The 144,179-nt window shown below is 33.1% G+C and overlaps 4 protein-coding genes across 5 annotated transcripts; 1 reads left to right on the top strand and 3 right to left on the bottom strand.

Moving 5' to 3' along the window:
* Positions 1-70,781: 70,781 nt before the first annotated feature.
* Positions 70,782-77,565, bottom strand: LOC115881201. Its single transcript, XM_030898611.1, has 3 exons — positions 77,518-77,565; positions 73,466-74,402; positions 70,782-73,318 (listed from the first exon to the last, which is right to left on the bottom strand). The coding sequence occupies exons 1-3, from the start codon at positions 77,563-77,565 to the stop codon at positions 70,782-70,784; spliced, it is 3,522 nt and encodes a 1,173-aa protein (XP_030754471.1).
* Positions 77,566-107,403: 29,838 nt separating this feature from the next.
* On the top strand, positions 107,404-108,582 carry LOC115881207 (origin recognition complex subunit 6). Its single transcript, XM_030898618.1, has 4 exons — positions 107,404-107,602; positions 107,669-108,034; positions 108,084-108,247; positions 108,307-108,582. Exons 1-4 carry the CDS (start codon positions 107,538-107,540, stop codon positions 108,435-108,437), a joined length of 726 nt encoding a protein of 241 aa, XP_030754478.1. The 5' UTR covers positions 107,404-107,537; the 3' UTR covers positions 108,438-108,582.
* On the bottom strand, positions 108,579-137,148 carry LOC115881205 (phosphoenolpyruvate carboxykinase [GTP]-like). Of its 2 annotated transcripts, XM_030898616.1 has the most exons (11): positions 136,967-137,148; positions 136,646-136,683; positions 115,937-116,051; positions 112,429-112,574; positions 111,339-111,511; positions 111,143-111,278; positions 110,819-111,083; positions 110,544-110,757; positions 110,270-110,471; positions 108,911-109,109; positions 108,579-108,857 (listed from the first exon to the last, which is right to left on the bottom strand). In XM_030898616.1, exons 2-11 carry the CDS (start codon positions 136,669-136,671, stop codon positions 108,579-108,581), a joined length of 1,755 nt encoding a protein of 584 aa, XP_030754476.1. In that variant the 5' UTR covers positions 136,672-136,683; positions 136,967-137,148. The 2 variants fall into 2 exon arrangements, with proteins under 2 accessions (XP_030754476.1, XP_030754475.1); XM_030898615.1 differs by lacking the exons at positions 136,646-136,683; positions 136,967-137,148 and adding an exon at positions 120,295-120,660.
* Positions 137,149-137,320: 172 nt separating this feature from the next.
* LOC115881208 (NF-kappa-B inhibitor-interacting Ras-like protein) lies at positions 137,321-138,273 on the bottom strand. Its single transcript, XM_030898619.1, has 3 exons — positions 138,093-138,273; positions 137,773-138,039; positions 137,321-137,716 (listed from the first exon to the last, which is right to left on the bottom strand). The coding sequence occupies exons 1-3, from the start codon at positions 138,189-138,191 to the stop codon at positions 137,471-137,473; spliced, it is 612 nt and encodes a 203-aa protein (XP_030754479.1). The 5' UTR covers positions 138,192-138,273; the 3' UTR covers positions 137,321-137,470.
* Between the last annotated feature and the right edge of the window lie 5,906 nt (positions 138,274-144,179).

The raw sequence follows: 144,179 nt of genomic DNA, 5'->3' as shown, positions 1-144,179 counted from the left end.
AAATTCATAAAATGTGTGCAAAAGTGCTAAATGTGTGTAAAAGTGCTAAATGGCCCTTACCGTCTTAAGCTCGGCGTAAAGAAAATATTTTGGTAGGCCGTTTTCCTGCATCTTACATACGTGACCAGCCCACCTTAAGCGGGATCTGGTAATCATGACTTCAACGTTCTCGCAGCTAGCTTTTTCAAGGACCGATACGTTTGATTCATGGTGGACCCATTTGATTCTTAACAGTCGTCTAAGGTGTAAGGTGTCTCTGTTGCAACTTGTTTAATGCGTTCATCTGCAGGCGGTACAGCACCCAGATTTCGCGTCCATATAACATGGTAGGGATTATAATTGCTCGAAATGCTTAGTACACTGCAAGTTTTGTCTTTGTGTTCAAGTCATGATTGTAGAAAACCCTGTCTTTTAATTTTCAGATTATTCTTGAGCCGCAGCTAATTCTGTGCTGAATTTCAGAGTCGATTATTTTTAGTTTAGTATTATTTATTTCTGAAATCAAACTGACAAGGTAATTTAATTCCGCTACATATTTCAACAGTTCTCCGATTTTTAAAGCATTGTGTGTTTTTAAAGCATTGTGTTTTATCACTGTTCAGTTTAATTATCAAAGCCACGTATGCCCAGATGTGTTCAGCATTTCTAGTACCGTATGATCGAAAAAAAATCGGCGTCCAGTTGGCTGGGAAATGACGATCTATGACATTTCCCATATAAATTTACATATAAAATGACAGCGATCCTCATTTCATGGCCATCGCTGAAGCCGTTTATTTTCGATCATACGGTAATTGCTGTAACGTTTTTGCAACTAGAGCGCAGTCAACAGCGTTTTGAAGTTCTGCGATGAATTCTATACGTGCTTTAATACGCACGTTATAATACCATAATAGGAAGAGAAAACGTTTGTATATCAGTTAAAAGGCCATACCATAATGTAGTATACTGATGCTTACAAAACCAAAGCAGGAACAGGGATACGAGTATTTATAGGCCGAAAACTAAATACTCCGAACCAATGGACACCTACACCAGCATCCTTCAGGCAGAAACGAAAAAAGAAGAAAACGTTAAGCCAAAGAAATCAGAAGCCGTCAAGAAGAAAACGAAAAGCCGAACTCAAGAACCTAGAAGAGTCCTGTGGACGTAACCTGGAATGGGAGCCCTCTAAAGGTCTAAGACGCTCGAAGAAATTTACAATCACCAGAACACCTCATCGCTGAGTACAACAAGACGACAACCATTCATACCATAACCTTTGGTACGACTGATATCGAAGATAGGGAACTAACCTGTGTAAAACCGTCTCAGATACTGGCTGTTGTTAAAGCGCTGAGACTATTTGATGAAAACAGTAGTAGCGTACTCTCCTTCCAGCGTTTCAAATAAATTACTTAAAAAACTGACAAATATGTGTTCAAAAAATAACTGGACGTTTTAAAATCCAATGAATACTTGATAGACGAACGTGAGCAGTATGCTAGGTACTTTGTGAAACATTTATTTTTATTTTCAACCATATTGTACTATTATACTTATTATACGAGTACTATGATTTTGGCGTCCCCTGAAACTGCTGCACGGGGCAGGTTTCCGATATCCTCCTAGCCTCCATAGATCCGGAGCTGGTTATGAATCAAGAAAGGCCCCTTTCATACAATCTACAATACCGTAATAACAAGAAAACAAAAAATATTAGGTCGTGGATACATAGATTGAAATATCTTTTTATCTATGAACATGTGAAACAGAGGTGGATGCAATTCAATGTATTTTTTGTGTTATTATCATACCAATTAGAATCATTAAAATTTCACTCAGCAAGCACGCTTGCAAAAAAGAAACAAATTCGTTGCTCTTAGTTGCAGACCGGAAACGGTAGCTTCCGGCAGGTACATAGAAAACATCTTTAAGGCGGCGGTTTATTGTTTTGTGGCCGTGCAAAAATCGAGTATTATCTCTCTCGGCTTCGTGTTTACCTCGCAGATTGTGGCACGATGTTTTAAAATTTGACAAGAGATACCGCAATACAGTGACGTACAATAATTGTCTAAAGACGTAACAAATTTATTTATCTAAAGTATACAAGTGCAATGAAAAAAAGGATCTCTCAGTCGAAATGAATATGACTTTGACCCAAAAGATTGGTGCTTTTCAATAGGGCCAAGAACGACGTTTCTTTGCCCAAAGCATTAACTATCTTTTCATAAGTTTTAAAAAATTACTTTAGAGAATAGAAGAATCTATCAGTCCAAAGTATTTCACTCTTGACCCAAAATGAATATGCACAGAAGTTCTTGCTACAAGAACAATAGTCTCTTTGTTTCATGCAAAAATTATTGATTGAAAAGGGACCATTTCTTGATTAAAAAGACACTTTTCTTAAATCAATAGCGAATACTATTGACTCGACTAACATTTATTTTGATCTAAGAGAAGTCTATACATCATATACAGGCATATTACGAGGTATATTATTTTCTGATAAATTTAGGTTTTCCTGGTCTGTAGTAAGTAAAGTGATATTATTCTCCTCGATAGTAGTTATTTCTGCTTCTTCACTCCTTGGTATTTTTTGGGGTGGTTCATCACTCTACAAATTACAAAGAAATGTTACATCACGATTAATCAAAGTAAAACAAATAAATTATTAAAATTATAAGCTTTGGTCACATTTTGAATTTTTTAATACGACGCCCGACGACTTGAAATTCTAAAATTTTTGTAATTATTTGCCTAAAAAAATCGATACCTATATTCTTATTATATCTATAGTCACACATGCATTATCTAAACAGGTGCATTAGGCAAATGTCTCTTACCTTCAAATATAGCAAATAAATGCTCTAATTTCCATTTTTTCAGAAACTCCTTTAAAGAATCCATATATCCTAAAATTTGTCCATAAAAAATGACAAATGCATGTTAACGATCACTAATTTGTTATACGATATGCGTTTAAAAAGCAAATTATGCAAAATTCCATGTGGAAAATTCCAAGCAACAAAACCCGTGCGTACTATGATGTACGACTGATCGGACTGCCGACTGATTGTATATACCGTCCTTCGTCATCGTCTTTGCGTGTCGTTATTATTTTTCACCAAAAGAGTATTTAGCTATTGGAAAAATGGGCATGTTTCTTGAATGAAGTACTTCCTAGCGCGTATTTTTCTTATTATCTTAAAACAAAGTAACTTGCACTTGGTTGAATGAAAATAGATTCAAGATAAATTTTCGAATTTTTCAAGAGAACCAGTTTTCTTGAGTTAAGAGAGTTTTTCTTCAGGCAAAATATTTTCTTTTACGCTAAAATAAATTCTCTTGTCACTTTTGTCAATTTTTTTTTCAAGAACGATGACTTTAGTTCAAGTCTATCTTTTTTATCAGTGTATGTATACCTATACATACTATATATATTTGATATCAATTAAACTTTTAGTTACGTAATCGAGGGCGCAATTTTTAAATTCATTGTTGCCAACCATGGACATATTCGGCGCCGGGATGACTAAGTGAAATTTAAATTTCGCGCTGGGGATTCAGGATTCAGGTAGCTCTGCTGTAAAAAATGTTAAGTTTCATTTATTTATTTATTTCCTGACATTGACATTCGTTTTGACACTTAGTTTTGTATTTCGAGTTTTTAGTTTAAATAAATAGTGTTGTGATACTTTAAGGTTAAAAATGTTTACTAGCAGACTTTTCAGTCGAAATTAAGTGGTGGAGTGTACCCAAAGTTATTAAAAGATAAGGTTGTCTCGTAACTTTTGAACCAATAGGAGCGAAGCTGTAACTACGTCACAGGGATGCTACAGAACGTATAAAAGCATAGATAAAGGAATAAAAAATAAAATGCAACCGACAAAGAGGAATAAATGGACAATACAATAAAGAAAACACACATCAAACAACTAAAAACTATTGACGCCATACACTTAAACAATAAAGTACACAATGAATATCGATTCGGAAATGCACTGTCGGACTGTGGACAGTTTTTATCCCATTATCTATGAGTGGTATCATTCCTATGACGTAGTAGATGACGTTTTTGATAATGGCGGATCGAGTTAGGAGACAACCTTATCTTTTAATAACCTTGGATTGTACCGACTAACGCTTGCGGGGTATTTGACCTCAAATCCAAGGAGGCAATAAAGAAATAGATATATATTCTCTATTATAAATCCGGGACCACAACGGAATTAGGTCTAAGGAGGCCCAGAGAGCTCAACCCTAACCGTAAAAGGGTGTATAGGAGGTAGATGTACTCGTAGGAGGGAGATGTCCTCGTAGGAGGGAGCTGTTGTCAGAGGAGGTTGGGAAGTACCCTATCCCCCCTACAACAGGAAAATCCAAATGTATGGTGAGTTATGGACTGTATGATGAGTTATTTGGTTATAACACAAGAAAGGGGGACACAATAGATCTTTATGGTCGCGGTGACTAATCCCTCTTTCACTCATTCTACATTCTACATGGGAGGGCTAATGGAGGTAATATTCAATTTCGTTGTATTTAATAAAATAAAAAAATAAGTTAAATGTTGGCTATAAAAATATAGAAATAAAAAAAAAAAAAAAAAAAAAAAAAAAAAAAAAAAAAAAAAAAAAAAAAAAAATTAAAGTATTTTTTTTTTTTTTTTTTTACAATTTTTTTCTTGATTCATAGTCAATCTAATACTTTTTTCATAAAAATACCCTGGCCATGTTGGATCTGCGCGTTTCTAGAGTCGATAGATTGAGCCACTGTTTGGGCGAGTTCACTGCATTTTTTGTTGCTCTTGTGACCCTCGTGCTACGGTAGCCATCACGCTAATGTGACTTTTGATTTCTACATCCTCTCAACGTAATTTGAGTAACCAACCATCTAGATAGTTTAAAAAGCATTTGAAAAGTGATAAAAGTTATATAGCACAGCTTGGATTAGTAAGACAATCAGATAAGGAGTTCTGGAGGTAATATTGTGGCGGCGAGCGGATGCCGCGCGGTATGTTTTGTCTGGAATCATTGAGGCCATCAGTGTATTTTTTGTATAGTAAACGCACACGACGACGCCGTTGTCACACAGAGCTAAGCGAAGAATTAGCACACCGTGAACACACCCATTCTGATATGGGAGATCGGCGCCGAGGTCGCCGCTGGGCAGAAGAACCGATGAGATCCATTGATATCGGTGCTGAAATACCGCCTGGTTTAGATTGGTTTGTTGGCTATGCGGGTTTAAACCGACAGGAATCTGTTATAAAGGTGTTGTTAATACGACTTGACGTCAGTTATCATCAGCGGAATGTAATCAGATGTAATAAAGAAATAATGATCGCACGGAGACACAAAGGTAGCTAGCCCGGGCCATATTTAGTAAGCATGACGAACTGGGAATAATCTTGGTTGTATATTAATACTATGTAATTGATTTATTTTCGTACACTGTCATTCCATGCTAGACGATTAAAATCGACGTGATGGTCGAAATCATTTACTTAACACACACACAACATAACATAAATATTATATTAATATATATTTCTATACAGGGTGCTACAAATTCGGGGTACGAGCAATGGTATCTCGGTAACCGTAATAGATACGAACATAGTTAAATTGGGGCAAAATTGCGCTTTGGGATGTTCACCAAGAAGCCATCAAAAAAGTTTTAAAAATTTCAAGGATTGCTGAGTTTTTCTGGAAAAACAGATTTTTTTATTATTACTTGACGTTATTTGTAAAAGTGAAATCAATACATCTCAGCATTTACAATAAAGAGTACAAAATGCATTCGGAAGTATCAGATCGTAGTTCAAAAGAACTAAAAATAAAATTGGAAAGAAAAAAGATTTGTGCAATAGGGAATTGTTTCGGACATGTAGAGGATTAGAAACTAGTTTGTAGAAGTTGATTTAATTTATATAACCTTACGAGTAATAATTTGTCATATATATTACTAATTATGAAATTATACATCGTAACAACTGATGATTTCAAAATTCAATAAAAAAGTTAAGGAAGTAATCATTTTTAAAAATTGCTGACCTGGATATTATTTATTGTGAATCTTTCAATTGCTCGAATTTTCCTATTCATGTTAATTAGCGCTGATCAATCTTGTTGCGATGAATATAATCAGATCAAATAATTAAAAAAGGGACAAAAAAGTCGATTTGAAATGTTAAATAATAAATTAAAATAGTTTTGTTGTTATTTTTTTTTTTTATTAAGAAAAATTATTAGTGTGGCCATATCATTGTACTCAGGAAAACGAGTTCTTTCAATACTGATATAGAAAAAATGCAGATTCATTATAAAAAAATAAGTGGTTAATAAAGTGGCTATGAGAATGTACAGGGGGCTCGAATTCGACGCTCATAATTGGGATTTCGGAAACCCTAAGAAATACAGGATCGGTTAAACAGAGGCAAAGTTGCCGGGTCCAAATTTAGCTCAATCACCAAATGCCGAGCGAACTATTGTATTTCCGAGAAAGTCTGCCGAATACTTCCGAATATAATTCGAAAAAAAAAAAACGGAATTTTACAATTTTGTTTCCTATTGTTTCCTGGCTTTATTTGTTAAGAATATACTTAAAATGAAAAACACATTTTCCATGCCACTTTTTCTACTCTATAACTCCTGGTGTAAATATTGACTCCTAAGCGTTCCTGGCGAAATCCATACAACTTAATTTTTAAAATACGGACCTGTTTTTTTTTTTTTTTTTTTTTTTTTTTTTTTTTTTTTTCATCACTCTTAAAACAACTAATATTAATTAGGTCACTGTTGGAACGTTATATTGAGCCGGAACGTTTGCTAACAGAATTCCACTTAGCCAGAATAATTATGGCAAAAAAAATTAAATTGCCAATAGCGGGCAATTTATTGAGCATCAAATTACGCAACTTTGAATCCATTTAACCGACCTCGTATCCTTACGGTTGTTTAAGAAATCCAATGATGAGGGACGTCGAAATTCGAGCCTTACAATGTTTAGTGTTTTTTGTTTTTCTAACAAAATACGTAGCTCTGACGGACAAAAATTGATTTCAAAATCACATATTTTTGTTTTTTCCAGAAATACATCCTCAGCATGCCTTGAAATTTTTAAAAACTTTTTTGATGGCAGTCTTGGTGAAAACAGGTATCCCAAAGCGTCAAACAAAAATTTGCCACGGACTGGTGGGTCAATTTAACCATCTTCGTATCTATTACGGCTACCGAGGTACCAATGGTTATACCTCGAATTTAATTTAATGCTAACAAATCTCTTTAATTGTTAGTTGTATATTTAGTTCTCTACTAAAACGAAATATAATTTTTTTAATCTAAGAATTTTCCCTAGTAATATACCACAAGAGATTAAGTTATTTCCGAAAAATTTTTAAGCTTATGAATATTTTGAGTCTGAAACTGATGACTCTGATGATTACTACTTTTGAGCTAATCTTTATATCTTTATATCTCATTAAGTAAAAAATAATATACAATTTATGAAAAATTATTATTTAATTTAGGAACAACTAAAAATAACATTCCAGACACAAGTCAAGTATTTTCAAAAAGTAATTCCACTGGATAAATTTGGGTGTGAATAATTGGTATATACAGTGGCGTAACAACAGACCTCACGGGCCTGTGTGCAAAAATTTTACCAGGCCCATATTACACCTACATATTTCAATACTCATATACTAATCTGAATAATATGCACTCATATTTTAGGTTAGAACTAATATTATCCAATTAATTTTTATATAGTGTTATTTATTACTGCAATACAGAATATGTAACCCAAAACATATAAAATATCAAATAAATAAAAAAATAAATAAAAACAAAATAAAAAACAACAACAAAACTAACTAATTTAAAATAAACTGCAACACAGAATATGTAACCCAAAACATATAAAATATCAAATAAATAAAAAGCAAAACAAAAAACAACAACAAAACTAACTAAATTAAAATAAACAATGTAAATAGGAACATGAACATGTTAAAATTCTTTTTTCGTTGCTTTAGCATGGGCAAAAGTTGACACAATATTACCAATGTCTATTGTCCGGGCAACTTCATTTTCTGTTGAAATAATTGCCAAAGCTGATAACCGTTTTTCGCCCACAGTATTTCTTAAATAATTTTTGACAAGCTTCACAGAAACAGGTATGGTGAGAAAAATATGACACGCTGTTAAAATCTCGCTGAAACTAAAAGACGATGACAGGTTTTTAATTAAAATAAATTCAGCGAGTTCAAAAATGCAATTGATTTCATATAAATTATTTTGGGAAACATTGTCTGAAAGAGAGTAATTGAGAAGAAATCGTATAGGCAATATCATCGGGGTATTTAAGGTTTAGAACCTGACCTATTTCATATATATCCTCATCAGAAACTGAAGGATTCTGCTTGATTTGCGATAGCATGTGATAGATATGGATATGTGGCACGGGCCCCGAGGGCCCGGGCCCGTGTGCTTCGCTTCACACGGCACATCGATAGTTACGCCACTGGGTATATACGTATATCTGGAATCCTGTAATTTACTCTTTTTACTTATTGGCGAAATAAACTTAAAAATAGCAAAAAAACAAGAAATAATAGTGCAAATTAAGATACTAACTTTTAGATAACGCATTTTTATTTAACATTAACAAACATCTATCATAAATTAGCCTTGTCTAGATATTTCCTTATATTAAATCACTGTCATCATGCAGCAAAGCCCCGCCTCATAATAACCGATCTCTAGATACTACGTTTTACTCTACTATTAACAATTTACAAACCGTTTTGTACTCGTTATAACGTACATCCATTTTTTTATATAATACGTTTATAATTTACCTACTTTTTCCTAAATCATAAGGTTTTTATCATGCACCGGTGGTATCGCCGGGTTATGAAACAAATTAGTACTCTGCAGAGGTAATGCTTCGGCAACGTGTACCTACCGAAAACGATTGTATAATAATCTGGCGACAAAAGACGAGCTCAGCGAGTGTGGACATCGTCTTCTTGCGATACAATAAGAGAAAACAGTCGTCGCATTGAGTAATATTTGGTAGAGGAAAAGATAGGCTTGATGGAAGAGTAGCAAAACAATGTGTATGTCGAGTAAATAATCATACTACTTGTAGCTTAGCTGTAGTTTAGCTCATTAGCGCCCATGTTTTTCTATCTTATTAGAACTTAATTATTTTATTAATAATATCTTTGACAATTATTTTTATTTCAAAGAAGTACAATTATCTATTAGCGTCAAATTAAAATTGATGTTTTATTGAAACAGAAACTTAAAAAAAATAAAAATGCTACTAGTTTAGGAATAGGAAACAATAGAATACAAAACACCCAAGACGCTGCATAACCACAAGAACAAGCAGGCTTTTTTTATACATTGAGGAAAAGCATCAGCCGAACAAAAGTATACGAATTTGCACTACACAGAGAGAAAGATTTAATTTATATAAGTGGGAGATATTTCTGATAATTAAATAATTTAATTCGTATCGGGCAATTAAATATGTAATTGAAGGAATTCAATTATTTAATTGGTAAATTTAATTGGATAAAGAAAATCATATTTGCTATAGTAATATTTTACAATACAGAAAAAACATAATTTAATTCTCTTAATAATAGTTTATTTGTTTCAGTATTATATTATGATATCTATAATTAATGATTGTCAACAAGAATATCTTGATATAATAATTGTGATAAGTAAATTATAATTTAGAATAGAAAGGTATATATTATTTCCAATTTTAATAATATTTTTAAAACATATATGTTTTATCCGTAACAGTAAACTTTAATTACGAGAAGCATACCAGTTTTGTAACTAAAATTATTTTTTATTTGCGTAAAAACAATATTTTTTATAATTAAAAAAAATGTTCAATATGCTGTAGGGCACTTGACTTGAAGTATAATCGATTCTCTTGATTGAGCAACACTGGGTTTCCACTTTTTTAACTTCATTGACTTATTACATATGAAAGAACATAATAGATAAGTCTGAATAAGGGTTCGTGAATCTGAAATTTGGAAAAAGATTATGTCCATTTGGGTTAGGCCAATTAGGCCCATATTTATATGCTTTTGAAATTTAACGTACCTTGTGATAACTCGCGTTGTAACAGGTTAACTAAAAACTCATTGCCCGTGTTGACACAAGTCTTTTTCTTCAGCTCCAATGCTGCGTCAAACAGAGCAGAGAATTTCATAAAAAGATTATTTTCTTTTTCTGATGGATATTCTATCTGAAAATCTTTTTCAATCTGAAAATTAAGGCGTTTGGTATTAGAAAGAAAATCACAATGGTAATAAAGTAATAATAATAATTATAATAATAAAAAGGGCTTACTAAGATATATCCACAATGATACTTCAAAATAGGTCATTCGTTTAAAAAAATACTGGACACCGTCTGAAAGGTCGAAGTGGCTAACTGAGTACGTCTGAAACTATTGGTTTCGATCCAATGCTTGGGAACGTCCTCAAACGGTTCGGAATGATGTTCGAGCTAAATTTTGTAATTTAGAGCTATTTCAGATATTTGATCTAAAAAAACATGAATATATAACGTGTGATAGTTTTTACAGAATAGTTCTAACCTTCTCCTGAAGTACTAAATTCGTCATCGCATCGTTTCGGCTCTGGATTCCATTTTTGGAAGTACTCCTGCTTCCCTTAAAATGGCCAATTCGTTCTACAACTCAGGGACTACCAAGAAATAGACGAACGCCAGTAATATTTTAATTCTAGGAGGCATGATTTAATTGCCACAAGTAAACTTTAATTTCTAGAATTATATAATTAATTTTATTCTTCCAATAAAATTATAATTATTAATATTTTTTTTTCATTATTATGAAAAATGTAATTTAATTGGCGGAATAAAATTTTGGTAAAAATGTTTAATTTTTTAGGTTTTTTATAAACTTAGCATAGTTTTAATTGAATAAACAACAATTTTATTGCTGTTACAATACATTTTTCAATTAAATATTTTAGTTGCATTAATTAAGTAGTAAAATTAATTAATTTTACGATGTACTTAAACATCCGTTAAACGGTAACCTACTAAAATGCCGTTAATAGATATTGTGACGTCGTTCATGTCGGCGGAAAGTAATGCCTAGCCTTAAGCATTTTGTAAGAGCACCTGTGGGTCAGTGGCTGAGGCTATCGCTTCGTAAGCCTACTAGCTGCGGTACCGTGCGGACGCAGTGTTCAGGGCCACTTGCGAGTGTTTTTTGCACCGATTTATTTATCTACCTCGCGCGGCGCGAAGATAAAGAAATATTTATTTTATTTTATAACAATTCAAAATAGATTCATCTGAATCTAACTCAAATGTTTCCTGGATCGGGGGGATGACCCTCGACCATAATATTAACACCAAGGGATCTTCGGCACCAACCCAGGACACAACCAGCAAAATAGTGAAAAGGGCAAATAAGCTTGTAAAACTCTTGCAAACCAACATCAAAACCCGCAATTGTCAACATTGCGCTAGAAGTGTACTGACAATCACAAAGAACGCCACGTCAAAAAAGGTTGATACTGAGGCAATTAGTGTAACCCTCAAAGAAATCGAGCAGCACCTAGAAAAATTGCATGGCATCTCCGATACTGAGCCAAAAACATCCACCTCCCAAATAACCAAGGGGAAACACGAAGAGACTACCACGAGAGAAATGGACACTGCTTCAGTAAGCTCTGATCTATTTGTGAGTCCAAAAATCACAGTACCACTGTCTGCATTAATAAATAAAAGAAAACGAACGCCAGAAACAGCCACGGCAAACAAATTTAGTAGACTAAATAATGACGAAAATCTATCTTCGACAGATTCGGAAACAGACACCGAAACCGAAATAAAACGAAAATCAAAAAGTACGTTTAAGAAAAATTTTGAGAACATCAAAACCTCGAAAAAGAGAAAACCTCCCCCAATTGTACTCCAAGGAACAATCAATGATCACAAAACATGTATCCAGAAGTTCAAAGAACACATCAAAGCAGAATTTTCATTGAAGTATAATATAAATACTACAGTCATTCAAACCAACAATATCCAAGACTATGACAATCTGAAGAAATACTTAGAGAATGATAATTCAGGAATAGAATTTCACACATATACACCAAGAGACAACGCCTCACACGCCTTTGTACTACGCGGACTCCACAAAGATACTATCACGGAAAATATCAAAGCAACCTTAAAAGATGAATTAAAAATACCAATCAACGAAGTCTATAAAATGAAAACGAAGAACGAAAACTACCCGCTATTTATGGTTACCACAAATAAAAACGTCTTGCTAAAAGTACTAAACGAAAAAGCAAGCGTTATCGAATACACTAGAGTATACTGGGAACGTCGCAAAAACGATAGAATAATCATACAATGTCGAAGATGTCAAGTTTGGGGACATACAACCAACAACTGTAGAAGAGCCCCAAAATGTGTGAAATGTGCCGAAAACCACTATAGCTACAACTGTACAAAACCCCTAGACCAACCAGCTAAATGTGCAAACTGCAATGGAGATCATACAGCAGCCAACCCGGAATGTCCGGTATATAAGGAAAAACTACAAAGCTTAGAACACAGAAAATCTGCAACATCAGGGCCCCAAAAACAGACATACCGTTCAGCACCACCACCGACAGTCAACGCCTGGGAAGAAAGAAACAGAAGAAAAGAACAAGAGGCAGCAACGGTTACACAACAACGTAGCACCCAACCACCTAGATCAAACTACGCGAAAACAGACCGAGAGGAAGGTATGTTTAACGCCGACAATTTTATGAATTCCTACAGCGATGTCATTCGAGATGCTGAAGAAATAAATCGTATGATTAATTTTACTGAGTTAAGTCGAGCTTTGGCATCGCTGAAGGAACTCCTAAAAAATGCTCACACGGGTATGGAAGTGATTAGGGTTATGCTTGGCTTTGAACAAAACCAAGTCACTAAATACAACATAATACGCCAACAAGACTAAATTTTACACCTGACAAATAATGACTAAACTGAACATTGTACTGTGGAACGCCAATGGACTAAGACATAAAATGTCCGAGCTTATACACTTCTTATCAATATACAAAGTTGATATCATGTGCATAAGTGAGACTAAACTTACTGACATAGACCGTATAAAAATTAGACATTTTAGTGTCCACCGACAGGACAGGACACAAAGACGCGGAGGAGGTGTAGCAATATTAGTAAGAGCACGTATACCACATAAGCTATTAAACATTAACTTACAAAGTTCCGTAGAACACATCATTATCAAATTAAGTGATGATACTCATATTGTTGCATGCTATAACCCTCCATCCAACACACTGACTCACAATGACTTAGACAATCTTATTTCTCCTTTCCCTCGAGTATTATTAATGGGTGATTTAAATGCGCGACACATAGCCTGGAAAAATCACGTAAATAACACTAGTGGACTAAACCTATATACATATACGCTTAACAATAATGTTGCGCTCTTACACACCTCTACTCCCACCCATATACCCCTCAATGGCATGACCCCAACGTATATAGATATAGTATTAAATAAAAATATTACTCAATATATCCAACTATCCACAAAAAATGAACTTAACTCCGATCATCTTCCGGTATTTTTCTCAATATCAAGTAATATTAACACACAAAACTATACCAACCTAGCATGGACATACAATAATGCCAACTGGGATCAATATAAAAATCTTATCAATCAAAATCTTCAAATAAACAATAATATAAGCACAGCACAGGACATCAATAGAGAGGTGGAGCGTTTTACTGACTTAATTCAAAACGCTCGAGCTGTCATTGGTAAGAAAGTGCGTATCAGGCCTAGAGAAGACGTCTTACCTGAAGAAATAACGGACCTAATCAAAGCGCGGAACAACCTAAGAAAAATATGGCAAAGACATAGACGACCACAAGATAGAGAGCAATTCAATCTATTGTCCGGACAGATTACTCTAAAAATAGCTCAACACAAAAATAATATCTGGCAAACTAAATTACAAGGCCTAAATATAAGAGACAACTCTCTATGGAAAATGACAAAAATACTGACTAAAACATTTCGGACTATTCCGACATTGGAAGACAATAACATAGAAGCTTTTGACGACAAACAGAAATCCGAGATGTTCGCTAAGCAGTTTGCAACAGTTCACACTCCACGACCAAGTACAACTAACGAACAGCGAGATATTGATGAATGCATTACTAATCTACCTAGATCGGAAATGGATGAACAAGCAAAACGCGACACATATATATCACATAAAAACTTAAAAATGGCAATCAGGAGCTTTTCAAACAATAAAGCGCCTGGTCCAGATGGTATTAGCTACCTACTTCTTAAAAAATTGCCGAGAAAAGCACAAGTGCAGTTGCTGTATTTGATTAATGCTATTGTCCAGATCAATACTTTCCAATTGCCTGGAAAGAAGCAATAGTAATACCAATATATAAAGTAGGAAAAGATGCAACGAAACCAGGAAGCTACAGGCCTATAGCATTATTAGAACACAATGGCAAAAAGTATCTGAAAAACTTATATTACACAACTAACAAAACACGCAGAAAATAACAAAACATTGCCTAGTGAACAATTCGGTTTCAGACGCGGACACAACACCACTCTACTTGCTGCAAGAATGATACACGATGCACAGACGGGATTCCAGCGACAGCAGTCTACTCTAGCCTTATTTCTGGATGTGGAGAAGGCCTTCGATGCTGTCTGGCATGAAGGTCTTCTTTACAAGCTCCTCTTTATACATAATTATCCCCTACATATTGTAAATCTAATAAAATCCTATCTCCAAGGTCGTTACTTCCGAGTGAGGGTGGGCAATTCTCTGTCTTCTCAAAAACTTATACGCGCTGGTGTCCCACAGGGCACAGTAATCGCACCACTACTATACTCTTTATATACCGCTGACATTCCTCGATATCCAAATACAAACTTTGGACAATACGCGGATGACACTGTTTTATATGCTTCCTCTTACTACGTGAATATTGCCAATAAACAACTGAAGTATCACCTATTGAGACTATTGCCTTATTTCGAAAAGTGGAAAATAAAGATCAATTCTACAAAAACGGAACAATTACTTCTTACACAGAAAATTAGTAACGTAACTGTCCATGAACCATTAAAAATTGATGGTACAGCTATTCAGCCAAAATCCTGTGTCAAGTATCTTGGTATTAAAATTGACAAGCGGCTGTCATTCGTATCAAATACGACCTATAGGATACAACAGACTTACGCAGCATTACAGAAATTGTATTCTTTACTGTCACCTAGATCGCATATGACGGTAGATAATAAAATATTGCTTTATAAAACTATACTCAGGCCTACCCTAACATACGCATGCCCAGTATGGATTAAGATCTCAAATAAACAAAGACTGCGACTACAACGGTTACAAAATAAGACACTAAGGAAAATCACCGGATATGACAGATATACTCGTATAGCACATTTACATGAAAATACTGGATTAGAGACAATAAACGAATTTATCGACACAATAGGACAAAAATTTTACAAGACGCAAATTTATAATTCGCCCCTAACATCAAATATAACGCAACAAAGGCAGCACAATGTGATAAATATGAAACATTTGCCGATATACTCACGGCTACCTATATATAGTGAGTAATGTTCTCAGACTCAGAGCATAAATTAAATAATTATAGACGCTGACCACAAAGACACACAAAACGTAACATCAATCACTCCTAAGTTCAGACTACTCTCAACCGTGTACATAAAATATGTACATCAGTTGCAGAATAGACTGAAGACTACTACATCACAACTAAACATACAAACAATAAAATTACCGAAAATCTACTAGATATTACGAAGGTTTTTTAAGAGTTTTTTCCTCCGATTCTACGGATCTGATTTAAGTAACCAACATATTTATTAAAGTAAAACACGTCGGCATTGCCTCTATACTCCCAATGCATGTGTGAGCAAAAGCGGAACATGCAGTCCTCGCCCCGGTCAATAAAAGAGCTACCTAGGGCAAACACCGGCCCCCCTGTTCACAGGGTTCGCTTAGGTGGTTGAGTGCTTCGTCAGAAGAACAACATACCATCTTATCATGTTATTTTATTTATTGTATATATTGTATATAGCACCTTTTTATTGTATTTAAGGAGACATTCTCAATAAATGCTTTGAAACTTGAAAACTTGCTTCGTAAGCGAATGGTCCGTGGTTCAAATCTCACGCCGACCAAGACTTTTTTATATTCTTTTTGCTTATAGCGTGATCTTATTCCATTGGTTTCACTCTTTTGGTTGGATTGGTTTGGTTATTTGGCGGGTTGGTTAGCGTGGTTATTTGGGGGGTGTTAATTCAATGGTTAGTTGGTTATTTGGTGGGGTTGGTTGATTTTTACTAATTTAAATTTGTTTTTTATATTTTTTATCAGTGTCGAGGTTAGTTGCGTTGGTTAAGTTGGTTATTTGGTGGGGTGGATAGCGTTGGTTAGTCCTTATAAAATTTATATATTTCATAAAGCCGTCAAGTGCGTCACATCAACGACGTCATACCTATTAACGGCATTTTAGTAAGCTACCGTTTAACGGCAGTTTAAGTACAGCCTTAATTTTATAGCAAATATATGCTTTTCTTATTCGAATTCATATTTTCTGTTTTGAATTAAATTATTTTTAAGAAAATTAAATAAACTGATTTAATACGCACGAATAATTTATTTCCCTCTGTGATAGTCAGTGGCGGATACAGAGGGGGGCCATGGGGCCCGGGGCCCCCCTAAAATCTATAAATTGTGCTAAATATTAGGCTTTTGGGTTAAAAATCACGTCCTAAAAAGCATATTCTACATTACTTTTTATTTTGCCCCCCCCTAAAATAAATTCCTGTATCCGCCCCTGGCACTAGCTATAGCCTTTATAGACTTTGAGGAGGCGTTCGACTCAAGGCAATAATAGAAGTCCTAGCGAAACAATGTATTGATGGGCCTTATGCACATAGGAACTCTCACCAATATAAACAAAGAAGCCGAAGCAAGAGTAATGATATATAAAGCAACTCCATAGTTCCCAACTGGCAAAAGAGTACGACAGGGAGAAGCGATATCCCCAAAGCTGTTTACACCAACACTAGAAGAAATCTTCTGTCAACTGGACTGGACCAACAAAGAATTAAAAGTAGATGGAGAATATCTTAACCAACTAAGATATTAAGGTGCCTAAGATTCTCTGATGACATAGTCCTAATTGCCAATAGTCCTGAAGAACTACAAGCGCAAATTAACGAACTAAATACAGCCAGTAATAAAGTAGGTCTCTAATCTGGCAACGGTCTAACTCGACACTCGACGTTGTTTCTGAGGGCTTACGACCAAGAAAAATCAAAGATCTTCCTGGATTTAAGTAAGAACAATCTTCGGATTGTTATTGTTACGGGATTTTTAACAGGACACTGTCTCCTCATGAACACCTCAGTAGATTGAAACTAAGAAGAAACGGCGCGGCGAATGCAGATTCTGTGGAGAAATTGGGGAAACACCAGAACAACTGATCACTGAGTGCGCCGAGACAACAACCATCCGTGCCATGAACTTTGGTACGACTGATATTGGAGATGGAGCCTCTGTAAAACCGTCTCAGATACTGACTTTTCTCAAAGCCCTGGGACTCTATGATGAGTTATAACTCAAGAAAGATTGTAAAAAAAATTCTAAAGTAGGTCTCAAAATGAATTTAGCAAAAACTAAAATAATATACACCGAACTAGTAGACAGAAGAGACATTCTAATAAATAACACGACACTGGAAATAATAGAAGAATATATATAATATATATTTGGGACATGTAATGCACAGCTCAGGATTTCTAGTACCAGAAATCAACAGAACAATTAACTTAGCATGGAGTACTTAATCATGGAAGAAACTCAATCATATTCAAATCTAGAATGCCACTTTATCTAAAGAAGAAAACATTCAACCAATCCAGTCATGGCTTATGCATGCGATACCTGGACACTTAAAACGGACATTATAAGGAAACAGCAGGTCGCACAAATCCCAATTTAACGAAATATGCTGGAAATAGCCAAAAAGGCCGTAAAAGAATAGAGTGGATACGACAAAAGACTCACGTCACAGATGTCATTCACAGAATCAAATCCCTCAAGTGGCAATGAGCAGGACACCTGGGAAGAAGAACGGAGAACAAATGGACAACAAAAATTACAGCATGGTACCTAGGGCCGGACTTAACGAAGTTGCCGCCCCAGGCCAAAAAAAACTGCCGCCTCTTAACATTTTTTTTTAATTAAAAAAATTACAGTTATAAAAAACATTTATTTGAATACAAGACCAACAACAGAATAGACCGACAGAACAGATTAACACAGAACATAAAATAAATATTAAAATATTCATATAAAATGACAACAAATTAACAATAAAACTATAAGGTTTGCTTATATACCGATAAAGGTTTCCTACGTACTTTTTTGTTCGCAAAATTATCAATTACTTCATCGTAATTGATAGTTTTTAAAAGGTCGGACTCAATATGTAAAACTGCCAAATGATTTAGAGGTTCTGTTTCCATAGTGGACCGTAAATAAGTTTTAATACGTTTCAATGCAGAAAACGAGCGTTCAGCAGAACAGTTAGTAATAAAAGTACATGTGAAGATTCTTAATGCTATGAAAGTATTTGGAAACAGGTCTTGACCGTTTTTTTCATAAATTACTTTAAGAAGCTCTCTAGCAGATGGTTTTGCTGACTTAATGCATTTTATAAATTCAAGAAAACATATTAATTCATTAGGCATTGACTCATCTAAATCATTTGGATAACAGGTTATTAAATGTCTGGACTTATCCGTAATGTCGTCAATACTTAAAGTAGATAAATCACTAAAGAAACCAAATTTGGTTGAAAAGTCATTGTAGGCACTTTTCCTATAGGAAATTTCAAATCAATTTCAAGGATTAATTTATCAATAATAACATTAAATACATTTATCATTTATCCTAAAATCGTCCCTAGCGTTAAATACAGTTTCATTATCACTGGTTTCATGAAATTGTCGTTTCCGTTTCACTTTTCTCTTTTTATCTGCCGCATATTCTTTCTCACGGAACAATTCTATGGCCCTTCTTTCATATTCCTCAAATGATTTAGTATTATCTAAATTTCTAATTTCAGAAAAATATTTTTCCAATGAGCTATATAAATCTGCAGAAAGTTGTAGATCAATATCCACCATTTGAAGCTTTTTATTGACTGCATCTAATCTATTTAAAACGTCTGTCCAAAATACCGCCATAAAACCCATTTCTAGGCTTTTGAATTGTTTAAGGAGACTAGAAGCATCTAATCGGGTTTTAGGCTTTTCGCTATCGTCTTCAGAAATTGACTTCAACCTGGATTTTATTTCGTTGGAAGACAAAGACAGTGATTGGCAAGCTTCATTTCGTGCAGTCCAACGTGTTTTTGATAAATTTTTTAATGTTTTTGAATTTATTTTTTTTATATTCGAGGTATTTATGTATTTATTAATTGGATGCATGGCACAATGCAGTAAAAAATAACCCAAGCGAATTATATATTTAAACAATAATAATAGTTAAGTAAATAAATATGTAATCGGCTAAGGCTATATTCGAAATATTTTATGAACAAATAAAAGTTAAAAAAAAGATAAATATTTTAGTATGCTCAAAATTTGCCGCCCCTAAAAATCTGCCGCCCCAGGCCCGGACCTAGTTGGCCTAGGCCTAAGTCCGGCACTGATGGTACCCACGAGGATTTAAGAGACCTAGAAGAAGACCAAATCTGAGATGGGACCATATGATATTGGGAAATTAGCAAGGATAACTAGGGCCCGCATAGCCAACAATAGACAACAATGGGCCCAACTACAAAGAGAGTACTGTAGGTCTGTCCGTTCTGTAGCTACGGGGGATCCGTGAGAGGGGAAACGATATTCTCTCGATGTTTTTCGTAAAAAATTAGACGAGGCGTCCCATCAATAAAAATTCGACAAATTTGCAAGTAACCAATAAAATGAGTGGGCGGAGCTATTTGCGATGACGTACTCGTCAAGTCGACGTATAAAATATATTGCTGTTTATTTAAATGTTTTTTGTCCGCATTCCTTTCATAGACACAGATCCAGCAGACGTACTGTATCTAAATATGTGAAGGAGTTTACACCATAATTGCAAATGGTTGAATAAGCTGAAAATGATGATAGAGTTTAGAATTCACCGAATTCACTTATTTAAAGATTTTCTATATATACTAAAAAAAATGCAGCTAAAAACCAAGGCCGAGACTACTTTTATTGCACAAGAAGACTAAGGGGGTCTTGGTCTTGGCATTTGCTCATCACCAATCTTAAAGTAATGGGCTATTTTTAGATTTTAAAACTTTACGTTTTTAGGGTTCAACAAGGTGTAACTTTTCTGTAATTTAATCATGCTGGTATCTCTTCTGCTGTTCGAGATCGCTACAGTGTGCAGTATTATACGGGATACCGTTCATACCGTGTTAATGTTCATATCATGTTAAAATACAAAAACTTAATACCTATATTAATTCATTAGACTTTTAATTCTTTGTTTCTATTATTTATAAGCTAAGTATTACGGAAGAAAATAAAAATGAGGTGTATTTATTCATAGAGAAGTTTTTAACACGGATGATGTCCCCTGTCCTCTTAGTGGGTGGATCACAACGGATTTTGTCTATCATTTTAAGCACAGTTAACAGTAATTGCATCACAGACAGTTAACAGAGAAACGGCGATATTTACTACCATCGCTAAGTAATTCGTAATAAATAGTCCAGAACCGGACTAAAAATTTATCATTTATTTATTTTAGAATTTATTTACAATAGATTTCGATGATAAATTGAGTGGTTTTAGGCTTATGGGATCAAGGCCAAGCAGCAAGAGACGTGGTAATACCGTGAGGATTGCGCTACAGCTCCAAGACTGTGGCCAGTGGTAGATAGCAGAAAGGCAAAACAACTACCAGAGCACATAAAGAACCTAGTACGCATAATATTGTAGGCGTCGTCACTGTCAAGATTTCCAACGACGACTATTGCAGAGAATGCGGAGAAGAAGAAGAATCCATCAAGTACCTGCATGGTACACGGAAAAAAATCATTTCTATATTCAAGAACAATCATACACTTAAAATTTTACACTTTCTTTAAGGATAGTATTCTTTCCATGAGTACAACAAATATTTGGAACTATTTTACTTTTACACTTGCTTTTTAAATATAGTTATAGTCACTTTAAGTAATTTTGAATCTAAAAAAAAGAATAAAATGACTTATATTTAAGAAAAACTTATATTACTATCAAGTGAATAAATCCTTTAGCAAAGAAGAAACTATTATTAAATGAAGTATATTATATAATAATAAGTAGTATTCTTAACATTTTTAAAACTTTTACTTGAAATCGGTGTATTAAGACTTTAAATAAGTATATTATTCTCGGCGCGAGAATAACACCCCATTTCCAAGAGTTACTATTCTTATATTAAGTGACCATCCCCAACAGCAACAACGCAACAGTGCATTCCTGATTCCTATCTTCATTTGGTTTCTGTTTCTCCTCTGCGACACGAGACGAGCCGGGTACTTTATATAAAGTTTTTTTGTTATCGTTTGTGCTTGTGATATGTTAAAATAGAGGATCTTCTTCATGCATGGGAGATGACGGATTTGATCCCAAAATTTCAAGGTAATTTTAGCAATAATCCTACATTATTTGATGACATTGGTTTGAGGTTAGGGGGACTCCATTTTAATATGCATTATTTCTTATACATTGGTGGTAAACTAGTACGCGTTTGGAATGATTCAATTATGTTTCTTCAATGTTTATTATCGTTTCTCGTTTCCAATTAGCGATGCCGCTGTTCAATATCTACCTATATTGGGAAATTACACAGTTTTATTGTATTTTCTTATTACGAAAAGCATATAATTTGGTAGGTGATGTTTGGCTAATCTAATTTAAAAAGTATTAGCCATATTCGGGGTTATTCTGGTGATATTTCAACATTAATTTTAATTTAAATTCCCCCTAACCTCCAACCAATGTCATCAAATAACGTAGGATTTTTGCTAAACTTACCTTGAAATTTTGGGATCAAATCGTCATCTCCCATGCCTAAAGAAGGTCCTCCATTTTCACATATCACAGGCACAAACGATAACAAAAAAACTTTATAATTTTATAAACTACCTAGTCGGCGCGTCTAGTAACTAACCTAAAAGTAAGAAGAGGCATTATTTTATAGTAGGTGATATTACACTTGAATAAAGTAATTATTACATGTACACAAATTGTTTCTATACTTAATGCAATAATTTGCTAATTTACAAATAAGTATAAGTAGTACTCGAAACAAGATGTTATCTCGAATTGTCTGGAGTGTAGTTATAATCTTAATTTCAATACTAGGTAAATCTTAAATAAAAGATAAATTTTCTTAGCTTCTAAGGATAAGGTTTTCTTGAAAAGAAGTATAACTAAATTTGCGGAATGGGGAAACTAGCATATCGTTGGTTCAAGATTAATAATCTTTAAGCCAGTTTAGCTTTTTTTCCGTGTATGTATGCAAGTACCTGCAAGTACCTGCAAGTACCTGCGTATGGTATGTAATTTTTAGTAAATGAGGTCTAGAGATCGGTCTGGCCAAAATTACCATCAATTGTCATTCCCCAGCCGTCTTTGACGACGTTTTTAAGATCATACGGTATTTATTGAATAGTTTTAGTGATGCCAGCTTAGTTTGTACTGGATAACGACTAGTGATCCAAGTCGAAATGAAAAATAAAAAACATATATTCGAAAATATTTTATTTTATCTTTCTTCTAATTTCTTGTAACTGTTTTAACTTAAATATAGAAGACTTAAGGAATATGATACACCTAATAATTACACAATGGTAGAATGAGTGGAAGAGAGGTTATTCAACGCAACCTTAAACACAAAATCTAATCTATTGCGTGCCCCTTTCTGTTTACTCATTATACATGGGGTTCTTTCTGTTGTAGAGGGGCAGGGTATTTTCCATCCTCCTCTGACAACAACTGTGCATCCTCCGAGGAGTCATCATCCTCGTAGAAGGACATCTACCTCCTACGAGGGTATACACCCTTACATGGTTAAGGTTTAGCCCTCCGTGTCCTCTACGGTCGAGAAGCTTGTCTCCAGCTGAGATACCCTTGAGGCTGGAGGATCTGTCTCCATTTTCTCCACCTCTTTAACTTGGCTTCTCCTTAGACCTGATACCGGTGTTGTCCCGGATCTATAATAGAGGATATATTTCTCTTTCTCTATTGCCTTCTTGGATTTGAGGTTAATTCTTATTGTAAGAACCTGACCATGGCCCTCCTCTATCGAGTTGATGACTCGCCAACTCGATGTTTTTTAATCGAAGTTCTGGCAAAGCTGGTGATACATATCAAGGGTTAGTCAGTCAACTTATATAGAGCCCCGCATGTAAAAGTAAGGGAGACGAGAATACAATGGGTTGCCTCCTAAGTCAAGACCCCCCCCCCACACACACACGTCTTTATACGTCTTGGTGCAATTCAAAGTGTCAAAGAGGATTCCCCCTAACACCTGACTAGGTGATTCCCCACAAATGACTAGGTAGGCATCTCGTAGAGGCGTCCACGATGGCTATGAAATATGAAATAAATATCACTGTCATTTTATACGTAAAATTATACGGGGAATGTCATTGATTGTCATTTGCCAGCCAACTGGACGCCGTTTTTTTCAATCTTACGATACTTGTATTATCTATATTGTATTGTTAATGTTCAAAAAGTTTGTAATATATTAAAAATGTAAATTTAGGTCCTGTTCTAGACTAGGCGATAAAGTTTTTGTTAGTCTCAGAGAGTTAAATTGTCATAGAAAATGTAAAAAGTCCTAAAACAAAAACCTAAATATCTGCACTATTATAGAGCCCGTACAAATTCATCTTCTTCATAACCAAGGCCGGTCCTGCCCAAAAATAAGCCGATGTCGTTATTGCTACATATATATCGAAAAAGAAGCGGCAATCTAACGACACGGCTTCCGGCTTTCACCGGTCCGCTGAAGACGCGTGCCAATCCACTTCATTACGGATATCTGTCCACTGGACGATGGTAGACCATCGTGGGTTCTCATTAGACCCATCGGTCGTCTCCATGTACCGACGCACACTCATAACAGTTAGTTCTTTTTCGATGATAGAGAAGATGGCCGTTATCGACTAACCGGACCAGAAAAAAAAATACTATAATAATAGCTCCCGTATATAGCGTTTAACGCCTTGGGAGTAGCAAGGTATTAGCTTGCTATACTAAAGCCGTTCGGTATACAAGGAAGGTAAATGTGGCTAGCACTACGCTTCAACCGCCTATTATTACCTCAGGATTGTGAATCCCAAGTACTCATTTAAGGCTGAGTCGACCTAGGTACCCAAACTATTTTTATTTTAATAAAAATAGTCGGCTGATGAAATGCCGCGTGTGGGAATCGAACCCACACCTTGAGATTGGTAGACGAGAGTAGTGATGGGTTGTTATTTAACTATCTGTTATTTTATAACAATTATTTATAAATAACATAACGCAACCGTTACTACTTCTAAAAAATAACAGATACAAAATAACGACACGTAGAGATCGGCCGCTCGTGAAACGAAAAACGAAGTCGCCGCTCTACACCACCATGAAATTCTATGCTGCTCGAAGCAATTCCAAAAAACAACTAGTATGGATGGAAAACATGTTATTTCGTCAACCATCGATACAGGCGGCGAGACAACGGACAACGGAGTGGGGAAAGCGCTACGGCGAACGTAGCTGCTTCGGTCGAAACCGTCGATGGTCGTATTGGGTTTGCAACAGCTTAAAAATAATAGGATATAAAAGAAGCAGGTTTTTTGAAACAGTTGCGGGCATAACGCCTGGCGGTCGAGATAACAGGGGTGGGAAAGAAACGCTGCTGCATCGGTCGATTGTCGATGGAGGCTCGCAACGGGTTGGAGAAGCAGTCATTTTAGATATGTTGTTTTTCAACCTGTTATGAGCATAACAGGGCGGCGGTTAAGATAATCGGAGTGATGGAGGTTTGAAACAGGTTGGGGAATAACGCCCATCAGTTGTTTTAGATACATTCTGTTTCAACCTGTTACGAGCATAACGGACGGAGGTCGAGATATTATGGCGCTGTATGTTTCAGTACTTACTTATTAAGTTTCAATATTTAGGCATTTATTTAGGAATAATATTTTAAGATTTTTTAAAAATGTATACAGGGTGTTGAAAAAATCTGGTCATTGATTAATCACGATCCTGCTTAAAGCCCTTGACGTAAAAAGCTGACTTTTGGAAAACGGATTGACTTTAGTATGCAGAGGTTCGATAAGAAGGGATTTTTCGAAACTCGAATTCTAAGGGTGTGAAACTACTCTCAAATATTAGAATATTTTTTATTTAAAAACCGGTGAGTTTTTCGGAAAAACTCTTAAAACACGTATATTTTATTATGTTGTTTTACATATTTTAAGATTTTTTAAAAATATATACAGGGTGTTTCATAAAATATGACCATTGAGTAATCACTATTCTGCTTAAACTGATTGACGTTTAAAGCTGATTTTTGGCAAACGGATTGACTGTGGGTTTAGGTTCGATAAGGAGGGGTACTCAATCGAATCTCAAATTCCAACAGGGTGAAAACCCTCTAATATTACAATATTTGTTATTTAAAAAACGGTTAGTCTTTCGGGAAAACGCCTGGTGCAAAGTGTGAGAAAATTTTATGTGAGAAAATTTTATCCAGTTTGTATGTTAATGGAAATTCTTGTTTTGCTTTATCATCACCATTAGAAATTATTAATTCGACGCGAACGAAGTCGCGGGTACACGCTAGTTTAAGTGTAAAATTAATTCGAACTCTAGTGTGTAGTTGGTTTACTTATGAAGAATATACTACACATTTTCTTATATTGCTATTTTTTGACCGCCAATGTTAAAATCATAACTAAGAGCTTCTCGCCCGTCGAGTGAGATGCACCCTGTACACTGCTACGCAATTCAGGATCTACCCGGATCGAGGGGCAGGGCGTAGGTAGATAGGAATGTATAGGTATAGACGAGTGGCAGAATTTTGGCTTTTTTTATATCGCAATTTGTAAACAGCGCTTATTTGTAAACAACCACCGTTTTTAGAGAGGTATTTTAGATAACAATCGATATTTAGAAATGTTTTGACACCCTGGAAATACTACCACCGAGCACGTCATTGTTGCAACTTGCAACTGCGTTAATACGCCTGGCGGTGACCGCCTCATACTCTTTCAGATATTTAGCAGTAAAATAAAGAAACCTGTTATTTTTAAGCTGTTATTTTAAGCTGTTTTTTATAAATAACTATAACAGTTTCAACTGTTATCTAAAAATAACAGTTTTGCCCATCACTAGACGAGAGCCTGTACCTCTACGCCAACGGGCACCGTGAAAAAAAATAACTGATTATAATACATTAAGATTGTGACGTTGTTTCCAATTATTTTGAGGCCTGTGGCTCAGAATTATTGAAAAATCTTATAAATTTGCAAACCACATATGTAGGTATAAACTGACCGGTATCGGCATGAAAATTGGACACCTTAACATTTCTATTTCTATCTACTTTGCCGAAATTTGATTTTGATATTATTTTTAATAGTCGCTATTATATGATTGATAATGATATTATTTTTAAAGTGACGCTAGATCCGGCTGCATGATTATTACGCTAATCGTATTTTTAATGAAAACCTAATTTTTACGTATATTTATGAATAGGCTAAAACACTTTTCACAGGGTGCCTATCAAAAAGTTGCCGCAACTATATATGTTTCATTAATAATAATACTTAATTGATTTTGGAGACAACATACGCTCATAAAATGTTTTGATCGTTTATACATACTTTAAGGAAAAGAGTAGTTGCACTCTCGCAAATATTTTCTGCCAGTTTTTGCAAGCTGGCAGGTTGCAAAGCGTTTCAGTTGAATTCGGTCCGTCGAGCTCTAAGGTTCGAGCGTTGCACATGGACGGATTGACAAAAAATGAGTGCCTTACTGTGCGCTGCTATTAATTGTGGAAATAATTCAAAAAATTGTTCTTTGAGTCTTTTTAGATTTCCATCGGATGTAAATCGGCAAGCTGATAGTAATTATCAATTAACATTTAATTATATTTGTTTATTTTAGAAGCTGAGATATTATGTAATTAATTAAATGATATTATTTTTTTTTAGCATGTGTGCAGATTTTAAAAATAGTTTTTTTAGATATACAGGTTGTCTCAAATATGCGCATGAAAATATTTTTTGGTCAGGGGATTTTCCATAAAATTTTCCATAAAATTTTCAGAAAATATTCACTCTAGTTTTTTACCACTTTTCGTATATAATGCTTTTAACCAAAGTTTTAGTAAATAAGAAATAGATTTGCAACACCGCAGTGTGCTTTAAATAAAAACAGTGTACTATAGCATAATTTTATGCCGAATTCAGTTATCTACAGAAAATTAAACTTGCTTTAAATAAAAAAAAGTCGTAGAAAATCTCTGAAATAGATAATAATATAAAAATATGTTATTATATATTTTTTCCGCATTTCTTCCCATCAGAAGATTTTCAGATACAGAAGAATTGTCACCTACACGAAATGTGAAAATATTCTGTTTTCAAGCAAGTTTTTACTCGATGATCATTTTTTTTATTTTATTTTATTGTGGACTCATATTTTCCTAAATACATCTGTGTTACTATGGCGAGTGCCACGTCTATACTTTGCCTAGTTAATAGACCACGACTATACAGCTACGACGTCGGCTACGGAGGCGAGAACAAAGTCATATAAAGTGGCAGAAAAAGAACAAAGGATTTATACAAGGAGTAAAACTACTAGTTACTAGTTTTCTTATACTATGATACAAGTGAGTTAACAGCATCATTAAGATACGCGTGTGAGAGTTGCACGAGTGCGTAGCACGAGTTGTGTAATCACACAAGTATCTTAATGGAGTTAACTCGCGTGTATTGTACAATATTTTATCTACGTCTAACTTAAAAAACACAATGCGTTTTAAAAATTATTAACTATATACCTATCCTAAAAATGAATTACCTTAATACCTTTGTTCAAATAACACCATGCGTGGCAATGTCGATATATGACAGTAAATAATATTGATGTCACTAGTTTAAAAAATGAGCGATTCGGAAATATTCCCTCTGACATTGAAGAAGACGCATTCAGAGCCATTTCTGGATTGCTTCCAGCAAGATCGAAACAGAAGTATGAATATACATACTCTAAGTATGAAAAATGCTGCACCGAAAAAAAAGTACACAACTATGGAAATGAAAAGGTACTCATAACATATTTTTTCAATTATTTATCCGCTAGTTATAAGCCTTCGTTTCTTTGGGCTTTCTATTCAATGATACGTACTATTATATCTATTAAAATGAATATACCCCTCTGGCAAGTAAACCTTTAGGTCGGTGTTTACATGTATAGGAGTGAATCGTTATGGCAATCTAGTAAGTCGGAGTGAGCAAACATACGAAGTATTTATTGCATAACTACTTAATCTGATGCTAGATTCCATGCGCTTGGAAAAATACTCGCCTTCTGTCTTTATTCAGTACATCTTATTTTACTAAGCGTTGTTACCTTAATATTCGTAGACATAAAAACCGGCACCCAAGACCAGAGATGCCGACTTAGTATATGCTTCATCAGGCATTTACTTGAAAGATTTCATGTTTTTATAATTATTATCAATAGAACAGTTTATTTGTATTTAGTAGGTATTTAGTGCAAAATATATGTTTTACAAAATATTTTTCCCTTTGGTAGTCATCTAAACAAGGAGTGCGGTAATGAAAATGCGTGAGTTAAAAAACTCTTAACTCACTCAAAATGCGTGAGTTAAGAGCTTCTTAACTCACTGACGTAGATAAAAGCTATTTTTATTTTGTGCATGATCAGGGGCGGATACAGGAATTTATTTTAGGGGGGGGGCCAAAATAGAAAGTAATGTAGAATATGCTTTTAGGGCGCCATTTTTAAACCAAAAGCCTAATATTTAACACAAATTTACAGATTTTAGGGGGGTCCCGGGCCCCATGTGCCCCCCCTCTGTATCCGCCACTGTGCATGATATTATAAGGGTGCTTATCAAAAACTTGGCGCAAATAGGGGTTGGTTCAAAGCTTTTTCTACGAGCTCGGGAACAGTGCGTCGGGCATCTGTACTACACTGCTCCTATAATAAAAAAAACTTTTTGAAATGCTTTAAGTAACTAGACTCTAAGTAACTAAGCTCTAGTAAGTAGCTCACTAAAATATATACTGGGATGTATTTCAGAAAGATATTTTAACTTCTACAGGGTTACTCAAAAAAGTAAGTGGATCGGGATGACTTTTTTAAATTACTATATAGCAGACCTTGCAGTCGAACATGTCTTTTTAGAACCTCTTTTAGTGCGAAGTGGGTACAAGATAACTTAATATTGCAAAAAACTCATCGCAACCTTATTGGATTATTTTGAACGGGAAAGCGGTAGTAATGGCTCTTTATGTCCCTTTAGTGCTGTTAAGGAGGTGAATTTTGTGAACCTAACTGTTTATATATTTCTAATTAATTTGTTTATGTTTCCTAAAATATTTTGATTAAAAGAAAATATGTAAAAGTGGACAACGCTGTGCTGGTCAAGCTTAATCACGCGACTAACACTTTATTTGGTATGATCTATACTTTAAAATTTTCGTATGGCATACTGTGTACGAGATCTAGGCTCGCTATTTAATTTAATCAAAATAATCAACATGTAAATTGTTTGCAATTATTTTTGTGTGTGAACTTTGAATAAACTACTATTCTAATATACCCTTAGATCCTCTACTATTACACTAGCTTACTTGACGCATATTGAAGTCGTTCTCATTTATTTACCTGTTAGTCTCATCCTCATCCTATCGATGCGGTTCATACACACTGAAAATTGAATAAAATTATTCACGGCAAGAAAAGGTCTTTATACATTTATACCTATATGCTTTATTGCGACCTTGACTGTAAAAGGCACGGTTAGACCGCTTTCAATGTTATTATTCTTCTCGAGATTCGTTTGTTTAGAAGAAAGGCAGGAGTACATGAAAGAGCTTTGTTTGTTTATGGGGTTTCGATGATAATTTGATGACAATAGAAGTCGTGCTCTATTGTTGTTATTTTTTCTCTCTCTCTAGTCAGATTTTCCAGTTTTCAGTTGTTTGACTTTGTAACTGAGTTTTTTTTTGAACTATTAGATAAAGTAAGGTGACTAGACGCTAGAAGCGTTATTCAGACGCTGTCTGACAAAAGATCCGTCATTTTCACTATCCGCCCAAATGTCCCTCGATCGAATTCAATCGATTCAAAATTATATTACATAAAAACGTAAAAATTAACTAATGGATGCAAACTGATACTAAAATAGATATAAAATAGGTGGAGATTTTTAACTATTTTTGTTTGGAAGATATTTCCTACCTTAACATACAAACAATTATTTTGTTTGTCTTCCGGAGACTTACACTGGTCTAATAACCTCTCTACCTTTTTTAAAATGTATGGTAATTACAAAAAGCAGTATACGAAGTCTAGCGAATATTTTGTTAAGTAATAATAATAATAATAATGTGTTTATTTGCAGTATCAATTACATTTTTACATAAGTTTTTACAAATAAATATTTATTCTATAAAAAAATAGTAGAGACACTTGAAAAAGATTCTTTCTTGTTACAGTTGCGGGTTGGAACTTTTGGTGTTACAACAGCAAAATAAAACTTCTTACTTTTATTGGATTCTGTACTTTTGTTCTGGACTTGCGTTTCGCTAATCATTAGGGTTTCCAATTTTCGGGATTGGGATTCCGTTTTGAAACTCCGGGGTTAGAACCTATAATATCGGGATCCAGGGATTGACTATCAGAATGAGAAATTTAATCTAATCTACATACCTATATCAAAAAGAAAATGAGAAAAGAGCAAAATAGACAAAACAAAGTAACATTCATATTTAGCGATTAAAAAAAAATAATCTTTGTTGTAAAAATAATAAAATACCGGGTGCGTCTCAAAAGTGGCTCACCCGTATAACTTTTTTATTTTTTCAGATAAAACAACGAGATTTAGTACGTTAGTATATGACATAAATTAGGATTGATTGACATATTCAATTGTTTTCGGTCACTTCCAGTTTCACCGGAAATGACTACGACTTTTGATTTTGAAATGGCACCCTCGGTATTTTTTTACTTTATTTGATAGAAAATGACACTCTGAATAGAATGACATATTATATGTCAACTTTTGACATTTTTGCATATGGTCTATTTGAAATTATAACATGCGGTTCATAACGACAATTTGACTCGAAATACCAAGTGTGTGGGTATCAAATTATTCGTAAAAAAATGCCTTTTCCAAAATGTTAATGAGCAACCCTCGTTCCATTTAAAAAAAATTAAGATATGATTAAAAATACGATTTGGGTATATTTTAACCGGCCAGGACAAGACACTAAAAACAATAGACGATCAAATCTATTTTTCCAAGGTTCCTTGATTACAAATTAGCGTTTTTAACATAGCCATGGCACTCTAGATTGAATTTTAAAATACAATTTTTTATTAGGCGAGAATGTTAAAAGTTGACATATAATATATCATTTTATATCAAATAAAGTATAAAAATACAGAGGGGGCCATTTAAAAATCAAAAGTTCTAGTCATTACCGGTGAAACAGGAAGTGACCGAAAACAATTATTGAATACGTCAGTCAATCCTAATTTAAGTCATATGACATACCAAATCTCGTTTTTTTTATCTGAAAAAATAAAAAACTTATAGGGGTGAGCCACTTTTGAGACGCACCCGGTATAGCAAACAGGGAAATATAACTTTGAGATATTGACGTTCTGTTTAGTCTAAATAAAATATGACCTTTGAAAGACTAGTCACTTTAATATAATATATAGGGTGAGTCTCAAATAAGTGTAAATACTTTTAGGGTAGTATATATTTAGACCCCAGAAACACGATTATGAGAGTTTCTTCGCGAATTTTTTTTTGTGAAAATTTGAAATTTTTTAGTTTTTAGTTAAGAACCGTAATTTATTGATAATATGGCAACATAGGTAGTAGATGAAATTTACAAGAAAGAAAATCCGGAATAGATCGACGGATTCTCAAAATTTAAGCATTTTTTTGAAAATTTTCAAAGTAAAATAACTCGGTTATTTTAAAATGATTTGAAAATCGGTAACGAGAAAATATGTTTTTTTTATCGAGATCTACCAGCCCTGAAAATATTTGCACTTATTTAAGACTCACCCGATATATCTCTTCGGAAATTACATATTATACTGTCTTAAATAAGTGCAAATATTTTTAGGGGTGGTATAGTTCGACCCCAGAAACACGTCTATGAGAATTTTCTCAGGAAAAATAAATCGAAAATTAATTTTTGGAAAAAAAAAATTTTTCTTAATTTTTGGTTAAAAAACATAATATATTGATAATATGGTAACATATAGATTGTAGATTATGGGTGTATTCCGTTGCTTACCTTGGTTATGGTTTTATGTTCCGTCTCTATCGGTTTCCTGAAAGTTTTCTTATTACGGAACACGATTCCTGAAAAATATCTTTTATAATTGTCACCAAACTAACCAGCGTAGCGCGAGAAGGCTGGTTTTTCTTGTTTTGTTTGTCAATCAATGTCATTTATATAAGTTCGAGTGAAATTCTCATTTAATTTCTAAAATTTGTAATAATATTTTGTATTTATATCCAAAAGCAATGGAGGTAGGTACTAAAGGTAATTAAATTTCATTAACTAAATAGAATGACTTTTTAGGACTATTTAAACTTATCATGCAGCCATTGTTTCTTAAAGTCAGGAACATTTAAGAAAACATGAGAAACGATACAAGTAATCGTGAATGTTTTATAAGCTATATAAATATTGACTAGATTTGTTTATATATTATTGATCTATTTTAATATTGGACCTGCAAATCTTCACTTGAGCTGTCTAACTAGTTTAACAGTTCGTTAATATAATATTAAACTCCATTGAAAAGAAGAAGCAAACGTTAAAGCAGAGAATAGGTACATTAAAAATTCATAAAAGATAAATTTTATAATAAAGGTATTGAAATTTAGAAAACGTCAACATTTGACATTTCCAGTATTTTACCAAACCGATGTTTTTCAGGAACCGCTCTTTACCGTAGTTTACCGGTCCGGTTCGCCTTGTTGTGCAACAGAATACAGCCACACAGCCTAAATTTAGACGAACGACAACCCAGAAGAAATTCAGTAGTGGTTCTCAAAATGTGAGTCAAAAATCAGCATTTTTTTGAATTTTCAAAGTAAAATAACTGGGATATTTTGGATTTATTTGAAAAATGGTAAAAACAAAATATGTTTCTTCAAATTTCAAATTTAAAGAAATCGAAATTATTGCTGAAATTGACAAAAAATACTCTTCTGTATTATAATATCAATACGATCCTGTGTCTTCGACTTTGTCTGTTCTCTAAGCCATTCCGGACCCTTTATACTACGGTCTGATGGTCATCTCAGGTTAAAATCATCTCGTCATCTTCTCCCCAACGGATGTGTACACTGAGGCACTCACGCATGAGGACTTTGTCTCGTTTTTTTCATCATTTGCTCAAGGAGAGACTTGGTATATACTTTTAGTATATTCATTTTCTTATAGATCTTTCATTTTGTTATGAGTATATAACATAAATATATTACAAGTTTTTCTTTAAAGTTAAATGGAAAAATGTTGTACTACTAATTCAATTTTTTATTGGTTGTATATTTTACCATTAAAAGAATACTTTAAAACAAGTTCTTTTTTTAATTCTTAAATCGACATCGGCATTTACGAAACAATTGAATGAGACGATTTTTTCTATATTCGACCTAGACCTGTCGGTGAACGTCCTGCAAATTAAAATCTAAGCAAAAATGGAAAATTCATTCTTCAATAAAATTTGTCAATGCGGTGATTTTGAGGTGGCGTCTAGTTTATAACTCAGAGTCGTAATTAATAAGGTAAAGGCAATATAATTTAGAGTAAATCATACCGCTATTATTTTATTATAGTTGTGTCACAGCTTACAGAATAACTTTTTACTTAAGCTGTGGTTGTCTGAGCCTTTGTTGCTGACTTTTTTTGATTACTTAAAAGTTATTTAATAAAATAAATTAAAAATTACCCTCCAAAAAAACCTTCAGAATTTTTAATAGTGTAGAAGAATATTTGACCAACCTGCAAAGGTATAGAACCAGAATCGTCCTTGACGTTCGACTAGAAAGACTAAAATTGAGCAGGAAACCAGTAACAACTAGAGTAAACACCAATACACTAAAAGAAAGACCCAGTGAATATGAATAGTTGCTGGACCAGCAGGCTGCCTGAAGAGGAAACAAACACACAACATCTCTACTAATAGATCTCAACAGAAAAAATAAGTTAGCATGGAGTACTTATGGAAGAAACTCAAACATATTCAAATCTAGAATGCTACTTTATCTGAAGAAGAAAGCATTCAACCAATGTGTACTACCAGTCATGACCTATGCATGCGAAACCTGGATACATAAAACGGACATCATAAGGAAACTGCAGGTCGCACAATGCTCAATGTAACGAAATATACTAGGATAACCAAGAGATACCGTAAAAGAATAGAGTGGGTATAACAAAAGACCCAGGTAATATATGTCATACACAGAGTCAAATCTAGAGATGAAACGGATATCCGGCAACTATCCGGTATCCGGCCCGGATACCGAATAGTAACTCAATGTCCGGCCGGATACCGGATATTCAAAATGTAACATAAATAACAAGGAATAATGTACTTACAGTTTAAACTGCTTTTATTTAAAACTGAAAATAATAAAAACTTCCAAAAACTTAAATATTCATTATTATTAAAAAACGTAAAAAAATACACTGATTCTTAAAATTTACTATCTTGTTCTTTATCATTTATCAAAGAAAATTTTAGAAAATTAATAGTCAAAATTAATTAGTGGCAAATTATGGTGAATAAAAACTAAACTTTCAGCGTTTGTCGGTAATAGGCGATTTCGCTTGTTTTCGTATACCAAACCAGCTTCGGAAAACAACCTCTTACGAAAAACACTGCTGCAAGGAGCTAAAAGATATATTTTCGCAAATTTCATCAAATTCGGTTAGTTGTTTGCGTTATCCGATCACCAACTGTAAGGATCCCGGCTATGATCAATTCGAACTGTTTTCAAGTAGTAGTCGATCCCGCTTGCAATTGAGGTTTTCTCTTAATAGCGACATTGACTATTACTTTCATCTGCGATTTCACTGAAACAATCGCGATGGCCGGATATCCGGCTGCCGGATATTCGGCCATCCGGCCTCTTAGCTCACCGAATATCCGGTATTCGGTATCCGGCCAAAAAACTATCCGTTTCATCACTCAAACTCATCACAAGTCAAATCCTTCCAGTGGCAATGAGTAGGACGCCTGGCAAGAAGGACGGACAACAGATGAACCACAAAAATTACAACACGGTACCCACGGGGAATTAAAAGACCTAGAAGATGACCGAACCTGAGATGGGACCATGATATTAGCAGGAAGATAGTAGGAAATTAGCAGGGATAACTTGGGCTCGCATAGCCAACAATAGACAACAATGGGCCCAACTACAAAGATAATATCTAACTATGTGAGGTAGGCTACACCATAATTGGAAATGGTTGGATATCTGAAAGTGATGATGATGATGATGATGATCCAAAATATTCGTGGTTGTATAGAAGCTACAAAGCTATAGAAAATACAGAATAACATACCAAAGAAGGAATATGTTAAATTATACGAGAACTTATAGTAAATACAAGAAAACCGTTATACCAAATCAAAACTGTAATTTTTGTAAATGATCCGACTGGAGAATGTTATCTAGAAATAAGAAGAGAACCATTACATAATAGATCAGAACCTCGAAATTAGTGGAATAAATTAGTGGTTTCAATTAGCGTAGAAGTGTGATCCTTTAATTTCAATGTAAGAATTCAGAACGTCAAAATTAGTGCTTCTAGTAGTTTTTAATTAGTAGAAGAAGTTAACAAATATTTTATTTTTGCTTCTAACAATTATATTTCAAAATTTTTATTTCTTTAATTTTTTTAAACCTAAAAGGCGAATAATCAAATAACTGCCTAAGCGTCACGTCACGTTATTAGTCGAAGTTTAAAAATGTTTTCCAAACAAAGCCGTAATTGGGAGGTAAAGTTCCATAAGCAATTCTTGAAGTATGAATATTATGTAGTACAAAGCATGTAATAAATTTTATGTTGGATATAATCTTTTAAAAAAAAAGAGCGTTCTTGTCTCTGTTTATTTTTTTGCTACTCTGAGGTATAAAAAACGATGCTGATCCTTTTTGTTGCCAGTGCAGAGAAAAGGAAATAGTTTTTACTCTTGCTGTCATTTACGTTAAGAGATCGTTCTATTTTCCGTAGTGCAACGAAAAAATTGTTTTGCTCAGCTGATTTGGATAGCTAGGCGAGTTGCTAACAGCGGATGTACTTATTACGTTATATTGTTCGATAGTTTGCTTTTTTTATATTGGGTCAAACAAGTTCATTTTTTTCTCAATGAAGCATTTACATTGATTATATTTAAAGTAGTTTGAACTTTTTCCTTCTAATGGTTCTCCTAAAAAATACTTTTATTCACAAAAATATTTTTTTTATTTAATGCATGCGTATTCCAAATTATAGTTTAAAAATTATGTTTTTTAATAGTTTTAAATTGCCAATATTCATATTTACGAGTATATCTATGAAAAAAATCTGAAAATGTAGTAGTTTTCTTTTTTTTTCACTTAATAAAGCAAGTCGAAAAATAGTAGAGGTAGCTAAAAATTCTTGACAGAATTTAGTAAATTTTATAGACCTCATATTCCAAGCCAAAATTTTTGATACCAAACTTTTGATAATATTAGTATTTCACCTGTGTCTAGTACCGTGCTAGTAAATAAAAAATGAACAGAATTTTCGAAATCTACGCATTATATTAAGCCAGTATTAATATCTTCAAAATCTATGATTAGTACGTATAGGTATTGGAAAATAGCAGAAAATTTGGTAATTTTTGACTAATTTTTCAACAATAGATACCGTAAACCGGGGTAACATTGGTACGATTTTTAAAATTTTTTTCGTTGATATAGTCCTTGTTATATGAAATGAATCATATAATGAATGATTAAAACCTAAATAAAACATGAAATCAAAATTCTACGCATTTTTTTAGTTATTGCACTTTAAAGTTGTTCTAAAGTAATCCCGTCTGTCGGGGTAACTTTGAGGCAGATACATTTTGCGCGTAAATAGCCGTCAAGAAGAATTTTGTACCAAATAAGAGGACACACAGCTATATACAGGGTGCTACAAATTCGAGGTACGAGCATTGGTATCTCTGTAACCGTAATAGATACGAAGATGGTTAAATTGTTGCGTATTGGAATGTTCACCAAGATGCCATCAAAAAAGTTTTAAAAATTTCAAGGATTGCTGAGTTTTTTGGAAAAAACTGATTTTTTGAATATTATTTTTATTTTTTCCTGTCGTTAGTTATTAGAAAATCAAAAAACTAATTGCACATTCTCATAGCCACTTTATTAGGGCTATCTGATAGTATTTTTAGATTTTCAAATTAGCAGATAATTTGTGAGATACAGAGGCCAACTTAATTTTTTTAAATACGGACCTGCATTTTTTATTTCATACTTTGAAAGAACTCGGTCTTCTGAATACAATGATATGCCACACTTTATACTTATTTTTTGTTTTGGATACCTTAACAGCAACAAAACTATTTAATTATTATTTAAAATAATTCAAGTTCGACTCTGGTTTCTTAAATTATTTAATCTGATTATATTCACCGCAACAATATTGATCAGCGCTAATTAACATAGAATAGAGAAAATCGAGCCAATTGGAAGATTCAAATAAATAATATCCAGGTCTGAAAATTCTCAAATTTCATTATTTTTAACTTTTTTTATTGTGAATTTGAAATTTCATTGTGCGATCTAATAACATGCATTATATTAATCGTAGTTATTATAAATAAATCAACTTCTACAAACTAGTTTCTAATGTTCTGCATGTTCGAAAGGGTTACCACCCTCTCTATTGCGCACATTTATTTTTCGCTCAGTTTTATTTATAGCTCTTTGAACTTTCTTTTTATACTTCCGAATGCATTTTGTACTCTTTATTGTAAATGTTGAGATGAATTGAGCCAAATAATGTAGCCCCTTGGCGATAGGTCCAGGGACCTCGCTGGACATTGTACTGCTCTACCATTTCCAATCCATCTTCCCGGAAAATGATTTGATTTTTTATATTATATTATATTTATATTAATTATTTTATTGCATTTGATTTTCCATATTCAATGTTTTACCCCACGTCATTGTTAAGTTTATCATTGTAAGCTTATCAATATTGTAAGAATGAATAGATTAAATATTAAAAAAAACAGAGCCGGACTTGAAATTAGTTTAAATAAATTGTCTTCAAATGCCAAAACAAAAAAAAATATTAAGTGTGACATAGCATTGTACTCACGAGACCGAGTTCTTTCAAAATCTGGAATAAAAAATGCAGGTCCGTATTTAAAAAAAGTAAGTTCGCCTCTGTATCTTGAAAATTATAAGCTAATTTGAAAATCTAAAAATACTCTCGGATAGCCCTAATAAAATGGCTATGAGAATGTGCAACTAGTTTTTTGATTTTCTAAAAAGTAACGACAGGAAAAAATAAAATTGATTTTCCAAAAAATCAGTTTTTTCCAAAAAACTCAGCAATCTTTGCCAATTTTAAAACTTTTTTGATAGCATCTTGGTAAACATCCCAAAGCGCAACTTTGCCCCCATTTAACCATGTTCGTATCTATTACGGTTATCGAGATACCAATGCTCGTACCTCGAATTTGTAGCAGCCTGTATAAATGAAACTAAAAAAGTTTGAGAAAGTATATTTTTGTAATGTTATATGGTAGTAGATGAAAAACTGAATAAGAAACCAAGATTTTTTCACTAAAAAACTAACAAATACAGATATATAGTAAATATATTAGTTTCACAGATTCTAATGATTAAATATCTATCATAAAAATAAAACAATATTTTTTCTTAGATAGGTACAACGAAAGTTTACGACTTATTGTCTAAAATATTGCACAAAGAAAATGTATTATTCTTAAATAAAAAGGCCAATGTATGTGCAGTGTGCACCATTTCGTGATCTGGATAAGTGCCGATAATTACAAGACATATTTGTTTTATAAAAAACATCTTGTTACTGACATTAGGTATACTTTTGTTTAGTACTAACCTTAATAATTAAAATTTACACGTACAATAGACTAAATAACTGCTATAAAAACAGTTATTGAGAAGATAGACTGCTTTAAAAAACAGTTATTTAGTATAATGTATGTGTAGTTATTTAGTCTATCGTATGTCAAAGAACACTTCAATTACCATGTCCAACTTTAGTACAAAATGATATTCAGGCTAGGATACATACTAAACAATTCGTAGGGCCACTTTGAGATAGTACCAAAATTGGCCAAAAGATAAAATTTTGTCTAGAAGCAAGTATATTTTTCTCTCAGTGTCATTTAAAAAATCGTTTTTTTACGTAAAATATGAGAAAAAAGCACTATTTTAAGATATACTAACATACTAACTAGTTTTTCATAGAACTTTACAGTTCTGTTTGAAGCGTATAAAAAGTATACAGAATTCGTAAAATACACCAATTTGTAGTTGACTTTTTGAAATGTTAAGAAACATGCAGTGTTCAATAGCCAGATTGGGGTATTTAATCGTATTTTAGTTACCCTTTAATAGCATGTAGTAGAAATAAATTTATTTTTATAAATGAGGGAACATACATTGCCACAATGTGAAATTATGAGGAATATGTACCAAAGTTATGCTGAAGTCACAAAGATACCCCAGACCCCAGTTTACGGTAGTAATTGACAGTAATATTATTTTTGTAGTTGATATATTTAATTTTTAATTTTTACCATTTAATTTTTATAATTCTATTGAAGTAAGTGTACCGAGTAGGTATAATTATTTTTTATATATTTCCAATTTTATTGGATTATATAGTAATCTAGCATCAGAATGCAGAGAAAAATAAAGAAGAAAATATTTTAAAATACGCATATACTATTTAATTAATTCTTGATTAAAAGCAGCACTTTCCCTAGACTCGGCAGGTCCATTAGACTGTTTGTCACGCATCCCGCCGTATAGCCAGCCGGGTATTAAAAAACGACCCCTAGCCGTTTGTCCGTTGTTTTCAGCCGAGACCAACTCTGCGGCAGGTGAGATAGGGCCCACCTGAAGGCCCGAGTGGCCGTTAGAATCCCCATTTCCTTCAGAGTTACCACTTCCGATTCGCATCAGTCGCTCTCGGCAGACAAACGTATGCGATGAAGAAAAAAAAAGCCGAGACATGGACTTAACAGTGCGAAGACACAGCCTACTCAGTTCCAGCAAGCCAGCTTATGGTATTTTATGTTAAAAATTAAGTAAGTAAGTAATAAGTTAGCATGGAGTACTTGTTGAAGAAACTCAATCATATTAAAATCTAGAATGCTACTTAATCTAAAGAAGAAAACATTCGACCAATGTGTACTACCAGTCATGACCTATGCATGCAAAACCTAGACACTTAAAACAGACATTATAGGTTTGTTCCAACCAGCATTTCGGGATCGTTCCGAAATCGTACTCGAATCGGTTTTCTTGCACTTTGTTAGCATGCGCGGACTTCGAATAGTTTCGTGACGGTACAAAAAGTATCAACGTTGGAACCAAATACGTTTAAATTACCTATACCGCGGCCTCCCCATAAGAGCAATGAGAGAATTTATGTCCCAGTATTGAAGGAGGACAGAAATTCGAGTCGAATGGTTTCAAAACATAGGTTCATCCTTGTTTAGTCAAACCTCCTACCACACAAGGATAGACTTATATAGGAAATGCATTGAAATTCTATAGCAATCCTTTAACATCGGGACAGGACTTTAAGCGGTACCCTCCGTATAGGTAATTTAAACGTATTTGGTTGGAACGCTTTGTGGATTGTTTTCGGGACTGTTAAAAGTGTCAAGCGTGCGTGTATCGATCGGTTTTTTGTTTTTGTTTAGAATTTCATAACATAACCCTATTATTTTGGTTTGCAATTTGCAATAATAATTATTATTCTTGAAATGGAGAATCAGAATCCAGTAATTGTTGGTAAGTGTTGTTTCAACTGTATACTCACTAACTCACTTACCTATCCTTTCTTTTATGATCCTGTTATTTCATTGCAGTGTTAGAATCTTCGAACATTATAAACAAAAAATTAATTAAAATTTTTAACGATTTACTCCACACAAACTCACAATCAAAAGTATAACGCACATGTATTCGAATTCGTAAAAAATAACCAAGACAGAAGCATCAGTCGGACGCCGCGCGCCGGACCAGAATCAGCTGTTAAAAATCGATAATCCCTGCCAATATGCTTTAATGCGCAAGTAAACCCAGACAGTTCTCGATTTGGACCATGTAGGACCGAAATTACCGTTCTGTAATCGTAACTAAACGATCCCAAGGTAGGTTGGTACGTAAATAGGATCGTCCGATAACCGTTAAATCTCGGTTGGAACACATTTAAATTACTGCGCACGAGCGTGATCGTTCGGTGACGGTTCTGCGGAGGGTTGGAACAAACCCTATAAGGAAACTTCAGGTCGCAATGGAACTAAATATGCTGTGAATAACCAAGAAGGACCGTAAAAGAATAGAGTTGTTACTAGTAAAGAAAAGATCTAGTAAAAATCTATTAAAAAATGCAAAATGCACGATAGTCTTACGCAAGATCCATACTAAAACCACAAGGCTAGACACTGCAAGATCGAGACCAAGACTACTTATTAACTGCAAGATCAAAAGGAATCTTGGTCTTGTAGGATGTTGAATAGTGGAAGGGGGGTTAATCACCGCAACATTAAAAATTTACTGTTGTGCCCCCCTGTCTTGAATTACAACTCATCATACAGTCTATAACTCATCATACATGGGGATCTTTATGTTGTAGGGGGGACAGGGTACTTTCCATTCTCCTTTGACAACAGCTGTTCATCCTCCGAGGAGTGGACATCTACCTCCTACGAGGTAGATACCTCTACATCCTTCCAATGTTGGGGTTTAGCCCTCCGTGCCCTTCACAGTCGACGAGCTTGTTTCCAGCTGAGGTACCCTTGACCTGGAGGCTGGAGGATCTGTCTCAATTTTCTCTACTTCTTTAACTTGGTCTCTAACGGGTACTAAAGTTAATCAATTCGCTTTTTTTTAAGTATGTACGGAAATCAATGAATCACCGAATCCGACTTGTTAAATAACATAAGATGGCAAAATAAAACACTAAATTACCACCAGAGGCGCAACTAGGGGGGGCCAGGGGGGGCTTAGCCCCCCCAGATGACCGGTTCGTTCATAAAATTGGTTTTAACCTCACATGAATCTTATCTTATAGTGACCTAAGCCTCCCCAAAAGACTTGAGCCCCTCCAAAAGTATATGTCTAGTTGCGCCCCTGATTACCACAAATTAATACCAAAGGTAATCGTCGCCCCTAACTGTAATTGTCGATGGTTTCACAGTCAACGGAACTGAATCTTTATCGTAAGTTTAGTACTAAGATCAGGTTATTAGGAGCAGATATTACGGTGCGTTGATGTATTGTGTTGATTTAGTGTTTTATTTTGCTGTTGTAACACCAAAGGTTCCAACCCTCAACTGTAACATAAGATAAGCGAATATCTCGGTAGGTATGCAGAGTTCTATGTAAATGATCGTAAGTCGGCCGGCTGTTTATAATAGGCTGTGGTTGATGCTTTGCTTAAAAAAACTATCGGGACTATTCGCATGTGTGGAGAAATGGGCGCAATATGTAACAGGCGGACCCTCCATATCACAAGAAGTGAGATTAGTTATGTATCTACTGAATAATCTGTCTATAAAATGTTTTTCTATATTTTTTATTTCTAGTATACCCAAAAAAATACACCTCATCAATTTGTTTAACGAAAACATATTGTGCGGATGATTTTTATCAAAATAAAGATACGAATCATGATAATTACAAAAACTAAAAAACGCGAACTAGCACACAAATATACTGCACCATCATCATCTACCAATCCCATCTCGACTCATAAAAAATTCAAATCCACCCCAACGCAACCTGCACCGTTTGCATTTTTAGAGGGGATCGTTCCCTCCCTCTTTCATCTCTCCTCTCCATATTCATCGCCCCTCCATCTTTCGCAGTGGCGGACATGCAAAGAGGTTATGCCCCCCTTTAATACAGTCAGTATATAAAGATAAAAGTACTGAAATTACTGCTGTTTTGAAAGTTTTAGGAGCAACAATTTTTGCGGTTTAACAGTAAATGTATCTTTAATAATTCTAAAAAAACGGCGTCAAAGACGGTTGGGAAATGACAATCGTACGATATTTGGCGAGGTCAAGCCCAAAACATTAAATGGTGTAATAAAATTCAAGTTTTTTTTTGGAAATAGAATTGCGTGTCTGAAAACGTTGTTTTTTAGTCAAACTGTTAATTATAGAGTAATGTTAATTTTTGACAAGTTTTGACTGACAAAATGACTTCTAAAGATTGATCTCGCCAAAATTATCATCGATTGTCATTCCTCAGCCGTCTTGGACCCCGTTTTTTTTGATCATATGGTGTTTGGTTCTGATATTACTTATGCTTTGAAAATTTTAAATGCAGCAATTTAGAAATTACTTATTTACACTTTTTCTGCAATGCTGAACTTAACAACAATATAATTGTATCTAACAGATAAGCATCCTATATATAGATATAGGGATTGGTCTGTATGTCGAGTGTACAACATATTTTTACATCTCTCAGAGCTCTAGATGTGTTAACAAATTTTGATCATAAATTAGCTTATATAAGTTAGTTTGTGATCTAAAGTTAGTTTGTGATTAGATTTTAAATCATGGCTATTAGTCAGTTCATTCCAAATTAGTGGTGTCAATTAGCGTAGAAGTTTTTTCCTCTAATTTCAATGTAAGCAATCAAAACGTCAAAATTAGTAGTAGTCATTTTCAATTAGTAGAAAAAGTTAACAAACTTTTAAGCTTCATTCAGAACCTCGCAATTAGTGGAATAAATTATAGTGGTTTCGATTACACTTTATACTATCATTCACAATGTCTAAAAAACACAATTAATAATAGAATATCCTAGCTACAGCTTCCAGTAGTCTCGGCAAATGTACAGCTCTTTGTAACAATAACTAGTCTCCAAGTTAATAGATTTCGTGAAAAGGATAACAGTTCCCATTTAATAAGAGCGCCACTGGTGCACCTGTCGAAAAAAAGGATAAAAAGCCGAATGGAATGGGAGGGATTGGGGAACGCGGACCCCTCAGTACAATAACTGTCCTCAGGTGTGAAGCCCAGCCGAATCCATGGCAACGGTAAAACGATGCTTTGCTCTGCGGGAATATCGACCTGTGGGCGGCTATGCTGGTGGCGGCGCCTCTGCAGTATTGTCTGACCGGAGGGGCGGCAGGGGGCCTCCTCGTCACACATCTCACCAGCTGTCCTAGAGCTGGGAAAATAAATATCAAAACAATACTTCGAATAACAAATTCTACCAGTTAGTATAGTATTCTATACAAATTGCTGTATTGTTTGTGCATGAAACTACCTAAAAATTATATCAAATAAACATTATAGCGTATGATCGAATAAACACAGCGTCAAAGAATGAGAATCGATGATAATTTTGGGACGTCAATCTCTAGACGTCATTTACTGAAAATTGACATAAAACTTGTCAAAAATTAACACTAATTTGAGAAGTATTAAAAAGGATAGAACAGTTCCAGACATTCAAATCTATTTTTATTATATCTACAGGGTAGTCAGAACTGTATTCCGGAAACTTCGGCAACATATTCTGCAGATAAAAATAAATAAAAAAGTTCGTATAAATGTATGTCCTAAAATGCTTAGTTTCAGAGATACGGGGTGTAGAAGTATCATTTTTATTTCGATTTTTTCTAAATAATTTCTAAAGTAACGTCTATATTTGGATTAAAATTGGTGTCTAGAAGTTTTTTCAAATGAGAAATTTGATTTTGATGTGAATATGACTCCTACTGTTAGAGGGCGCCACCTACATGTGTTTTAACTGTTTTGATGTCGAAAATGCTTAGTTTTAGAGATTCTACAGGGTGTAGAAGTTTCATTTTTATTTCGAATAATTTCTGAAGTAACAAGCAAACCAAACGTAGAAGTAACAATATTAGGATGAAAATTGGTGTCCGGAAGTCTTTTTGACATGAGAAATTTGATTTTGATGTCATTATTGATATTATTTATAGAGGGCGCCACTTACATGTGTTTTAAAGAGTTGAGAGAAACTTAGTGCTTTGAAGAGTAATATCTTTCATCAAAATATTGTCGTTACTTCGGAAATTATTTGAAAAAAAAAATAAATTGCTACGCTAGAAGTGTCATTTTTATTTCGATTCAAGCGAATCTTCCGAGATACAGTGTGGTCTCGGAAACTAAGCATTTTAGGATATACATTTATACGATTTTTTTTACTTATTTTTATCTGCAAAATATGAAGCCTCAGTTTCCGGAATACAGTTCGGACCACCCTGTATATGTAGTGTTGTAGTCACTTCCTGTTTCACCGGAAATGACTACAACTTTTGATTTTTAAATGGCATCCTCAGTATTTTTTACTTTATTCGATAGAAAATTACATTCTGAATAGAATGACATATCATATGTCAACTTTTGACATTTTCGCCTAAAAAAAAATCGTATTTTAAAATTAATTCTAGAGTGCCATGGCTATGTTAAAAACACTAATTCTTCTTAATAAAGGAGCCTTGGAAACATAGATTTAGTGTCTTGTTCTGGCCAGTTAAAAGATGTCCCAATCGTATTTTTAATCATAACTCATTTTTTTTCAAATGAAACGAGGGTGGCTCATCAGCATATTTGGAAAAAGCATTTTTTACGAATAATATGATACCACACACTGGCACACACTTAGTATTTCGAGTCAACTTTTCGTTACGAACCGCAAGTTATAATTTCAAATAAACCATATGCGAAAATGTCAAAAGTTGACATATTATGATATGTCATTCTATTCAGAGTGTTATTTTTTATCGAATAAAGTAAAAAAAAATACCCAAGGTGCCATTTAAAAATCAAAAGTTGTAGTTATTTCCGGTGAAACAGAAAGTGACCGAAAACAATTGAATACGTCAATCAATCCCAATTTATGTCATATAGTACATATCAAATCTCTGAAAAAAATAAAAAAGTTATAGGGGTGGGCCACTTTTGAAACGCACCCATAAACATTACAATCTTCTTAAGGCCATCTAGCAGTAAGCGCCATTAAAAAATAGAAAAGAATACGGGCCAAGTAGGTAATGACGTGACGGCTTGACTTCGCCAAAATTATTATCGATTGTTATTCCACAGCCGTCTATGACGATGTTTTTTTTGTCGATCATATGGTATTAGCTGAAAATAATATATTATTATATCGTTATGGCATTAATTTTGAAATTAGACTCTTTTTTATTGTACCCGTTTGGGAATATCGATGTGATATTCATGACAAATATTCAATTACTTCATTAATTAATTAAGGGACAATGTAAACGTGGCGATTTGGACTGAAGCGTTTAATTTCCGAATTAATTTTGTCGATGTAACACAATACAGGCGATGATAAACTCTATCGTCGGCATCGGTGCACAATATAACACAACAGTCGAAAACAATGAGTTGACCTTTAGAGATTTATTCGGATTATTTGCATAGTTTACATGTAAAATATAGACTTTATTTATTATGGATACAATATTTTACTGATCTTTTGGTAGTTTCCGATATTAGACACTAATGGTCATTTTAATAGAAAATACAAACATCTCATTATCTACGGTTTCCATAAAGGCTTTTGGAAAATTCCTGACAAGTGAACTCAGAAATCCGGACAAAATTCGGACGTCGCAAAAATGAAATTATAAATTTATTGATGAACTTTTATAGGACGCAAATAATCGCCCCGGAATCAACAAAATATAAACCAAAAAAACATTCACTTTCCAAGAGTGTATCAAAAGTGAAAAATTTGAGCGCCAAAGTAGAGAAATGGGTACTTCCAAACATGCGTCGGTTAAGTAGAGCTGTAGCATTCTATTTTAGAGACTAAAATATTCAACAAAGTAATTGAGAAATTAACTGTAAAATATTTTATTAAGTTAAATTAAAAAAAATTCTCCTTGTATAAACAATCCGGGGACATATTGTATATTAAACTTTAAAATACATCCAAATTATAAGGTGCCTATTATTCGTGCCGGTGGTGAGTGTATGATTATTAGTTAGTAGATATTTATTCTCGCTAAAATTTTCAAAAAAGTTAGTAATGTAATGTCAACATAACAGCATGTGGTTGTTAGTAAAATACATTTCTTCAAATAAATAGCTAGTTATTTCTAATAAATACGAAGCAACAGTTCCACATTCCCAATCAATTGAAAAATACACATTAAAATCCTCCCTTCGTCAAACAAGCCCTGAGCCGAAGCGTCCAGACTCGAGTCCAGAATACTGTAATTACGTCCGGTGAGCCAACGCCCACCTAAGCCCTTAAGTGCCCCCTCACCCCTGCCAGCAGCGTCGCGACGCGATGTCTGTATCAGCGGCGTCCGGCGTCCCTATGGCGACGATGCTCTCATCTCATTGGCTCGGAGCGGCGATCGCTTCGATATCCGCAGTAGCGTCTGTCTCTCCCTGTTTTCGTCCCCCTTTGCCCCGCGTTCCCCAGTTTGAATCAGTGGTGGAGGTCTGACTCATCTCAGGTGAGCGATGGATTCGTGGAAGGTGCCGGAAAGTTTCGGAGAGAAACGGGCTCTGGATCGATTCAGTTCTTAGAGACTCAGAGTAGTAAAAAGGTAAGAAATTTATTTTATTTTGAAACACTGCTTATTCGGTACAAGCCGGTCTACCTGTATTGTCACTGTTCAAAAATCATATTATTATTTTCTGTTGGCTGTTGGGCATTTACTCTAACAGGTAATTCCAGTTGGAAGTTGTATCCGCTATAGTTGCTTTAATTGAAGATGATAGAGATCAAAATTATGTCGCTAACAGATTTAGGTGTGCACGAAGAACAGTGCAGTAGTTTCCACGAGACAAATTCATATGGTTAAGCCAAGACCCCCCCCAGACCCTCTGCCCGCGAGACATGACCACAGTCAGTAGAGGGTGCCTGGTATGACGGACAGGGGTAGCCCCGTCCGGCATCGTTATATGTCTTGGTGCAATTCCCTGGCTACAACACTACAGCCAGGTGGATGACACTTCTTATAGGAGAACTGGCAATGGTTCAAAACTTGACTACAAGCGATTTTCTAGGAATCTTCCTTACCGATAAATTATTGACAAGAGTGACAGATAAAACCTTGACGTTCTTTCAGTATTACAGTTCATCTCTTTTTCTTTCTAAAGTGTGCGTTGAAAGGAGACAAAAGCAATTTTTGGTGACCCATAATTTGTTATTCGAATACCACTTTCTCCTTGTCGGGTCGTTGACGTTGACTTGTCGCCATTTTATTTCTTTTGTTTACACGCTGCAGTTTGCTTTGCAAATTTAATACATAAATTATTTAGGTAAATATAGGTTTTTGATAAAACTCCTCGGACTAACGTGTAGGTAAGTGTTAATAAATATTTTTTTTTCATCTTAACAGGCTCATTGTCATTCCCTTGATTTAGGTGACAGAAAAGGATCATCAAATCAAATTGAATTTTATATTTTTTCATCCCAGGACCGATAGTAAAATATATATTTTATGGATACCTTCCTAAATATCAACGAGATGAGCCATCGGAAGAAAGGGACCATAGTACAAAACAGAAAGGTGGTCTTTTTTCTTTCCACTTAGGATATTGAAATTATTATAATATACTGTAGCCGTGTTCGGCATTATGCTCTGAGAAATATAGATAAACAAAGAACAACAGATATAAAGCATCCCAGAGGAAAAGAGAGGCAATACCTGTACTCTCTCTGATATTTGTGAAAGTTACGGCAAATTATTGTTGTAAATGTCATCTTTTTGATCGACCTGAAAACTTCGAGCAAAAAGATTACACTTTCAACAATACCCTGACAGATATCAGAGACGATACAGGTTTTTCCTCTCTTTTCCCCTGGAATACTTTTAATTTATTATTCTTTGTTTATCTAGATTTCTCAGAGCACTATGAACTCAGCTTGTATGTTTGAAATAATCGTCCAGTTGGCTTAAAAATGAAACATTTCCCATATAATTTTACTTTCAAAATTATGATATATATCTTCATTTCTAAGCCATCTATGACGCCATTTTTTTCAGTTTTGTTATAATTAATTTTGTCTCTTGATCTACTTGTAACATTATTCTTTTAATTTTATTAATTTATTGTGGTGAAATTAATTTCTGTTGTATATTTGATATTGATATTAAACATATTTTTAAAAAATGGTGTATTTTTTGTGTGTTTTATGTATGACATAATTAAAAATAAATGAAGAATTAAAAAAAAATATTTTTTTAAACTTCCCGCCATGCGTGACTATCTAGTCCGTAGTTCCTACAAGCGATATTGGGGGCGATAGTAGCAGTAGACTTGTCAACAGTGTCAAATTTAAACGTCAATTTCACTTTCCAATATTTAGCAAGACGCTAGCACTTCTTCTCGTGTATATGTTTTGTGACTACAGCCAGGGACAAGACAATGAAATGCTTCTTAGACCGAGCTGAAGTGCTAGAGGAGATTCCTCCAGAACCTGACAAGAACCTTCCCCACCAACGACAAGGGTTGCATCTCATATAGGGGAAGTCGAGACGTAAGTTTATCGCCAAGACACCGCCGCGGCCGCGCCGTTTGTCAGCTTTTCAAATTTAAAATGTATTACACCTAAGGAACGTACATGTAAGTGAAGAGGCTGTAAAAAGATCAATCGAAGCAAATCTTATGTCAAGAAGGCCTGCTTCGGGACCACAACTTACTAGGTCTGTTGGCTACGACCGAAAGCAAAGGCGTGGTTTTAATGTAAACATTACGGAAAAATGTTGGTGTTTTCTTCAAAAATGAATATCTCCAACAAAAATAAAGCCGTTGGGATGAATCAAAAAACAAACTAGCGAGAAAAGACGTGCCTAGATGTTAAAATAATTTTTAAGTTCCTTGCTATCTTAACATACTTCACAGGGTGTTTCAAACTTTCACCAAAATATCAACATTTTGTTTTTCCTTGTATAATTGACAGATGGGAACTTTTATTTTTAGTTTAGAAAGAAATACTAAGAAAGTTTACTTTACTAATTTAGAAAGAATACTAAAGAAAGTCTAATATTTTAGCTACATATTGATTAAAAAATCATCAAAATAGACCCTCTAGAACAAAATATATTAAATTTGATAATACATCCAAATTTTAAGGTGACAATTTTTCCTGCCGGTGGTGAGTGTATGATTATTAGTTAGTAAATATTTACTGTAGTTAACTTCTGTAGTTGCCAGGTTTACGATATAATTGCTACTGAACCAAAACGGCTAGATACTCAACTACTACGACCCAAGACCCAGGGTGTCAAATATCCCTAAAAAAGAATATTTAATGGCACCACCGACCTACATCCAATGGATATTTTGTTTTAACGAAATTATTAAAATTGCGGTACAAAATTCCGGACGCGCCCGCTCGAAGGTTAACTAAATATCATGCTAATACAGGGTCAATTACAATTTAGATAAGTATTGAAATTTATAGTTTACTTCATTCAATATCCCAAAAACCTTTTCTTTTAGGCATATGCTAAAACTCAATTATATTTTTTTCTAGAATCCGAAAATCAATAGTATAAATAAAACCTCTATATATAAGGTTTTCCATTACAAAACCCCCAACTTTGATACGTAACTTTTTTTGGAGATACCCTGTAGGACTCTCCAAAAAAAGGCGATGGATATTTTTATAAAATGCTTTTAATTAATCTACATATACTCCCAAAATTTAATTTCGATATAAACTACCGTTCTCCTTGGAGTCTCCCTGTATATGTGAGGCGCCACCTTATACAGTGTGAGTCTTAAATAAGTGCAAATATTTTTTTAATTAATACATTTTGAGTGTATTTTCAGTATTTTAGAGAGTACCTACATCTATATTAAAAATGTAAAATTATATGTATTATAAATTTCGTACATATAAGTTGTAAATACAGGAGGGTGCGGCAACGGTGCAGTAAAAATGCGAGGGAAACAAAAGCGGCAAAAGCCAGTCGTGACAATCATGAGATGACGGTTGGCAGTCTGACACGCTTGACCGACACTCAGACTAATACTACCCTCTTTCGCTCATTTTTTTCTCTCTCTATATTATTTTGTTCCCTACTGTTCACCGTACCCTAAAGATTCGAATTCCGTATAATTGCCCAAAATAAATCGTTACACATCCGGTGTTTGGGAAAGCCCTCTGGGAAGTAGATAATTCTATTAAAGAACAAAGCTATTGATCAATGATATCTCAAAAATCTTAAGAGCCCATTTTAGTCACCACTAGTCCGAAAAAGTAGCAAAATAAGCATTCGGCATTTAACGTTTTATGTAAAACTGGCTAGGTATTTTCACACAAATGAAGAAGGAAACTGAAGATAAAAAATTATACTATATCCGTATTGTAGCATATTTTTAGACATTATGTTTGGTCTAAATTTTCTCGAAAATATAGACATAATTTCAAATTCCGTTACAATACAGAAATAGGTCAAAGTTTTGTGATTACAATGATATATAATTTATATGGTTTTGTAACAAAATGGTCGCTATTTTATCGCAAATGCTGAAGGTCTGCAAACCTTAATCACGTCTTAATTAAAGCACGTGTGTTTGGAATTTTTGGGTGTGGCTTAACACAACAGAATCGGGCTAAGCCTTAGGCAGATTTCAGAAATATAATATACAGGGTGCTAAAAATTCGAGGTACGAGCATTGGTATCTCGGAAACCGTAATAGATACGAAGATGGTTAAATTGGGGCAAAGTTGCGCCTTGGGAAGTTCACCAAGATGCCATCAAAAAAGTTTTAAAAATTTCAAGGATTGCTGAGTTTTTTGGAAACAACTGATTTTTTTGAAAATCAATTTTATTTTTTCCTGTCGTTACTTTTTAGAAAATTAAAAAACTAATTGCACATTTTCATAGCCATTTTATTACGGCTATCTGATAGTGTTTTTAGATTTTCAAATTAGCGGATAATTTGTGAGATATAGAGGCCAATTTATTTTTTTAAATACGGACCTGCATTTTTTATTTCAGGTTTTGAAAGAACTCGGTCTCTTGAGTAAAATGATATGCCATACTTGATACTTTTCTTTTGTTTTGGGCACTTTAACAAATGAAAAACTATTTAATAATTATTATTTAAAATAATTTCAAGTCCGACTCTGGTTTTTTAAATTATTTAATCTGATTATATTCATCGCAATAATATTGATCAGCGCTAATTAAAATTGAATAAGGAAAATCGAGAAAAATTCCAATAAATAATATCCAGGTCAGCAATTTAAAGATATTATTTTTAACTTTTCTCAATTTTTCAATGAATTTGAAATCTCTGTGTACGATCTAATAATATACATAATATTAATCGTAGTTATTATAAATAAATCAACTTCTACAAACTAGTTTCTAATGATCTACGCGTTCGAAAGGGTTATAACTCTCCCTAATGCACAAATTTATTTTTCGTTCAATCTTATTTAAAGCTCTTTGAACATATCTTCTTCTTATGGAGGACAGGAACCTCGCTGGCCATTGTACTGTTTTTTCCAATCCATCTTCCGGCGAAATGATTTGATTGTTTATATTATATTACATTTATATTATTTATTTTATATCATTTTTTATTATTTTAATGCATTTGATTTTCCATATTTAATGTTTTACTCCACGTCATTGTTAAGTTTGAAAGATAATTATCAGTATTGTAACGATGAATAGTATTAATATTAGAAAAAAACAGAGCCGGACTTGAAATTAGTTTAAATAAATTGTGTTCAAATGTCCGAAACACAAAAAATATTAAGTGTGGCATATCATTGAACTCAGGAGACCAAGTTCTTTCAAAACCTCAAATAAAAAATGCAGGTCCGTATTTAAAACAATCAAGTTGGGCTTTGTATCTCACAAATTGTCAGCTAAATTGAAAATCTAAAAATACTATCAGATAGCCCTAATAAAGTGGCTATGAGAATGTGCAATTAGTTTTTTAATTTTCTAAAAAGTAACGACGGGAAAAAATAAAATTGATTTTCAAAAAATCCGTTTTTTCCAAAAAACTCAGCAATCCTTGAAATTTTTAAACCTTTTTTGATGGCATCTTGATGAACATCACAAAGCGCAACTTGCTCCAATTTAACCATCTTCGTATCTCTTACGGTTACCGAGATACCAATGCTCGTACCTCGAATTTGTAGCACCCTGTATATTTCCTTCGGTCACACACCCGCTTTACCCGACCCCTGAGAGCGACCCCAAAGTACAGCGTAATAGACTCTTAAGGAAGAACATTTGGCGCTATTTCTTCAATTATCTTACATGAAATAAAAAAAATAATAATAAGCAGCAAAGCCACGACAGACAATAATAACGGTGTCACATAGCCATAACGTGTAATTGTCTGAAAGAAAGTTCGTAGGAGCGATAAATTTATCGATATGTATCGATGGAAGGGAAAAATTATAGATGAGCGCTTCACGGACGGTTTCTCAAACTAAAGAGAAACTTGATCGCATTATGAATCTTTAATATGTACGGATGGACACATCGTAGGATATGGCTGAGAAATATTAATAAGGAAACTACAGAAAAACGGGGCTAATCCTTTCCTTTGTACTAGCTATCTTGGTGGTCCACTTTTTAATAGCAGAACTTTAACAGCCTTTGTAAAATCTTGTTTTAAGAAGAGAACATTCCAGCGGCGTAGCGTGGCGTCAATATAAGGTGATGTAATAAGTAACTGCAATTATAATATTTTACCCACTCAATAAAGTGTTATTCTTTTTTTATTAAAGTCTTTAATTTTAAAGTTACAAAAATATAATATACAAAAAATAAAAATGTAACAGATTAAAAAATAACCAAACTAATTTATAGCCGCCCATACTAAATATGTTAATAAAAAGTTGGTAGGCATCAGTTCTTTTCGTTTCAAAGTAAAGAAATTTATCCAATTTTTTCTATCTCAAAAACTGCGACTTTGACTGATTTTGATGTTATTACAAATTTTGTTGCAAATATTATTCCTAATCTTAAATTGAAAACCGCGTTTCACTAGCTACTGTAATTTTGGAGTTACAATTTTTTTAAATTTTTAACATCCCCCTATACCCCCTTACCAACCCCCCACCCCCACCAAAAACTAATGGCCAGATTCTCGGGTGCCATAGTATCTTTGTACCAAATTTGGTTTAGCGGTTTTTAAGTTATCGTGTTACAGACGGAGAGACAGACAGACAGACAGACAGACAGACACCATGAAAATATTTTGTATTTAGGCCATTCATGATCCAAATAACTCATTTTGAGTGAAATTAAAAACACTTTTTTTGCCGATCTTAATAGCCTACCATACCTATTGGTAAAAAAATTAATAATAGATGATATAATTAAAATGTATTTATGTAATTTACAGTGTAGAAAATTAAAATTACTGTGAGCTTACAGACACACAAATATGCAAACTATGGGCAATGTATGAGGCGGCAACATTACAAGGGTAAAATACAATAACATTAATTGAAATTTTCCGGAAAATATTAAGATAAAATAATTGAAATGTTCAACAAAATTAACCCTTGAGCGTGTTTCTTGTTCTTATTTAAGAGACACCCTGTATATAAATATACAGTATGTCCCCGGATTGTCTTTACAAGAGGAAAAACCTTTTTATTATTGACATTTTGAGATAAATGCATTCTTCGTAAAAAGTTTTGCTTGTTCTAAAACAGGCGTTTTTATGGAAATATAATTTCTATTTTATTCTTTCATTGTTGTTCATAGAATTTTAATTAGTTAAGTTAGTTAAAAATCAATTAACGTCATATTTTTTGCTGTTTTAAAGTGTTAAAGAAGCACAAAATTTATTTAATGCAATGCTACGGACAGGGTGATAATAGTTATCGGAAAATGTAATGCTTTAACAACAACAAAAAATATGAGGATAATTAAAATGAATAATTAACCATAGATAAAATAAAATAACCATATCTATCAAAGAATGATGATCAATTAAATGGTATGAAAATTAGGAAAAGTATAAACGACACCAAAAATTTTAGACTAAGCAAAGATTTTCATAAAGAATGTATTTTTCTCAAAATGTCCACAATAAAAAAAGTTTCCTCTTGTAAAGACAATCCGCAGACATACCCTATATTAAAAGTCTTTAAATATTCTTTGAAAACGGTTAATATTATATTATGTACCACACGATCGAAAAAAAAAACGTCGTCAAAGACGGCTGGGGATTGATGAAACGTAATTTACTTGGCCCGTACTCGCCTCTTTATTCTTTAATGGCGCTTACTGCCAGTTGGCCTTAAAAAGTTTGTAAACTGTTTTTATATTGATTAAAAATGATTTTCAAACGGTGCTAAATGGTTAAAATTCGAGAAGAATATTTTTTTTGGAAATAGATTTGTGTGTCTGGAAAGATTATTTTTAAATCTTTCTATAGTTAAAAAAATATTAACAAGTTTTATGTCAATTTTTAGTAAAGACGTCTAGAGATAGATCTCGCCAAAATCATCATCGATTGTCATTTCCCAGCCATCTTTGCCACCGTTCTTTTTTAGATTATATACGGTATATAATATATAACAATTTTAGTTTAGTTAAGTAATAAAAGTAGTTACGATAAGTTAGTAATAAGTTATAATAAAACATTCATTACATTTTATTAACTTTATTTGACAGAATAACATCATCTTTTACCCTTATTGACCTTAAAAGTCGAAAACAATCTGTTAAACGATCTTTGTTTACTGATCCCACGGGATAATTGTATCCCCTTCAAAAAAAATTAAATAGGGCAATAAATCGATCATCTCCCACTGATCTCACTCTCTAATTAAATGAAATTAGATAGCGCCATTTGGCAGTCTGTAGGGAGGCTGCGTGACATTTCGGTCTGCCCTACCTTCCCCTGTTTAATTTTTAGGGGGTGGCAGTGTGCGTTATCTCCGCTGCGATATCCGATACGCTACACAATTAGGAAAATTGATTTGGGATGAGAGAATTGAACTTGTTAATGAAAATATTTTGAGGTGTCTTTCTTTCGCTTCAGTGCACCAGAAAGTAATACCACGGTTGTCTTTTATATTTTACATATAAAGGTAGAAAAAAAGTAGATATATCAGTACTATATACAAAGTTGCGTTTTAGGAGGCGCTGACTGCATCTTCTGGGGACTGGAACCTTTGACCAAGCAGTCCGTTCTTAATTTTTGCAAAAATAAAAAAAGTCGTTAGGGCTTAGGTTGGGGCTCTATGGAGGATGGTCCAACAATTCGATGTTTTCTTGATTTAATAACTCAATTGTTTTTCGAGCTGTGTCCAGAGGCGGATTACCCAATAGGCTAACTAGGCTATAGCCTAGGGCGCCGAAGAAAAATAGGCGCCACGGCGACGGCATAATTATCCCTGGTTTGTAGGCGCTTTGCTACACCAAACTGGATATTCAAAATTTTTCGCGGGTATTTCATTAAAAATAAAACACATAAATAATTGGATCAAAAATTGCCATTGTCGCGATAATCCTTTGATATTTATCGACAAAGTGCCGCAAACGAAAAAGACCGCCGGCGCACAGTGGAGTATTTTTCATATCTACGAAATAATCATTAGGAAAATCAACCCTTATAGATTACTTTGATTTAACTGAATCTTTGTTGGTAAGGTTATAACAACAAAATTGGTATGAATTAATTCATAGTCAGCGCGTAGCTACTCCTCAATAACAATAAATTGTTTAAGAATAAAATTCTCGGGGGGGTATAGGCGCCCATTAGCCTAGAGCGCAAATATGTCTTAATCCGCCACTGGCTGTGTCTAGCATTGTCTTGGTGGAGGAGCATTCGTCGTTGAGGGTTGGTTCTTCGAAACTTAGCAATTATGTACTTCCTACAAACATATAGATGTTTACAAATCAGTAGTAATAGTTTCTTGATCTTCAGGCTAAAAAAAATATAAGTAATTTTTAAAAAAATATTGATATATTAGAGTATTAAATATTAGTAAATATTAAATAATTATTACAAGACGATATTATTTTCACAATGAGTTTTGTGAGTTTAAAAATTAAAATTAAATCAGAAATACAATCTTGTAGTAAAATTGTATCTCTACTTGACATATTATTCACAAAACTTGTGTGTATTTACTATTTACCATAATATATTTAGTAAAAATGACGCCACGTCACGTGACTTCTTGTGAAGCTGATGCGTATTAAGTAGTCAACGTCGTTAGAGGAAACAACGAAGAACATTTTAATCTAAGCATTTTTTTGAACAGGTGGGAGTCCCAGTGCGTGGGTGATTAATGTTTTTATAATTTAAGGGGTTTTTATAATTATACCAATTATGATTTACATGTAGTTTCTGCAAATATAAAGCCAGCTCTCTTAGAAAACACAATCTCCATTTATTATAATTATTTGCATTTTAATTTTAGCGATTTTTTTTATGTAAACATAATTGTTCCATGATCTGTCTATATCAACATATCTCTAAGTACATATTATTTATTCTTACAGACTGTGTTTTAGTATGGTGTAGAGTTTTTTAACACCAATTGACTCTAATTTCCCTCTATTCTCCCGTCAACAGATGTGGTATCCAACAAGAGACAAATTTTTTTTACAGATAATTTTTCATTTCAAATTTTTTGAATTGAGGTCTTTAAAATGCCCAAGATGCTTAAAATTTCACTGATTAAAATGAATTTCACTAAATTCTCTACGCAAGGCATTCGTATTGAGACAACTCTCTTCAAAATTTGTAAAAAATTAGGGCGCTAAAATTTTCTCTCGTCAACTTTAAAAATTCAGTTTAGGTACAGCTTTAAACATTAAACAAAGCAGTTTATAACTTTGGCGTTAAGTTAACTAAAGGTGACAGTTAATTTTGACATTTGATATATGTTGACAGGTGCCTACTATGTTTCTATATGCAAAATATATAAGACAACCCTCTTATACAGAGTGTAAATAAATATATGGAAAAATTTACGAAATTATTTCCTTTTTTTATTTCATATTTCAATACTTTAATATATATAAATACTCTTAATGAAGATTTTTGCAGAAAATTTCTTGCAATTGGCAGGCGATATCGATCTGTAACATTACGAATCATATCTACCTCGTCGTCGTGTCTCATTGTTTGTTCGCTTCGCAATGTTGGAGTATAGTGAAATGGGGAAAAACGTGTGACGATTTTCTCCCTCGCCTGCACGATCGCGTGACTCGTTTTTACGTCAAACATGTGTCTATTGTAATAAAAATAACAATTGGAGGGTATTACTCGCCCGGCTTTTCAGATTGTCGATACGTCTAAGATGCGTTACCTGGCACTGTTGCCATTTTGTAGATCAGTTAAACACATTTTAATACCTTCAGCTAAACTTAAGATTACTACAAAATTTAATCTTTAATCTATATATGAATGGAAGACAATGGAAAACCATTGCCTATCTTAGGCATATTTGCCTAAGATACAACTTCTCATAAAGCGCCATTCGAATTCGGCGATAAAATTTAGATCCAGGAAAATACTTGGTATACTTGAACTTGCACCAATGCTGTAAGAGAAAGAACTGTAAGAGAAAGAAGTTATTAAAAAAAAACTCTCTTTCGTGAGTTAATCTATACTCTTTTAGTAACAAGTATTCAATTAACATAATTTCTGAAAGGTTTCTCTATAATAAGTGAAATAAATCATAACAACCGATACTACCCCAACACCCATTGATACTTTTTATAGTGTTTTAGTAAATCTGCTGTCAAACTGTCCCAACGGTTGGCGTTGGTTTAGCGGTGTATCGGGTTAGCTACTAAAAATCGAAACCAAACCAAACCCTGTTTTTTACTTCATCGCTCGCAAGGTATCCTCCCATTTTATAATCTTATATATCTTGTCCCTTTTTTTTTCCTTTCCTTTTTTATTTTTTTCCTTCCAAATGTTCTTCTATTGCACTCGTTCTCACCTCTTAGGAAAACGTTTTCTACGTTATCTTTTATAACTTTATACCAAATCTTGTTGTACATTTGTACCAGGTTTTTTCAAACTTTAGACACACAAACAGTGTGTGTTCTGAGCTATCTCGTCTGCACTTTCATTCTTTGGAGGTATAAACTCAATATCATAATCTGGTATGTAAAATGGTTTCATAATATACTTCACCTTATTTTCGTTTACACCATTTTTTAATATTTTTGATGGTCTTGGTACACACTTGATATTTTTATACCATCTTATTTGCCACTGTGCATCAATTTGTTTGGCCTCCACAGCACATTTTTTTCCATTTGATCAATGAGGTTTCGTTATTCCACCAGCAGATATATTGGAGTCATTCCTGAAAGAGTTATAACTGCTTCTCTTGAAGAGGTCCTGTAGGCCGATATGATGCTTATAGCCATTCTACACAATTGTTGATCTGACCTAGGTCTATCGAAACAAACTGAACGCCCTTCCAGCAAGTGGTTTATCAATTTTCTTCCTAATACGTGCGCTAGTAGGTTGCCCACTGTACTGGACAATATGTAGGGGAGCCATTAGAGCCATTAGAGAGGCCCATGAATAAACAAAAGATTTTGGTAAGCAACACCTCGTTAGCAACACCTTGACAAACTAAGCACCAAAGTTACTATTCACCAACAACTATGATAGATGTAGCTATGGTTGCGTATAGGATATATGCTGAAATGTAAGAGCTGAAATAACTATGTAGTAAAAAAAACTTTAAAATAATGTGGACGTTGGTATACGATAATGCCAATCGTGTAACAAACATTTCTTACTCCGTTCATTATCGCCCTTAACGTCCTTACGGCATAAATGTATTTTTTTAGATTTTGCTATATACAGACTATCAAGATTGTAGAATGTAGAATGTATGGGAGAGAGGTTAATCACCACGCCCTTACAGATCTATAGTATTCCCTTTTCTTCAGTTATAACTCATCATACAGTCTCAGGGATTTGATAAAAACCAGTGTATCAGACGGTTTTGCAGAGGTTCGTTCTCCACTCCTATATCAGTCATATCAAAGTTCATAGCATGTATGGTTGTCGTCTTCGTGCAGTCAGTGATGAAGTGTTTTAGTTTTTCTCCAATTTCCCCACAGAATCTGCTCGCCGTTGTTCCCTTTTTTTTTTCTTCGTTGAAGACACAGTGTCCGTAAAAACCCCGTGACAATCCGAAGATTTTTCTTACTTAAATCAAGAAAAATCATATTTTATCTCGGTCGAAATTTCGTCAAGTGTCTGAGACCGTTGGAGGATTCCTATTCCAGGTTACGAATGGAGTCTTTTAGGGTCTTGAGTTTCTCTTTATGTTGGTTTCCATTTGGGAAACAGAATGGTTATGGTTCAGTTAGTGGAGTGTTCGCTCCTTTTCTAGCTAGATGGTTTGCATTTTTTCATTGCCTGCTATCCCGTGGTGGGCTGGCACCCAAAGTAGAAGGACTTTATTATCTTTGCCTAACTTGTTTAGCTTCTCTAGGCATTCTTTGGTCAACTTCCTATAAAAGTTACTTTACATTAAGGGCCGTTTCACATGGAACATATTGTAAACTCATGGTACTTTTTCGAACTTCCTGGTGGTAAGGTCGAACGATCCGTTGCATGTGATTTTTTTTACAGCCTTCTTATTATCTATATGGTTTTACTCTTTTAATAAACAAAATAATAAAAGAAGTAATTGTTTTATTATGCACCATTTTATAAACCACCCGAGGCTGTCGGGAGATCTGTTACCTTCTAAATTAAGAAAAAATACCGACGAAAATAAAAGAGTTAAAATCGAAAAGGTGAAAGATAAAAAGAACCGGCATCATCGGCCTGCTGCGATGTCCAGCTGTCGGGGCGCACGCCAATAATGCTTAGTCAGTTTCCAGGCTGGTACCCTAAGTATGTACTCGTAGATCGATTTTATGACAATTTTTTAGTTCAAAATTGTAATTGAGAATTTTGGTTAATATATTAGTTTTGAATCTGGAAGACTACATCCGTAATCTGGAATGTGAATACTCCAAACTCGAGTAGAAGCTAAGAAACAACAGCAAATAACAAATTGTGGGGAAAATGGGGAAACACTAGAACACCTGAGTATGCGCCGAGACGATAACAATTCGTGCCATAAACTATGGTACGACTGATAGCGGAGATGGGGAATTAATCTCTGTAAAACCGCCCCAGACTGTATGATGAGTTATAACTCAAGAAAGGAGACAATAGATCTGCTGCTAAAGTAGCGGTGATTAACTTACACCTAACCCAACCTACCATACAAGCTACAATCTACGATAATTTGCATGAAAATCTGTGTAACAAGTTGGATTTTGAGCTGGAATAATTATTGTTGGCATGTATACGAGAATACATACGTGTCTCCTTGCTCTGTCATTCGCGTTGCTCCCTCTTAGAGTAACACGTTGGAACTTGAATTTTAATTTATAAATTCAAGTTCCAACGTGTTCACTTATGATCTATAACATGTACGCCTCACAATCATCAGTTTCGTGAGTCAGTACTTTCATAGAAATCGAAAGATAATGCTGAAACGTATAAACATCTTTCGATTATCACCAGAGTGGCAAGGGTGTGGTGTCAAAAGTTTAAGAATAATGGGGGGGGGGTCTAAACCTTTGTAGTGGGATGGATGGTTTGGGCATGGCAGCATATGATTCTAAAGCATCATATTATTTACTAAAAGAGCTTTGTAGGCAAGTTGCTTTACAAAAAAAACATAAATAGCAAAGAATTACAAGTTTTTTAAAAGTTCGTCAGCAAAAGATCAGTTCAAAACCAATGTGGTATAAATGGTTATGGTGATGTGCATTTTTTTTCTGCAAAAAGAATAGATGTTTTCTTTTCATTTTTATTATCTTTACAATACATATTATCTTTACAATACCCTAAAAATAAGTGCAAATATTTTTGGGGGTAGTATATTTCGCTCCAAAAACACGTCCATGAGGCGATTAGCGAAAAAAAATTGAAAATTTGGATTTTGTTATTTTTGGTTAAAAAACTTAATATATATAATAATATGGCAACATATGTAGTCGATTAAATTTAGAAGGAAGAAAATCGAGAAAACATCCAATGGTTCTCAAAATTTAAGCGAAAAATTTATTTTGTAGAAGTTTGAAATTTCAAAGTAAAATATCTTGGTTATTTTGGACTTAAAAAACGGTAAAGAGGAAATATGTTTCTTTTATCAAAAAATTGAAAGATATTCGATATTCAATAAAGTAAAAAACAAATAGTATTTTAAATATCTGAATATAATCCGGGCAATTGTTAAAATTGCTTTATGCTTACGACATACAAATACACGATGAAGGAAACCTTTAGCTTGCCTTTAACTTAGCTAGCCCTTTGGCATTTTCATCAGAAAACAGAGGCTGGTTACATCCACCGTCGTCAGATAATTTACCTAGATACCGCGAGAGAAAACACGTGCCCGATCAGCTGATTGTTTCAGACATCTGCCGTCTACAGTTTCTTGCTTCTTTATGATTATGTCTGTGGTTTTTTCGTTTTTCACTTTGTTTTGGAACAAACAAAATAAGAATAAACATTTTATTTTCCTGAAAAAAAGACATTTTTTTATATTTTCAAGCAAGGTGTGTTTTAAAAATTTATTTATAAATTAGCTATATTAGCTAAAACAGTTACCGTTAAAAAACTTTAATAATAATAATAAGTTCTTCGTTAGTCCGTTAGAGGACCATTAATTTAAAATAAACCTAAAAGTTAATTAATTTATTATGTTTTCATTTGAAATTTATGAAGCTTATTATTACCCATATAAGTACTAGCTTTTTCATTCGCTTTTTCCTGTGACTTCAGGAATACCTTATTATGTATTTAAAACAATCTGAAAATTTAAAAAAAAAGTTTTTTATTTTTTCGTCCCCTATGTATGACTTTATGACAAACTTTGTATACCTTTGATGTGTAACTTTTGATTTAATCTTCTGAAATAAACAATCTTAATAATTCTGAAAATTATCAAATCAAATTATTTCAAAGAATTTCAATTTTGGCCTCAAAATAATTTTGAAATCTTGCTTTTTTACATTTTTCTTTCAAATTTTTCTATATCCTTTCATTGAGTGAAACTAATTATGCATGGTTGGATAGAGGGCGCACTTCTATGGCGTTTTTTATTATTTTCTAATTATGTATAGAGTGTTTTAAAAATAAAACCCTAAAATGGAATTTTTACAATACCTGAAACATATAAATTTCTCAAAAATAATAAATAGTGAAATGACCGTTTAATCTCTAGTTGATAAAGCCCTACAATGTACCCATATAAATTGTGTTTCTAAAATGAATAGTTTTTGACATATTTAAGTCGCAATTTTTAATTTGTCGATTTTCTTGATTTACCTCTTTGGAAATTTGTTTTAAATTTTTACCTGAAAAGTATATAAAAGGCGTCATATAATAATTTAAGACCATTATTGCCAATTTTCTACGTTATTTTTTACCCTTAGAGATATGATTTTAAAAAAAAATCGTGCTTATTTCTTTAATGTCTCTGATTTGAAAATAAAAACTACTTACTACAAAATTGTATATACGTACAGCAAACTTTCATACCCATTCTATTCTCTAAGGGTATGAGTGTATAAATTTTCTAAAGTCGATTTGTCTAACTAATTAACTTATGTTTTTTAAAAGCCCATTTTCTTTGTGCCAGTTTTTATGTGACTATAATCCATTGGTCACGAAGTTTTATGTATATTTTTACTAACTTTATCTTTGTAGCGGATCAATTACGAAAAAGTGTTCACTCAAGGATTTTTTGTGGAGAATTTCATACTTCTACATCAGATAGCAAGAAATATTCATACAACAAACTTTCAATACAGTTTTACTGTCTAAGAGGACGAATTTGCTTTGTCCAGCTATAACTAATGTCACGATTTATAATTTATATTTATAAACTGGACCTCTTAGAACAAATAAAAACCGTAGGCAGTAAATGATAAAAACTAATGTATCCAACTAATCCATCACTGACATATAATTAATTTCTGTAGTATTGTCTGGTAAGTTTCTCAGGTATTTTTTAATATTTAATCGTTTTACATAGACAAAGAGCGATTAAAAGGTTCAAAAATGCTTCATAAACAATCTGCAGATATACCGTATGATCTAAAAAACGGCGTCCAGTTGGTTTGGTAATGACGATCGATGACGCTCCCCATAAAATTTTACATATAAAATGAGAGCTATCTTCATTTCATAGCCATCGCTGAAACCGTCTTTTTCTTCGATCATATTGTACCTTTCATCAAAATTGGTAGCCTATATTTCAACAAGCTCTGAAAGATCAATTTTATCAGTCATATCCGTTTATTAAAACCATTGAAGTCACCCACCGTCTATTAAAAGACCATTGGCGGGGTGTTTATCCCCCAATCCCCCTGTACAAGATGTTCCTTAATAACATGCTAATATTTAAGGGCGTGATTCTTGGGCCAATTCTAAGAGAAAAACTTCATATGAATGTATGTCCTAAACATCTTAATTTCTGAAATACAGGGTGGTAAATTTTTCTGATATTCTTTCATAATAACTCTCATTTTATTACAGATATCTTTATGAAACTTAATATACATCTTCTATGCATCAAAATACCTTTTTTGGTGTAAGAATTTTATGACTTCTACCACTGACTTCTCATAACCTTTATATACCATTTAACCTTCTATATACCACTGACTTCTCATAAAATAAAAATTATTTTCAAAATCCTAATTAATTTCTTTAATTAGTTTTTTCTTTTGATTTTTTTCGTCCGACGCAAAGTTTTTGCTTAAAACAATTAGTCAGTTTATTTCAGAGCGAAATCGCTGAAAAGATGATGTGGTGACTGTTTGGAAATCATTTCTGCATCAGCTGGAAGGAAATTAAGAAATAAAACCTTTTTTTTTGTATATCAACATAAGCATTTTGATGCATGGAATCAATGCGTGTATCAAATATACCATCAGAGATATTTTGAAAAAAAAAATTTTTTCGAACTAAATCTGACCTGAAGCGACGTCAGACTTTGTGCAAATTTAGGTCGGGTGCTCGTGATACGACCTGTGACGTCGCTTTCCTATTAAAAGCGACGTCGTTGGATCCGAGTCGGTAAATCCAACGATCTGTCGACGTACAAAATAACAACGTACCATTTTTATTAATTTCCCAACGTCGTTCCCACGTTGGCTTGCACGACGTACATATACTTGAACTAGCCCGACGTCTACCCGCTGTTCGAATAGGATACGTCTCACTGATAATCCCTAAACTAACGTCCAATTATATTTTATTGTATTTTATGTTCATATTTATAACCTAATTTACGTATCTCTATTTATGTCAGTAAATACAACCTATTAAGTAGCATTTGCGACCTAATGAACATCATGAACATAACCTAAGAAAAAGTTTTTGTAAACAAACTTAAATTTTTTATTATGCCTAAAAAAACACTAAAAAGGCATTTAGACATTCATCTACATTTTACAGAAAGAGGTCGAGGCTTTTGCAAAATAATAATAGTAGTAGTGATGTCTTGCCTCCACCCGTAAATGCTTTTTTATCCGGAAGAGATGCTGCATTACACTGGTGCATCTTAATTTCATTTTTAGCTTAGGATTCCAGCAGACCCCATCCTCCTCCGACATGTGAGGTTAGGCTTAAAAAGCGGCTGCCCATTTTTTTAACAAGAAAACAAAACTAAAATATAGTTGCACAAATCCACAAATCACAGATACGCAAAACGCAAAGTGAGGTTACGTGGCGTACGTTGGAATTATATACGTCATAATACGATTGCCGGTCGTCCGGTTTGATGACTTCGGTCGTGTGAGACGACTAATGTTGGAGACCCGGTCGGAATTGGTATATTGGTTGTTCATATTAAGTCGGACACAGAAATCCGCCATTCTTAACACGTATCCGATTGTCAGCCATTTTAAAATCGTTTTTGTTTTAAAATTTATATTCACATTTCGATTTCTAGTGGAATAATATTGATAAGGTTGAGTTTGGGGGAACCACAGTACAGTTTTATGATTAAACCAGCTAGAAAAATAAAAAATATATTTTGCGAGTTACTTTTTATATATATTTTTATTTCATAAATCTACCTAATTTTGAAGGCGCTCGTTGTTTTCCGAGTATTTTAATCAGATATATCAAGAAAGTGACTTCCGTTGACAAAACTGATGTCTGGATTAATGATTCAGAATTATTATAATATGAAATTAAATAGGCACTTATAGTTATATTCGAGGAGTGATTATGATCCATTTGTAATTAGGTAGTTTGGTTAGGTTTTTATGTATTCTTGGTAGCGAATATGAAACCAAACGTAACGTAAGTGCTTAGCGACGAATTTTAAGTGTCTAAAATTCAACGTAATATGACGTTGGTAATTGGTAGAATTACATTCCCTATTAGGTCAGATACCGACGTCGAGGCGACCCGAATCTGTATTCCCCATTTAGGTGCAAATAAGGGTCGTCAGGCGGTCGAACCGACGTTGGTACCCGACGTCGGGTTTATTGAACGCGACGTATACCCGACGTTAGATAACGTCCAAATGCTACTTGGGCTGTATCTGAAAAGTTAACATGATTATACAGGGTGTTTCACCAAACATGCGCCATCTCTTGTGGGGAGATTCCTCACGTAAAAATAAGAGTTATTTTTCATTTCAACATAGGCCCTATTCTACTTTGTTTCGTAGCTACAGGGTGTTAAATTATTAATAATCTTTCGATTTATTATAATTTTCCTTGAAGTACTTTTAGTGATTCCAATGAAATTTTGAGGGTAAACATTATTATAAGTGCTACATATTTTAATGCTAAAAAAGTTTCGATAAATTCATCAGGGACGTGCATATGGGTTATCACTGGAATATTTTTCAAAGAAAATCATGTGCACTACTGACTTTTTTTCTTTTGGCATAAAAATCGAATAATTTTAATTCCAATTAAAAGTTATCTCTTGATGAAATAAACGCAATTTTATTAATCACAATTAATACAATTAAAATAAAAATAAAATTAATTAATTATAGGTATACTTTACCTTATTTATTATTAAATATTATTACTATTAGTTATTATTACTATTAGCACAACTTAAAGTAATTTCAAATAAAAAAAACTGGTATTTCAGATAATTACAAAAAACCTAATTTTAAAAAGTTTTAACATCCTGTAACTCTAAAACTACGCATTTCCATACCGATGTTTATAGAACAACTTTTTTTTCATATTTTTTCATGAGGAATCAATGAGTACTTATTTAAAACTTTCGCAAGTTAATGATATTATTTTTTTTCCATAGCAACTGTTAAAATTGCCTTATATCTTGCTTATATCGCTTATATAGCACCGGCAGGTTGTTGGATTTAGTTATTTCTAATCTATGTTGTACAGTTGTGAGAGATCTTACTCCTCTTTTATCGGAGGATATTAGCTACCATCCGGCTCTTATTATATGCATCGCTGATTTGTTTGTTAAGAGTAATGCTTTGAGTTTTAATACGTCCTATAAGGCATATAATTTCAAAAAAGCTGACTATTCTGGTATATACCGAACAATATTTAATACTGATTGGTCATTCTTGGATGACGTTACTTGTGTTGATCGAGCCGTCAGTCAAGTGTATGAACTGTTGTATGATGTTCTGGACACTCATGTACCTCTATACAAATCGCATAAAAAACGATATCCACCGTGGTACAATGCCGAAATTATTAAAAATATTAAATTAAAAGCTGTCTATCATAACAAGTATAAGAAATATAAGAGCGATTTATTTTTGCAGAGGTTTAGAGAGTTGAGAGCACTTATTAAAAGCTTAATCAAAGCTAACTACGAAAATTATATTCGCGGAGTCGAAACCTCTGTGTCTTCCAATCCACAACATTTTTGTGACTTTATCCACGCGAGGAATAAATCTTCTAGAATACCCGGTCAAATGAAATTTAATGATGAGGTACATGATTGTCCAAACGAAATAGTGAATAGTTTTGCTAAATTTTTTCAGAGTGTTTTTACCCCGCCCGATAAAGACAATGTTAAATGGAATCGGTGTGTGGTTAGCAATGAGTTTAATATAACATTTCTTAATATCACGGAAGAGGAAATACTCATAGCTGCAAAAAAATTAAAAAAATAAGATGACATCGGGTCCTGACAAAATTCCAGCATTTCTGGTGAAGGATTGCATTGGCATTTTAGCAACCCCACTAGGTAAAATATTTAATTTAGCTGTCAATTCAAACACCTTTCCAGAGGTGTGGAAACAGGCAAGAGTATGTCCAATTCTGAAATCAGGAAATCAAAATAACTTGGAAAACTATCGTCCCATCTCAATCTTATCAAATTTTGCTAAACTGCTAGAAATAATTATGTATAATCGAATATATAGTTCAGTACGTGGTGTAATATCTAGTAACCAACATGGTTTTATGACGGGTAGATCTACCGTTACGAATTTAGCATGTTTTACGCAATATGTATCTGAATGCATTGATAGTAATGGGCAGGTGGATGTTATATATACGGACCTTGCCAAAGCATTTGACAAACTAAATCATTCTATATTACTGGACAAACTTAACTCTATGGGTTTTACTAGACCATCTTTATTATTTTTAAAATCTTATCTCTCTCAAAGAAAGCAATTTGTCTCATATAGTGGCTACTGTTCGACTGACTATATTGCTACGTCAGGAGTTCCTCAGGGATCAAACCTGGGCCCACTTTTATTTCTATTATTTATTAATGATCTAGATAATATCCTTAAGTGTTTTAGACTATTTTTTGCTGATGATTTAAAAATTTTCTTGCGTATATCGGATAGAGCGGATTGTAGTTTCTTGCAGACACAGATTGATCGCGTTGTAGAATGGTGTGATGGGAATAAACTAAAGTTAAATGTTGATAAGTGTAAGATAGTGACATTTTCCAGAAAAAAGAATGTACAGTATTTTAATTATAATATAAATAATACCGAATTGGAACGACTTAGTGTAATCAAAGATCTTGGAGTTTATTTTGATTCGTCTTTTCATTTAGTGATCATATTATAACCAAGGTACGAGAGGCTCTTAAATTTTACGGCTTTATAGTTCGCAACTGTGCGTCTTTTACTGACTCAAATGCATTTTTAATATTATACTCAGCATACATTCGATCTAAGCTGGAATATGCTTCATTGATTTGGTACCCTGTGTATACCTGTTACAGGCAGCTTATTGAGAGAGTACAGAGAAGATTTTTGAAATTTGTTTCATATAAAGTTAGCGGAGTGTATCCTGAAAGGGGTATTCCCTACATTAATTTAATTAGCACCTTTCAGTTGCAAACTCGATTTGAGAAGAAAGTGCGCATCAATAGTCTTCCTGTATAAGCTGTTGCATAATGCGATAGATAGTTCTGAGCTTGTTGCACATATAGATTATTTGGTTCCTTCTATATCGACTAGATCGCATAGAACATGTTATTGTGATAGAGCCAGAACTAATTTGTTGCTTAAATCTCCAGTTTATGTCATGTGTAGCAATTATAACGTAATATCTGATAAATGTGATATTTTCTTTGATAACTTAAGTCACATAATTGCTTTAGCTAATAATATGCTGCACAGCGGTGTGATTTGAGTTTTTTTTGTTTATATAGTGTTTTGTTTTTATAGTTTGTTTATATTTGGATTTTTTTTTGTTTTGTTCATCTGTACTTGGTATCTGATTTTTGTATCATTCACCTTTCAGTGCTTTTTACTTCTGTTAATTTTTAAGATTTAATTTACATTGATATGTTTTTTTTCATTTATTTTTTATTTAGAGGTTAGTGTATTACTAATTTATAGATATATATTGTAAAATTGTCCTATAATTGGTTTGTAACTGTTGGGCAATAAAGATATTATTATTATTCGTTTGCGCACGTATTTTTGTACGGTATAATATGTAAGAAACGGCGGTGATGCAAGTTTCTAACACTCTATTGGTTTGTTAAAGATTGAGGTGTCGTCTTACTATTGCGGCTGTTTGAAGAACGACAGCCTTCTGGAGTTGTATATAGAGTAACGGTGGAAGATCTAACTTTTTTAAACTATGGTGGAGAGCCTTTGGTATTACGCCCGTTGATGAAATTATAATGGGTACGATATTCACTTCGTTTTGCTTCCATAAACTTTTAACTTGTTCAGCTAGTGCGGTATATTTACTTAACTTCTCACTCCATGTAGACTGCAGATTATGGGTGTTAGGAATCCCGACATCTATAAGGTAAGTTAATGCCCTCTCTTTTATGGTGAATGTTAGATCTGGTCGGTTATGCGGAGTTGTTTTGTCAGTAAGTATACTTCTGTTCCAGTAGAGTTTAAAGTGGGCATTTTCTAACACATTTTCAGGTTCATATCTGTAATAAGGTGTAATATCTTCTTTTAAATGACAAAGGGTTGCTAACTTTTGATGAATGATTTTCGCTACTTGGTCGTGTCTTTGGAGGTAGGAGGTTGGCGCTAGCACTCGACATCCAGCTGTCACGTGCTGGATAGTTTCACCAGGTTCATGACATCTTCGGCATTGATCTACTACATTCGGCTCTTTTAGGATGAATTTTCTGTAGTTCCTCGTAGCTATGACCTGGTCCTGGATTGATAACATAAAACCTTCGGTTTCGAGGAACAAATCCGCCTGAGATAACCATTTGTTCGACGCATCTTGATCTACATAAGTTTGGTTAAGCTCATGCGGAAATCTCCCATGCAGTACTTTTCGAGTCCACTCCTCGACTTTCTCTCGTTCGTAGATTACATCCGATGGGAGCCTGATGTCAACGGCATGTTGAAGATCTAAAGGGGTGTGTTTGTTATCTGCTCTCACTACTGCTCGGTGAAGACCTGATGCCTGGTGCAGGAAGTATTGTTGAAGACCATAGATTTGTTTGGCGTGTAGAAACCTTAAATCAATTAGACCTCTCCCACCTTTATTGCGTGGGAGGGTTAATCTCTCAACTGCTGCCTTAGGATGATGCGCCCTAAATTTTGTTAGTGTAGTTCGCGTTTTGATCTGGATATTTTCAAGTTCTGTTTTCGTCCATTTTATAGTCCCAAAAGTATATGAGATTATCGGAATTGCGTAGCTGTTGATAGCCGTAAATGTGTTTTTTCCATTTAATTTAGACTTAAGTATATTCGTCAGTCTACTAATATATATAGAGGTGATTTTCTCTTTAATATCTTTGTGCTGTAAGCGTTTACCTTGAGCTAGTCCAAGATATTTATAGGTCTCATGTTCTTCCAAGGATTCGATGATATCTCCATCACCTAAGTCGAATCCACTAGATATTATTCTACCTTGCTTTATATTAAGTAGCTTACATTTGTCCAACCCAAAGGACATTTGGATATCTTTAGAGAAAGTCTTTGTAATTTCAAGAAGGTGTTGAAGTTGTTTTTCATTCCCTGCAAACAATTTAATGTCGTCCATGTACATCAAGTGACTGATAACATGATGTTGAGTCTTGTCATACTTTATATGGAATCCGTAGCCGGTCTTATTCAGAATCGAAGACAGGGGGTTTAGTGCCAGACAAAACCATAAAGGGCTTAAGCTGTCACCCTGGAAAATACCCCTTTGGACACTAATCGGTTGTGATATGACTATTCCTTGGTTTTGATTAATTTCTAGAACTGTATTCCACGTAGACATTAAATGTTGAAGCATATTTATAATTTTATGGTCAATCTTATATATCTGTAGTACTTTCAGGAGCCAGGAGTGCGGTACCGAATCAAAGGCTTTTTTATAATCGATAAATGCCGTGTAGATATTTCGTCGTTTGTTAGCTGCTTGCTCAAGTATTACTGAGTCTATTATGAGCTGTTCCTTGCATCCTTGAGATTTTTTGACACAACCCTTCTGCTCTTCAGAAAGTAATTTATTATCTTCAACATGTTTGTAGATACTTTTTGCAATACATGCCGTTAAGATCTTGTATAGTGTGCATAAACAGGTAATGGGTCGGTATTTTGTTGGATTATTTAATCGCTCGGATTTGGGGAGTAAGTATGTATTACCTCTGCCAAGAAATTCGGGGATAGTTTCTGGACTTTCAATAAATGTTGTGAAGTACTTAGCAATGTAAGTGTGTGTACTTTTCAGTCGCTTAACCCAAAAATTGTGGATTCCATCCGGGCCCGCTGCTTTCCAGTTTTGTGTAAGTCTAATTACTTCAGCAACCAAATCTGATGTTATTGTGATAGGTTCCATTGTTGGCAGATGAAACAATTCGGCTTCTATATCTCTAATCCAAGTGGAATCTGTGTTGTGGTTAACTGGTTGAGACCATATTGATGACCAGTAGTTTTCGATCTCCTCTTCGGTAGGTAAAGGACCAACAGGCTGATTTGAATTTATTTTCAAATTCCGATAATAAGCTCTTTGGCTGGTGTTGAATTTCATGTTTTGTTTTCTTCTCTGTGTGGATTCACGATATCTCCTTATTCTACCAGCTTTAGCTTTTAATTTTTGTTTCAAAGTATCTAATATTTCATGCAATGTTTCATTGTCCGGATTTCGCTCAGCGTGCTTTTTATGTTTTTCTTTGATTTTTAAAATAGATTTCTCTTGTTTTTTGCTTTTATTTCCTTCTATATACTGATGTATTCTTCCGATATCAGCCCGTATACTTGCTATTCCTATCTCCAATCGCATTTCCCATGGTTCCTTTTGATCTTTATTATGCTTCCTTTCAATGTTCTGAATTCTGCCTCCACTTGCTTTAATTATAGCTGCTGCTGCAGCATATATATGTGTATGTAGGTCAAGGAAGTTTGTTATATGCGGAAGATATTTTGGCAGTATATTTTCATCCATAATTTTTGTATATCTTATCAGTTTTCTTGAATTATTTTGTTTCGGAAGTTTGGGTCTACAGATAGGATTCATATTTGTATATTCTATAAGTAAAGTTTGAAATTCAGTTTCAAGATGCTTCTCATCAATGTCAGTGATTTGTGTTAATTCAACTCTGGCTGGTAATGTTGGAATTGACTGAGTGTCGAGTTGATTAGTTGCTTGATTTATATCTAAATTAATTTCAGTTTCAGGTTCCTTTTCGTTCGATATTTCGTCGAATGCTAGATTAGGTTGGCTGAGATTCAGTTCTTCTGCTACTTCATGCTTTAGTTCTTCTAAATGGAGTTCGGAAATATATTTTTTTGTAATGATAATTCTTTTTTGGTCCACAAGTCGCTGTTCGGTAATATTTGTGTAGTCGGGAAACTTCCTCAAAAACATTTTTAAAAGTTCAGATCTAACAAGCGGGGTGGTCTCCAGATTAGTGGTGGTATAGTAACAGCGCATAACATGTAAATTCATTGTATCTGTCCATTTCATTCGCTGTCTAACTTTTCCAGCTTTGGTGGTCGTCGGCTGATCTGCCGGCAAAACATCCTCAGCGGGTCCATTTCGTTGCCTTCTTATGGTTCCAGTCCGCAGGAAGACGCCATTCGCTCCGTCCTTTCCCGCGTCAGACTGTTCATCAAGACGGTTCCGAACAGAGTCAGTCTGCAACTCTGCGCCGCCTGGTTTATTCTTTGCACTATTTGGAGCAATTGATCTCAGCTATAAGGAATGCTACTCCCTATGACCGGTGTGGCCGAAGCCGTCGTCGTTGGCCGAGTATTACTCGTTTCCAGGGTGCACCACGAGGAGGTGACGACATGCACACCCTTATTATTATGACATTATTATTATTATTATTATATGTATCTATCAAAAATAGTAGATAAAATAGTACTTTAACAGCAAGGGTAGATTAAATGATATTTTAACAGCGAGGATAGGTTGAAAACTTTATTTCTTCTCGCACGTTTTTTAATTGCTTCCATTTTTGAAAATTTTTGTATTTATTTTCATAAGTTATTCGGGATTTAAATGGAAGTAGTTTGGATATGGCGTTTGTCGCCTCAGCCTGAATATCTGTTGGTAATTTACTTATTTCATAATAGTTTTTGAAACACCCTGTATACAGGGTTGTTCACCACATACGACACGGAGTATTGTAGTTAAACGATTAGATTTTTACAAATTGTAAGTTTTGGGTTCGTTGAAGGACTATTAGAGCTACAATTTAAAAATATTTTTACAAGGTACAGAGTGACTCAAATAAGTAAAAAAATATTATAGTTGCTTTTTTTAATATATACAACTCCCTGTATATTATTCTATTTTTAGATTCTACGATTAAAATAAAGGTAAATTTGAGTAAGGTTTATCACACTTAAACCTTACCGTTTTTGAAATATTTTCAATTTTATGAAATTGCAGTAAAAATTTTAAGGTTTTATTTCTCCAAGGGTATCAAAGTTTTTAATACTAAATATTTACTGAAGATTATTTCTTGATCAGATATTGTGTTGTAATAATAAAAATTTTACTACCTTATACAGAGTGTCCAAAAATTTATATTAAATAATTACTAGCTTTAAAAAGCAATAACTTGTTTAATTTAAATGGAACACCCTATATATTTTACGTGAATATAATTTTTACCCATCTCTTTAAGTTTTCGTAGAAAATTAATTTTCTTATAATTTAGACCTCATTTATCGCTATACCCATGGAATATTGACATTTTAGATTATTTTTAAAGAGTACAGTTACTAATATTATCGATCTGTTTAAATATTTTTTGTTAAAGAGGACCAATTATTCAAACTACATTAATTGACTGTTTACGTTGATTAATAATAATTGCTCCAAATACTAAAAAACTGAATTTTGTATGTGTATTAGACTGTGTGGTAAAAAGTAACATCTTATAAATTTTATTTCATTTTTTGACGAATGCTTAATTATAAAACAGAGACGTTTCATTTTCATAACTTATTATTATGTTGATTTCTGAGCCAAATCCTCATTTATTTAGAATACTTTATTAATTAAAACAATTTAAAAGTATATATTTTTGTATACAGTACACAGTACATTTTGTACATATGTTTTGCTTTAAAAAAAATCTGAAATGTCAATATTCCATGCTAATCGATTCCATGGGTATAGTGATAAATGAGGTCTAAATTATAAGAAAATGCATTTTCTACGAAAACTTGAAGAGATAGGTAAAAAATGGTATAATAAAATTTGATAGACAATTAAATTGTGCATATGATTCACGTAAAATATACGAGGTGTTCCATTTAAATTAAACAAGTTATTGCCGTTTAAAGCTAGCAATTATTTAATATAAATTTTTGGACACTCTGTATAAAATTCTAACACAATTATAACTGATCAATAAATAATCTTCAGTAAATATTTAGTCATAAAAACTTTGATACCCTTGGAGAAATAAAGCATTAAAAATTTTTACGGCAATTTCATAAAATTTAAAATATTTCAAAAACGGTAAGGCTTTAGTATGATAAACCTTAATCAAATTTACCTTTATTTCAATCGTAGAATCCAAAAATAAAATAATATACAGGGTGTTCCATTTAAAAAAATACAGCTTTAATATTTTTTATTTATTTGGGACACTCTGTATCTTGTAAAATTATTTATTAAATTGTAGCTCTAATAGTCCTTCAAGAAACCCAAAACTTACAGTTTGTAAAAATCTAATCGTTTAGCTACAATACTCCGTGTCGTATATGGTGAACAACCCTGTATATTCATATAAACTTTTTTTCGTAGAATAGGTCCAAGAATCAATCACCTTCTTAAATAGTAGCTTGTCATTAAGGAACACCCTGTATATCTGCCTCTGGGTGCTTCAATATGGGACCCTTTCTTGGTTAAAATCCCTTCAGTATCAAAAATTTAAAAAATTACCGATCCACCCTAAACACCGCCCAAAACGGTAGTTCTCACGATATTTATAAATATTAACAAGTCGTTCGAATTCAATTTAGTGGCGATATCTAAAAAGAAGAAGCCCTCTGTCCGATCTTTGCGATTAAGATTAGTCCGATAGTTCAGGTCCGTTATCTGCGTGGCTCCGATCTCTGCTCGGCTACCGCCTACGATATGAAATATTTATGCTCTTGTTGTTGACAAGCTTAAGACACATATTAAAATGTAAATGGGCCCGTTTTACAGTGATCTCACGACATCGAATAAACAAAGGTCTTGACAGGTAAAAATCAGCAGCCGGACTCGGGTCTTTCGGACGAAACGTATTTGCATCGGTGTGATTTGTGTGGGATGATTTTCTTCGTTCGGGATTTCTTATCTTGTTTTGGGGATCTGACAAGACAAGGGTTAAAACTGGTAATTATTGCACCGTTAGTTATTGGGTATGGCGGTGGTTGTAATGGATCAAAATTGGTAGGATAATTTGTTGTTCGTGTGAAGTCTCAAGGAGCCATCAGAAAAAAATGCATCTAGTTAACCCTTTTTTATATTATTTTTTACCCTCTATATTATTACATTTTTAGTTTCTACGATTAAAATAAAGATAAATTTGATTAAGGTTTACCGTACTTTAATTTTACAGTTTTTGAAATATTTACGATTTTGTAAAAATATCGTTAACAGTTTTAAGGCTTCATTTCTCTAGGCGTATTTAAGTTTTTAAACCCAAATACTGTACTGAAGTTTTTCTATCTACTATAATTTGTGTTGTAATAATAATTATACTACCTTATACAGAGTGTCTAAAAATTCATAAAATAATTCTTCTTCTTCTTAGTGCCTATCCTCGTTGGATGTTGGCTATCACATTGATCCATATTACTTTGTCCACTGCCGTCTGAACAAAACTGTTGACGTCAATCTGGTCCATATTCGTAGATTTCGCAGCCACGATATTCGTCTGCGTCCCGCTGATCTTCTGCCTTCTATTTTCCCCTGCAGTATGAGTTGGAGTAGACGGTATTTCTCGTTCCTCATGATGTGTCCGAAGTATTCCAGTTTTCTGCGTTTGACACTCACCTGAAACTCCAACTCCTTGTTGATGCGGTGTAGTCAAATACGTTTAAATAAAATATACGACGCCCTCCCCATAAGAGCAATGAGAGGATTTACGTCCCAGTATTGAAGGAGGACAGAAAATCGTAAGTCTAATGGTTTCAAGACATAGGTTCATCCTTGTTTAGTCAAACCTCCTACAACACAAGGATAGACTTATGTAGGAAATGTATTGAAATTCTATAGCCATCCTTCAATATCGGGACAGGAATTTGAGCGGTACCCTCCGTATACTTTATTTTAAACGTATTTGGGTGTAGTACAGTCTCATTTCTCATTTGACACGCGATGCACCCACGAAATCCTAAGCATGCGCCGATAGCACCACCTCTCAAATGCCTCCACAAGCTTGCATGATGCGTCGGAAAGGGTAAGGGCCCACGCCTCTGCTTCATACAGAAGGTTTGAGAGCACGTAGCATCTCAGGATTCTGATTCTGCGGACGTTGAGGGACAGGTTTTCTCCGTTTATTACCAGCATTTCTCGGAACACATTTCTCCGTTTATTACCAGCCCATCCTCTTTGCCATCCAGTTCCCCTCTAAATAAATGTTCCGAGTACACATTGAATAGCAGAGGCGACAATATACAGCCCTGTCGTTGGTAAAAAATGGTATAAAACAATTTGACGAACAATTAAATTGTGCATCTGATTCCCGTAAAATATACAGGGTGTTCCGTTTAAATTAAACAAGTTATTGCCGTTGAAAGCTAGTAATTATTTAATATAAATTTTTGGACACTCTGTATAGGGTAGTACTATTTTTATCATTGCAACACAAAATTTAGTAAATAGAAAAACTTGGGTACAATACTTGGTTTTAAAAACTTAAATACGCCTAGAGAAATGAAGCATTAAAATTGTTAGTGTATTTTCGCAAAATCGTAAATATTTCAAAAACGGAAAGATTAAAGTGCGGAAAGAGTTAATTAAACTCACATTTATTTTAATCGTAGAAATTAAAAATGTAATAATATACAGTGTGTTTCTTTTTAAAAAATGCCATTTTGATATTTTTTATTTATTTGGGACACTCTGTACCTTTTGGAAATAATTTTAAATAGTAGCTTTAGTAATCTTCCGATGATCCCATCACACACAATTTCTAAAAATCTAATTGTGGCGAGTAACTCTGTATAATGTTGACCACCGATTTTTTAAAATTTTTAAAGATTCACATTATTTATTAAAAGGCAGCTATAGGTATAGTGGTCAGCCTTTCAGAAATTATCCTTTCAAAGGCCACTCTGACGTTGTTTTTTTTTCGATGGCTTAATACATGTTAATTGGAAATGTCAAAACTCAGAGAATAATTTAGAGAAATCCAACTTTCAGTTTATTTAACCAAATTAAAAACATTTCTTAACAAATATCACAAGTTATCATATATCAATATTGTAAATTCGATTCATACTTATGAATTATCTTTTTTTACCGTTCAGCATCATCCTTTTCGGAACAAACCCCCTCGGTTCTCATCACTTACTTCTTGTCTTGGATGTTTATTTTGAACATTATACGGCTTTCTTTCTGGTCCATTCTTATTATGTCACACGGCAAAATTAATTGCTTTCGCCGAAAACCAACGGTCAAACAAGGGCCGAATCACAAACCCTTTTGTTTGTTTAACGCCTGGTGACTCTCTATCTCCGGACAAAAGCTAATTACCACTCTCCATAAAGTACGGAGCAGACGTGACGTTAGACCATATCTTACCTAGATGTTTATTTGTTGGCGTCTTGTAACCGACATAATTTTCGTTTTATTTCAGAACAAAGTAACATTTAAAATTTCTGATTTTAATATGTAATCTTAAAGCCAGTTTTAAAGTAGTTGAGTAATAATGTACAGGGTGCCCCATTTTCGTGTGGTTTATGGTGTTTCTCATTAATGAATAGAGATATACAAAGATGTGGTTTTCACCATGCACCAACCACTTTAAAAAAGCTACTGAGAAAAAATATACTTTTCCGCTGTTTTACGTAAAAAAGGTCTCACGGTAAAACTACCCATATAACACACAATATCCGCAGGATATTCATAGAATGTCGGAATGTCCCATTATAAGATCATCTTATAAAGACATCTATAGGATATCCTCCAGACATGCTGAACTCCTGTAGATGTCTCAGAATAGAATATCCTATGGATATATTTGTCGTATATCTAATGTACATCCAGTTGAGATATCCAAACATGCTCATGATAATAAAATATCCTAACAATATCGTCTAGATATTTAGGAAAAATAAATAATGTACTACTTTTTATATTACATAAAATGCAATAAACCATACAGATGGATATATATTACGTCAAGGCAACAAAATATCCTGTTGGTATCTTCTGGATAATCTGGATATTTATGAGCTTGGCCACTCCCAGTAATACAGAGAATTTAAAACGCCCGCGCAAAAAATTTCCCATAATCCATCTCGACAGTTGTTTGTTTTTACATCGTGTTCAGTTCTTTGATTTAGTAAAATTCGAGGTGAATTAGGTCGTTTGTCGATATTGAATGGGCTTAAAAATGACTGAAACTAACAAAACTGGTTGAGTTTGACTTAGTTTTTTCTTATACTCATAGTTCTAGCCTTGTTCTAGCAGAAATTCTATCCTAACCTCAACTAATGTCGAAAAACAACGAACGACTCAGAGTCTCTCAATGAAAAATTTGTAGTGAAACACAAAATTATAGGTGAAAATTTGTTGAAAAGCGCTTGTTCTTTATCCCTAAACCCATTTTCGTGTTTGATGTATTTAAACAAAAATCCTATTTTTGTGTTTAAATTGTGAGTCTCTGGAATGTGTGGTGTTAGAAATTATACCTGTATCCTGTGTGCTAACTTTGATGTAAACTGTTGCTTCTAGACATAAACTGCTAGACTCCATAAAGGGTAGTATAATCTGGTATAATACCATACGATCGAAAAAAACGGCGTCAGAGGTGGCTTGGAAATGAAGATTGCTGTTATTTTGTATGTATAATTATATGGGGAATGTCATCGATCGTAATTTTCAAGCCAATTGAACGCCGTTTTTTTTCGATGGTACTGTATAAATTGAAAGCTCTTAACTCATACAAATAAACTTCTAAATTTTGACGCAAAATTCATTGACATAATATGTAGGTATATTTTAGAGTTGCTAATAAAAATATCCAATGAATAACGTCAAAATGTGGCTAAATATAACTAAATCGCAAACGTTTTTACTATAAACTAAGGATGAAGTAAGTATTGTCAAATAACAGTCTTCATATAATGTTCTAAAAATATTCTATAATGCTCTGAACATCATTCTTGTATTATCGTATAAATATCCCAAATAATCGTAAAAGGCTTGCCTAGGGATGTCTTGAAGATGACTTTTTTTGTCCCATCTGGATATCCCATAAATATCCTCCTCTAGTTTTTGGATATCCCTAAGATATTTACTATAGTTTTATTACCATTACTTGGTGGATATCCTCAAGATATCTATAGGATTGTATTGTGTTATATGGGTAGCTACCAGTACTGGTTCCCGAGATATTTGGAATCGAAATAGTCAATACATGTCTCAGCACTCAGCATTGACAAAAATTATTAATCATGTTGATTAGATAGTTATCAGATTGAAATAATAAATTTGAGATGTTTTTGTGTTCAACAGAAACTGTTTTATCATAAATTCTTCTAGAAAAATTTTTGATTAATTAAAAAATAAAGTCCTCAAACTTACCATACCAGTCAAATAACTAGGTATCTAAACAAGATGTTTATTTTTTGTCAATATTATATGATATGTAATAATGTATTCCAAATATATTAGAAATAGTTGCTCGTATATATCTATTTTTACCAAGAGACTTTTTTTACGTAAAAAATGGCAAAAATGTATATTTCTTTACTGGGTAGTTTTATACAGGGTGGCGCATGGCGCCTCTCATATGACGCGGAGGCTCCAAGGAGATAGGTAGGTTATATCAAAATAAAATTTTGGGAGCATATGTAAATTAATTGAAGGCATTTTATAAAAATATACAGAGTTCTACAAGGTGTCCTCAAAAAAAGTTACGCTTCAAAGTTGGTTTTTTTGTAATAGAATACCCTCTAGATTTTTGGATTCTGGGAGAGAAATAAAGGTGAATTTCCTTAAAGAAGCATATGCCTAAAATGTACGGTTTTTGACATATTTTGTGAAAATGAAGAATACATTTTAAATTTTAATAACCTTGTAATTTACTATGTATATAGCCCGGTATTTAGTTAAAATAACCATTGTATATTAAACGAAATTAAAATTTGACCCGAAAAATTATACAGAGTGATACAAAATTAATATTGAACATTTGGTCACTTTTAAAAGCAAGCTACTCCTTTATTTTAAATAGAACTCCCAGTATATTATTTTAATATTCAATAAAGAATTTATATATCTTCAAAATACTATTGAGGTTGCCTACCCCTTAGACAAAGATTTTCCTAGATATTTTCACTTTTGTAATTTTGCGTCAGTAGATCTTTATTATTTCATAAAAGCTAGGTGGCTGTGATATACTATATTTAACAATATCTTTAAGAGGCATAATATGTGAAGTTGAAGAAAAGCAGCCCCAATAATTTATCTCATGTTGTCGACAATAGTTGGTCAAGTTTTGGACACTGGTCTTTAACATATCCCCCAAAAAAATGTCCAGACTAAAGAAATCAGGATGATTTAAGCATTTTATAAATTGGTGAATGCACACTGCAGTCACCAATTAATAGAATCATATAAATTCTCTCTGATAGGATCAGCTTCCTTCCAAATATCTCAGAACTTTTTTTAGCTGACACAAAATGATAACTAGTTGTTAAAGTTGAACTAATTTGACAGCTCTTTTGAGTAACGTCAGGCAGATCACAGCCACCTAGATTTTATCAAATAATAAAGTTCTACCGAACATCTAAATCATAAAAATCAAAATATCTAGGAAAATCTTCCTTTTGTTAAGGTAGGCTACCTTAACAGTATTTTGAAAAGACATGAATTCCCCATTGAATATCGGAATAATTACTGGGTGTTTGTTACCATTTAAAATTAAAGAGTAACTTGCTTTTAAAGATGATCAATGTTTAAATTAATTTTGTCTCGCCCTGTATAACTTTTTGGGTCCAGTTTTAATTTGATTTAAAGTACAATAGTTATTTTATCTACATATTTGGCTATACCTGGTAAATTCCAATTTAGGTAGATTTTATTGAATTTTAAAAATTGTTCTTCATTTTTAAATTACATGTGTGTGGCGCCCCCTATAAGTATGAGTCATATTGATATCGAAATCAAATTTCTCGTGTCAAAAAACTTCCCAAACACCAAATTTCATCAAAATATCTACATTAGTTTAGAAATTATTTGGAAAAAATCGAAATAAAAATAAAACTTTTACACCCTGTATGTTCGAAGACATAAATTTATATGAACTTTTTTTAATTGTTTGTATCTGCAGAATATGCTGCCGTTTTCCAATAAAATCCGGACCACCCTGTATAACAAAAGTCAATGCAGTTTTTTGAAGGGTCCAGGGGACGGCTGGTAGTTATCAGGTTCTTTCCGTGTATACCTTAGATTAAGAATAAAAAGTGTATACTATATTTTTACTAGGTATACCGGGTGCGTCTCAAAAGTGGCTCACCACTATAACTTTTTTATTTTTTTAGATAAAAAAACGAGATTTGGTATGTGAATGTATGACATAAATTAGGATTGATTGACGTATTCAATTGTTTTCGGTCACTTCCTGTTTCCCCGGAAATGACTACAACTTTTGATTTTTAAATGACACCCTCGGTATTTTTTTACTTTAGTCGATAGAAAATAACACTCTGAATTGAATGACATATCATATGTCAACTTTTGATATTTTCGCATATGGTTTATTTGAAATTATAACTTGCGGTTCGTAACGAAAATTTGACTAGAAATACCAAGTGTGTGGTATCAAATTATTCGTAAAAAAATACTTTTTCCAAATATGCTAGTGAGCCACCCTCGTTCCATTTGAAAAAATTGAGATATGATTAAAAATACGATTTGGGTAACTTTTAACTGGCCAGGAGAAGGCACTAATAACATTAGAAAATCAAATCTATTTTTCCAAGGCTCCTTGATTAAGAATTAGTGTTTTAAGCATAGCCATGGCACTCTAGATTGAATTTTAAAATACAATTTTTTATTAAGCGAGAATGTCAAAAGTTGACATATGATATGTCATTCTATTTAGAATGTCATTTTTTATCAAATAAAGTAAAAAAATACAGAGGGTACCATTTAAAAATCAAAAGTTGTAGTCATTTCCGGTGAAACAGGAATTGACCAAAAACAATTAAATACGTCAATTACAATACCGAGGGTACCATTTAAAAATCAAAAGTTGTTGTCATTTCCGGTGAAACAGGAATTGACCAAAAACAATTGAATACGTCGTTAGTATATGACATAAATTAGGAAATTTATGTCATATACTAACATACCAATTCTCGTTTTTTAACTGAAAAAATAAAAAAGTTATAGGGGTGAGCAACTTTTGAGACGCACCCGGTATATCATAGGATTTAACAAATTATTGCCCTGCAGAGTTTATACATTTTGTAGCACTCAGTTAGGCCTACTATAATATTATAAAATTCTAAAATTAAGAAATTGGCGCTTATCAAGTTTTTCCCCTGGACCCTTCATTCTTTACAGCTTCAAATCAAGTATGTAAAGAACATATCTAGCTACACTACATACGATCTAAGGTCGTAACCGTCTTCTCCGATGACTTACAGACTCCCTTCCATCGAAAGGGATGGTGAAAAAACAAACCCGGAAAGAAACCTACACCGGAATACATTAAAAACCTGTTTCGTTGGTCACTTCCGCAAGTCATGCCTCTAAAACGTTTATCCCTAGCGATAAATTATATTTTGCTGGTATTAATGCATCTCATCTGACTACCGTGTGACCAGAGGATACCTTGCCGTACCTGAGGTGGACGCTGCGGAGACTGAGGGTCCTGTAGGATGGCCATATTGTTTCCGGAATAGACGTATCCCGAAAAGAACAATGCTTAATAGCTGGTTTTGTGTATCTTTTGGGTGCCGGATGTTGTCGTTTGGATAAAACGATAGCGTACCGGTTTTCTAAGGTAATTACGATCAATGGGACGTGAGACACTGGACAAAGAATATAGGACGTTGACGAATGCTGTTGTTTTTTTAAGTGTTTATTAATTATGCTTTTTGTATAAGGGAAAGTAGCCTAAATCGGACCGCTTTGCACAAAAGTTAAACAAATTATCAAAATATTCGGACTCGATGGTCGTTATTATTGCGAATAATTAGTTTGACCTCTGTCACATTTTACATATTTTTTTCGAATTTTTTTGACATTATTTCATAGAGAATAAACAATTTTTTAAAAACTTTGCAAATGGTACGATTTAGAAAACCGGTTGCCAATGTCGTACCTATACTGCGTATGCTATATCGCATCTATCTTCTGAAATAACTATATATTTATATACCGGGTGGTGCATCGTTGCAAACATAGGAAATCCCATGCAAATTTTAAACTGTCCAAATATTGGCTCCACCATTAATTTTACAGCTAAGTCGTAAGTAGATTTTTTAAAAGTTTGCCTATGCTGCATACATATGCCAAATTTGAACAATATTGGACAAGTAAATTTTAAGTAATTTAAGAAAAACTGTATCTATTTTAAAATTAAAACTAATTATAATAGGTAACAATACAAAACCAGTCAAAAGTCAACAGGTACACTCATTAGCGTAACTAGCATTTCATCCTGGGGGGAGGGGGGGGGGCTAGGTCTTTTGTTTCTAGGGCTAGGTTTTTTGGGGGCTAGATTTTTTTTTAAGGATTCAGTTCAGGAAGCATTATCAAGAAATATGATATAAAACAGAAACATATGAGACAACAGTTATCTCCGTAAAAGTACAAACAAAAATATATGTAGTCAAAGACTTCCACTTTCCTTCCACTATTCATAATAGGAGGTGATATCAATCCAGATTAACCAATACAAATGAAAAGGAGTTGTTCCAAGCAATTAATAAACTAAAATACGAAACAATATCAACTGGTAAACCAGCGTATTAGCCTACAGATCCCAATAAAATTCCGGATTTACTTGATTTACCTATTTATAACTCGGAATGTGTCTGTAAATTATGTGGCGGTGGAAGAGGCCTATTCTACTTACACTCAGTAATAATATTATACAAAAAAATAAAGCTTCCGGATTGGTAAATAAACTCACAGACTGATAAAGTTTTAGATTGTAACTCAATCTTTTATTAAGTAGATAATGAGGCAGAAACCTTTGTTACTATTATCCAAGAAGTTGCGTAGAATAATACTTCTGATATTACCCCAAGAACCAAGAATAACAACTATTCCAAAGCGATCAGAATATTTATTTCTAAAAAGAGAAGGCTCAGAAGAATTTGACGTCAAACCACATCACCAGAGGATAAAACTATTCTGAACAATGTTACACAACATCTTAGAAGATAAATAAAAATACTTTGATTAGTGAATATCAGAGCAAATTGTAAAATGATAGTAAAACATTCGATTTAAGAAGCTACCAAAAATCTCCAAAAGCCGATTCTTCAGAATCCACCAATTAAAAATACAGATGGACCATGGGCAGAAAGTAATATACAAAAAGTTAACAGATATGTTGAGTACCTTAAAGAAACTTTCCAGTCTCATGAAGGCGAAAACGTTCTTAATTGTGAAGACCTCTTCTAAGAAGAAGGTGTTATTAGATCAACTACGCCAAAAGAAATAACATTAGAAATTAAAGAAAACATTAACCCGAAAAAGGCACCAAGCTTTGATCTAATTACGGGCGAGATACTAAAATAACTCCCAGCTCCCACGCAAAACCAGCTGTAAGGAAACAAACTCTATTAGGACTAAAAGAATTTGCGGACTTTCGTTGTCTTTATTTTTTTTACGTATGTAGGTTACAGTTTACATTTGATAACTGACCAAGAAGTGTAAACTGTAACTCTAATTTCAGAAAAAATATATATTTATCTTCAAGTCTTCTTCTTTCTCTCTCTCTCTTCAATAATATTCACTCAAAACATACAAGTTACTTTCCGTAAGTCATCAAAATAAATATGCCATTACATATATAAAGAACCTTTAATATGTATTAGTAGTGTATTCTCCTAGAACGAATATTTATTCTTTGACAAGGAGTTTTTTCCTTCCACTATTACGTTTCTTGGGAAAGCGTATATGCGGAAAATCGTCTGTATAACAGAGAAAATCCAGGTCACCGGTTGGTAAGTAAATTTTCTGCTTCAGTTCCCCGAAATATCAACCCTATAGAAAGTTCATTGGCGTGGAAAATTCTTTTTACGACCGATCGCTAAGTCAATTTATTATTATTAACTTTTAAGAGATCTGCTATTTATTTATAAAAGCAATATCAGACTTAAAAAATTATCTTTGAAAACAAAACATAATATGTGTGTAGTATCTAGTATCCGATTTTTTTTGTAACAATTGCCTTATCTCGCTAATTAATAAACATGGATTGACTCTTGCGGTTTCCGTTAACCTAAGCTACTTGTTATAAAACTAAAGATTCCTCAAACAAAATTGCCATGTTCTTTCGCACCTAAGCTTAAAAATTGGCAAGGGTCGGGACTGACTGCAGTGAAGGAAGAAAACGTCTCAAAAGGGGTGGCCATCACTGTCTTTTTGCTGAGGAGCAAGGGGAAAGACACCACCTACCTGTTTAACCTTATCCAGTCTCAGAACTCAAATGTAAGGACATCGAGTTGGCGAATAACCAACTCGAAGGAGGAGAATCATGGTCAGGTCCTCACAATAGGAATTGACTTCAAATCCAAGGAGGCCATAGAGAAAGGGGGATATATCACAAAACCCCAACCGTGGGAGGTGTATACTTGGTGTATACCCTCGGAGGAAGAACATTTATTATCAGAGGAGGATGAGAAATACCCTGTCCTAAGTATGATGGGTTATAGACTGTATGATGAGTTATAAGTTATAACTCAAGAAAGGGGTACACAATAGATCTTTGAGGTGGCAGTTTTGAACTCCCCCCCCACTCATTCTATATTCTTATAGTGTACAGAGTCCGGCAATAGTATCTCCTAAAATAAAAAAAAGACTAGCAATTTTGTTTAAGTGCAAACCTAAAGTATTTATTAGGATGTATTTCAGGAAAATAATTTAACCTCTACAGGGTAACTCAAAAAAGTGTGAGTGGATCAGGATGATTTTTTTTAAATAGAAAACCCTGTATATTATTACATTTTTGGCTTCCTTTCTGATCACTTTACATAATCTTAAGATCTTTTTAAATAAGTTTTGATAGTTTCAGAGATATTAATAAATAAATAAAATAATATTTTTTTCAGCCTTTTTTTTTAAAAAATATTAAAAATACTGTCCTGAAATCAAAACTCTATTAGGTGTTTACTTTAGATGGTCTGTACTTACTTTGTTATAAATATCGTAATTTTAAATCATACAGGGTATTCAAAATTCTACGCCAAACTTTCTAAAATAAAAAATAATTTGTCTTCGTTATTTTAAATGGAACACCCTGTATATTATTTCGTCAATAGATGGAGAATTAAAAAATTATTTTTTTTTTATTTAGAGTATTTCAAAATTTTTAATGGCTTCGCAGATATTCGCGGTATTATTTCATATGGGTCTTTACAACGGTAAAATACGAGAGAAAAATAATTGGGTGGCTTTGATAAAAGTTTACTATGGAAAATGCCATATGAAATATAAAACCGCGAATATCTGCGAAACAGTTAAAAATTTTGAATGCTCTAAATACAAAAAATGTTCATTTTTTAATTCTGCATTTACTAGAAAAATAATATACTGGGGGTTCCACTAAATTTTTTTTTATATTTTAGAAAGTTTAGCGTAGAATTTTGAACATCCTGTATGATTTAAGATTACGATATTTATAGCAAAAGTAAGTACAGACCATTCTAACATAAATACATAATATAGTTTTGATTTCAGGACAGTTCTTGTATTTTTAATATTTTTTTTAAGAAAGGCTGACAAATATATATGTTTTATTTATGTATTAATATCTCTGAAACTATCGAAATATATCTACTCATATCTTAGGATTATGTAAAGTGATCTGAAAGGAAGCCAACAATGTAATAATATACAGGGTGTTCAATTTAAAAACAAATCATCCCGATCCACTCACACATTTTTGAGCCACCCTGCAGAAGTTAAAATATTTTCCTGAAATACATGCTAGTACATACTTTAGGTCAGCACTTAAACAAAATTTCCAAGTTTTTTATTCTAAGAGCTACAGATGCCCGACGCACTATTGCCGGACCCTGTATAATGAGGTATAAAAAAATGTTAAAAAACACTTCCACTACTATATGTTTATGGTCAAAACAACGTAAAATTCCATTAAAACATCTAAAAAAGCCGGAGATAACTGTACTAAAGAATAAAATCTGTGCCCCCATCTTGGCCGTCAGACTTATCGTAAAATCGATCACGTAAAACTATCTCTCTAGCAGGTACGAGCGAGGCGATTCGATATCGCGGATGCTGGGCACCAGACCGGAATATCAAATTCGCGCCGCTGATGATGATGGTGATGTACCCCGACACCACAAGATTTAGACGTACGTACCTAGCTTTCTCTCCATTATACGTTCCGTACTGCGACGTGTGTTTAATAATGGAACGCGGTATTTAAATCGCGACTACACCCGAAGAAAAAATCTGACGTATTTTCGATTGGGTCGAATTCCGATCTTGTCGAAAATCTATTATGTGTTGAATGAAAATAATAAAACAGTAGGAATGGAAATTATATTTGAGTTCGAGCTTTACTATGTCAGTTGCTGGTAAATTTTTGCTAGTGATGAGCAAATGCAAGATCTTGGTCTTGCAGTCTAATATGTAGTCTTAGTTTTGATTTTGGTCTTACCCAGTCTTAGCCTTGGTCTTCTTGCAAGACTCATGCAAGTCTTACACTTTTTTAATAAATTTTTACTAGAGGCCCTTTCTATACAAGATGTCCCAGAAATAAGTGCAGATATTTTAACTGGTAGTACATTTCGGTCCTAAAAATACGCCTATAAGGTTTTTTTTGCAAAAAAATGATATTTATTTGCAAAAATAAATTATCATTTTAGTATTATCATATAGTATAGTTCAACCCCAGAAACACGTCTATGAGGTTTTTTTCACGAAAAAAAAATTTGAAAATTCGAAATTTTTTGAAAATTATTTTGAATTTTTTTTTAGTTTTTAGTTAAGAAACATAATTTCTTGATAATATGGCAACATAGATAGTAGATTAAATTTACAAGAAAGAAAATCCAGAAAAGATCCAGCGGTTCTCAAAATTTCAGCAAAAATTTTTTTTGGAAGTAAATTTTCAAAGTAAAATATCTCCGTTATTTTGGACTTATTTGAAAAACGATAAAGAGAAAATATCTTTCTTTTATATAGATCTACCACCCCTTAAATAACTTGCACTTATTTCTGGGACACCCTGTATATCTAGTATTTTCAGTAATTTAATGTAAATGAAACTTTAGAGAAAGAAACAATACATAAGGTGAGTCTGAAATAAGTGCAAATATTTTTAGGGGTAGTAAGTATACTTTAACCTCAACCAAAAACACCGAAACACCCGACCAAAAACATCTATGAGGTTTTTTCGCAAAAAAAATTCTGTGAATTTTTTGAAAAATGTTTAAGATTTTTAGCCTACCATGCCAACAGGTATGGTAGGCTATTAAGATCGACAAAAAAAGAGTTTTTTTAATTTCACTCAAAATGAGTTATTTGGGTCATAAATGACCTAAATACAAAATATTTTCATGGTGTCTGTCTGTCTGTCCGTCTGTCCGTCTGTCCGTCTGTCCGTCTGTCCGTCTGTCCGTCTGTCCGTCTGTCCGTCTGTCCGTCTGTCCGTCTGTCCGTCTGTCCGTCTGTCCGTCTGTCCGTCTGTCCAAGTCTGTCCGTCTGTCCGTCTGTCCGTCTGTCCGTCTGTCCGTCTGTCCGTCTGTCCGTCTGTCCGTCTGTCCGTCTGTCCGTCTGTCCGTCTGTCCGTCTGTCCGTCTGTCCGTCTGTCCGTCTGTCCGTCTGTCCGTCTGTCCGTCTGTCCGTCTGTCCGTCTGTCCGTCTGTCCGTCTGTCCGTCTGTCCGTCTGTCCGTCTGTCCAGATCTGTCCGTCTGTCCGTCTGTCCGTCTGTCCAGATCTGTCCGTCTGTCCGTCTGTCCGTCTGTCCGTCTGTCCGTCTGTCCGTCTGTCCGTCTGTCCGTCTGTCCGTCTGTCCGTCTGTCCGTCTGTCCGTCTGTCCGTCTGTCCGTCTGTCCGTCTGTCCGTCTGTCCGTCTGTCCGTCTGTCCGTCTGTCCGTCTGTCCGTCTGTCCGTCTGTCCGTCTGTCCGTCTGTCCGTCTGTCCGTCTGTCCGTCTGTCCGTCTGTCCGTCTGTCCGTCTGTCCGTCTGTCCGTCTGTCCGTCTGTCCGTTCGTCCGTCTGTCCGTCTGTCCGTCTGTCCGTCTGTCCGTCTGTCCGTCTGTCCGTCTGTCCGTCTGTCCGTCTGTCCGTCTGTCCGTCTGTCCGTCTGTCCGTCTGTCCGTCTGTCCGTCTGTCCGTCTGTCCGTCTGTCCGTCTGTCCGTCTGTCCGTCTGTAACACGATAAGGTGCCGATTTTCGTGTGTAGGTAGGAAGAGTACGGTACAATACAATAAGATGTAAGTGTATAATGAGACAAAAATATGTAAGAAAAAATTGTTATGAAAATTTCACACCTCTACTTTTCAACCAATAACATGCTTTAATGTTGACTAGTTACCATGGCAACTGAAAAAATTTCCGGAAATTTTTTCGACGCGCCACGAAACTTTAGTGGAAATTTTTTGACAGTTGAAAAGGTTGAACTTAACAAATTGAAATTATTTTAAAATGTCATGTTGGATTAATATTTTTTTTTTCAAATTTAGGTGTGAAATTTTCTTACCGAATACCACGCAAGCTTAAATTATTCTTGGAAATTTTCTTTCGGGCACGAATATTTTAGGAAAATTATCCCTCGTCTTCGACTCGGGATAATTTTCAAAATATTCGTGCTCTCAAAAAAATTTCCGAAAATAATTTAAGCTCTTGTGATATTATAAGTGAAAATTTTTCAATGTCACAAAAATTCTTCACGGTTTTCGTCAGTCTGTATCCTTTATATATCGACTCTTCAATGCCCGTAAACGCGACGCGGCACATAAAATTGGGAAAGACTAAGAGAATCGAGTGAATTGGTTATGCAGGAGGCGCCATCATCAGAAAATAAAAGAGCAGAAGCGGGTACCAGTCGGTGCATACCAAATAATATTCATTTATTTTTATTACTGATATGACCGACGACGTACTAGAGTTTGAAGACCTCACCGGTGCTCGAAATTTAACCAAAAGGGCCTGTTGAAGCACTCATCTCTTACTATTCTAAAGTGTATTACTGTGAATTATTTAGTCAGGTTTAGTTGTGTCCTACTATATACCGGATGTTTCAAAAAACATTTGCCATATCTCGTGGGGAGATTCCTTAAGATTTATTTTTCATATCAACATAGATCCGATTCTGCTTTGTTTTATAGCTATATACAGAAGGTAGTTTTCTAGCTATATACAGAGGGTTAGTACTTTTAGCGATTCGAAATTTTGAGAGTAAAAATTACTATAAGTGCGACACTCGGTGCGACATATTTTAATAATGCGGAAAAATTGTCAACAGATTCCTCATGCAGAGATGTGCATATGACTTATCACTGGAATATTTTTCTAAAAAAAAGTGCGTCACTGACTTTTTTTCTCTTGTTAGCACAGTTGTGTAGGCAATTTAATGTCGACTAAAAGTTGTATCTTGATATTTTGTCGATTTCAGTCTCCTTGATATAAACACAAATTTATTAATTTGCTTTATTTGGTAAAAAATTAATAAGTACTCATTGATTCTTCATAAAAAAATATGCAAAAAACTTCCTATAAGCATGGGTGCGGAAATGCATAGTTTTAAAGTTACAGGATGTTGAAACTTTTAAAAATAGGTCTTTTATAATTATATTAAATACCATTATTTTTTTCTTGAATTTGCTGTAGGTATCAAGGAGCATCAGTGTTAAATTAATCAAATAAATAGTTTATTAATTTTATTTTGATTTTATTAATTGAATTAATAAAATTGCGTTTACTATCTTATCAAGGAGATCGAAATCGATAAAATATCAAGATAAAACTTTTAATGGGCATTAAGCAACCTATACGATTTTGCTAACAAGAGAAAAAAAAAGTCAGGGGCGTACATGTTTGTTTTAGAAAAATATTCCAGTGATAACACTCTATGCACGTCCCTGGTGAGTCTGTCGACAGATTTCGAACACTTATAGGGGAAAGTCGGCTAGTATCGGACATGATAACAAGTCATCGTAAAACATACCTTTAACTTTAATAACAAAGTTCTGCAACATAATCATATTCAAACGATATTACATATCTAAAAACTAACAAACATAAATATAAAAAAAAATATGTACAAAATTATCTGAAGAAAAAATCACATCAAAGATTTCAAAATTCTGAAAAATTGGTAGGTAATATTGGACACAGAAAGAAATGTGGATATTGCCGCAGATCACAAAAATTTTAACACATTTCACATTTGTAATACATTTTGATCTTTTTCAACGCCAGAACAAGGGGACCAGTTTTTTACATTTCATCACTGACTCTTCGTCGAAACATTAATGACAAACGATACAAAAAGTTTCTTGGGTAGCCTTAGTCTTCTCTTTATGTGTTCTTTGCTTTTTCTGTTCTTGTGCAACAGTTTTTCAGCGAGAATTGCATTTTAACATAAATTTTTCTTAACTCTATTAGCTTTGTTTTTGTTTTTTCTCCCAGCTCAATTTTAAATGGAGTAGAAGTAAGCACTTCACTTTTTTCAGCATATCTTTATCTTAAAACAATTCTACGTTCAGCTGCATTAGGGGCGGGAGAAATTTCCTTAAGAATACCACTAATACCTTTTTCTAAACATAACCAATAATACCTAACCTAACCAAATTAAAATAAGGGAAATTAGTTTTGGAAGTTGAAGGTTCGTTAAGATATAGTGGAGTTTTTGGTAAAGTAAATGTGTGGAAATTATAGCACTTTTCTAACTGCTGTCTTCATACAATCTTCGTGACATTGCCCACCTACTTTGTTGTTAATAAAATTCGGCATTTTAAATATTCTAGAACAAAATATTGAAAGTATTTTGCGTCCGGTCATACCCGACATTGTTGTGTCCGATAACACCCTATACGTGCACCTTGCAACGAATGCACTACGTAATATATGTACCTATTTTTTATATTCACTATTCATATGTGCCTGTATTGTAAAGAAGGCAGACACTAAACACGTAATAATTAAAAAAAATAGGTCATCAAACTTTATTCTGTCCCTCGTTCTGCCCACGCCGAAAAATATTAGGTACACGTAAATTTTTAACGTCTAAACCGCTCAAAATATTGAGTTCAACTGAATATATGTTAACACGTGCATCAAAATAGTATGATGGAAGCGGCAAAACCACCAATAACAAAAAACGATGACCGTCCGTCCCGACCGATGATACCCGCTGTCCGGTGCTACCTGACTTTCTCCTAGTAACTTTTATCCTCAAAATTTCATTCGAAACGCTAAAAGTATTTAGAAGAAAATTGTAATAAATCAAAAAAAAATAAGACTTTAACCTTTAACCCCCTATAGCTGCGAAAAGAGCAGAATCGGACATACATATGTTGATATAAAAAATAAATCTTGTTTTTACGCGAGGAATCTCCCCACGAGGGATGGTAGGTACGTTTTTTTTAATACCCGGTATAAAAATTAAATGTCTATGGAGTTGTGTTAAACTTTTTAGAAGACAATGTAATATTCTATTTACTGGTGAAAATAGTTTTTCCACTGTTTAATTACTAAAAAATTGTTATACAGTAGCGTAGGTAACTACTAAAATTAGTTACTACTGTTTAGTTACTGTGCAGTTTACACTGGGAATGTAAAAAAATTAACCGAAATTGATCAAGTTCTCACACAAAATATCGGAAAATACACGGGATTCGAAGTATTCGGTTCATTTCGTATGTGAAAGAGAGAACTTAAGATAAGAACTCAAATTTACAAGGGAAAAGTCGGCAATATTGTAGCGAGGCTGTTGTTGCAATGACAAATGCATCGATATATACGCCCACGTATGGACGTGGAAGTTTGACCGAAACGCGTCGACATTAATATTGATAAGGCCGCAAAGAAACCATCTCATTTCTTGGAATTCCACTGAATAAAGACTATTTATGTAATACCTATATATTCACGTATATACACCTATATACATATATGTCTATCTAAATCTATATTCATGCTGCTATTATTGTTGTGTTGTCATTATTATCACTGACAATTGATTATTGGCGCTACCACTTTATTGCATCGTATACCGGGTGCGTCCCAAAAGTGGCTCACCCCTATAACTTTTTTGTTCTTTCGGATAAAAAAACGAGATTGGTATGTTAGTGTATGACACCAATAATTAGGATTGATAGACGTATTCAATTATTTTTGGTCACTTTCTGTTTCACCGAAAATGACTACAACTTTTGATTTTTAAATGACACCCTCGGTATTTTTTTACTTCATTTGATAGAAAATTACATTCTGAATAGAATGACATAGCATATGTCAACTTTTGACATTTTCAATTAAAAAAATATAGCATTTTAAATTTCCATTTTGAGTGCCATGGCCATAAATAAAACGACAATTTTACTCGAAATACCAAGTGTTTGGTAGTAAATTATTCGTAAAAAAAATATTTTTCCAAATATGCTAATGAGCCATCCTTGTTCCATTTGAAAAAATCAGATATGATTAAAAATACGATAGGGTTATCTTTTAACCGGCCAGGACAAAACATTAGACGATTAAATCTATTTTTCCAGAGGAGATTAAAAATTAGTGTTTTTAAAACAGCCATGGCACTGTAAATTGAAGTTTAAAATACAATTTTATAAGCGAGAATGTAAAAAGTAAACTTACGATATGTTATTCTATTCAGTGTCATTTTCTACCGAATAAAGTTTCAAATTAAAGTTTCATTCAAAATTCAAAAGTTGAAGTAATTTCCTGTGAAACAGGAAGTGAACGAAAACAATTGGTTGCGTCAATCAATCTTAATTTATGTGATATGCTAACACAGCAAATATCGTTTTTTTTGTCTGAAAAAATAAAACAGTTATAGGGGGTGAACCAATTTTGGGACGCATGATTAATATAGGATGCATATAATTCATGGTTCCCTATATTATTTTTAATTCAATATTAACGCCAATCTGCAAAGTTTCCCGCCTTAATCATATTATAAAAATCTTAACGCCGCGCCACCGCCGCCGCCGTGTAATAGGGAATAACTCTATAGATAAGAATTCGAAGGTATTTATTGTTTGGAATAAACATCACAATACCATGTAGGATCGTAGGATGTAGGTATGAAATTTGTCAATAACGTTCAAATTTTGTAAACTAAAATTACTAGGGATTCTTTATGCGCTGAATTAATACCCTATGATCTATAAACGGCGTTAGATATGAAGATCGCTGTCATTTTATATGGAAAATATATTCGATCGTCATTTTCCAGCCAACTGAACGCCGTTTTCTTTCGATCATACGGTATAAGCAGGTACATTTTTTAGGAAATATTAGGTATATACACACATTTCGTATTTCGTACATTATTTAACCCATACCTATAGGGATAAGATATTGTACTTATGGAATCCGAGTAGTATTAAGTTCAATAAATATATTATTGTGTGTAGCGGCCATTTTGTTTTCAATTAATCACTTCGGGTAATTAGGAACGGCGCCGGCGTAAGTGGTCTTATAAAAAGTTAAAAGGCAAAGGAGTCAGTGAGTTAGAAATTTGAACAAGGTTTTAGAGGTAGATGAAAATGAAAAGGAATATTACTGCATAATTTGCAGCAAAAAATATGAATCGCCACCAGTAGAAGACTAGATTATGTGCGTCGCTTGTAACAATTGGGCACATGAAAAATACACCACCGGCCAATCCAGTAAGGGTTACATATGTGATTTATGGCAAACAAAATAATTCTAGTATTTATATAGATTTACCTACGACCTTCCTAATTTTGCCATATCGTTCCTATTTTCCACGCGTACTGATCTCAATTACCCCATATACTGTCGGGTAAATAGGAAAGACAGAGTTTTTCATTTTCTTTAATATTTTGATGTTATAGTGTATTTTAATAATTTTGTTACAACTATTATGTATATAGATTACCAATGTTACTATTACAATAAAAGTTGATTACATTTATGACTCTTTTTATTATTTATGTGTGATAGAAGTTAGGTGTTCCCATTTACCCCACTTTCCCCTACCTCGCAAGCCACAAGTGAAGTCTTAAGTTGGTGTTTAGATGTCTAGGAGAAATAACTAAAGACATACATGATGTATTCTTTATTAGTCATTATCTAGGTGAGAATAGCTATGATGATTTACTAAGTCGGAGAGAGAATGCGCTTGATTTCGTGCGGCTTGGAAAATACTTGCTGTTCTTTCATTATTCAGAAAATGAATGTAAACTGACACTTTTTTAGCCTAGGTATGCTGCAATATATGTGATTGTGTTTATAAAAAGGACTTTCCTTACGAAGACTCTTTACTTAATAATTGCCGAAATTTAAATAAAAAAATCGTTAATTAGCATGTACCCATGAAAAGACAAAAATATTTAAAATTAATTAATCTTTCTAAAGAAAAATTGATCTGTCTTTATCTGGTCTTCGACTTTCGTCACATTCGCGTTGACAAAGAATCGAGGTGCAATACACTTGCCGGCTGGCGAAAAAAGCGTCGCAAATATTAATTGGAATGCCATTGTGGCGTCCACTCCGTTACCAGATGATGATTTATGAGCGAGACAAAGACGGTGAATCAGCGAACGAACCGCAGTGTATCGACGTTTCGACCCCTATGTCGCGAATGACTCAAGGCTCGGCGTTTCGACCCCTATGTCGCGAATGACTCAAGGCTCGGCCGGTGGAAAAAAACGATACAAAGATATTATTGGTTTGCGATTTTAATAAAACATGATCATTCATAGATAATCACATGCAATATTATTCTTTCATCCATTTTTGGATATTTGCTTTTAAATATTAAAGCGGTCCATACATTATCAATCAAATCGCGCAACAAAGCGATGCGCAACGTTCCGTTGCACAACTGCATCACCCATGCACTTAGTTAAATTTTTGATCAAACTTTTATTAAAAGCTGTTCATTGTTTGAGAAACAATCATATCCTCAATTGCCATTGCGTCAATTATTATCGTTTATACAGGGTGCTACAAATTCGAGGTACGAGCATTGGTATCTCGGTAACCGTAATAGATATGAAGATGGTTAAATTGGGGCAAAGTTGCGCCTTGGGATGTTAACCAAAATGCAATCAAAAAAGTTTTAAAAATTTCAAGGATTGCTGAGTTTTTTTTGGAAAAAATGGATTTTTTTGAAAATCAATTTTATTTTTTCCTGTCGTTAGTTTTTAGAAAATCAAAAAACTAATTGCACATTCTCATAGCCACTTTATTAGGGCTATCTGACAGTATTTTTAGGTATTCAAATTAGCTGATAATTTGTGAGATACAGAGGCCGACTTAATTTTTTTAAATACGGACCTGCAATTTTTATTTCAGATTTTGAAAGAACTCGGTCTCCTGAATACAATGATATGCCACACTTTATACTTTTTTTTTGTTTCGGACATTTGAACACAAAATTTATTTATACTAATTTCTAGTCCGGCTCTGTTTTTTAAATATTTAAATTATTCATCGTTACAATATTGATAAGGTTTCAAACTTAACTATGACTTGGGGTAAAACACTGAATACGAAAAATCAAATTCAATAAAAAAAAATTATTGCATTACTTGACGTCATTTGTAAAAGTGAAATCAATGTTTTTCAACATTTACAATAAAGAGTACAAAATGCATTCGGAAGTATAAGAAGAAGATATGTTCAAAGAGCTATAAATAAAATTGAAAGGATAATAAACTTGTGACCTTTCGAACATGTAGAGCATTAGAAACTAGTTTGTAGAAGGTGATTTATTTATAATAACTACGATTAATATTATGCATATTGTTAGATCGTACACTGAGAATTGCAAATTCACAATAAAAAAAGTTAAAAATAATATCTTTAAATTGCTGACCTGGATCTTTCAATTGGCTCGATTTTCCTTATTCAATGTTAATTAGCGCTGATCAATATTGTTGCAATGATTAATCAGATTAAATATTTTAAGAAACCAGGGTCGGACTTGAAAATATTTTAAATAATAAATAAATAGTTTTGTTGTTAAGGTACCCAAAACAAAACAAAAAGTATAAAGTGTGGCATATCATTGTACTCAGGAGACCGAGTTCTTTCAAAAACTGAAATAAAAAATGCATGTCCGTATTTAAAAAATGAAGTCGGCCTCTGTATCTCACAAACTATCAGCTAATTTGAAAATCTAAAAATACTATCAGATAGCCCTAATAAAGTGGCTATGAGAATAAGCAATTAGTTTTTTGATTTTCTAAAAAGTAACGACAGGAAAAAATAAAATTGATTTTCAAAAAAAAACGTTTTTTCCAAAAAACTCAGTAATCCTTGAAATTTTAAGAACTTTTTTGGTAGCATCTTGGTGAACATGCCAAAGCGCAACTCTGCCCCAATTTAACCATCTTCGTATCTATTACGGTTTCCGAGAGACCAATGCTCGTACCTCGAATTTGTAGCACCCTGTATACCCTAGATGATGTCAATGATACCAAAAAACGAAAAAGAAAACAAAGAATTTGTATGAAAGAACTAAAAGAACTAAAATATTGCTCAACACAAAGATGTTTTACTAATCGTCAGCATAATTTTGCGATAACGCAAATTCTTCCTTATCATCTATTTTTTTTTACTTTCAACAAACAGGAATCTTAAAATGGCATATCTTTGCGTTTTTGCACTGTCTTCTATCGATTTTCAATCGTTTGCAAATTTGGAGGTATTTTAAACCTTTATTTGATTCGCTTATTTGAAAGAAAAATTTAGAAAAGAAAAGTTTATACTGTGGATTTATGGTTATGCCCTGTGTTCTTTATGGTGCTGAAGGTATGTGCTATTTGAGAACGGCCCGTGCTTTCAATATGAGAGAAATCCGGACAAAAAGGTAAGTCACGTTTATGTTAAAGATTTGATTCTTCTTTTGATTCATTTCAAGAAACGGAATCGGTCAAAAATAAAAAAGGACAGGTCCCAGGGTGAGAAGAAATGCAGATGGAAGTTATTGGTCAGATATCGGTCAATCCAGAAGCATAAACACGCCAGTTGGCATCAATCACAGGTGTATCTCAAACATCTGTCAGAAGAGTATTGAAAATGCACAAATTCCATCCCTATACAAAATGAAGATTCTGCAGGAACTTGGTGACGACGATTCAGATAGAAGGATTCAGTTCTGTGAACTAATGACGGAGGAAATTCGAAGGGAACCTTCACTCACTAAAAATATTTGTTTTAGTGATGAGTGATCATTTTTTTTAAACGGAAATGTGAATAAGCGGAACTGCAGATACTGGAGCGATGAAAACCCGCATATTGTTGTTGAAGGACACACCCAATATCCCCAAAAGCTCAATGTTTGGTGCGGAATACTATATAGGCGATAAAATTATAGGTCCATTTTTCATCGACGGAAATTTGACTGGTGATGCTTATGAGGAGAGGAGAGTAGAGGAGATAACCTGTGATAAAATATTAAAACAAAAAGAAAATTAATTATTATCAGTATTGTCAGTAAGAGGAAGGTAATTAAGCCTGATTTCCGAGCTCCCGCATTAGATATTCCGTTCTTCTATCCTGCGGTTTGACCAGTGAGCTCGCTGCTGCTTGGTGACCCCGCGGCGGCGGCGGCAAGCCGGCAGCACCGAACCCAACTAATCAATATGCGGCGGCGTTCGGCCAGCGAGAGAGATCGACCGCTTCGGCTGGCTCTCCGCCGCTGTGGACGTGCAGGTATCCCAACCCAACTAGCATTTATAGTGGCAGATACGTAACTGCTACTATCAAAGCCACTACAAAGTGGGCGGTGACCATCGGCGGCTACGTCGTATATTCGTAGCTGCTACGTAACTGCGACCAAAATGGGGAAAGATTTTGAGTAGCCGGGTAGTGTCTCGGGTAGTTTTTGCCACTAAAAGAGTACTATAATGTGTTACTATAAAGTAGCCTACTGGTGAATGCGACTTATCCGGTACGAAGCTGCCTAGTCGCGGGTTCGTGGCAGCCAAGTGTTATCTACCGACATATGGAACTTTCGTTAAACAGTTGAACTTTATTTGCAGCGACCTCTTCAAGCAATTTCACATTTCATAAAAATAAATGTCATGATGGAAAATAATTATGGAAGCCATTATTATTTTTTCGATATTTACCGTGCGATTTTAACGCCTTTTTGAGGTAAATTCCAGAACGCAATCAACTTTACTGAATAAAATAGTAGGTTTATATAACAAAATTTTCGAGCGCCTCTCAAAATATTTCAAATTATTATATTATTTGCAATAAAAACTCATGTAGTGATTAAGAAATAATAAAAATTTGCTTGAAACCGGGGTCAAACTTTAAAATATTAGTCGACCGTCAGAAATAACAAAATAACTAAGGAAAGAAGCTTTAATCTAGGTATATTTAGCTTAAAAACGCATAATGTTTGAGCCATTTGGCTGTTCGTCTAAAAATTCATGAAAAAAATATGGCCGTTTAATCCGAAAAATACTTTATAGTTCCATATGATTCCACAAAGTACCGGGAACTATAACATATTAGGCCAACCCTACCCGTTTGGACCTTTAAAATCTTCGGGTTGATAAAGTGGCAATTGTAACTACCCAGAAGCGACTTTATAGAAACAATAACTTTTTTGGAACTACATGGTCAACGATTTTTTGGAACCATAAAGTGATTTTTTCCAAGAAAGTTCCCTGCGCCACCAAATTGCCACTTAATTGGAGCTTATGCAGGGCCGTCGGAGGCACTTTTTTATTTATTTATTTTTTTAATTTTTGAAAGTATAGATGCCACATTCTAAAAATATTTAATATTTTTCATAACAGGGTTGAAGTATATTTTTATATCTACCAAAGTTATACTATAACAGACAAAAATAGCTATAGTTACTTTTTGAAAATGCAGTTCTGTACATTTTTTCGCTCATTGGATATGTAAGACTATTCCAATAACACAAAACCATAATCTATGTAATAATAATATATAATAATAATAAATCTATACCGGGTGGTATTTAAAATCTAACAATTTTTAACTATAATTATTCTCTATTTATTTTTAACATAATAAAATAGTCTAAATTGCTTGGTATATCGGATGTTTGTCAGAAGTGGCTCACCCCTATAACTTTTTTATATTCAGAGAAGAAATAACAAGATTTGGTATATTAGTATATGACATAAATTAGGATTGATTGGCATATTCAACTGTTTAGTGTGTGTAAAAAGTGTGTACAACTTTTGATTTTTAAATCGCACCCCTGGTATTTTTTTTAATTTATTGGAAAAATAGATTTGATCGTTTAATGTTTTTCGTGTCTTGTCCTGGCCAGTTAAAAATGCCCAAATCGTATTTTTAATCATATCTCGATTTTTCAAACGGAACGAGGCCGACTCATTAGCATATTTGGAATTTTTTTTTGGAATTTTTTCTTCTTTGGATTATATTGATTCTTTTTCAACTTGGTATTTCGAATCAAATTGTCGTTATGAACCGCATTTTACAATTTCAAATAAACTAAATGCGAATATGTCATCTGATATTTCATTCTATTCAAAGTGCCATTTTCTATCAAATAAAGTAAAAAAATACGGAGGGTGGCATTTAAAAATCAAAAGTTGTAGTAATTTCCGGTAAAAGAGGACGTGATCGAAAACAATTGAATACGTCAATCAATCTTGATTTATGTCATATACTCACGTACCAAATCTCGTTTTTTTATCTGAAAAATTAAAAAAAGTTATAGCAGTGAGCCACTTTTTAGAAACACCCGGTATAGACGGTCAAAATTGCTTGGTAATAGGGTCGAAACTAAATATAATGTTATTTTCCCTGCTAATTGAAATGACACACCCTATAGTTTATAAAAAAATAGAGAATTTGTCATTATAATTAGACTTTGTGAAAATGTGTGTGAAAATTTGCGAAAATGTAGGTGTTCTATGTAAGTATCCTAGTCCCGTATAATCGAAAAAAAAACAGAAATTATGATCGATGACATTCCTCATATAATTTTACATATAAAATTTAATCGATTGTCATTTCTAAGGTAATTTGAGGCCATTTCTTAGGATCATATGGGATGTGTGTATTTATCATTAACCTTTCTATTTTCTATTTTTTAATAAAGATTTTTTTAACTTAATTATTTTTTTATTATATATAATATAAGGGCGGCAATTTAAAAATTTGCACCGGGCGGCCCAAAGTCTAGCGACGGCCCTGGTGGCGACTATACATTCCATTGGTGCCACTATATCGTTCCGCCTTGTCCTTTGAACTTCCTTTGAAATTCTTGAAGAGGAGGTTTCGTTGGCCCACAGTAGATAGCAACAACCATCGGTTTTTCTTGTGGGAATTCTTGCACTCTTAGTAATATTGGCCAAAACTCTAGAGGCGAGCTATTGAAAGGAGGCAATCCATCAATATTAAAAATAAGGGATACTGATTTCGTATATCTTTCTTTAGACATTTGTAAAAGGGACAATACATTTTTTTGCACTTCATTATACCAAAACTGGCCATCGCCCATGGCTCTTATGGGACAAGAGCTTGGTGTTCCAATTAAAGTTCTACTATCCCTTGGCAATTCTTCAAGTTCGAGTTCGTTTTTCAGTACCCTCAATAAATCGTTCAGAGCTACATGAGGTATAGAGTATTTTAACGCCCACTCTTTTAGCTCTTGTTTTATATTGTTGTTGGTTTCCAAATTAGTTCTCCTCTGAGATTCAGTTTCAGATAAACTAACACTACACTCATCTTCAGAAGCAGTTTCAAAAATATCACAGTCACTACCTGATTTATGATGTTCATCGGTAGGATTATAGAAAGATGTAGTTTTTGTTTCTGATGTTGATGCTTCGGCTCGCAGTGATTCCTTTTGTTTAATTCTTCGGTAGAAAGTACTAGAATACCTAAATTTCTTTTTATTCACCTTAGGCATTTTACAAAATTTTAATAAAGCTTAAAAGCTAGTAAACAAACACTAAAACAGAGCAGTACACGATGCAGTCTGAGGCATGTACATTTATTAGGGTATATTAAGTTATAGTCACTATAAAGTAGCCGTTTTTGATCCCCGTGACTTTTTAGTGGCAATGGATGAGCGACGGCTACTTTATAGTGACCTAGGAAGGTAGCAGTAACCATTTTGCTACTTTCAATGCTACTATAAATTAGAAGTAACTAGGTGTCGTGGCCGCGACTACCCCGTAACTTAAATTGTTACTATAAAGTAACAAAAACTTAATGGAGGCATTATGGTAGCACTTGTTAGTAACCGCTACTTTGAAAAGTTACTATAAAGTTTTTGGTCTTTTATGGTGTCATATTTGAAGATTCGGGTAGTTCCAGCCACTTCTTTAAATTACATGTTTGCGACTTGCAATCGGGGGTGTTTATTTTCCACTTTTATTGTAGGTAGGCACTAACCGGTCACTCTCGAAATATACTTCAAAGTGACTATCCCTTATAGAGTAACATTTTAAGTGGCAGAGTGGGCCCAGGAACTATACTTTAGGGGCAGTGACATTTTAAAAAGGACTGGGAACTATATTTGCTAGTTGGGAATAGTTTGGGAAGAGACAGACCTACAGAGGAGAAAATAGTACCTTTGGAAGACGCTATAGTTTTTCAATGATTCTCGATGAATAATTCTTTTTATTTGGTACTTATAGGAATATGTTTACCAATAATGCGATCCTCAAGTAAAAACTAAATATAATGTAAAACTTTATAAGAGCAACCCGTATCACATAAGTATGTGATAATATATCACATAAGTATGTGATATACAGGGTGAGTCTTAAATAAGTGCAAATATTTTCAGGGGTGGGGGGTGGTATATTTTGACCCCAGGAACACGTAGGTATAAGAGGTTTTTTTTCGCTAAAAAAATGTTGAAAATCGTGAATTTTCTTTTAAATTTCCCTGTATATTTTTCGAAAACTTTTTAGAACTGCCTGTTCACCGCAAATTTATCCACGGTATAATTTTTTAATCTCTGATATTACCATAGTTACGGCTTTACTCTATGGTTACGGCAATAAAAGAGATGCAAATACAGAAAAAATCCGGTGGCTCTCAAAGTTTTTTCAAAAAAATCAATTTTTTTTAAATTTTCAAACTTAAATAACTCGGTTATTTTGGACTTATCTGAAAAATGGTAAAGAGAAAATATGGTTCTTTTATCGAGATCTATCAGCTCTAAAAATATATTGCTTATTTAAGACTCACCCTGTATAAGCCTTAAATAAGTGCAAATATTTTCAGGGCTGGGAGATCTCAATAAAAGAAACATATTTTCTCTTTACCGTTTTTCAAATAGTCCAAAATAATCGAGTTATTCAAGTTTGAAGATTTAAAAAAAATATTTGTTTTTAAAAAATGTTGAGAGCCACTGGATTTGCATTTTGCATCCCTTTGGTACCGTAAACATGGTAATATCGGAGATTAACAAATTTATATTAATTACCGTGGAAAAATTTGCGGTGAACAGGCAGTTCTAAAACTTTTTTTAAAATATACAGTAAAATGCAAAAGAAAGTGGCACGATTTTCTACATCCTTTTTATTCGAAAAAAATCTCATAGACGTTTTCCTGGGGTCGAAATACCTATATTAGGTACCTCTGAAAATATTTTCCCTTACTTAAGACTCAAACTCTCACACCAGAGCTCACACTGTGTATCTACTTATTACATTTTCTAAACTTGTCGATAGATGGAGTATTATGTAATATATCTGGCTACCAGTGGCGCAATTAGGGGGCTAAGCCGCCTCGGATAACTAGTGTGGGCCGTTTAAAATTGGTTTTAACCTCAAATCAATAATATTATTTTATAGTGATCTAAGCCCTCCTAAAAGTCTTTGTCTAGTTGCGCCACTGCTGGCTACTATCGTGACGTCAAAAATCGTTGTCTCTGGCGTCTATCTGAAAGTCGCGGACATAGAAGACACAGAAGATGGAATTGATATTGCCATTAATATTAATATGCCATAGAATTTTTTTTAACAAATTTGATTTCATGATTGAGAAATGTAGGTACTAATAAGTGTAACACATTTTCTTATCTCTATTTTATTTGGATATTCACACGTAAAAACTCTTATCGGTAAACAGACCTAAGATTACGTATATGACGTAACGCGATACAGCCTATCCGGCCATGCTAAGAGACGAAAAAGGCGGGGCCTGGACCAGATTCTGCAGCATCTGCGCTACTGGTCCGGAACGACAGCAAATGAAACGCAGCCACTTCTCGACCAATCGAGTTTGAGACCCTTAATGATGCTGACATCGAGAGCGAGTGTAGAACCGGTCTTATTCTTCCCACGCAACTTTGTACGCCAGCCGCAACTGATTTAACTGCAGTTTTATCTCATGTTTCACGTAACCAGCACATTTTTACTTTGTATTAATTTTTCATATAATCAATCTTACTTTTTAGACAGTTAAATTAAAATAATTTACTAACATAATTTGAATATATTTAGGATTTAGATGTGTTCGTTCAGGGGCAGATACAGAAATTTATTTTAGGGGGGGGGCAAATAAAAAGTAATGTAGAATATGCTTTTTAATGCGCTATTTTTAACGTAAAAGGCTAATATTTAACCAAATTTATAGATTTTAGGGGGGGCCCGGGCCCCATGCCCCCCCCCCTTGTATCCGCCACTGTGTTCATTTATTGAGATTCTGCTTATTCCCATATTTTTAAATATTCAAAATGAAAAGTTCTATGTTCTATACATTACATATTGATGATTACAATAAAAATCTAACTCATTAGATTAGCTAATATAATAATTGACAAAATTTACAATACAGACTTCCGGATATTAGTGAACTTAAATAATTTAGTAGTTAATAGTGCGTATTAACAAAAAAATTTAATAAAGATTTACAATACACATTATATTCAAATAAGAAATCTCTCAATTTGAAAATTTTAAAATTTGTTTTATGTGGCTCCATCTTTGTTTGAGGGGTATATTAGATGTATAAAAATTGAATATTAGATGTACAGAAACCTGTAATGGTGTATATGCTTAATGACTATTCAAAACTACTTTCTTTCTTCTGCATTTATCCATATATATGATTTACGGATGTCATAGATAAAGAATATATATGACGAATATGATTATATGATATAAACAGAATTTTCTAACCTCGTTCTTTTTGATATGTTTTTGAATTTTTAACTCTATGTTTTTGATGCACACTTTTAGTTTTTAGATTATTTTATGGTTTTTAGTTGTTTTTAGTACACACTTATTTTATAAAATGGATAGAAAAATGTTGAAAAATACTGCTGAAAGACTAAACATTTACGATGAAACAGTAATAAAGTAAAAAACTCTAAACTTAAGTTAGCAAATCGCTTAAAGACGTTTTAATTTCTCTGAACATTTTAGCAAAGCCGAAGAATATCTCCGAATATATCATGGGAAAGGTGGCATTAAAACACTTAATGATCAAGCTAAAACAGTACTATGTTTTGATTTAGCTTCGACTTTTTTGGGTAAAGTTTTTGATAAGGAAGCAGCATTACCCTTGTCCGGATTGAAGAAGTCTCAGTATTTAAATAATTTAAACACCGTTGAAAAGTTGTTAGATCTAAAAAAGGATATAAAAATATCAGATTTATGTGTTCAGTTAGGTTGTACGGCAATTAAAGATGATGCAGAGGAAATTCTGAATAAATATAAACAATTAGATAAGAAGATAAAGGATTTTGAACATCCACAGTATATGGCAGCCGCTGTATATATAGCTTGCAAGTAGGTGTACAATATGTTTGTGGTTATTTAGTTATTTAAATATTTCTAGAGCCAAGAAAGTATCAATAGAGAAAAGTCATATTATTTCAATTAGCCGTTTAAAACCATCTCAATGGAAAGAATTGGTTAGTGAATTTGAACAGTTAGGTTTAACAAAGGCCAATATGAAATCTGTATCAAAGGGACATATTGAAGAAGACATTCAGAATACAGGTAATTCATATTAATTGTTAACAAAGTAGACATAGTTTCTAATATATGAAAAATTTTAGAACAGTATCACACATCAAAGACTGAACAAACAGAAGAATATGAAGAGTATGAAGTATGGAAAAAAAGAATATTAGAAAAAGCCTATGCTGCTTTAGAAAAGGAAAAAGAAGCAACACTTATGCAAGAATAAAAACAAAAACGCAGGTTTGTTTGTACAAAATATATTAATTTCATAAGTCATAAAACATAAAGGTAAAATGATAAATAATCTTAAAATATAATTACTTAGACTTAACAAAGTGAGTAAATAAAGATGTGTATAAAATATTACTTAAACCGAATCTTTCCTTGGAATGATACCAATTGGTGTATCAACACCACAGTCTTCATAGTCCAGTCTTCTTAAAATCCAGTCTAAAACTCTGGAATTCTCTCCAAAACCTGGCCAGAGGAATTTTCCTTCTGTGCCTTTCCTAAACCAGTTTACGTGGAAAATTTTCGGAAGATTTGACGAACGAGTTTCCATAGAAAGCCAATGTTTTAAATAGTGGCCAAAGTTGTATCCAAAAAAGGGTCGCATTGCAAAGGGATCGTGCATTATTACTTTACCCTATAATCACATTTTTTTTATAAAATACTAAAAGAATGGAGCTTATTTAATACCTTGTGTTCTGCTGCAGCAGTTGATTCAGATCTCATAGCAGCACCAATGAATACCCCATGTTGCCAGTCTCGAGCTTCATAAACTAAAGGCACTCCAACTGGCCTTCTTCCTCCAAATAAGATGGCGGAAATTGGGACACCTTCAGGAGCTTCCCATTCTGGGTCAATAATAGGACACTGACTTGCTGGAGTACAGAACCTTAAATTTAATAATTATATTATTAATATACAGGGTGGTCCAAACTGTATTCTTAAAACATTGGAAGCATATTCTGCATATAAAAATAAGAAGAAAGTTCTTATAAATGTATGTCCTAAAATGCTTAGTTTCGGAGTTACAGGGTGTAGAAGTTTTCATTTTTATTTCGATTTTTTCCAAATAATTTCTGAAGTAACGTCAATATTTAGTTGAAAATTGGTGTCTGGGAGTTATTTGACATGAAAATTTTGATTTTTATATCAATATGACTCTTATTTGTAAGGGGCGCCACCTACTTGTGTTTTTACTGTTTTGAAAGGTAATAACTTTTCGTTCGTACCTGTATAAAACTACTGGGTGAAAAAATATACATTTCCGTGATTTTTTACGTAAAAAATGTCTCTTGGTAAAATCGCTACGAGCAACCATTATTATAGAATGGAAATAGTCAATACATGTCATTATTGACATAAAATGAACATGTTGAGTGAATAGTTATTTGACTGAAATGACAATTTGGGAACTTTTTATTTTTCATTCAGTTTAATTTTTTCAGTTTAATGACTATTTAGTCAATTTTGATTCCTAACATCTCGATATTACTTGTAGCGATTTTTACCAAAATACCTTTTTTACGTAAAAAACGTCGTAAATGTATTTTTTTTACTCAGTAGTTTATCCAGGTACGGACGCAAAAGTTATTATTTTTTAAACCAGTTAAAAAATATGTAAGTGGCGCCCTCTCCAACTAGAAGTCATATTAACATCAAAATCAAATTTCTCATGTCAAAAAACTCCCAGACACCAATTTTCATTCAAATACGTTACCTCAGAAATTACTTGGAAAAAAATCGAAATATAAATGAAACTTCTACCCTGTATCTCTAAAACTAAACATTTTAGGACATATCTACATTTATTCAAACTTTTTTTACTTATTTTTATCTGTAGAATATGCTGCCGAATACAGTTCGGACCACCCTGTATATTATTAATATTAATATTAATTAATAAATATTATTTTTTAGAGGAAAATACCACAATCTCTCCAAAACATTATTTAACATCTTGATACACGTTGGGCAAACATATTGTGTATAGTGTTAATCATCTACTGATGATGGTAACATAATTTGCAACAGATACATTCAGATTTGTACCTTGAATTTGGATGAGCAGCCGGAGTAGAACTATCTTTGGTCCATTTTTGACCTTTCCAATCAGTAATTGCCACTCCTGGTTGTATCTCATCTTCCATGCCTTCCCAGAACACACCACCATCACTTGTTGACGCTACGTTAGTGAATATAGTGTTTTTATACACTGTGTTCATTGCTATAGGATTACTTTTTGTTGATGTTCCTATAAGTTATTTAAATTATTTTATTAATACCCTTTTAATACTCAAAAATGCCACAAAACTGATTTTTTTACCTGGTGCAACTCCAAAGAACCCATTCTCAGGATTAATAGCTCTTAGTTGTCCATTTTTATCAAATCGCATCCACGCAATATCGTCACCGACACATTCTACTTTGTATCCAGGCAGGCTTGGAGTCATCATGGCTAAATTTGTTTTTCCACAGGCTGATGGGAAAGCAGCAGCAATATACTTCTTTTCACCTTGGGGGTTTGTGATTCCCAAAATCTTGAAGTATAAATACAAATTAAAAATCAAATTGGCGTATTATATAGGAAGCTATTTTTACCAGCATGTGTTCAGCTAACCATCCCTCCCTTTTGGCAATAGTTGACCCAATCCTCAAAGCAAAACATTTTTTGCCTAGTAGCGAATTTCCTCCATATCCACTGCCGTAAGAGACAATTTCGTTGTTTTGAGGTTTGTGCAGGATAATGGTTCTCTCTGGATCACAAGGCCAGCTGGGATTCTCGATAAATCCACTGGCTGGAGCACCCACAGAGTGAAGACACTTCACAAAATCATCTTTTTGAAGTTTTTGTAAAACTGGAGCACTAAAAAATAATATATTGATAAGAAAATCATAAAGACTTCCAAAAAAACTGTTGTTTACCCCATTCTTGTCATGATCCTCATAGAAGCAACAACATACGGCGAATCAGTCAATTCAATTCCAATCTTTGATAAAGGAGAAGTGATTGGACCCATAGAAAAAGGTACAATGTACATAGTACGACCTCTCATACAACCTGGAATGGTCACAACATTATATCTTATTGTTTTACTTATTAACCCCTGTAAAATTTTACCTATAAATCTTTCCTTAATTGCTTCGTCCATTTGCTTCGGCGACATCCAGTTTCCAAGGGTGCCTTTGATTCCATTTTTTGGAGTTGGAATAGTTTCTGAGCGTTCGTCAGTACAAATGAAGGTTTTTGATTCAACTCGTGCAGTGTCAGCAGGATTGGTACGTGCCAACCAACTGAAAATAGAAAATGTTTTTTCTTGTATATGTTTTTGGAAACGCCTAAGGGTATGGTGGAATATTTAATGCATTCTTAAATAGTTTCAGGAATCAAAATCGACATTCATTGTGATTTGTCTTTTAAAAATACTTGAATAAACCTTTTTGAAGTGAAACTTCTTTACACGCGCTGGGAGTAAAAATTCAAGGCTGTAACACACGAGTTACAGAGATAACACGCGAGTGGTAACGATCGAGAAAGTGGTAAGCCAATGAGGAAGCTGAGATGGGTCTTTGGAGCATCGTAACTAGGGCCCTGTGTGAACTAGAGGGCTGAAACTCGGCATGTCGAGCCCCATCTTTTCATGATATTTTGACGACGTTTCGTGCACTATGCAACTTCATCATCAATGGCGTAAAAATCGTCCGATTTAAATAATATTTGATATATCGATAGATTGGATCAAAGCCAACTTGACGGTGTACGACACGTGTCACTGTGACAGTTAGTTTTGAAGTAAGAAACGTCAAAAGTTGATGTCGTCCGATTGCGACCAAATTTGGTGGGTAGCCTATGTGAGCGACGGTGCACACGGTCCCACCCTGCAAAGTTGGATACGACGTTTCGTTTACATCTTCATCAGGCTGTGACTAAGGATTTGATATTGAAGAAAAATGTGGGTCGATTTCGGCATAATTGGGGACGGACTATGGGATGACACCTTCGACGCTTCGAAAAGAGTGCCTCTAAATGGACGAAATCATCAAGATTTTCATAATTATGGGTCGATTGGAACTAAACTCGGCACGTGGATAGAGGTGCTCGAATGGAGTCCTCAGATGGACAGACGGAAGTAAGAGAAAGTTTCATTTCAAATATGCACACATAGTGCAGACACAATTTTTTTATTGATATTTATTTGTTATAAACGTACCAATTTTGATACTTAGGTAACGGAACAATGGTTCCCTGCTGTTGCATGAGTTGAATGAGCTGGTTATTTTCCTTTTCTGTTCCATCGCAAATATGTATCCTTTCCGGATGGCATAAGTCAATATTTTGTTCCACGAACGATTTTATCTGTAATCAGTAAAAAAATCACCATTATCGTATGTAAATTGCAAAGACGAAAGGAAAACAAAATCAGGTAGGTACATTAGGTATCAAAAATAAGTGCTCACAATAGACGTTAAAATATATAGATCTTCATTCAATTTAGGTATGATGGTGACTATAGTGATAGATATGATGGTTCTTTTTAGTGAATCAAATCAGACGATTTAATTTCTCATATTGTATTGTCTCCTACGATTCGTTCACTTGAAAATTATATACATATTTTACTTAACACACAATAAACAGGTGTTTTTTGTAAATAACTTTCTTATCGGTTGCATTTTATGCCCGTGATGTTTGTTTAGTGCTTTTGTTCCAGTTCAAATATTTTTGACCTACTATAATATATCAATAACATAATTATGAAGACGACGTTAAAGTATAATTTGTTGTATTACTAATATAATATAAAACTAGTACCGAATGTTCGAATAAAAACGCTGTCATTTTATATGTAAAATTATATGGGAAATGTCATTGATCGTCATTTCCAGGCCAACTGGACGCCGTTTTTTTTTCGATCATACGGTATAATAACAGAACATAAAGTATTAATACATACAGGGTCCGGCAATAGTGCGTCGGGCATCTTTAGCTCCTATAATAAAAACCATAGGAATTTTGTTTAAGTACAGACCTAAAGTATGTATTAGGATGTATTTCAAGAAAATCATTTAATCTTTACAGGGTGGCTCAAAAAAGTGTGAGTGGATCGGGATTATTTCTTGATTACATTTTTGGCCTCTTTTCTGATGACTTTACGTAATCCTAAAATAGTATTTATTATAGGATTATGTAAAGCCATAATTATTTTTTGATAGTTAGAGACATTAATAAATAAATGAAAAAAATGTTTTTTTTTCAGTCTTTTGTAAAAAAAAATATTAAAAATAAAAAAAAGTCCTGAAATCAAAATTATACTAGATATTTAGTATTTACTATAGATGGTCTGTACTTTCCTATAAATATCGTAATCTTAAACCATACAGGCTGTTCAAAATTCTATTCCAAACGGCCTAAAATATAAAATAGTTTTTCTCCTTTTTTTTAAATGGAACACTCTGTATATTATTCCTTTGTTAGATGGGGAATTAAAAAACGAGCATTATTTTATATTTAAAGTATTGCAAAATTTTTATCGGTTTTGCGGATATTCGTAATATTATACCGTATGATCGGAAAAATGATCGAAAAAACGGTGTCTAGTTGGCTTGGAAATGAACATCGATGACACACATTTCTCATATAATTTTACATATAAAATAACAGCGATCTTCATTTCATAGCCATTGCTGATGCCTTTTTTCGATCATGCGGTATTAGATATGGGTTTTTCAAGAGTAATTTTTTTTATCAGATTTTTGTCTGATATTTTATCGTTGAAATAACCATATGTAATAAACAAGCGAATATTTGCGAAACCGCTAAAATTTTTAAAAAGACTTTAAATACAAATAAAAGTTAATTTTCTAAATCTTTATCTAACAAAGATTAAAAAAATAATATACACGGTGTTAATAAATATACACGGTGTTTCTTTAAAAAAAACGAAGAAAAATTATTTGACATTTTATAAAGTTGGGCATAAAATTTTGAACACTTTGTATGGTTTAAGATTACGACATTTATAGGAAAACCAAGTATAGACCAGCTATAATAAATACCTAGTATAGTTTTCGTTTCAAGATATTTCTTGTATTTTTAATATTTCTTTTTGAAAAACACTGATAAACTTTTTTTTATTTATTAAAATTTCTGAAACTATCAAAACATATTTAATAATATCTTAAGATTATGTAATGTGATCAGAAAGTCAAAAATGCAATAATATACAGGGTGTACATTTTAAAAAAATCATCTCGGTCCACTCATTTTTTACCCACCATGTAGACATTAAAATATTTTTTCCTAAAATACATCCTAATACAAACTTGGGGGTTTTTACTTATACAAAATTATAAATTACTATAGGAGCGACAGCACTATTGCCGAATGTCCGACGCACAATTGCCGAATCCTGTATGAATTATTAAAATAATAATTGATGAGTGGAAATACCAAAGGGGGTAAGTGCCAAAATTATTTTTTCGAGATAAATAAGAAAAATACAGTAGAACTGAAACTAATACATTTTTAAAATATCTTTTAAAATACATATAATATACATATAAAATAGACGCTTTCGCTTGGCACTGGTAACTTTTGTTAGGACATGCAGCATAGTATTTATTACGTTTCTAATTTAATAACTTAATATTGAAAAATTTGGCACTTAAGCTTGATTTTCATGCATCCGTTGTCCGACGATACGTTGATACGATATTAATTTTATGGGTAGAATTTAAACACTTTGATTGGTTAGAAAATAACGCAGTTTTTAAATTTATTGCATTTTCATGCCTCCGTTTATCGGATATTGGTGTTATTTTATATTTTCGTTTCCATAACGATTTTGCTATTTTACTTATATTTTTATTAAGGTTAGATTAAATTTGTCAAAAAAATGTCAAAACGTCCGTTATCGTATGAACGGGTCCGTTGACGGGCTGAAGTAAAATATTTACGGATAAAAAGTGGCGCGAAAACGCTATGACCAATCAGAGCACTGTCGGACCATCGCATCGTATCAACGTATAACGGATGCATGAAAATCAAGCTTTACTCCCTTTGGTATTTCCACTCTTCAATTACTGATCTTACAATATCTAATCAAGCAACACTAACTAATTCTAATGCTCAGTATTTGGGAATAAAGTATACATACTATTTGTTCAGCAATTAATGATATGGAAATTGTAATTCAAGTAATAATTCAATGATTTTATACCTAATTACGTAAAAATACGCAGTGAGTAATTTTTGGCAGGCGCTACGTTATGGACTCACTGTTAATTTCAACGGACCGGTATTTAAGTGCAAGACGATTTTATTTTTTTTTAATTCTCATGATTCATTTTCACGACTTATTTATATTTTATGGTTTAATTATGTTAGATATAATTTATTATAATATACACGACAGAGTTAAAATAATCTTTGCTAGAGTGATATTTAAAAAAATAAAAACATGAATATTATGTATTTTATTTTCCGTGTGCTATCTATTATTTTTAATATCTATGGTTGTCGCGGATATCTCCTGAACATATTCCAAAATCAACAGTGGTCGGCCTTGATATTTTGATTGTAGTTTTAGTATATCATTTCGGTTTTTGTAGACTTTGTTTCGTCTGATTTTATTGGAGACATTTGACGAAAAAGTTACTTTAATAATTGCTTGATACAAGAAAGATTTGAAGACAAAGAAAGAAAAAATATTCGCTTACCTTGGGAGACAAATCTCTGATATTTCCACTAACCACGCTAATGCCTCTAAGCTGCTGATAAAATCCTACGTTTGGAGTCCAATTTTTTCCATTTTTTGTAATTTCATTGGATAATCTATATAGGAGACAAAAGAAAATATATATTTTTTTATTATTGCATCATGCAATTGTTAGTTTGTATTTTATTTCATTTATCTGTTTCATAAATGTTTTTGCCATATCCGCTAATAAAATTGAGTTATTGCATTATTATATCTGTAAAATATCAATTCATTGCATCATTTCAATACATTTTAATTTTATTATACTTTTAGCGTTGTCACAGGAAAATATGAATAAAAATATTTATATGTTTGATTTAAAGTGTGTCAATCAATTCAAATAAATATATATTTTTTTATTAATAATTAAAATAATTGGTATTTACAAGAAAGCTTTTAATTAGGACATTTTTGTTTCTAGCGGAATGTTATCAAACTGTTTATTGTTGGTAAATACATATTTACAAATTTTTAATATATTTATTATGGATTATTTGATATGGCATTTCACTTCGTTTTAAGTCTTAAATTAATTATACGCTCGCTGGCATGAAAAACGGGCACCTTAAAATTTTGATGTTCTTTAAAGTTTAATATACAGGGTGGTCCGAACTGTATTCCGGAAACCTAGGCAGCATATTCTGCAGATAAAAGTAAGTAAAAAAGTTCGTATCAATGTATGTCCTAAAATGCTTAGTTTCGGAGATACAGGGTGGAGAAGTTTCATTTTTATTTCGATTTTTTTCAAATAATTTCTGCAGTAACGCCAATATTTGGATGACAATTGGTCTCTGGGAGTTTCTTGATATGAGAAATTTGATTTTGATGTCAATATGACTCCTACTAGTAGAGGGCGCCACCTACATATTTTTTAACTGGTTTGAAGAGCAACAACTTTTCGTCCGTACCTGTGTAAAATTACTGAGTAAAAAAATATACATTTACGACGTTTTTTACGTAAAAAATGTCTCTTAGTAAAAATCGCTACGAGTATTGGTTTTCGAGATATCTGGAATCGAAATTATCAATACCTGTCATCATTGACATAAATTAAACATGTTGACTAAATAGTTATTAGACTGACATCGTAAATTTGTGCCAAAAGTTCAACAGAAACCGTTTTATCATCATTTTTTTGCAGAAAAATTTGATTAATTTAAAAAAATAAAAATTTCCTAAATTTATTATTTCAGTGAAATAACTATCGACTCAACGTATTTTTCGTCAATAATGACATGTATTAACTATTTCTGTTCTAAATATCTTGAGAACGGTTGCTCGTAGCGATTTTTACGAAGAGATATTTTTTACGTAAAAAGTCACAGAGATGTATATTTTTTCCTTCGGTAGTTTTATACAGGCACGGACAAAAAGTTATTACGCTTTAAAACAGTTAAAACACATGTCAAATTTTTCATATCAAAAAACTTCTAGACACCAACTTTCATCCAAATATTGGCGTTGCTTCAGAAATTATTTAGAAAAAATCGAAATAAAAATGAAACTGCTACATCCTGTATCTCCGAAACTAAGCATTTTAGGACATACATTTATACGAACTTTTTTACTTATTTTTATCTGCAGAATATGCTGCCGAAGTTTCCGGAATACAATTCGGACCACCCTGTATTTTGTTCTAGTGGGCCGATTTTGATGATTTTTTAAGCAATTTGTAGCTAAATTATTTGACTTTTAGTATTTCGTTCTACAATAAAAATAAAAGTTCCCATCTGTTAATTATACGATGGAAAAAATATTGATATTTTGGTGAAAATTTAAAATAGCCTGTGGAATATGTTAAAAAAGCAAGGAATTCAAAAATTATTTTATCATCAGGGCTGTGTGGTGGTTAATCTGGTTAATTTTGATCTTTACCATCTTGAATTAAAGCAACCTATAGAGGATATAATACAACTTCTGGACTAAAACATGACTAAAAACCCTCTCTACTAGAGTTATTATGCAACAGTAAATCATATTATTTTCCAATGACAGTGACATTCCATAAATCATAAACACTATTTCACAGGTCTGTTGACTATGAGAAAAAGCAAAGGCATTGTTTTAATGAAAAAAAAAATACGAAAATATGTTAGTGTCTTCTTCAAAAGCCCGAATTAAAAAAATAACAAAAATAAAGCTATTGAGATGAACCAAAAACAAAATATCGAGATAAGATGCACCTAGATGATAAAAAGATTTTTAATTTGTTGCTTTCTTAACGTATTCTACAGGGTGTCTCAAACATTCAAAATGTCAACATTTTGTTTTTCGTTTAGTTGACAGATGGGAACCTTTTTTTTAATTTAGAATTATATTTTTATTTTAGAAACTAAAAATTGAAATAATTTCCCTACAAATTGCTTAAAAAATCATCAAAATCGGTACACTAGAGCAGAATATACAGGGTTGTTCTCCACATACGATACGGAGTATTGTAGCTAAACGATTAGATTTTTGCAAATTATTATAAGTTTTGGGTTCGTTGAAGGACTACTAGAGCTACAATTTGAAAATATTTTTAAAAGATACAAGAGTGTCCCAAATAAATAAAAAATATCAAAGCTATATATTTTTTTTTAAACGGGACACCCTGTATATTACTACATTTTTAGTTTCTACAATTAAAATATAGGTAAATTTGATTAAGGCTTACCGCATTTTAATCTTACCCTTATTGAAATATTTAATGTATATTAAGTGTGCAATTAATTAATATTTGGGCGGTAATAATGTTATTTAACTAATGGTATACTCTTTTATAAATATTTAAATTGTTTTCTTTTTGTATACAAATTGGCTAATTATATTATCGTTTTTAGCATTAGTACATTATTTGCTGCTTTAAAAACAATCTAAAATATCAATATTCCATGGGTATATTGATAAATGAAGTCTAAATTATAAGAAAAAGCATTTTCTACGAAAACTTGAAGGGATAGGTAAAAAAATACAGCTTGATAGACAATTAAATTCTGTATCTGAATCTCCTAAAATATACAGAGTGTTCCATTTAAATTAAATAAGTTATTGCCGTTTAAAGCTAGAAATTATTTAAAATAAATTTTTAGACACTCTGCATGAGGTAGTATAATTTTTATTATTGCAACACATTAACTGATCAATAAATAAACTTCAGTAAATGTTTAGTATTTATTAACTTTGATACCATTGGAGAAATGAAGCCTTAAAATTTTTACTACAATTTCACAAAATTGAAAATATTTCAATAACGGTAAGGTTTAAGTGCGATAAACCCTAATCAAATTTACCTTTATTTTAATCGTAGAAACTAAAAATGTAATAATATACAGCGTGTTCCATTTAAAAAAATACAACTTTGATATTTTTTATCTATTTGGGACAGCCTGTATCTTGTAAAAATATTTTTAAATTGTAGCTCTAACAATCCTACAACGAATCCAAAACTTATAATTTGTAAAAATCTAATCGTTAATCTACACTACTCCGTGTCGTATGTGGTGAACAACCCTGTATAAATTTTAAAATACATTAAAATTTGAAGGTGGCCGTTTTTCGCGTCGGTGAGTGTATAAACTTAGAATTTTAGTTATAATAGTATATTTTGCTAAACTTCTAATAAACTATAATTTATATGGTATGATTTTTATAATAATATGGTTTATAACTCGTAGCACAGGACATTTTTAAAACACCAAAGAAAAAGTGAATTCTGTGGTGATAGTGTATTGACGGTATTGTGTAGAATATTAAATTGTGTAGAATATATTATGTAAATACTAAAGTAGTCAACGTTTCAAGTATTTTTCTTTAAAATTTAATCTTATAATTTCTTTTCATCATTAAAGAAACAATAAAATATGATATATGATTTTTGACCAAATCCAAAAAATACCCGCATAAGTTGCTATATGTTATATATTTACTATAAACACAAATTTGGAATAATATGACAACAAAAAATATATTTATACAAATTATAGGTAGGTAAATGTATGTTTTTGCATTTATTTGGCATTTTATTATTTTATTTGACTTATATCAACTTATGTTTTATTCATTTTTGTTTATAGTAATTTTATGTAAAATTATATTAATGGTTTTTTTAGTAGAAATTAAATGCACTTAAACGTATTTTTCTGATTGAAATTTAATTTTGATTGGAGGAATATTTATCACCATTTAACAATTTACATTATGAATAATATATCAGAGTACTCACTGCTCTATAAATATATTTTTTATGATTTTTTAACATACAAATTATGCTTTTATTAAAATAGGACGAAACCAGCTTAAACCTATTTTGCAACTATTAAATTTACAATTGCTTACATGTAGCCATTCGTTCCTGCTATGTCAGGCATCTTGAACTAACTTTTCTGGCAAGAAAATAATGAATATTATAAAAGAAACTCAATACAACCTACCGATTCAACGAGCTTTTTCTTTTAAGTATAACTTTTATGGTACATACAATAAAACCCGAAAATAAACTCAAGATGGAATTTATCTAACTTGGAAACGAAACAATTTTTCCGATGGAATTTTGGAATTAGTTTGATTCCCGCAAATTGAGCCAGATTTTCCGAGTATTTAACAAAGGAAAACGCGAACTACAATTGAAATAAACAGGGAAAACTATTATAATGCACCGTTACTATGAGAGTTGATGGGAGAATGAATACAGAAAGCAAAAACAGTGAATTTATATATCTAGCCAGGCAGGCGATTCCCTGTCTCGCTTGGTGACATATGTGGGTATTTTACGTATGGGCTTATACAAGTAAATAAACAGCAACAGTATAGTAATACAACGAGAGATAACAGTATAAAAGGGTAAAGTGTATTTTTTCCTAATTTGTTGACATTTTACTATTATGATTATGTGCCAAAAATAAATAAAAATATACGGATGAACAGGATGCTTTTTTCGGGTATTTCAGTGTACAAAGTACGTTTGGCAATTACGCTTGCGTTGTGTTATTTATTTCCAAGGATTTATCTGGCATAATCGAGATCCGAGGAAAGTTTTCTGGCTGTAATCTTCCACCAGTTGCAAATAAAGAATAAAGCTCATACTGAACCTTATGCACACATTAATGTCTCGCAAAACAATGGTTTAGTCTGATATTAATTGAGGAAATATACCTATAGTATTAAATGCACTGATTTTTATATTTATATTCGGTATGTGGTGAATGGTGAACCTGACATTGCACTTTTAACAATGTTTTAATTTGTATCTATAAGATTATTTTTATTAGATGAAACGAACGGCAATTATTTATTAGATTTTTCACAAATCGGCTACTGAGTTCTATTGAAGATCGTAACCAGCGGCGTAACGTGGCGTCAATACAAGGGGATGTAATAAGTAATGGCAATTAACATTTTACCAAAATTTTTTCTTTTTTTTATTAAAGTCTTTAATTTTGAAGTTACAAACATAAAATATACAAAAAATGTAACAGGTTAAAAAATAATCAAATCAATTTACAAAAATAACTAAATTTAGGTAAAAAAACAAAGCTGTGATCGTATCTGTTAAGGTGCGTCCACATTGCTCGCGATCCTGACATGGATGATACCGAAATATTTTTAATAGCTGCTGCTAGTGCGATCATTATTACAAAACGAAGGAGACAAAGAGAAAAAAGGCGGTGTTGGATATTTAATAATTTCAAAAGTCCAGCACAGTGAAAGTAAACATCTACGCGATTTACAAACAGAGAGAATTTTTTTTAATATTTTTTATCGCATGTCCGCTACTGATTTTGAAAGGCTTATTAACTCAGTTGGCCCCGTATAGAAAGAAAAATACAACCTTTAGGAAGTGTATTCCGGTTAAAGAAAGAGTTAAATAATGATAGGCCATAACATTAAGATTCCTTACATCTAGAGATTCACATACCAGTTTGGGATATTTATTCAAAGTTTCCAAGCTTTCAAAAATAATACCAGGCGTATGCCAAAATATAAATAAAGTTCTTAAAGATCAGATTAAGATAAGTAGGCAATATAAATATAGAGTTATATTTTATTAAAGGTATATTTAATATTATTAATCCAAGAACAACATAAATATTTGTAATTCTGAAAAAATAAAATAAGAAAAATAATGGTAGTATCATCATACTGCAGTAAATACCGAATCCTATGAATGAAACCAAACTAAAAACTTAACAAACAACGCAAACAGCTCGAGCGCCTCGAAACGCCGTAAATTATGCTCGCATGGCTCCGAAGCGTCTCTTTGATGTACCGCTACAGAGCCGAACAGTCGAAACAGGCATTTTATGAGGCACGTGGAGCACCGCGAGCGTCGGCGTCGCGAGCGCCGCGAATATCTCGCTCCGACTGTTTATCATGTTTCTCGTGTTTCACGTGTTCATTCGGCCTGCTCGCGAGCTATGTGGACGCACCTTTAGATAAAATAGTAGACCAGACCAACAAAAAAGTTTATTGAGTGTCTTACAAACACATAGCCAGTGTTCACACTTTTACACATTTTCACTAAAATGGCGAATACACGATTTTAATTTAGTATTAATATTCAAAATATGCTTTGGAGGTCTTTCTTCAATAGTTTTTAATTTTTCTGAATACACCATAGAACTGAAGGATAATTGCAAAATTAGGTATTTCTATTTTATAGCCGCATTCAGAATCGGCCATCGCGACGCGCGACGGTGTTTTTTATTTTATATCGCGAACGAGATGTGTTTAAAAAATCACATCACCCACCGACTATAACAGCGAACAGGAGACGTAATCGCGGTCGGAAAGTTGGCTCACAGGCGCGTTCGGCGGCGCGGCGTTCAAGATGTAACGAGGACAGTCGCATCATCGCGCTGTCGAGATATTTTTAGCGTTTAGCGTAGGTCTTAGCGTTATTTATAAAGCTCGACCAATACACACATTAAATAATTGAAATTGAATTTAATTATTTGAATAAATTTACTGAGAATTTTAATTTATTATAGGAAATCTCAGTGACTTTTTGAAATAAAAACGTATTACAAAATTTTGAAGGGATGCGACGCATCACCCGCATCAAAGGAAGCTTCGCCGCTGATCGTGACTGGTACTCTGACTGCTGACATGTGTATCAGAATAGGTATAATATGTGACACGCAAATATTCGAAAACAGTTGAGGTGACCAGTTGGTACTGAATAAGCTGTTATGGACGAATGATCTATGGTAGTTACGTATTAAATACAGGTAATTTGACTTTTGAATCTAGAGTTTGATAATTTTTGTACGGAGAATTTTACTCATGATATTTGATCATTACGAAATTGTTTGTTTATATTTTTTCAAAGAAAAATATTAAATAAGCGGAAAAACCTTGGAATATTCGATATCAGAAATATGAAATAATCTAGACTTTGATTTGTCCTCAACATAAAAAACTAAAAACTATTGTTTAGTCTCAAATTCATTTATATATTATACTAAATTTTTCAATTTTTTTCCTTATGATTAGTCCTTAACTTTTAAAAGTATTTTTTCTTATTTAAAATTATTTTTGCTGTAGATTAACAAAGACAGTTAGTTTAGATGTTTTATCTGAATTTTTGGTATTACATGGACCATGGACTTTACAAAATTATTGGAATTAAACTCATTAACTAGTATCTATAAGATGATACATTTGATATTTCAGACTTAGAGATAATAACAAAGGATTAACGACAGGTAATACAAAGAATTTGATAAAATCTGATTTATTTCAGTTTTGCAACGACGGTAATTTTAGTATTTTCCATTGAGAAATTAAATTTGAACCATGTAAATAATACGAAATTATTTTCTTTTTGAAATATGATTGATAACATAAAAAACCTTGAAATGTTGATATCAAGAAAGAGTATAAAATGTTGAGAAAGAACTGCTTCTACTTCCTTATAGCAACATATTTGGTGCAATATTCTGAAAAGGATACCTACTACTGCTTTTTTTGTAGATTATTGTTTTGAAATTTAACTGAAATAATGTCATTATAATCATCTAGATAATGTCTAAGTTGTAGTATTAGCACAAGTATTAGTTACCGCTATACCGGATGCATCTCGAACCTATAGTATTAACCCCCTATAACTTTTTTATTTTTTCAGATAAATAACGAGATTTGGTATGTTAGTATATGACATAAATTAAGATTGATTGACGTATTCAATTGTTTTTGGCCATTTCCTGTTTCACCGGAAATAACTGCAACTTTTGATTTTTAAATGGCACCCTCGGTATATTTCTACTTTATTCGATAGAAAATCACACTCTGAATAGAATGACATATATGTCAACTTTTGACATGTTCGTTTAAAAAAATCGTATTTTAAATTTCAATCTAGAGTGCCATAGCTGTGTTAAAACAGTAATTTTTAACCAAGGACCCTAGGAAAAATAATTTTGATTTTCTGTTTTTCGCGTGTTGCCCTGATCGGTTAAAAAATGTCCAAATCGTATTTTTAATCACATCTCAATTTTTTCAAATGGACAAGGGTGGGTTTGTGGCGTATTTAGAAGAAAACATTTTTACGAATAATTTGGTAGCACACACTTGGTATTTCGAGTCAAATTGTCGTTAAGAATCGCATGTTACAATTTTAAATAAACCATATGCGAAAAGTTGACATATAATATGTCATTCTATTCAGATTGTCATTTTGTATCGAATAAAGTAGACAGTTGTAGTCATTTCCGGTGAAACAGGAAATGACTACAACTGTACCTACCAAAATTAATAATAATAATACCAATTGAATACGTCAATCAATCTTAATTTATGTCCTATTATGTATTTATATACATACCAAATCTCGTTTTTTTATCTGCAAAAATAAAAAAGTTATAAGGATAAACCACTTTTGAGACGCAACCGGTATATACAGGGTGGGCCAATCGAAACTTTCCACAAAAATAAAAGGTGACGTACATAATGTATATCCTGTCGACTTAAAATCAAATATTATTCCACTGTAAAAGTAGGTATATCACTTATATTCCACCGTTTTAATTATTAAATAATTTATAGGTTTCGAAGTACAACATAAACATACTTATACAGTCATATTTCTGGTAATTAATTTCAATTAATTTTTTCTCTCTAATTACTTGTACCATCGTAATTTTATGGAAAAAACGAATACTAAATTTGGACTGCTTACTGCTTTGATGGATGATTTTCCCTCCATATTGGAAAAAAGTTTTATGTGACGAACTAGGTACTTGCACAATGCCCATTATTTTTTTAATATACCTTAATATATCACTTTGAATATATCTATTAATAAAAAAAAGAGTAAACAGTAAACAAAGATATTGTTTACTTAATCTAAATTAATTCTTGCTGGACTTTGTAAAGAATATTAGCATCCGCCTGATAATATTAAATTGTTTTAAACTATATTTAAATCGTTAACGATCGTTTACAAACGTTTATTCCGTTTCAAAATATCTTCCATCTAGTTTATTCCTAAATTTTTGGAGTATTTTGAGATGTTTGTTGATGACCTAATTATAAAATGTATTTATTTAGAATTCATTGAATACTAACATACTTAACCTTAACAGCTTAATATTCATCTGGTATTATTCTCGTAGGATATACTGGCCGAAAATATTTAGAAAATATTGTGGCGTAGTCCCCCGAAAAAAATGTAACAATATACAGGGTGAGTCTTAAATAAGTGCAAATATTTTTAAGGGTAGTATATTTCGACCCCAGAAACAAGACAATGATGTTTTTTTCGTGAAAAATAGATTTTGAAAATTTGAATTACTTTGAAAAAAATTTTGGATTTTTTTTTAGTTTTTAGTTAAAAAATATATAATTTCTTGGTAATATGGCAACATATGTAGAAGATTAAATTTACGAGAAAGAAACCCCAGAAAAGATCCAGTGGTTCTCAAAATTTAAGCAATTTTTTTTGTTTAGGTTAGGTTAGGTCGATTCGAATTTTCGAAGTAAAATAGGACTTTGAAAAACGGTAAAAAATATGTTTCTTTTATAGAGATCTACCAGCCCTGAATATTTGCACTTATTTAAGACTCGCCCTGTATATACTGGAAGAATTTATATAGTTTTATTTTACTAACATCTAACATTTTTTATTTTTTAATATAGAAAAATTTGTGTCTTAATCATATTAAGGATAAACCGATATTAAAAGTAATAAGAAAAATTATACGAATTTTGAACCCCCTGTATGGTTTAAGATTACGATATTTATAGCAAATTAAGTACAGATTAACTATAGTAATAACCTAGTATAGTTTTCATTTCATAACATTTTTTTGAATTTTTAAAAATTTTTGTAAAAAAGCTGAAAGAAATATTTTTTTTATTTATTTATTAATATCTCTGAAACTATCAAAACATATTTAATAATATCTTAGGATTATGTAAAGAGATCAGAAGAAGACAAAAATGCATAATATACAGGGTATTCCATTTAAAAAAAATTATCCCAATCCATTTACACATTTTTGAGCCACCCTGCGACATCCTAATACATACTTTAGGTTTGTATTTGTACAAAATTTCTAAGCTCTTTTCTATAAGAGGTACAGAAAGCCTGACGCACTATTGGCAGACATTTTAACAAAGTTTGCAAAGTATTGTAGACTCATATATAATATACACTTCGTAACCTTATTTCTTATTTTCCTTTGTCTCTATGTGCACTTTGATGTTTACTATGAGATATATTTATAATACAAAATAGGTAAAATAAATAGTTGTTATAATTATTATTATCCTAACATTTATATGACATATTTCAATATTTTCTTTCTTTTTTTTTCTATAATAATCATATAGGAATATCCAGTGTGACAAATTCTTTATTTTAAACATTCCTTTTGTTTTTTAACCTCTAAAAGTCGTTGACACCGTACTTAAATTTAAGGAAAAGATATTCAAATTCTTTATCTCCGAAAATAGGAAGTTTTAAAATACAGATGCGTTTGAAAAGTTTGTTATTCAAATTTAAATCTAAATCCGTATTTATTGATTGTTTAACCTTTTGGACGAAATTGGTACAAATAAAGCGTGTGCTATTTATAGAGGACCCCCTGTGGATTCGTAATTTTGACGTATCCATCTTTGTTATTTTCTTTGCAATTATCGTATCTCTAATGACGTTTTTCTCAAATATAAAGTAATTTGTGTTACGTTACTACTCGTATACATATTGCGTAAACGCAGATTACTTTGAAAGTTTGTTTCGGCAGTATTTATTTTTACAATATTTACTTAAAAAACAAAATATTTATTTATTGCAAAATAAAACACTAATTGACCACAATACAGCAAAATACTTTTAACACTGAACGCGCGTTTCGCTAAACATGTTAGTATCATCACAGGTATCATCCAATAAAGAATATTTGGTACTTTAGTATATGGCATCAATCTGGACTGATTGACGTATTCAATTATTCTTTTCGGCCACTTCCTGTTGCACCAGAAATGATTACAACTTTTGATTTTTAAATGACACTCTCGGTATGTCTTTACTTTATTCGATAGAAAATGACATTCTGAATAGAATGACATGTCATATCAACGTTTGACATTCGCGCGTAAAAGTCGTATTTTAAATTTCAATCTAGGGGGCTATAGCTGTGTTAAAAACTATTTCTTAATCAAGGACCCTTGGAAAAATAGATTTTATCGTGTAATGTTTTTCGTGTCTTGTCCTGGCCGGTTAAAATATGACCAAACCGTATTTTTAATCATAACTCAATTTTTTTCAAATGGAGCATCATTAGTATATTTGAAAAAATCATTTTTAACGAATAATTTAGTACCTACCACACACTTGGTATTTCGTGACAAATTCTCTTTACATTTATGTCCATGGCACTCTAAATTAAAATTTAAAATGCAATTTTTTTCAATTGAAAATATCAAAAGTATGAGATTCTATTCAGAATGTAATTTTCTATCAAATGCAGTAAAAAAATAACGAGGGTGTCATTTAAAAATCAACAGTTGTAGTAATTTCCGGTGAAACAGGAGGTGACCAAGAAAATGTGTATACGTCAATCAATCCTAATTTATGACATACTAACATACCAAATCTCGTTTTTTTTTTCTGAAAAATATAAAAGTTATAGGGGTGAGCCACTTTTGAGAAACACCCGGTATAGTTTAGCTTTTATTCATCTGTTGATAAAGCTAATATGGTTGGCTCAATTCGCGTCCAGCGTTAAAAGTAAAATGTTTTAGTGTATTGTGGTGCACTAGTGTTTTATTTTGCTGTTGGTAAAACCAAAGGCAGTGGCGGCGCTAGATGGAATATTAGCCTCGACGGCATGGCATCACCTTTGCGAGGTCCCTTTTATTTCCCAGTGTTAAAATGAATCGAGCTGATTTATACAGTAATAATTAACCATTAAATTTTTAATATATGCACTGAATAAAAAGGCTAAAGAAGGAGCGTGGTAGAGTTTTTAATATGGCTGGCTTAAATTTCGGTTTATCATTGGCGTTCTAATTTTATTTAAAACGCGTTAAAATATAATGTAGGGTAGATTCAATAATTTAATAGTTTTGCTTTACATTGAGTCAATAAATTTTATTAGTTTTTATTTTTTTTAATTGTTAAAAAAATATATTTCCAATAAAATTAGATATATTAATATAATTATTTATTAATATAAATACAAGCACGCTACTTAAACAAAAAAAGTTAAATTGAACTGGCCCAATTATTTTTGACAAGAATAAAAATATAATTAGTTATTCTAATTAAAATTTATAATTGGTTTAGTTGTAACATATATTACATAATTACTTCATTCATAATTCATAGAGCATCATTCTTTTAGAGGGATATTTTCAAATCGTATCTGATAATATTGTTTGTTTCGAAATTAATATTTGAAAGCGTTTTTTTAAGAAAATTTCGAATATTTATCAACTATTATCAAAGAGTTAAAACAAACCAATAAGTAAATAACATACTTAGAGTTGAGGGTTGGAACCGGGGTGTTACAACAGCAAAATAAAACACTAATTTACCACAATACACCAAAACACTTTACTTCTGCAGTGCATCAGCAGATGATTAAAACTAAGATCATAAACAACATATCTCGCTATACTATGAGAACATAGATGGTAGATTAAATTTACAAGAAAGAAAACTCAGAAAAGATTCAGCGGTTCTGAAAATGTAAGCAATTTTTTTTTAATTTTCAAAGAATCTCGATTATTCTAGACTTATTTGAAAAACGGTAAAGAGAAAATATGCTTAATTTATAGAGATCTACCGGTCCTGAAAATATTTGCACTATTTAAGACTCACCCTGTATATTAAAAAACCATATTTTGCATAAAAACCATATTACATTTAAAGATAACACAACTCAAATTAGCGTCGCTAATATATTAATATTTGCGATAAAATATTTAATTTTCTAATACATAGTTTTAATTTTCTAATTATTTTTTATTAAACGCTAACAATCTGCATCTATTTTAAGTTTTAACAATATTTAGTTCTGAAAATTAGTTCTTTCTTTAAGTACTATTATAAGGTAAGGATAAAATATAGATTAATTAATTCAAAAAGAATAATTATGTACACAATTAAAAAAATAGTAAGATTTCAGGACTTTATCTTAACAATGGCAACGCTGGCTGGATTCCGAAAACACGTTGAGATGACATTTAGCCGGTTTACCTCCCACTCCAAATTTTTAGGCGGGATTCGTTTTGTCGCTTCTCTACGATTGTTCTTCTCTGATATCACCCTCGAACATAACAGTCTATATTAAAATTTGTGAATTTTAATACTTTTTTCTTTTAAAAAGTTTGTAGAACTGAGCGAAAATAGGCCCACGCTGTAGAGGGTCCCACCACTGGGGACCCACTCTTATTAAAAATTCAATACAATACTACAATTAAGATACTACTACCGTTGATTGAAGAAATAAGAAGATGCGCAAACTTATGGACGATTTCGTGGCACACAACCTGTTCGAGATGTAGCTGGCGTTACCGTCAGCCTGTCCGAGAATTTCGAGATTTAGTCTAGCTCTGCGCGCTGTCGTTTACTGCGTAGATGAAGAATACTGTACCGTAGTTCTGCTTTCAGTCGGCAGAGTGAGTGATTGCCGGAGACAGTGTTGCCAGAACTACTGATTAATACGTAGATTTACGGATTTTCGGTACAGGACGTTAATATAATACGGATTGTTTTATCATTAAATAATTAATTATAATATTATATGATTAAAGAAAGAAGGGCGTCAGAGTTGGATTAAAAATGAACATCGCTGTTATTTCATAAAATATTATGGTAAATGTCAATAATCGTCATTTCCAAGCCAACTTAGAATGACTTCTTTCGATCATACAACATATATTCAGTACCTATAAAAGAATTTTTATTTTTGTTGTTTATTCTATGTTGTGTCTATGTTTAACACGAATACATTTTCAATACACAAACACGGATTTTTCATCCAAAGATATTTTCGTCAAACGTATAACAGATATTACAAATTTTAAAATGGCAACACTGTCGCTTTCAGATCCACACCGCCTTCGATATGCCTTCACCAGCCGAATTAGAGAAAATAAGTGTTTTATCCGTTGACCGCAGAACGATTGGTGTCTCCACCGTACATCACTTGAGACGTAAGGGGAAATTAAATCAGCCTTGTCACGAATTCGTCCATTAGGTTGCGTACCTTCCCAATTCTTTCAATCAACGCTACTACATTCGCACAGACATAAAATTAAATACGGATAACAAAAATAAATAACTTAAAAAACTTTTTGCGACGCCCCAACAGAGGTACAGAACAGGGCCTCACGCCGCCATAGACCAAAGGTTCCAACACCAACTGTATTATTTATTTAATGACAATTGTGTTTCAAATATCTGTGGGCCACCTCTAGGTATGTCTTTATCAAAAAATAACATATAAATTTGACCAAAAATTTATATTTAATGTAGAAAAAAGAAAAATGTTCTCGAAAAAAGATATAAATCTTTTTTCAAAAAATAAATGATATCCTTTAAACAAGAATTATACCTAGTTAATATTAAAGGATTTGCGTGTAAGCGATTGGCATGTGTCATCTAAATATTATTTTTTTATATCACTTTATAAGAATGACATAGGTGTCGGCTTGACATGAAATCCATGAGATATCATGGATTGCATTCAAAAGATTCACCAAGACGCCATTTTTATTCATCGTATGATATTTTTTTTATAATTCATCGTATGACATTTCTTAAAATGATAAATATTTTCTATATAATTCTATTTTATTTTAATCTATTAAATTATGTTTTTCCTTTTTTAATTGGGCGTACTTACTAAAAAATAAAATTGCCCCTTTTCGTAATTTTTTTCTTTATTTTAGTTTTCTCGAAGTTACATGTAATATAACCGAGAATATAATTACTTGAGAGATTATGTTGCATTAAGTCCAAAGTCACTCGCCTTTAGCAGCAGGTTATCGGCCAGAACCAAGTCCGCGACATTTGTATAATTTTTTATTTGTAAATAAGTAAATAAATCCGGTATGAACCGATATTAGGTACATACACACATGTCGTTTTATTACATTTTTATTGCTGTATCTATACAGGGTGTTTAAAACTGAAGTAACTCAAAAATGGGTATTTTTCATTTTTAATTATGAATATTTTTTTGTTAATTGTTTTGTACGCTTTAAAACGTTTACTATTTTTTCCCTTTTAATATTTAGTGGGCGACTAGAAATTACCGTCCCAGGATCGGTTCTCGGTTGGAACGAACCTATTATATTACGATAGCGATACCCAAATTTCTTGAAAAATACCTACACTGTGATCAATACATTTTCTGATTAAACAACAGGTTTGAACGATGATAGATAAATAAATAAATTCTTGATCGTGTTAGTTGTTGAGTCACACTATACAGAATGCATCTTAAATAAGCGCAAATATTTTAGCATAATTTAAAATAATATAAATATATAATATAATAAAAGAAACATATTTTCTCTTTCCCGGTTTTCAAATAAGTCCAAAATAACCGAGTTGTTCAAGTTGAAATTAAAAAAAAATCTTAAGCCTGAAGAAAAAAATCGGAGCCACCCGATTTTTTTCTGTGATTGCATCGCTTTTAGTAATCACGGTAATATCATAAATTGGTCGCGTTCATCAGGACGTAGCGCTACTGCAGCAATACTGAGCGCTCTGGGATCAGTCGCCATTTTTTCCATCAGATTTAAAATACGCTACACTACCGATGCATGATGGATTAAACGTCACATACGCCAAATGTCACAAAATGTTTGGGAAAACGAAAACAAACCATTTTGTTTATTGTTCTCGGTTGACTAATCCCCCCGATTTGTGCTAAAAATGGGTGAAAATAATTTAATATGCATTACTTATGATTTTGATAATCAAATTTATGAGGTGATGCTGATCTACTGGCTGAAGAAGATCAACCGCTCGTCCTATTATTAGACCTACATCTAGAGTGTCTTCTTGAGCAATTAGCACTGCTGCTTGGTTAGGATTCATTGTTGACATTGAAAGCAAATTAATATACAAAAGTACATGAAGAGTACAAGTGCGAAAATCAAAATATACAATCTATAGATTTGAATTTTTGTATCAAAACATAAGGTTAGGTTAAGTTGTTATGATGCTTCTGAGACAAGGAAAGAGAGTTCCTTGTGTAAGGGATGCTAAAAAGGGCGTTCAGCAGGACAACCAATCGATGGCACATCGCTCATTGATCAACTTGTCCTGATGAACGCGACCATTATACTTACAATTATACCCCTATATAATTATACCATGGGCAAATTTGCGGTGAACAAGCAGCTCTAAAAAGTTTTCTAAAATATACATGAAAATTATTTAAAAGAAAATGCAAGATTTTGAAATTTTTTTTATGAAAAAAAACTAGACTATAGGTGTGCTCCTCGAAATATACCACCCTGAAACACATTTGGACTTATTTAATCCTCTCACCCTGTAAATCGACAAAATGACGAAGTATTGCTATTAGCGAATACAGTTTTTATATGAAACTTTGCCAGATACTATTAATGAATTAAAATTTCATCATTTATGTAAATATTAATAAATTCTAGGTAAACTACATATGTAATCTTTACAGCTTAGTTTTTAGAATACCATACAGTCGCCAAAACCAGATTTACAGAAAAAAAATCATCGACCAAAGTACACAATGTGTACCTTTCTAATATTAGATTAGATTAAAGTTAAACCACAGTTAAACACTACCGAAATGCCTAAGGTTGAGACATAAACAGACTTTGACCAGCGCGTTTTATTGGACAAGAAATGAGGTGTGTAAATCAGGCCTCAGCTGATAACATAAACCATAAATATTTCCTAACTAGACACCTCCTAGAAGCAAAATAACGCTAATATATAGGATTATTGTTAGAAGATCACATTTATAACTCCAATCATATTAAAATGTTAAGACCTTATTAAAGTGCCTCTCGAAAGTGGCTACCCCTATAACTTTTTTATTTTTTTCAGATAAAAAAAAACAGATTTGGTACGTTAGTAGATGTATGGACATAAATTAAGATTGATTTTGATCGACGTATTCAGTTGATTTTGGTCACTTCCTGTTTCACCGGAAATGACTACAACTTTTGATTTTTAAATGGCACCCTCGGTATTTTTTACTTTATTCGATATTCGAGAATGACACTCTGTATAGGATGACATTATCATATGTCAAGGCTCAACTTTCGTTTAGCTGAAATCTGTTATATAAAAGATGACTTTATATATGCGTTCTAGAAGGCGTTAGGAGTACAAATATACAAAAATGTTCCTGCGGAAATGCGACATTTTCATTTTTCGGACTTTAGTATAGCCGAAATCTGTTACATCAAAAATAATCTTCAGGGTGTGTTTTAGACATTTTTCTAAACATAAAAACACAAAAAAGTGTCTGCGGAAATTTTTTATTTTTATTTTACATAAAAAAATGCTTTGACTTTAGAATAGCCGAAATCAGATACATGAAAAATGAACTTATATTTGTTTTATACGCGCCTTTACGAGCAAAGAAATACAAAAAAAAATTCTTGCGGAAATGTGTCAGTCATTTTGTGCACTTTGTTTTTCATACATTTTTCAGTTTAGAAGCTTACGGGCAGGGTCGGAAGTAGTTAAATTAAGACGTAATTTACGTAATCTATTACGACGTCGTAATCTATTACGACGTAAACTACGTTTATAAACTATGCATTGATATTATGAATAATTTTGCTTTGTATGAGGGGTCTAAATAATATGTGTGAATATTATATTTAAAGCCATATTTCTTCTGTTTTCTTAAATACATTGTGTTTTCCAAAGCTTCAACTTATTATAACCTCACCTCAAACCTTTGATATTTGAAAGTTACATACATAGGTTACATAAACTACACCCTCTACATAAACTACATGTAATGTAGTTTATGTAGTTTTTATAAGTAACACGTAGTTTTCCGACCCTGCTTACAGGACCCGGGAGCGAATAGGGGTACTGGGTGGGGTAAAACATCTTTCGGAGGAATAACAATTCTTGTAGAATAGATAATATAGGTTCTTGTAAACCCTATAAGTACCTCGGAATATTGCACTTGTTCTTGTTTTTTTATTAAAGCTTTACGTAAATAGGGCTGATTCAAAACAAAAAATCATTGGATCATGCAGTTTTCTTTTATATTTTAATAATTAACTGTGATTTTGCAAAAATATTAGATTGGTTAGCATTTGGGTTGCTTTGGTTAGCTTTTCTTTGTGGAGGGTGTAAGCTGTGGGTGTTATGTTATTTAACTGTGATTTTGTAAAAATATTAGATTTATTATTAGATTGGTTAGCATTTTAGACACTTTTAAATGATTTTTTTGGTTCAAAAGTGCTGCATCTTCATCCAAGGATTTTTTTTCTTTTAAATTGTTCTATAAACATAGGACTTATAATATAATTAAGACCCGATAATATAATAAAAAACAAATAATGGAAAATGAAAGTCAAGCATTTCCGCAGGAAATTTTTTATTTTCCTTATATATTTATTTTTTATATAACTGATTTCAGCTATTCTAAAGTCTATTAAATTCCCTCAGAAAATGGATACAGCTTATTTCCGCAGGAAAATTTGTGTTTTCCGTGGTTCACAGTACCTTTTTAAAGACAATTTTTTTTTCTAACTGATTTCAGCTAAACGAAAGTTTACCCTAGTATGGTTTACCCTATGTCAACTTTTGACAGTTTCGCATATTATTTATCGCGGTTTATTTGAAATTGTAACCTCCGGTTCATAATGACAATTTGACTCGAAATACCAAGTGTGTGGTACCACAAGTAGGGGTAGAAGGCCGATTCTGCATCAGGAGCAGGAGCAGAGCGCACAGCGCATGCGCGTAAATCAGCTAGGAACATGTAAAATAGGCTAATAAACAAGAATAAACGGGTTTGAACCGCTTTGAACCGCTTTTGAACAGCTTTGAACGGGTTTGAACAAAAACTGAACAGGTCTGTTGTTTTACGCTAAAAAGCTGTTCAAAGCTGTTCAAAGCAGTTCAAACCCGTTTATTCTTGTTTATTAGCCTATTTTACATGTTCCTAGCTGATTTACGCGCATGCGCTGTGCGCTCTGCTCCTGCTCCTGATGCAGAATCGGCCTTCTACCCCTACTACCACATTATTCGTAAAAAAATGCTTTTTCCAAATATGCATATATGAAAAAATTGAGATATGATTGAAATACGATTTGGGCATCTTTTAACCGGCCAGGACAAGACACTAAAAACATTAAACGATCAAATCTATTTTTTCAAGACTCCTTGAGTAAAACATTAGTTTTGTTAACACAACGATGGCACTCAAGCTGGACATTTAAAATCCAATGTTTTTAAGCGAATACGTCAAGTTGACATATAAACTATTATGTCAACTCAATATCTATTCAGAGTGACATTTTCTATCGAATAAAATAGCGAGAGTGCCATTTAAAAATCAAAAGTTGTAGTCAGTTCCGGTGAAACAGGAAGTGACCGAAAAGAATTGAATCAATTCGTCAGTCAATCCTAATTTATGTCATATAGTAACACACCAGATCTTGTTTTTTTTTATCTCAAAAAATAAAAAAAGTTATAGGGGTGAGCCACTTTTGAGACGCACCCGGTATACAAATAATATTGCAATCGATTCCTGTTTTATGTCAATTACAGGTTACTAACAAGTACGCATGTCTATGTATTATATGATCTGAGACATTATATAGTTCCTCCTCCAAAATAATTTAGAAGTAACACTTCTCACTGATCACTTCTCTCGCTTTATGTTTGTAGCATTGGAATCTCCTTATGACGTAAAATTGATGTCGACAGAGTTCAAAGATAAACGTTTAGTTTTGATTTTGTTTGATTATTTTTTAAATATCGAATACTCTCTTAATAGAAATAAATGTTTGTAAATATTTTGATAAGATTCCCTTAGTAACAAAATTATATAAATATAACAATACTTTAGTTACTTGAATAAATTTAGATCAGTAGTAACATAAATAGATCATACTAATTTGGAGAATTAAAATATTTTAAGAAACGTGTTTTTTGATTATGATTTTCCACAGATAGCCAAAGAATATTAACTTTTAATTAACTTACCTGCGTAGTATCCTTGATATAGTCATTTTGTTGTTAATCTGTGAATAATTAGAAAAATATTTATACCTTTAAACTTTAAATGATAAATTTTAATTTATTTAATTAAATGCACATTATTTAGAATAACACCCAAAATGAAAATGTATTGTAATATGTAATTTAATGTTTTTTTTTGGAAGCATCTGTGATATATAGTTATCTTTTGTTTATATACTATTAATGCATTTTGCTTTTATAATAAAATGATAAGGGCACAAAGATAAAGTACATATAACTATAATAAGGTAAATATAATAAAGATTTACAACATGATTTACTTACATAAAAATCCTAAACCTTTAATTTGGTTCTGTACAGTTTCTTTCACAACACTGATGTTACACTTATAAGAATTCAACTCAAAAACAATCGATTTCGTCAATCTAATGAACAAACACAAGAAAAATAGTAAATATCTCTCAATAGATTAATTCAGTTCAACAATAAAAACATTGCATCTGCCCCTTAGCAGTGCTTTCTACATAATTAAATTTCTTTTTCACTGCAAAGTGAACGTTATATACGCGATAACACCTAAGAAAAATATTATTGATGTTTTATTAATTTATTTTCTTTAAACATTGAACTTGGTTTAATTTATGATTATGAATATCTATATGGTTTTAAAAATAAAAATCATTTTTTGGAAAATATTATTCTTAAATCTTCAAAGATACAAAAATAAAGTGTAAATAACAACCGTCATGAAATAAAAAGAATATTATATATGGTGCATTAATATCTACATAAATAAGTTATTACTGGGTGACCTTAAATTAGTTGTTTTTAATTAGCTTCCTTCAAAACTTTCCTGCCCATGGAGAGAGGAGTAAAAGTACTTTTACTAGGAGGAGGATTCAGTTTACTTGTAAGATAAACAAAGGGTTCATATAAACTAGACCTCTGCATAGCCGAAGCTGTGAAGTGTCTCAGTTTTTCTCGATTACACCAATCCGTTGCTCTATTTACCACGCTTTCACTCTCACTAATATCAGAACTTTTTGTTCTGTTTCCAATAACAATAATTGTGACCTTAAACCCATACACAAATATATAGAAAAATATAAAATATAGATACAGTGACGTACCTCTTTCTTGTCTTTGTTTTTATCAATATCTTTCTTTATTGCCATAAGAATATCTAACGAATTTATCTTTTCTGTGTCATAAACCAAAAGATATCCATCAGCTAAGACTAAATAATGCCTCAATAATTGCTGGCTTGTTGTACCGTGAGCGGTGGAAGTTTGAGTATTTTCTATACCTGCTGTATCATAAAACCTAACTTTTTCTCTTACTCCTTTGTCTGATTCTATATTAGCAACGTAAATATCTTCTATTGTTGGATGTAATATCTAAAAGAAGTTACCTGAATATATCTTATTTAAAAATTATGGAAAGCAATTACAGATTGGTTAGAGATATGACCATAAATAACTTGTTCTAAAATAGCTGTTTTGCCCACTCCTTTCATTCCGCAAACCACTACTTTAGAAGTTTTTCCCATATCATCAAAATGAGTTTTTTGTATTTTAATAAAATTTCTGTTTATTGATATTTTCTTGACATTTCGGGGACAACTTTTTTCAGGTTATAATTTGTGACAGATACCAGTAGCGAGATCTATGGATAAACTTACATACGAGAGAAAGGAATCTATTTTTGGAGCTAGATTACTATATTATTTTATGTTTTGTTGGTTGCCTATAGTTATAAGTTGAGTTATTAGTAACTAGATGGCACTATCTCCTATAATTTAAAAATATCTTTCTAGCTTTATTTATGGGGAAGATTAAAATTAGAACTACTCCTATCTGCTATGAAATATTTTTGAAGTTTTATATAGAAAAAAGACAATTTAGTGTTACTAGTGGCTTCAATTTTTAATGAACACTAAGAAAGGGTTAATTCAGTTACATCTTCCCCTATTTAATTGGAATTGCAAGGTTAGATGCTAATGCTACAAGAACTCCGTAACGGGGTGACGACAATCTCCCTTGATTCAATTTCAGGCTGATTTTATTTGATTCGGTATAATTGAATGAAGCCGGCGACAGAGCAGCAGGAGAAACAGCATTCATTCACTCTTGCATTTGTGCTGAAAGCATCTCTATTCGGTTTTCTGTCTCTTTTTGGTCTGAATCTTTCCATATAGTCGCTTTTATTCCCTTTCCAGGTTTGAAATTCACTTAAAACGCACCGATAATCACGTTGGAGAATTGTCGGTGGAAGTTAAGTGTAATGTTAAAGGAGATTGAAAGAAAAATGTGTTTTTTAGTCTTTTTTCTTTAGAGAAACAGAGAAGAATGAGAACAGTGGTCAGAATGAGAAGAATGGTCCACTTAAAAATTAAGTTATTATCAATCACTAAATTATATCAGATTCACTAATGTAGGTACAGTGGAGACTTCTTAATCCGGACTAATTAAAAGAAGGAAGATCCGGATTATCGGAAAACCGTTATTAATGAGTCGTCGTAGAAAACATAAAAAATGAGAATTTATGCCATCAAACATTTATTATTCCTACAAATATCAAAAATAAATACGAACATATACAGGGTGAGTTTCCTACGATGTTCTCTATGGGTATCTCGGAAACTACTGAAGATAGAGAGTCGGTTAAATGGGGAAAGAATTGCAGTTTTGTGGGGTCATAAATATGCGCCTTTCAGATACTTGAAAAAAAAAACAAATTTTGGCTATTTTAAAAATTGTCCCTAATTCCATTATAATATATTTTAGACAAACAGTTTTCAGATGAAAGTTGTAGATAATCACACCCCTAATGAGTTTGTGTCCTCCAATTTTTTCTAAAATGTGTCATTTTGGACATATGACACAAACATATGTTTTTAAATGGAAACCATAGTTGACCATGACTTCGTTAAAAGCGCAATTTTTTAGTCAATTGTCAAGAGTTATAGCCAATTCTTATCATTTTTAAACAATTTCACTTAGTTAGCCATGGATGGAAACAAGATTAATCGTAGTGAAATGTGACACTGTCACTTCCAAACTTTGTAAATTAAAATAAACAAAAATGATTCCATGCCTGGGAACGATTTTTGCTCAGTAGTCAGCTAAGTTAGCTGCGCTTTCGTATTGTGTCTCTGCTATCATAGAATTAATATCGCTGCGAAAAATTCGCTGGAACCTGTCACAAACTAAAACGAGCGAAACTAAACTACAATTTGAATCTTCGTTCATATATTTTCGTTTAGTTTCGCTCAGGTGGCCGCTGATGCATTTAAAAGTATGCGAGCTGATTTTTACAAATCTTATCTTCGATTGGCTTAGTTTAGTTTCGCTCGCAGTGGCCGCCCGCCTTTAATGTAGGAGAAATAATAAGACAGTAAAGAACACATCGTTCAGTGGCCATCTTCACACTAATTTCTAGCCTACAGCATGGGATATTGTGTGTGGTTTAAATACATTTGGTGAGCGTAGCAGTGTTACGATAGCCTGCGTACCATTGTGCAAGGGTCACAAGGGTAACGAAAAGGCAGATGAAATGACCAAACCAGGATCATCAATGCCATTCATAAGCCCAGAACCCAGAACCCTTCTGCGGCGTTGCAAAAGCAGTCACAAGAATAGCCACAAAACGATGGGTGGCCAACAGAACAAATCTCTAAAATGGTGGAGAATTTTTACAATTTCATAATCAATTCACCAGGGCAGAGACAAGTGAAAAAATCCATAGTAGAACATTCGCCAAAATTCACGGCAGACCTGATAAGCAAAGGCAGAAATACAGTCAAAGCTGTGTGTACTAACAGAGCATTGTAAGCTAAATAGGCATCTAAAGCTAACGGAATTGACGGATGAATCTGTGAGCAGGTTCTGTAAATCTGAAGAAGAAACGACAGACCGTTGACAGATATATGGTGGGTTCAGTCTCCAAATTTTTAGACTTTTTGAAAAGGATAGGAATTGAGAATGTTTTATAAGGATCAGAAGAGGACCACCATAGATCTGAAAAGGTCGCAGTGTAATCCTTCGCAAAGTGTTTTGTTAATTTATAATAAGTGACATATAGAGCAATTGACTTGACAGAAGTTCGATTGTCGTTTCAAAGACCACCGTGACGGCATTTTTTTTCGATCGTACGGTATTTTTCCCTGCATATAAGAAGCAGATATCGTCTCACAATCGTCCCAAAAGCCAATCAAGCATAGTGCGAACCGGTGTCCGCTGACCGTCGGGAGGCGTCGTCTCACTCCCAACGGCGGCGTCGGTGGCGTCGGCGTCCCGTAATTTATTGCCAGCGAGGAGGAAGCAGCAGCAGCAGCGGAGCCCCTTAGGAGGCGGGGGCCCGTGCTACCGGCCCCGAATTTACATAATACCCGATTCCGTACTCAATTCGCGCTGATGAATGAGATTTGGCCTGGTCCACGGACACACTCTGCGGATTAAATTTGCATCGTTCGGTCGTAATCGGGCAACGGCAACGATTTAGTAGTTATATTTTGAGGCGCGGGCCGAGAGCAATATCATAAAAGTTTTACGTAACTGTGCGGAGACCGTTTTATTGAGATTGCTCCTCCGTCGCGTCGTGGGCACCGTCTGTCTGTCTTTGCATACGGACGACAGATTTATTAGTTGTTTTGTTTTGTTTTATCCCTAGGTCTCGCTTTGTAATATCAATTTTCATACAGGATAGAATTTAGAATAAGTGGGAAGGGGGGTTAATCACCGCGACCTAAAAGATCTATTGTGTCCCCCTTTCTTGAGTTATAACGAGTTATAACTCATTATACAGTCTCACGGCTTTGACAAAGGCCATCAGTATCTGAGACAGCTCCACAGAGGCCTGCTCTCCATCTCCGACATCAGCCGTGTCAAAGTTTATGGCACGAACGGTTGTCGTCTCGGCGCACTCAGTGATGAGGTGTTCTGGTGTTTTCCCATTTTCCCCACAGAATCTGCATTCGCCGTTTTTTCTTAGCTTCAATCTACTGAGGTGTTCATTGAGGAGGCAGTATCCTGTTAAAAACCCCGTGATGATCCGATGATTGTACTTAGTTAAATCAAGAAAAATCTTTGACTTTTCTTGATTTATGTAAGAACAATCTAAGTTAAGTAAGAAATCTTTGATTTTTCTCGGTCGTAAGTCCTGAGAAACTTCTTCGAATGTCTTAGCCCGCGGTTACATTGGACGCGGGTCCGTGCGTTTTTTTATGCGTACGAGCTCTGACGGAATTTACTCGTACGACTATTTTATTTTAGTTGTTACATTAGATGCGCGTTCATGGGTCCTGTGAGTCGAGTTTGTCAAAACAAGCGCCACTACTTTGATGCCGTGTGAGGATATAATGTTAAAATAACTGCTCATGAAAAGAAGAAAATGTTGGGTAAATGATTTACATATATGCAAGAAGAGGAGAAGAAAATGAATATGTTAAACATTTTGTGAATTAAAACAGCAACCGGTCAATTTTTTTGAATATTTTAGGATGTCTCCATCAACATTAATATATCCCAAATAAAATTAAACCTAGTATTCAAAAATATTCAAATTTTTCGGGAATGTATTGGAATCAGAAAAGAAGAATTTGAACGCTTGGACGTGCACGTATTAAGAAACAAATCAGTTTATTTTCATCCGACCAACGTAAATTGGCGCACGTGCACGGACGCGCAAACTCCGATGCAATGTAACCGCCTGCGTAGACAAAATTTGTTTGTTTTTTGCTGCGTGCACGTCCGTGCACGTACGACAAAAAAAAAACGCACGGACACGCATCCAATGTAACCACGGGCTTAGACCGTTGCAGGATTCCTATTCCAGGTTACGGATGGAGTTTCCTGAATTCAAGTTCCTGATTTCAAGTTCCTGATTTCTGCTTTTAGTTGATTTCTACTTGGGAAGCAGAACAGTTTTGGTCCAGTTAGTGGACTGTTTGCTCCTTTTCTAGCTAGATCATTTGCTTTCTCATTACTGCTATTCGTTGGTGAGTTCGCATCCAGAGCAGGAGGGCTGTTTTTTGCCTAATTTGTTCAGCTTTTCTAGGCATTCTTAATTATTAACCTTTGACCAACTTCGAATTGATTGATACTGAGTTGATCGCTTTTAACGCTACTTGATTCTCAGATAAGACGGCTATTTATTGTTTCCGATAGTTCCTATCTGAGATAAGTTGTACGCATCTTTCGATAGCGTAGATTTTTGCCTGTGGGATGCTAGGGTAGATGTCCATTGGGTCTGAGTATTTAGTTTTCGATCCAAACACTCCAATCCAAAAGTAGTCTGAACTGTTAAGGAACATTATAGTTAGATTATTTTAATTTATTTTAGTGAGAATGATGATAGATTATACTATACTTTACATATTTATTTTTTATGAGCCAATTATATCTACCGGATGGTCCAAATCGTATGGGGAAACTTCGGAAGCATATTCTGCAGATAAAAATAATTAAAAAGAGTTCGTATGAATTTAATTGTACATTGTACCTATTTTTTTATTTAAAATCATTTGTTTTTGAGATACGGGTATAGAAGTTTTTTTTTTCTATATTCCAAATAATTTATGAAATAAGGTCGATATTTTAATGAAAATTGTTTTTTTCATAATAAATTTGATTTCTATGGATGGCTCTTACTTGTAGTACTATACACGGTGAGTTTCCTACGTTGTTATCTATGGGTATCTCGGAAACTACTGGAGATAGAGATTCGGTTAAATAGGGAAAGAATTGCAGTTTTGTGAGGTCATAAATATGCGCCTTTCAGATTTTTGAAAAAGTTCATGGCTTACTAGATATTTGGAAAAAAACAAATTTCGGCTATTTTAAAAATTGTCCCTAATTCCATTACAAGCTATTTTAGACAAAAAGTTTTCAGATAAAAGTTGTAGATAATCACATCCTTAACGAGATTGTGTCCTCCGCTTTTTTCTAAAGCCTGTCATTTTTGATATATGATACAAACATATGTTTTTTTTAAATGCAAACCATAGTTGGCCATAACTTCAGAAAAAGCGTAATTTTTTAAGCTTTTTAGCGATATAAGCTATAATATGTTTTCTTCGAAAAATTACTGAGTTATAACCAATTCTTATCATTTTTAAACAATTTCACTTAGTTAGCCATGGAAACAAGTTCAATCGCCGTTGCTCTCAGAAATGTGAACCTGTCACATTCAAACTTTGTAAATTAAAATAAACAAAAATTGTAAATATGAATTTTTCAAATGAAGCAAAGCGTGTAAATACTCGCGCATCAATAGTGTGGTTCCAACATGACTTTCATTATAACCCCCCCCCATAATGAAAGAAATGTTAAAAATTATTTATATCATAATTATGCAAACTCAGGGATAGGAAGAGGTGGACCAATTGCATGGGCCTTCTTGATCACTGACCGCGATATGCATTTTAGATTTTTTATGTGGTATGGTTAACAGTAAGGTTTACAAAAGAACTTATGAATAATTAAGAGAGGCATTCGAAGCGACGGTACGAGAGAAGTTTAATTAAAACCGACCGGTC

This window comes from Sitophilus oryzae, unplaced genomic scaffold, assembly GCF_002938485.1.
Source record: "Sitophilus oryzae breed Bouriz unplaced genomic scaffold, Soryzae_2.0 scaffold_1701_pilon_pilon, whole genome shotgun sequence".
NCBI classification, from domain to species: Eukaryota; Metazoa; Arthropoda; class Insecta; order Coleoptera; family Curculionidae; genus Sitophilus; species Sitophilus oryzae.
This window is presented reverse-complemented; position numbering and strand designations above follow the sequence as displayed.

What these genes read in the sequence shown, in the direction of transcription:
- LOC115881207 (XM_030898618.1), top strand. Translation starts at nt 107,538, where the DNA reads ATGGATAGAAAAATGTTGAAAAATACTGCTGAAAGACTAAACATTTAC. An exon ending in TACGATGAAACAGTAATAAA is followed by an intron (nt 107,603 to 107,668) that starts GTAAAAAACTCT and finishes TGAACATTTTAG; the next exon opens with CAAAGCCGAAGAATATCTCC. An exon ending in GCTGTATATATAGCTTGCAA is followed by an intron (nt 108,035 to 108,083) that starts GTAGGTGTACAA and finishes AAATATTTCTAG; the next exon opens with AGCCAAGAAAGTATCAATAG.
- LOC115881205 (XM_030898615.1), bottom strand. Translation starts at nt 120,326, where the DNA reads ATGCCTGACATAGCAGGAACGAATGGCTACAT. An exon ending in GTTCTTTGGAGTTGCACCAG is followed by an intron (nt 110,472 to 110,543) that starts GTAAAAAAATCA and finishes AATAACTTATAG; the next exon opens with GAACATCAACAAAAAGTAAT. An exon ending in CTGCTGCAGCAGAACACAAG is followed by an intron (nt 108,858 to 108,910) that starts GTATTAAATAAG and finishes ATGTGATTATAG; the next exon opens with GGTAAAGTAATAATGCACGA.
- LOC115881201 (XM_030898611.1), bottom strand. Translation starts at nt 77,565, where the DNA reads ATGGACCAGATTGACGTCAACAGTTTTGTTCAGACGGCAGTGGACAAA. An exon ending in TTCAGACGGCAGTGGACAAA is followed by an intron (nt 74,403 to 77,517) that starts GTAATATGGATC and finishes CATTCCTTATAG; the next exon opens with CTGAGATCAATTGCTCCAAA. An exon ending in ATTGGAGATAGGAATAGCAA is followed by an intron (nt 73,319 to 73,465) that starts GTATACGGGCTG and finishes ATGAAATATTAG; the next exon opens with ATACTTTGAAACAAAAATTA.
- LOC115881208 (XM_030898619.1), bottom strand. Translation starts at nt 138,191, where the DNA reads ATGGGAAAAACTTCTAAAGTAGTGGTTTGCGGAATGAAAGGAGTGGGC. An exon ending in GTCATATCTCTAACCAATCT is followed by an intron (nt 138,040 to 138,092) that starts GTAATTGCTTTC and finishes AACTTCTTTTAG; the next exon opens with ATATTACATCCAACAATAGA. An exon ending in AAAACAAAGACAAGAAAGAG is followed by an intron (nt 137,717 to 137,772) that starts GTACGTCACTGT and finishes TATGGGTTTAAG; the next exon opens with GTCACAATTATTGTTATTGG.